A 144179-nucleotide genomic window follows, 5' to 3' on the forward strand; every position below is an offset into this window, starting at 1 on the left:
GTGGGGGGGAAAGGCTGCTGTCTTATTTGGCAGATCTCACTGGCCAGCCGGAAAGCAGGTTCCCCAGAGAACGCCCCCAGTTAAACATCCTCTATGCCTCACCCCTCATTTCATTCCCTAAATGCAGTTACAACTCATACTTTCCTTGCTTTAAAAGGTTTTCTCTGGTTGGTGGACGGCTCGGCCGCCATCGAGCTATGGAGCCCGTGGGCTCCGGGCCCGGGGGGCTCCCCGACTCTTTGGAGCAGCCCGCGGCCCCGGACAACCGGCTGTTTCTTGTGAAAGGTGGAATTTTTCTTGGTACAGTTGCTGCTGCAGGAATGTTTGCTGGTTTTGTTACAACTTTGTCACTGGCCAAAAAGAAAAGCCCTCAATGGTTCAATAAGGGAATTACTGCCACAGCTGCTTTACCAGAGAGTGGTTCTTCTCTCGCCTTGCGAGCATTGGGTTGGGGTTCACTTTATGCATGGTGTGGAGTTGGTGTAATCAGTTTTGCAGTCTGGAAAGCTTTAGGAGTTCACAGTTTTGCCACACACGGTTCTACATAATTTTGAGTTCCAGATTTTCTCCCCTCCCTCCCCAAGACGGCATGGAGTCTCATGTAGCTACCACGTATGACTTCGCATTGAATTGATTTGTGCACTGGTCAAGTTGTGGAGAAGAATTATGACCAATGGAATGAATCATGGGAGAGGGGAAAGAGAGCCAAAAAAAAAAAAAAACCAAAACCCAAAAACAAAAACAAAAGAGAAGAAAAAAAGTGGAAAAAAAGGGGGAGAAAAGGCGAGCATGGAGTGTGCCTCAGTCTGCATTCAAACTTCATAGTTCTTTCTCCAGATGTAGATAGCATTCTCCGTCGTGAGTCCTTTGGAGTTGTCTTTGGACCTTGTGTTGCTGAGAGGAGCGAGGTCTGTCGGGGTTGGTCCTCACGGAGTCCATATATCTGTGGTTGTGTATAATGTTACTGATACAGTGTAATAATACAAATCTGTAATACAGTGCCTGGTGCAACTGGGACAAGCTTTTTTGGAGGGTAATTTGGCAGTATCCCACAGGAATCACAGAATATACTCCCTTTGATTCTGGGTTTATTCTAAACATATCATGAAAAAGACCAAAAGGCCTATGTGTATCAAAATATTTGTAGCTTCTTTATTTGCAATGGTAAAAACAAACTAGAAGTCCCTTATATGTCCAATGGTTGGAAAATGGCTGAATAAACTGTGTTCTATTCATGTGACAGAAGAGCATGGTGTCATGAAAATGACAAATATGAAACATCCATGAAAATATAGGAACATGTGAAAGGAAGCAAAGTGAGCTCAGAAGATGTTCCAGTTTCACGTGATCTTTTTTCTCTCTCTGATTAAGATATACATGTTTCTGGCTAATGTGGAAATATGTTTTGCATGACTTCACATGTATAATGGGTATCATATTGCTTCTCTTCTCAATGGGTGACAGAGGGGTTAGAAGGAGAGAGAGAATTTGGAACTCAAAATTTAAAAAAAGAATGCTAAAAATAAATGAATAAATAATGCAGTTCCTTAGGCACTGGGGCACTGGGGACTCAAATGAGAAAAAAAATGTACATTTCAAAGTTTGGAGTTTTGATGTTTGATTTTTATGTTGATTAATGGGTTCTTATTGTAAGCGTTGTATTGAGAATAGTAATAAAAACTTCTAAAATATAAAAAACAAAAGGTTTTCTCTACAGATACAGGTTTTAATCTTTTTTTTAATCCCTTCTGCCCCTAGCCTTCTTTTCTGTCACTTCAGTCAGGCACTGGGATCCTTTCATACATAAGCACTGCATTTGTTTGTCACTCCTTGAAACGAACTGATCTGGCCAGTCCTTAATTGTAGAACTTTGAAAGTGAAAGTTTTCGATTTTGTAATGGGATTCTGGAGTGAAAACACAAAGAATGTCTTACACACCTGTTCCATTTCCCTTCACTCTCCCTGCTGCCTACTCCCACTTCTCTGTTCTGCCCACTCCCAATATGTCCCCCATTCAGGCCCATCCCCAAGAATATTGCTGAGAATCTAGTTTGAAGTCAAGAATGAGAGGTAGCTGCCTTCTCTTTGGGACTAAGTGGCAGCTCTCAAGTGGTCTCATGATCTTCACTTGGGAAAGAATAGCAGACCTGTTAGAATGATGCTGCTCTTGGGCCCCTAGATTAGAGCTTCTCCATCCATGGATATAATCATGTCTGTTGTCAAGGTTCCCCTATTTGCAGTTATTCCATTTGGGGCACTCTGGCTAAAGGTTTAAGTTTCATTCTTTAGAGTGTTTGTGTCTTGTTTAAAATCCTGTCACCACCACCTCCCTCCTGGCCATTCTGAATGTCATGTCCTCCTCAGAATCCTAGACAAGAATAGAATGGTGGTATTTGAGGCTGAATTCATTGAGTCTCCACTATCTCATTGACTTGTAACATTGAAGGGATGTCCCATTACTACCAGGTTTTAGGTCCTTAACAAGCAGGTGGAAATTTCTTATTGTATGTCCTGGTATAGGGACTGTTTTAATAGGCCATTTTCTGCCTTGTGCACTTTCCATTTAGATAAATGCTTATTGGAAAAACCCACTTTTCCCTTTTTTTTTTAAACTTTTTCTTCCACATAGTACCAGATAGATGCTGGTTGATTTTCCATGCCAGCTTATCCACCAATAAGAGAAAAACTCAGCAGTCAGCTGAGCCTAGATTTGTGTCCACTAAACTCAATAAGGCTTGGCTTCAGCAAATGGCATCTTGTGCTGCAGCAGCGACTGGCAGAGGGGACAAACAAACAACTCATGTATAGAAGTACTCCTGCCCCTTTAGCCAGTAAAAGAATCCTTCTCTCTCCCTTGTAGAGAGTGTACTTGAAGCAGTTCGTACTTTTATAAAGGGCCTGGGATTGTCTTCCAAGGAAGTTCCTGGCCTCCCCCTTTTTTTTCTCTTAATTGCATCAGGGAGGAATCTTCAACTTGGTTTCCATGTGAGGGTTTTGGGGGGAGGGGGACAGGGAGAAGAAATTTATCATGTAGTTAAGTAGGTGAGAAACATTATTAATCCAGTTTTGTTCAAGAGTTGCTTGTCCATATGATTTTTAAAAGTCAGGTTTAGTTTCACAGGAACTTTTTTTTGAAATGACTTTTGGGGTAATATTTAAAACGAAAGAAGTTTTGTAACCCTGTAAAATAATTACATAGGGAATATAACATTGCAGTGTACACAAAGAATACAAATTCTTTAATCAAATAAAGAGTATTATAAAATCAAAAAAAATAAATGTGCTGAAAATCATAATAGACAAGAGAGAAAATGAATCTCAAGGCTTTGTGATGGCGTCTGTAGGTTTTTCTCCTTATTTCTTTTTATACTGTTGCATTTCTGAGCCCTGTAGGGTTCTTTGTGGGGGATCAGGGCTCTTCTGCATCTTAATGATGCCACCATCTTTCTGTACAACTATTCTTTATAGGGCACAGTATTTTTTCCCCTTTAGATAACTCATCTTTTCAGGCCTTTGTAATTGAATAGGGGCTTTGTTTCAGAACCAAGCTCTGCTTCTTGCTTAAATTTTTTGGACATGTGATCAGTTCTGCTTGACCTTGACTGGCTATCTGTATTCAGATACTAACCTACCCCTTCTAAGGTAAGGTTGTCCAGGGTGTTTTAGAGTGTTAGGATGCCCCCTATGGAATCTCCTGATGTATTGGTAGGGGCTAAAGAGGTCAAGGACTGGGGTGTTTCAGTCCGTGCTGTGGAAAGAGCAGGTGCACTTCAATGGCTGCTGCTGATACAGGTTTTTTCGAAGGTCGATATAGTGCATGCCTTGGGACTTTCCTGATGAAGCCTTTTGATCTCACCTTCTCCAAATCCAAGTTCCCTTAAGAACTAGCCACTCGTTAACCATGCCTTAACTACTCCCTAATCCCACCTCAAAACAACTAATCACTTAACACATGTTTCCCCCCCAAATGCCATATATAAGATATAATTGTGTCTCCTTTAGATTGCAGGTTTCCTAAGAACTCTTGCCCACTGTAAAGCATAACAATAAACTTTTGCCAACTTAACTTGAAGATTGCTTGGGTCTGTGAATTCATTCCAGATGACCTTGCCTTGGGAACTTAAGTTTGAGATCTCTGAATTCCTGGCTTCTTTTCACACTTAACACCTCTGCATAGAAAAGATGTTTTCCTCTACACTGTTCAAGGCTGCCTAAAGTCCTTTGCAACCCTTTAGCATGCTGTAAATGGCCCAAGGGCTGTAAGCCACCTGGGTGATCCAGGTTATGCTGGCCTGTTCTAAGTAGTTTCCTTGTGCTCAGTGTTGTTGAGTTACCTCTCTAAGTCATTCTCCACGTGGCCTATCTAAATGAGGAGGTTTATGTCTGCTCTCATACTCCTTTTTCTCACTGTGTCTCTTGCACAGTAATACATGGCTGTGTCCTCAGCTTTAAGGGAAGTCATTTGCAGGTGAAGCATGTCATTGCTGTTGTCCCTGGAGATTGTGAATTGGCCTTTCACAGAGTCTGCTTAGTTTATGCTTCTTCCATTATAATTAATATATGAGAGCCACTCCAACCCCTTCCCTGGACCCTGGAGGACCCAGTTCATGCTATAGTCGCTGAAGGTGAATCCAGAAGTTTTGCAAGAAAGGTGAAGAGATCCTCCAGGTTGTCTCACATCACCCCCAGACTCTACCAGCTGAACATCACAATGGACACCTGCAAACAAAGAGTCATTAAAGACAATAGTTACACAAATATATCAGTTGAAAGAGTACTTCCTTAATCAAAAAACAAATAAAACACAAAAATACCCTGTAAAATATTCAGAACAAAAATTCCATTCAGGCCAAAGCCATTGTTCACGTTCTACAATGTTAGTCCTTAGGAAAGAAAGGCCACACAGAAGAAAACTCCTCTCTCAGAACTGCAGACAGGTTTTTGCTGGTTTTCTTCCCTAGTGAGAGGACCCAAATTTGCATATCTTTCTCTGTAAAATGTGAGGAAGAGCAACTGTCTCCCATTATGATGAGTCCCATCCCTGTTCTGCAGAGAGAAGTTTTCCCCCAAATTAGTTCCAATACGGGAAAATTAGTGACACTGAGAATCTGAATATCATTGCTGAAAACTCAATGTTTCTCCGTCACTCCAATCTACACTGAATACTATGGGAATGCTCGTTAAACTTTTCTGTGTTCCTGATATTTTCCTGACTTATCCCAGTGCCATTTCTAATTAGGGAAGGCATCCTAAACTTTTGTCATTTTTGATCTTCAGCAGAGATTCAATCTACCTCAGGAATGTTTTCTTTTGGGAGGGGGGATTTCTACGCCTATTCTTGTAGACCAGTTAAACTAGCCTCCCCTCTGTTCCTTCTGAATGACACTCTTTTTCTGCTTTCCATGCCCTAACAATAGCTGTCTCCTATGTCAGAATACAATTCTTTCTAATTGACACTTTTTTTAATTGCCTTCCAGAATGTTATGTTGCATGACCTCTGATCCTTTAAGGTTGCAGCTGCCAAGTCCTGTGTAATCCTGATTGCAGCTCCATGATATTTGAATTTTTTTTTCCAGACACTTGCAGTATTTTTTTCCTTAACCTGATAGTTCTGTAATTTGGCTATAATTTTTCTTGGCATTTTTATGTTGGGATCTCTTTCCTCAAGTGATTGGTGTATTCTTTCAATGGCTATTATTCCCTCTGATTCCAGGATATCAGAGCAGTTTTCCTTGTAATTTCTTGAAAGAGGCTGTCCAGGTCCTCCTTTTGATTATGGCTTACAGGTAGTCCATTGACTGGATCCATTTTCCAGGTCAGTTGTTTTTACAATAAGATATTTTACATTGTATTCTGTTTTTTCATTCATTTTAATTTGTTTGATTCTTGTTTTACTGTATTTACCTTTAATTGGTATCCATTTTTTTAAAAAAAAAACATAATTAGGCCTCATAGCTTTGCTGTGGACCTTTGGGAGTGATCCCAGGGAAGTCAAAGGCTGACAGCCAGGCTTTAGTTACCTGGGTAGAGATCACACCATTAGCAGAATTCCCAGTCTTCATTTTTTTCCCACTCTACCACATGGACAAGGGAAAGCCACTTAACCCTAGGTTTTGTTTTTTTCATCTGTAAAATTGTGTTGGACATTCTTGTATGAAGGTCAAGTCTAGCTCTGGCTCACTGGGCTGATTGATTGCCCAAAGGTTATGAGTTCAAAGAAAATAAAACACAAAAAGGTTTGGAAAATTATTTTTTGAAGCCTTAAGATGATGCCCATAGTGGAATTAAAGTATAGCCAAGGTTTAGCTATAATTCATTAGTTCAATTTAAAAATAAAAAATACAAAAATTATTTTGAGTGAGGTAATTAAATGCTAAAACATTTGATTTTATAGTTTGCTAAATAATTTTCTAATAAACCCCCCATCCAAAGGAATTCCTATTTATAGATGTAAATAATAGTAAGTGAATAATTCCATTATGCGTGTGTGGGGGGGGGGGGGGAGAGAGAGACAGACAGACAGACAGACAGACAGGGACAGAGAGACAGGGACAGAGAGAGACAGAAAGAACCCAAGATTATGTGAGACTTGTTCTGTACCTTGGCAGTGGCACTAGAGTGTGTGATACACACACACACACACACACACACACACACATCCCTTTGAGCCCAGTGTTTATAGATGTTTTCAAAGCTTGAATGGATTCTTAAAACTGAAGTCAAGCTCTAGTGACTGCCACCAAGAGAATAAAGGAGATTTGTCCTGCTTTAATTGTTCACCTACATCAGTAAGTCCAGTATCTCTGAGACAGGAACCACAGCAAAGAAAAAGGGGGCTCCCCACAAAGCCCCAAGAGAAAGTGGAGATGGCAGGGCTGGCAGCACCAAGGCCTTCGCTCCTCTGAAGGTCCATGTTTGCTGGCTCTGAGTCATTTCAGTAATTGTTCATCATAGACCCAACACTCTCCATCTTCATGGAATAACTTGGTCCCCCACTACATGTCTTTCTCCTTCCTTTCTTGAGCTTCTGCTCTGTCTTCCATTCCGTGCTTTGCTTCAGTGGCTGCATTGATGTCTCTGCTTTTTAATCTGTAAGTAACATCTTTCCAGAGACAGCATGACTCATACTCATTCTGGTCTTCCAGCTTCCTCACTTTTTTCTTGATTATAGAAACTTTCTTGGTACTAATGAAGACTGTATTTTCCCCTGTTGAATATCTCACATAGATGACACCATTCCAACCCCCTTCAGTCGAACAAAAAAATTTCTTGTCATTTGGAGGGAAACTTTCAGCTGTGATTCAGTGCTTCTTGCCCCCACAGAAGTACTTTCAGTGAAAGATGAAGTGACTTGGATCACTTAATGCTACATCCTCCTCCTGGCTCTACCCAGGGCACTGTGAGAACAGACCTTCCACAGCCATTGAGAAAGGTGAGAATATAATGCTAGTCATAATCAAGACAAGAGACACAACCTTGTCCTATCTTGTGTATGCCAATGAACATCCCGAGGAATTTGGACTTTATCCATATGTGTGCGTCAAACTGGATTGGCTTGCTAAAACATTCAGCATAAAAAGGTGAAATGGGTGGGTGATGGGAGACCTGTTCTGCCACAAATGCCACGCAATTTTTGGATCCCCAAGGGCACAGGGCCTTCAGACATCAGCTCTGCATTCTCTTCATTTTCCATGGGCAGCATCCAGTGGCACTGAAAGATCTCACCCAGAATGGGATTGTAAGACTTTTTAGCCACAGACCCTTTCCTTTCTGCATGGAAAGCAGAAAGGTACCATCTTATCACCCGCACAAATTAGTCCTTAGGGCCCTTCTGATCACCAATGCTTACAAACAAATCTGGATTGCAAAAATGTCAGCATACATTTCCAAAAGCGATGTTCTTTTGAGAATAAATGTTGGTGAATGTGGCAGAGTCACAGTGATTTACTGCTTACTCTGCCATCTTGGCACTGGGAAGTTTTTTTTCAACTAATTTTTCCTAATTCTAATTTTTAAAGAATTATTATCTTTTGTACCTCTTTTTCTTTTTGGCTAATTCTTTTTGTTTAAGAAGCTATTTTCTTTGGCAAATTTCTAAAAATAATTTTCCATTTTTTGTTGATTCTTTTGATTTTATTGATTCTCATTCTGTTGACTCCTTTTCAGGGTTCTCTTACATTACTCTTATTTCTTTTTCCACCTTTTTCTTCTACTTCTCTTATTTGATTTTAAAAGTCCTTTTTAAGGTCTTCCAGGAGTTCTTTATGGCCCTTATATGAATTTGTATTTTTCTTTGAGGCTTTGCGAGTAGCCATTTTCATACTGTTGTCATCCTCTAAGTTTGTGCCTTAATCTTTCTGGTCACCATAGAAACCTTCTATAATCAACTTCTTTTTTTATTTTTGCTCATTTTTTGGCCTATTTTGCATCTGTGCTTTTATGAAAGAGTTATGATTTTTGCATCCCAAGCTGCTTGTGCCAAGGCTTGGGGACTTGATGATGGCTTACAGTGAAGGGGAACCTCCTTGCTGGCTTGCTATGGAGGCAGGGCTTCTGTAACAGCACGCTCCCTAGCATACCCAGGTTGACCTGCTAGCACAAATTCTTTGATCTTGTTTTCTACTAAAGACTGCTCAAAAAAGGGTTAACAATCCTACTTTTAATTACATTCACAAGTTCATAGGAAAGATCAGCAACCTGAATGTCAGAGAAAATACAAGCAGAGAAATTAGCACAAAAACCAACAGAAAGGCTCTCACTGCCTGGATCAAAGCCATATTGCTATACACTTTACATGCATCACAGTATCAAGACAGCCTTTATATCTGAGTAGTTGGGAAGCTCTGAACAAACAACTACTTGGAGTCTTCACCAGGAAATCCAAAGATCTCACAAACCTCGTGACTCACTGCCCAATTAGCTTAGTACCAACAGGTGTGAAAGCCTTCCTACAGGCAAGTGTCTCCTCAGGCAAGTTCCTCCCCCAATGGGCTCCAGGTTAGGCCTATTAATGAGGAGGGAAGATCTCATATCCCATTAACATTGTAGCCTCCTTGTTGGCTTGCATGGGAGAGGGGCCTAGCTCCTGGCTTGTACTGAGGGTAAGGCCCACCTCGTGGCCCAGCTTTCAACAAGGCTTTTCTTCTGGCTGACTCCGGGGCAGTCTTACTACTGACTGGCCCTAAGGGTTGGGTCTCACTGCTCGTCAGCAGTAGGTATGATGCCACACTTGCTGCTGGTCTGGCACTGCTTGCTTGCCTTGGGATTCTGGCTTGCACAGGTCTGGGGCCTCCACTGGTAGAATGCTGTGGGGCTCACAGCATGTGGTGTGACTCCCCCACCCCTGGGAGAAAGACCTGCTCTGTTGGTAAGTTGCCTCCTCAAACATAAATCGGTTCTGAGAGGTTTTTCAAGGTTGTTTACAGGGGAATTTTGGAGGGCTGATAGAAATTTCTTCCTTACTTTGCCATCTTGGCACAAGAAGCAACTTGCATTTCTTCCATCAATAGTGATTTAGAGCATTTTTTTCCTCAGACTTCCTTCTTCCTCTGAAAACTACCTGTTCATATCCTTTGACCATTTTTCAATTGGGGAATGCCTTGCGTTCTTATACATTTAACTCACATTTGGAACTATGCCCAAAGGGCTATAAAAATGTTCATACCCTTTGACCCAGCAACACCACTTCTAGGGTAGTATCCCAAAGAAATCACACAAGCGGGAAAAGGACCCATATGTACAAAATTATTTATAGAGGCTCTTTTTGTGGTAGCCAAGAATTGGAAATCAAAGGGATGCCCATCAATTGGGGAATGGCTGAACAAGCTGTGGTATATGAAGATAATGGATATTATTGTGCCATAAGAAATGGGGATGATACGGACTTTGTAACAACCTGGAAAAACCTACACGACATAATACTGAGTGAGTGAAGCAGAGCCAGGAGAATATTGTACACAACCACAGATATATGGATTCCGTGAGGACCAACCCTGACATACTTCCCTCTTCTCAGCAACGTAAGGTGCAAGGACAACTCCAGGGGACTCACGATGGAGAATTCTATCTTCATCCAGAGAAAGAATTGTAAAGTTTGAATACAGATTGAGGCGCACTACATGCTTGCCTTTTTTCTTCTCTTTTGTTTTTGTTTTGGGCTTGGTTTTTTTTTTTGGTTCTGTCTCTTCTTTCTCATGATTCATTCCATTGGTCATAATTCTTCTCCACAACTTGACTAGTGTATAAATTAATTCAATGCAAAGTTATACATGGTAGTTATATGAGATTCCATGCCAACTTGGGAAGGGAGGGGGGAGGGAGGGGAGAAAATCTGGAACTCAAAATTATGTAGAACCATGTGTGGTAAACTAAAAATTAATTAATTAATTAATTAGAAAAATAAATAAATAAATTTAACTCACTCCTCTATATATTTGAGAAATGAGGTCTTTGTCAGAGACTGTCATAAAAAATTGTTTCCCAGTTTTCTGCTTTATTTCTAATCTTGTTTGCATTGGTTTTCTTTGTGTAAAATCTTTTTAATCTTACATAATCAAAATTATCCTTTTTATGTCTCATAATGTTCTCTATCTCTTGTTTAATCATAAATCCTACCCTTATCCATAGATCTCACTGATAAGCTAATTCAGGTTCAGCTCTTTACTTATGGAATCACTATTTATGTCCAAATCATGTGCCCATTTTGACTCTATCATGGTATGCAATCTAAGATATTGGTCCACACCTGGTTTCTGCCATACTGTTTCCCAGCAATTTTTTTAAAAAGTGAGATTTTACCCACTGCCTTTCCCCTTCCAAAAAAAAAAAAAACAACTTGAATCTTCAATTTATCAAATGCTAGTTCACTGTGGTCATTCACTGTTAATTATTGTATACTTCACCTATGCCTGATAACTGATCCAACATTTTATTTCTTAGCCAGTACGAAATTGTTGTCTTGATTACTTCTTTGTAATATAGTTTGAAATATAGTACTTCTTTGCCTCCTTCCTTCACATTCTTTTTATTGACCTTTTGTTCTTCTAGATGAATTTTATTTTTTTTTCTAGGTCTATAAAATAGGGTTTTTTCTTTTTTTATTTTTAGTTTACAACACACGGTTCTACATAATTTGAGTTCCAGATTTTTTCCCCTCATTCCCCTCTCCCTCCCCAAGACAGCAGGGAATCTAATATAACTACCACGTGTAACTTTATATTGAATTAAATTATACACTAGTCAAGTTGTGGAGAAGAATTATGACCAATGGAATGAATCATGAGAAAGAAGAAACAGAACAAAAAAAAACCCAAAAAACAAAAACAAAAGAGAAGACAAAAAGGGGAGCATGAAGTGTGCCTCAATCTGCATTCAAACTTCATATTTGTTTCTCTGGATGGAGATAGTATTCTCCATCGTGAGTCCTTTGGAGTTGTCCTTGCACCTTGTGTTGCTGAGAAGAGTGAAGTCTGTCAGAGTTGGTCCTCACGGAATCCATATATCTGTGGTTATGTACAATGTTCTCCTGGCTCTGCTTCACTCACTCAGCATTATGTCGTGTAGGTTTTTCCAGGTTGTCTGGAAGTATAAATCATGAACTCATTTTGACTTTATTTTGGTATATGGTGTAAGATATTGGTCTATGACCAGTTTCTACCCTACCATTTTCCAATTCTCCCAACAGTTTTTGTGAAATACTGAATTATTAACCCAGAAGCTGGCCTCTTTGGGTTTATCAAAGAGTAGATTGCTAAACTTGTTGATTTGTCCTACTTGTGTACCTATCCTATTCCACTCGTCCACACCTCTGTTTCTTAAAAAGTACCAGGCAGTTTTGATGACTGCTGCTCTGTATTACAGTTTAATATCTGGTATGGCTAGGCCACCTTCTCTAGCATTTCTTTTCATTAATACCCTGGATATTCTAGACCTCTTGTTTTTCCAGATGAATTTTGTTATTATTTTGTCCAGCTCAGTAAAATAATTTTTTGGTAGTTCGATTGGTATGGCACTGAATAGATAGATTAATTTAGGTAAAATTGTCATTTTTATTATATTAGCTTGGCCTAACCATGAGCAACTAATATTTTTCCATTTATTTAGATCTGATTATATTCACATGAAAAGTGTGTCATCGTTATGTTCATATAGGCCCTGGGTTTGTCTTGGCAAATAGACTCCCAAATATTTTATAGTGTCTACCGTAACTTTGAATGGAATTTCTCTTTCTATCTCTTGCTGTTGGGCTTTGTCAGTAATGTATGGGAATGCTGAGGATTTATGTGGGTTTATTTTATATTCTGCAACTTTGCTAAAGTTGTTTATTATTTCAAGTAGTTTTTTACTTGATTCTCTAGGATTCTCTAAGTAAATCATCTTATCATCTGCAAAAAGTGATAACTGAGTTTCTTCTTTTCCTATTCTAATTCCTTCAATTTCTTTTTCTTCTCTTATTTCTACAGCTAACGTTTCTAGTACCAAATTGAATAATAGGGTGACAATGGACATCCTTGTTTCACCCCTGATCTTATTGGGAATGCATCTAGCTTATCCCCATTATGAATAATGCTTGTCGGTGGTTTTAGGTAGATGCTATTTATAATTTTGAGGAAGGTTCCACTTATTCCTATGCTTTCTAGTGTTTTTAATAGGAATGGGTGTTCTACTTTGTCAAAGGCTTTTTCTGCGTCTATTGAGATGATCATATGGTTTCTGCTAGTTTTGTTGTTGATACGGTCAATTACGCTAATCATTTTCCTAATATTGAACCAGCCTTGCATTACTGGAATAAATCCTACCTGGTCATACTGTATTATTCTCGTGATGAGTTGAAGCAATCTTTTTGCTAATATTTTATTTAAAATTTTTGCATCAATATTCATCAGGGAAATTGGTCTATAATTTTATTTCTCTGTTTTGACCCTACCTGGTTTGGGTATTAGTACCATATTTGTGTCATAAAAAGAATTTGGTAGGACTCCTTCTTCACCTATTTTCCCAAAGAGTCTACAAAGTATTGGAATTAGTTGTTCTTTAAATGTTTGATAGAATTCATATGTAAAACCATCTGGCCCCGGAGATTTTTTCCTAGGGAGTTCATTGATGGCATGCTCAATTTCTTTTTCTGAGATGTAGTTATTAAGAAATTTCACTTCCTTTTCTGTTAGCCTGAGAAGTTTATGTTCCTGTAGATATTTATCCATATCTCTAAGATTGTCAAATTTATGGGCACACATTTGGGCAAAATTATTCTGAATTATTATTTTGATTTCCTTTTCATTACAGGTGACCTCACCCTTCTCGTTTTTGATACTGGTAATTTGATTTTCTTCTTTTTTTTAATCAAATTGGCCAAAGGTTTATCAATTTTATTGGTTTTTTTCATAAAATCAGCTCTTTGTTTTATTTATTAATTCAATAGTTTTCTTGGTTTCAATATTATTAATCTCTCCTTTGATTTTCAGTATTTCTAATTTGGTATTTAATTGGGGGTTTTCAATTTACTCTTTTTCTAGCTTTTTCAGCTGTATGCCCAGATCATTGATCTCCTTTTTCCCTATTTTATTCATGTAGGCATTTAGGGATATGAAACTCCCCCTAAGAACTGCTTTTGCTGCATCCCATAAGTTTTGGTATGTTGTTTCATTATTGTCATTCTCTTGAATGAAGTTATTCATTGTTTCTCTGATTTGTTCTTTGGCCCACTCATTCTTTAGAATTAAACTATTTAGTTTCCAATTAGTTTTTAGCTTATTTTTCCATGGTTCTTTATTAAAAATGATTCTTATTGGATCATGATCTGAAAAGGATGCTTCGACTACTTCTACTTTTCTGCACTGGATTGTGAGGTTTTTATGCCCTAGTACATGGTCAATTTTTGAGTATGTGCCATGTGCCGCTGAGAAGAATGTATATTCCTTGTTATCCCCATTCAGTTTTCTCCAGAGGTCTATCATATCTGCCTTTCTAAAATTCTGTTTACCTCCTTAACTTTTTTCTTATTTATTTTGAGGTTAGATTTATCAAGTTCAGTAAGGGGGAGGTTGAGGTCTCCCAATATTAAAGTTTTGCTGTATATTTCTTCCTGTAACTCCCTTAACCTCTCCTCTAAGAATTTGTATGCCTTACCACTTGGTGCATACATGTTAAGCAATGATATTGCTTCACTGCTTATGGTGCCTTTTAGCAGGATATAATGTCCTTCCTTATCTCTTTTAATTAAATCTATCTTTACTTTTGCTTTGTCTGAGATTAGGATTGCTACACCTGCTTTTTTTACTTTAGCTGAGGCACAATATATTTTACTCCAGCCTTTTACCTTTGCCCTATGTGTATCCTCCTGTTTCAAATGTGTTTCTTGTAAACAGCATATTGTAGGATTATGGTATTTAATCCATTCTGCTATCTGCTTCTGTTTTATGAGAATGTTCATCCCCTGCACGTTCAGGGTTATGATTTCAATGTGTGTCTTTTTCTCCACCCTAATTCCCCCTGTTTATGCTTTTATTTCTCCCTTTCCCCTTCGCCTCCTCAACAAAGTTTTGCTTTTGACTGCCACCTTCCTCAGTTTACCCTCCCTCTTTATTCTCCTCCCTTATCTTACCATTTCCCACTTGCTACTTCTCCTCTCCCTTCTGACCACCCCCCTCCCTTTTTCCCCCCTTCCCCTCCTACTTCCCGTAGGACAAGATAGATTACCAAACTTATCAGCATATGTTAGTCCCTTCTTGAGGCAGATCAGAAGACAGTAAAGTTCAAATACTGCTCTTTTCCCTCCCTTCTTTCCCTCTACTATAATATGTTTTTGTGCCACTTAATTTGGTGTAATTTACTCTTTTCTACTACCTCCTCACCGCTTCTCTCATAGCCCTCTCTTTATATCTCTTACTTATATTTTATATCTTTACATCAGTTAATTTATACAGGCATTCACAACCTATGTGTATCCCTTTCAATTTTCATAATAGCTGTACCATTCTCAAGACTGACATATATATGTGTATATATAAAACATACATAAGATGATATAATCCCACATAAAGGTGTAAACAACCTGCCCTTATTGGTTAATAAGGTTTGTGGGGGATTTTCCGCCAGGTTACCTTTTTATGTCTCACTTGAGTTTTGTATTTGGAGATCATATTTTCCATTGAGTTCTGGCCTTTCCATCAGGAAGGTCTGGAATTCCCTTGTTTCATTGAATGTCCATCGCCTTGCCTGAAAAATTATGCTTAGTTTTGCTGGGTAGTTGATCCTTGGTTGTAGTCCCAGCTCCTTTGCCCTTTGGAATATCATATTCCAATTTCTCCTGTCTTTTAGTGTGGAAGCTGAGAGATCCTGCGTGATCCTGACTGTAGTTCCATGACATTTGAATTGCTTCTTTTTGGCTGCTTGCAGTATTTTCTCCTTGAGTTTATAGTCCTGAAATTTAGCTATAATATTTCTTGATGTTTTCTGTTTGGGATCTCTTTCAGGGGGTGATTGGTGAATTCTGTCAATGACTATTTTGCCCTCTGGTTCTAGGACCTCTGGGCAGTTGTCTTTGATAATTTATTCGAAGATACTGTCAAGGCTCCTTTTTTCATCGTGGATTTCTGGTAGACCAATAATTCTTAAATGGTCTCTCCTGGATCTATTTTCCAGGTCAGTTGTTTTCCCAATCAAGGATTTCACATTTTTTTCTATTTTTTCATTCTTTTTTTTTTTTTATAAATTTCTTTATTTATTTTTGGTTTACCACACACGGTTCTACATAGTTTTGAGTTCCAGATTTTCTCCCCTCCCTCCCCAAGATGGCATGGAGTCTCATATAACTGTCATGAATGACTTTGCATTGAATTAATTTATGCACTAGTCAAGTCCTGGAGAAGAATTTTGACCAATGGAATGAATCATGAGAAAGAAGAAACAGAACCAAAAAAAAAAAAAACCCCAAAAACAAAAACAAAAGAGAAGCAGAAAAGGTGAGCATGTAGTGTGCCTCAGTCTGTATTCAAACTTCGCAGTTGTTTGTCTGGATGAAGATAGCATTCTCCATCGTGAGTCCCCTGGAGTTGTCCTTGCCCCTTAGGTTGCTGAGAAAAGCGCAGTATGTCAGGGTTGGTCCTCACGGAATCCACATATCTGTGGCTGTGCACAACGTTCTCCTGGCTCTGCTCCACTCACTCAGCATTATGTCGTGTAGGTTTTTCCAGGTTGTTATGAAGTCTGCATCATCCCCATTTCTTATGGCACAATAGTATTCCATCACCTTCATATACCACAGCTTGTTCAGCCATTCCCCAATTGATGGGCATCCCTTTGCTTTCCAATTCTTGGCTACCACAAAGAGAGCTGCTATAAATATTCTTGTACATATGGGTCCTTTTCCCGCTTGCGTGATTTCTTTGGGATACAACCCTAGAAGTGGTATTACTGGGTCAAAGGGTATGAACATTTCTATAGCCCTTTGGGCATAGTTCCACACCGCCCTCTAAAATGGCTGGATCAGCTTACAACTCCACCAGCAATGCAACAATGTTCCAATTTCCCCACATCCTTTCCAGCATTTATCATTCTCCTGATTTGTTATTTTAGCCAATCTGACAGGAGAGATGTGGTATCTAAGAGTTGTTTTGATTTGCATTTCTCTAATCAGCAGCGATCCAGAGCATTTTTCCATATGCCTGTAGATAGTTTTAATTTCTTCCTCTGAAAACTGCCTGTTCATATCCTTTGACCATTTCTCAATTGGGGAATGGCTTGTATTCCTATATATTTGGCTCAGCTCCCTGTATATTTTAGAGGTGAGGCCTTTATCAGAGATACTAGTTGCAATGATTTTCTCCCAATTTTCTGCTTCCCTCCTAATTCTTGTTGCATTGGCTTTTTTTTGTACAAAAACATTTCAATTTGACATAATCAAAATTATCCATTTTGCATTTTGTAATGCTCTCTATCTCTTGTTGGGTCATGAATTCTTTATTTTTCCACAAATCTGATAAGTAAACTATTCCTTGCTTTCCCAAATTACTTAGAGTATCAGCTTTTACTCCTAAATCATGAACCCATTTTGACTTTATTTTGGTATATGGTGTAAGATATTGGTCTATGCCCAGTTTTTGCCCTACCATTTTCCAATTTTCCCAACAGTTTTTGTGAAATAGTGAATTATTAGCCCAGAAACTGGCCTCTTTGGGTTTATCAAAGAGTAGATTGCTAAACTTGTTGATTTCACCTACTTGTGTACCTATCACCTAGTGATAATTTAGTTTCTTCCTTTCCTATTCTAATTCCTTCAATTTCTTTTTCTTCTCTTATTGCTACAGCTAATGTTTCTAGTACCAAGTTGAATGATAGGGGTGATAATGGACACCCTTGTTTCACCCCTGGTCTTTTTGGGAATGCATCTAGTTTATCCCCATTACAAATAATGCTTGTCGAAGGTTTTAGGTAGATGCTATTTATAATTTTGAGGAAGGTTCCACTTATTCCTATGCTTTCTAGTGTTTTTAATAGGAATGGGTGTTCTACTTTGTCAAAGGCTTTTTCTGCGTCTATTGAGATGATCATATGGTTTCTGCTAGTTTTGTTGTTGATAAGGTCAATTATGCTAATTTTTTTCTATTTTTTCATTCTTAACGTTTTGCTTTACTACTTCTTGGTGCCTCATAGATTCATTAGCTTCCACTTGCTCAACTCTAATTTTTAATGAGTTTGTGTTTTTATTTTGCTTTTGAGTCTCCTTTTCCAATTTGTTGATTTTACCTCTCAGGGTGTCATTTTCTCTCTAGATTCTGAATCTCCGTAGCCATTTCGCCAATCTTTTTTTCCCATATTTTCTTTTAGCTCCCTAATTTGGTTTTTAAAATCCTCCTTTAGCTCTTCCAGCAGTGCTTTTTGGACTGGAGACCAGTTCATACCACCTTTTGAGATATCCGATGTATCTGCAGTGTCATTGCTGTAGTCTTCCATATTGGTATTTTGATCCTGCCTGTCTCCATAAAAAGAATCTATTGTCCTCGGTTTTTTTGTATTCTTCTTCATGTTTGTTGTTTTGCCTTTTCCTGGCATTACAACAAATTTCTGCCTTTGGGCCTCAGGGCTCTCTGTCCCAGCTTTCTTATTCTGGGGGTTGTGAGTCTGGAATTGTAGCCTTCAGTTTCCTGAGGTGTGGTGGAGGGTTCTGGCTCCCTGATGTGTCACTCCCTACGGGTGCTCTCCAGCACTTGCTTTTCAGCGATGGTCTCAGCTGTTTGTTGTTTGAGCTTATGTCTGGCACTTCCCCTGGGGGAGCAAGATTATGTCTGGCCCCCTGGCGTTGACCTCTGCCAACTCTGCCCCTCTGGGACTGATGAACTTCTACTATTTGACCACTGGAGCCCCACTACTTTCTGCTCAGTACCAGCATTCTTTTTTTTTCCCCCGAGGAATTCTCTGGGTGGGGAGGGGAGGGATTAGAGCCGTTTACCTGGACATTATGCCTCCCGGAAGTTCAAGAAGCCGAGTTTCTGGGCTGTAAGCGTCAGGAGTTGGTGTTTCCCAGCCGGTGGCGTTGCGCTGCCTCTCGTCACTTCCACAGGCTGCCGTCCTTTGTTGGGAGTCCTGGGGATCTCCCCCGATTTCAGGCGCCCAGCTTTCTCCCAGCCTGTCTCCCACGTGGATTTCCCGGCCGCCACTTCCGCTTTGGTCTGGAGCAACTCCGCACCGAGCACTCTCCGAGCCTACAGGTTCGTGCCTTCGGCCTTTCAGACTCTCCAGGCTCAGAGATTTGCCCCACGCAGACTGCTCGCAGTTTCTAACTCTCTCGAATCTGCTCAAATTCATTTTTTTATGGGAATCTGACAGACCTTGTGAGAGAGCTCCGGTAAGATGCTGCCTTCATGCGGGCATCTTGGCCCCGCCCCATGAACCCATTTTGACTTTATTTTGGTATATGGTGTAAGATATTGGTCTATGACCAGTTTCTGCCCATTTTCCAATTTTCCCAGCAGTTTTTGTGAAATAGTGAATTATTAGCCCAGAAGCTGGCCTCTTTGGGTTTATCAAAGAGTAGATTGCTAGAGTTGTTGACTTCTCCATGTTGTATTCCTATCCTATTCCACTGATCCACACCTCTGTTTCTTAACCAATACCAGGTAGTTTTGATGACTGCTGCTCTGTATTACAGTTTAATATCTGGTATGGCTAGGCCACCTTCTCTAGCATTTCTTTTCATTAATACCCTGGATATTCTAGACCTCTTGTTTTTCCAGATGAATTTTGTTATTATTTTGTCCAGCTCAGTAAAATAATTTTTGGTAGTTCAATTGGTATGGCACTGAATAGATAGATTAATTTAGATGAAAGTGTCATTTTTATTATATTAGCTCGGCCTAACCATGAGCAACTGATATTTTTCCATTTATTTACATCTGACTTTATTTGTGTGAAAAGTGTTTCACAGTTATGCTCATATAGGCCCTGGGTTTGTCTTGGCAAATAGACTCCCAAATATTTTATAGTGTCTACCGTAACTTTGAATGGAATTTCTCTTTCTATCTCTTGCTGTTGGGCTTTGTCAGTATGGGAATGCTGAGGATTTATGTTGGTTTATTTTATGTCCTGCAAATTCGCTAAAGTTGTTTATTATTTCAAGTAGTTTTTTTACTTGATTCTCTAGGATTCTCTAAGTAAATCATCTTATCATCTGCAAAAAGTGATAATTTAGTTTCTTCTTTTCCTATTCTAATTCCTTCAATTTCTTTTTCTTTTCTTATTGCTACAGTTAATGTTTCTAGGACCAAATTGAATAGAAGAGTGATAATGGATAATAGCTTTTAGTGGTTTGGTTGGCATGGCACTAAATAAATTAATTAATTAGGTAGAAATGTCATTTTTATTACATTGTCTTAGCCTACCCATGAGCAACTGATATTTTTTCAGTTACTCATATCTGATTTATTTTTGTGAAAAGAATTCTGTAATTTTTATATAGTTCCTGGGTTTGTCTTGGCAAGTAGATGCCTAAGTATTTTATATTGTCTGCAGTCATCTTAAATGGAATTTTTCTTTCCATCTTTCACTGCTGGCCTTTGTTGGCAATACATAGAAATGCTGATTATTTCTGTGCGTTTATTTCATATCCTTCAACTTCGCTAAAAATTGTCAATTATTTAAACTAATTTTTAAATCAGTAATCTAGAATTCTCTAAGTATACCATCATATCATCTGTAAAGAGCTTTGTTTCTTCATTTCCTATTCTAATTTCTTCGATTTCTTTTTCTTTTCTCAATGTTATAGTTAGCTTTTTTAATACAGTATTAAATAATAGTGGTAATGATGGGCAGGCTTGCTTCACCCCAATTTTATTGGGAAGGCTTCCAACTTGTCCCCATTACAGATGCTTGCTGATGGTTTAGGTAGATACTACTTATCATTTTAAGGAAAGCTCCATTTATTCTTATGTTCACTATTGTTTTCATTAAGAATGAGATTGTATTTTATCAAATGCTTTTCTGTATCTATTGAGATAATCATATAAGCAAACCTGCCCACTATCTGGATGCAAATAGTGTCTTCTTTCATATGTCCTTTATAGTTAATTTGGTATTTACAAATAGTCAAAATAACTTATTCACTTGACGTTGCTCTTAAAACAATATTACTACCAAAGTATTTTTTTTTACATTTTTTTGCAAGGGGGAAGGCAGGGCAATTGGGGTTAAGTGACTTGCCCTAGGTCACACAGCTAGTAAATGTGTCAAGTGTCTGAGGCCAGATTTGAACTCAGGTACTCCTGACTACAGGGCCAGTGTTCTACTCACTGCACCACCTAGCTGCCCCATTACCAAAGTATTTATAGCAGCACTTTTGTCGATATCAAAGAATTGGATAAAAAGTGGATTGAGGAATGGCTAAACAAATTGTGGTGCATGAATGGAATAGAATATTACTATGCTTTTAGAAATGATGTATATGATGAATAAAAAGAAACATAGCAATAGCTACAAGAACTGATAGAGAGTAAAGAAAACATTATAAACAATAACTACAACAATGTAAATGAGGAAAAACACAGACACAGTAGGAAATCAAAAGTGGATATAGCAACATTATAAATATCAAACATGATTGGAATGAAGAGATAAGAGAAAACAATCCCAAGTCACCCCATCATGGAGGTTGGAGATCCATAGGTGTTATAAATAACACATATTTTCACACTTTTTCAATATATCTGTCAGTTGTACTGATTTTTTTCTCTAAATAATATTTGTTATATAAGAATAGCTCTCTGAGAGGGGAGGAGAGTAGATACTGGAGATAACTATGATGATGTAAGAAACAGAAGACATTAATAAAAGCATAGATAGATAGATAGATAGATAGGTAGATAGACAGAGGACTGAAGTACCTTCCTCTCATGATTACTGTGAGAATCAAATGAGATAATTTAAGTATTCACTTTGTAAATGTTAAAGTATTTTATAAATATCTATAATGATCAGTTGTTCTCATTTTTTAAAATGTAGAAATAGTTGAGAGCAAGTTATTATACTACTTCTTTTCTGAGGACTGTTGAAAAATGGGTTAATATGATTGCCTTTTGTGATTGATAATCATTGGAATGTAAGTTCATCTTCTTTAGTCTCACTGAAAGTATCTTTGGGACAGCTCACATAACAGACAATGTTTGTCATATCTGCTAAATAAGTATCTTTCCTAAAAAAAACCAAACCCAATATTACTGTTACTGTATACAACATTCTCTTGGTTCTTCTCATTTAACTCTTCATTATTTTGTGTGTCTACTCATGTTTTTCTAAGCTCGCTGAGCTCATCATTTCTTATGGGGCAGAAGTATTGCACCACAATTATACACCATAATTTGGTCAGCCATTCCCCAACTTATAGGCATTTCTGCAATTTCCACTTCTTTGCTGCCACAAAGAGAGCTGCTATAAACATTTTGAACATATAGTTTTTTTTTTCCTTATTACCTAATCATCCTTGGAAATAAACCTAATAGGGGTATTGCTGGGTCAAAGGGTACAAACAGTTCAATAATTCTTTGGGCATAATTCTAGATTGCTCTCCAGAATGGTTGAATCGGTTCACAATTCCACCAAGAAAGAATTAGTGTTCCATTTTTTTTTACATCCACTACAATATTTGTCACTTTCCCCTTCAATCATTTTAGCCAATCTAGTAGGTGTAAAATGATATCTCAAGGTTGTTTTAATTTGCATTTCTCTAATCAATAATGATTTAAAGCTCTTCTTCATATGAGTATAAAGTTGTTTTGATTTCTTCATTGGAAAACTGCCTCTTCACATTCTTTGGCCATTTATCAATGGGAAATTGTAATAGTAATTAAGGTGGGACTTTTTGCTGTTGACCTTTAATGATTTTGGCCTTTGTCTGAAAGGGGCAGATAAAGTGGGATGTTTTTGTATTTCTCTGCACTGAGACAATTTGGAGCCATTGATTTGTATCTGATGTGATATTGGGGGTGGGGAACTTCTTCATGCCCAGCCTGGGTGAGGTCGTGGCCCTGAACTGGATATATAAGCACAGAGGTTAGCGTTCTCTCTCTGAGCTCTGAGCCACAGCAGGAGTGGTGTGTGACTCTGGGCCAGCCATTCTAAGGAGCTCCCTGGCTGTACACCCAGATGTGGATAACTACAGATTGTAATTGGTCTGTAATTCAGGGTGCTGGCTTTTTCCGCTGAACTAGGTGGATGTTATTTGTATGCTGAATTAAAGTAAGATTGCTAACCCCTTAACGTCACTTTCCTTAGTAAAGCAGATGAAAAGGACCTGGGCTTGCAGTGTTCTGTGAGCTGGTTGTTGTTGCCTTTACACCCTCACAGCAGCTGCTAGCCAGATTGTTGATACAGAAATGTATTCTTATAGATTTTGCAAAGTCATATATATGTATATATATATATATGCATATATACATGCACACATATGTGTATGTGTACATATATATGACACCTTTATCTGAAAAAATATCTACAAATTGTTCCCCAGTTTTCTGCTTTTCTTCTGATCTTGGCTACATTTGTTTTGTTTAAACAAAACCTTTTTAATTTACTATATTCAAAATTATCCATTTCATACCTCACTCTGCTCTCTATATCTTGTTTTTTCATAAATTGTTTGCATCTGCATAAGTCAAATAAGTAATATATTCTAGATTCTTCAAATGTTCTTGTAATATCTCTCTTTATATCTAGGTCATGTATCTATTTTGACTTTAACTTGGTGAATGGTGTAAAATATTAGTCTATGGACAATTTCTGCCATACCATTTTCCAGTTTTTCTAAAATTTTTTGCCAAATAATGAATTATTATCCCAAAATCTTAAGCCTTTACACTTGTCAAATACAAGGTTATTGTATTTGTCATTGTAAACTGTCTACTCTGTTCTCTTGATCTACTTTTCTATTTCATAGCCAGTAACAGATAGTTTTGATAATTACTGTGCTATAATACACTTTAAGATCTGGTAATGCTAAACTTCCTTCCTTTATATTTTCTTTTCCTTTCTACTTTTGACTTTTTCTTCTCTTTTCATCTTCCAGATGAATTTTGTTATTATTTTTTCTAATTGAGTAAATCAGTTTTTGGTCATTTAAACAGGATATCATGGAATACATATATTAGGTTAGGTAAAATTCTCATTTTTTTGCTCTGCCTACCCACGAACAATTAATATTTCCCCATTTATCTACATTTGACGTCATTTGTATAAAAAGGTTTTTTTTATAGTTTGGGGGTTTTCTAGATCCTAATTTGCTTTGCCAGACATACTGACAGGCATTTTATGCTGTCCAAATTATTTTGAATGTGGTATCTATTACTATCTCTGCTTGTAGGGTTTTGTTTGTGATACATAGGAATGCTGATGATTTATGTGAATTTACTTTATATCTTGCCACCTTGCTAAAATTATTAATTTTTTCAACTAACTTTTTAATCTTTAAGATTTTTCAATTATATTATCCACATCCAGAGAAAGAAATATGGAGTCTGAATTCAGATTGAAGCGTTTGCTCTCTCCTTTTGGTTTGTATTGTTTTTTCTTTCTCATGTTTCCTCCCATTTGTTCTAATTCTTCCATACAACATGACTAATGTGAAAATATATTTAATAAGAATGTATATGTAAAGCCTATATCAGATTGCAATTGTCTTAAGGAGGGAAGAGGGGAGGGAAGTGGAGAAAATTTAAAACTTATGGAAATGAATGTTGAAAACTAACAATAAATTAATTTATTAAAAAAATTTTCCAAGTATATCACCTCCAAATGAGATAGTTTTTTACCCCATTTACTATTCTGATTCCTTCTATTTCTCTTATTTCTATTGCTAGGACTTCTAATACAATGTTGATTAATATTGGTGATGGTGGGCATCTTTGTTTCATACTTGATCTTACTGGGAAAGCTTAGCTTAGCCACTTTACAAATAGTGTTTGTTGATGTTTTTTAGATAAATGCTTTTTATCAATTTAAGGAAAATTCCACTTATCCCTATACTTTCAAGTGCTTTTAATGGAAATTAGTGTTGTACTTTACCAAAAACTTTTCCTGCATCTACTGATAATCATATAATTTTAAAAACTCTTATTATTGGTATAATTAGTTATTAGTTAGTTTTCCTTATGTTAAAACATCACTGCATTACTGATATAAATCCTGCTTGCTCATAAAGTTTAATCTTTGTAATACATTGTGATTTTGTAGCTGGTTTTTTATTTAGGATTTTTGCAGCTATATTCATTAATGAAATTGGCTTATAATTTTCTTTCTCTGGTTTTACTCTTCCTGTTTTAGGTATCAGTATCATGTTTGTTTCATAAAAGTAGTTAGGTAAGATTTCTCTTTGCCTATTATTTCAAATGATGTATTTAATATCTATCTGATCTTTAAATGTTTGATAGACATCACTTGTAGGTGAAGTCTTTGTCTTGGTGTTTTTCTTCAAATTAATGAAAAAAAAACATTTACTATAGGCAAAGCACTATGTTAAGTGAAAATAGAATATCAAGACAATCCTTGCTCATAACATATAACACAACATCCAAACTATACCAAAAACATCAAACATATAATTCAAGACACTTAACTCATAGCAACACATGTTAAGTTTTCATACCAAGTATATTTTTATAAACACACCATCAATGGGAATCACTCAGTTACATGTATGTCCTCCATGGCCCTTATACCAAGTACATTATGTGTCCATTTAGCCACTGGTCTATTGGGTAGTAGTGGCCCTTTGGAATGATCCATTGCCACCACCTCCATCTCCATGCTCCATGTGGATGGGTTGATATCCTCAGGCCCACTGGATTGAAGTTCCAGTTCTGGGCTCCTATATAGACTAGGAATAATGTTGCTAGCTCTAGCTACTAAAGAGTCAGACATGAAAGAGATGGCCTCTGGATCCAGCACTATCACTACCATCAATACCACCACCATCATCTATGCAGGCAGAAGTGCTCCTGAGTCTGGATCTGTCTTGGCAAGCTTTCTAAGCCCTAAAGTGGTCATCAACATGTAATTTCCTCCTCATATGGATCTTGATTGGGATCCTTTCCATATGGAACATTATCCAACTATCTACCTACAACTGGTAGAGGTACATCTCTTCAGTATCACTTCCTTGATTGTCCATTGATCTGATCTGATCTCCAAGGAATCCAACTAACTCCCTAATGAAAGCAGGTAGCTTTGATGTGCCATTTTGTCAATCCCCTATCTCCTTTGCTGGGCTATTTTGTAAACTAGGATTTCTTTCAACTATTTAATATTAGGTGCCTCACCACCAGTCTGACCTATTGTGTTTTATCTGGACACAGAGGTTTTGTAACAGGATTTTGTCACCTAGCCAGAGTTTCTGGCAGCTAATTCAAATGTCCCAGAACTTCTGAATTACATGCATAGCTAAGCAAAAGGCCTCCTTCAACTGATGTCTCATTTGAATGATGTACTTGCTTATGAATCTCCACATCTTATCCACCTGCCAAAACTACAAAGCACAGAGAAGTAGGCAGATGAGGCAATTGCCCAAACACTAGCAACTACTATGGCATCATTCTTGACAGCATATATGTTCACTAGCAAGGCCACATGGTGACTCCACTGAGACATCTGCTCAGTCTTCAGGGTCCTCAACAAATTCAGCATGTGTGCAGTAAAAATGCTGTGGCTTCAACTCTTCATGAGGATTAAAAGATATAGTCCTAAGCTTCTGAATTCCTACAAAATTGAAAGCAACCACTAAAGAGTTTGCTTTCAAAATCACAACCTTGATCAAGATTCATCCTGGGGGAGAAACCATGGGAAATACTAGTAGGTAGTCTATCTAGAAACCTGGTTGAGAGCTAGGTCTGTAGGTACTAGGTGAAATGTTCTCCGTCTGTTATAATGTTGTTATTCCTTATTTCTTCAAAAACAAAAGGGCTATACACAATAGCTCTAAAGTCTTGTTAATCCTCTCCAGTTAATGAATACCAGTCAAATGCACTTTCATTTGAACACAATGAACTCAGGACTCATTCTTCTTACTTACCATAGTGCATAGAGGGCAGGACTTAGTGTAAAAAAGACCTGGATTTGAACTCTCCCTTTAGCACCTAATAGCTGTATGAACATGGACACGTCACAACCTCTTTGAGCCTCTATAACCTCATCTGTGAAATGGGAACAAAAATACCTATAGTATTTACATTAAAGTGTTGTTTTGAGGCTCAATGGAGGTGAAGAATGTCATTTTACAGCTGATCTAGTTTTTAAAGCAGAGGTTCTTAACCTAGGGTCCATTAATCTGGTTTTTAAATGAAAATTGTGATAACTATATTTCAATTATTTCAATATTTCAAATGCTTCAATCAATAAACTATATTTATTTTTAGTCTTGGGTTATTTTATGTCATGTCAGATCCCTTTGCTGACTTCCTCCTAAATCTCCATCTTGAGGAATGATCCAAGTCAGATATCCTTCATTTCTCTCCTGGCTCTGCCTAGACTCTCCAGATTTCACCACCATATGCCCCTGCAGATATTCTCCTTCTTTCCCACCCCTATCCCTGGCTTTTCAGCTTGTTTTTATGTGTTATCTTTTCCCAAGAGAATTTCCCCTCCAAAAGGGCAAGGACTTTTTTTGCTTGTATTTGTATCCCCAATGCTTAGCATAGTGCCTGGAACATAGTAAGTACTTGATACATGTTTGTTGTTGGAAAAATATTATTCTAAGGAGCCCATAGGCTTCACCAGACTGCCAAAGGAGGACCATGACACAAAAAAAGGTTGACAACCCCTGGCCCACATTCAGCACAGAAGCTCTGTACACCTGACCCTTGCCAAAAAGACAGCTTTAAACTAGTGACTTCTAACCAATCTAATATCTTCAGCAGTTTGTCTTCCATTGTCTTTACAAATACAATAAAATCATCCAGTTATACCAATATTTCTAAGAAGTTCCTGTCATCACTTTCTCTTTACTACTGAAAATTGTTACTGAAAACCGGCAAGGCCCCCAGAAATTCCTTAAGATGTGTTCGTGAACTAGTAAATCCCACTAGACATTCCAGGACATCTTAAAATCTTGGCACAGTGTAATAATCCCTCTTTCTTCTCTTATTCAAAGTCTGATGGTTCACACCCCCAAATCCTAGATTTATACACCCACATCTTCCATACCAGTACTATGGGTGAAGAATAAGGACAACCTTTCTATATGATTTCTACCTGGGAGGCATGGATCATTAGTGTAGTTCATTTCTGAGTTCAGTGTCTGCAATATTCTTTTAGGCTGAGTTAGTCCCAACCAATGCTAAAACTCAAGAAATATTTGCCTCATTTATACATATGAAGACCATGACATTTACTTTCCTACTGATACTCAAAATTTCCATAGGGAATTCCAGACTAATTATGACATAACCTGTATATGGGTAGTCTTTATTTAATTGTTTGTTTATCTGTTGATTTATTTTTAGTTTTTAACATTCACTTTTTTTTAACAAAACAAAAGTAAATTTATTGCAGATTTTTGTGACATATGGCAATATACAAAAGAAATACCCACATCTGGGCAGTGGTTTTTTCATTATGTTCTATTTACAAAATTTCACCACATAATAGTAACCAGTTTAAAAAAAAGACATTGGCCCTATGAAGGCTATTAGAATACATTCCATTCCAAGGTTACTATGTTATTGATGAACCTAGACATGTTAATATTTGACTACTAAAATCCTACTCCCAAAGCCTGCATTTCATAAGAATTTTACATGGTAGCTTTGAAGCACAATGATGTAATTACATTGCCACTGAAAAGTGGAAGAACAAGCAGTCAAACCACCCTCTATAAGAGGAGCATTTTTTAAGTCAACTGGTTAAACCCTTTGAGTTGTGCCATTGTTCTCTAAGTAATGAGATGGACCACCACACAGTAAAATTACTGTCACACCACAGTTCTGATCAATGAAAGGCTTTGTCCAGAAGCTCCAACCATCAGCAGTTACTACAGAGTGGTTGTCAATGTGGGGATAACTCTATTTACTTAGGTTTTCTTTGAATTTTTCCTCTTTGCTTTTTTGTTCTCTGTATCTTTTTCTGGTTTTGAAGGCTTTGAAGATTTTGTCCTTTTATTGATCATAGAATCAGTTTCAACACCATCTTGGTCCTTCTCATCAGACTGGAATTCATCTGCATTTAGTTCATAACTATAGTCTGAACTCAGTGATGGTCTTCCACTATGTTTAGATGTCTTTATTACTTGGAGTGAATATGGTGTGAGATGCACCTCTTTATTGTAGCCTCATGTAAAGGCTGCCTTAACCTTGGGGTCCAATTTAGAAAAGGAACTCTGTTTGCCTCCCCAAACACTTATTTCCATGATATTTTCAAAGTCTTCTCTCATGAGATGATATGTATCCATAAGTTCAACAACATTGTGTACACCTTCTGTCCCATGTAATGTCAAAGGAAGAACAAGTGCATCCCACAAGTGTGAAAGGTAATCCAGGTTGACGGTCCTTTTGCTGGAGTGAGTTTCAAGACTCACATGTAATGTTAATTCTTGAACAATGCGATCATGTTTGCTTGTAGATGAGAATTTACCCAGCCAACTTGGGAAGAAAGGAAACTGAGTCATGTAACCTCTCATCAACTCTCCAGGAAGAACGCTAAGGTAAATGGCCTGTGTTGGCAGAAGGCTCCAGTTTTGCTTACTTCGAATTTGTCTATCAGCTAAGTCACCATCACATATACTATCTGCTACTCTGCTCAAAAGCATCAAGTGTTTTTGCATATCCCCTCCTGCAGCAGCAGGTTTTACATGTAAGTAGTTTTCCTGGACAAAAAGAGGTGCTATGGAGTAATCGTGGAAGAAGAGATCAGACTTGTTCACAAGTGACATATGAGTGGTCTCTTCCCCAGCGGCAAACACTTTCTGGGCAACATCAAATGGACCCAGTTTGATATCTTTTCTGGCTCTGCTGAAATCAGCTTTAGCTTGGTCATAGGTTAGAGCTTTACTTTCTGCACACCACATGCTAAGATTATGCAAAACCTGCCCAATATCATGATTTGCTCCCAGAATAATTTCATTCATAGCTGAAGGAGGAATCTTTAAACCCTCTTTAAAAGCAATAGACATCATAGCACCCTTAATCTGTTCAATCCGAGGTCTTTGAAACCAAAGATCAAAGCAATAATGTACTAAGGAATGAATTTTTGGATGGTTTCAATCATTACACATACAAATAATGGGAATCTTTGTGTGTTTGATCAGGCCAATTAATTCCTGAATCCCTCCCCTATCTTCAGTGCCTGCCATTCCATCTACTTCATCCATGATCAGAGCATGTTTTGTGCCCCCTGAAGGAACTGGACCTGAATAGAAGTCTTTGATGCTGGTGTTACTCAGTGACTCAGCAACAATTTCTTTCAAACTGTTTTTATTCCGAGTGTCACTTGCATTCAGTTCTACATAACTATATCCCAATTCCTCACACACTAGAGAAGCTGTAGTTGTTTTGACAATCCCAGGTGGACTAGAGAGCAGTGCCACTTTAAAACTGGAACCATCATCTTTGCCACCAAATTTGATAACTTTAACATGTTTCTTATCTTCAGATATGTTATTGTGCCAGTTGCAGAACCATCGTAAGAGTTTATTAGCACAACTCTGGTCACCTTGCTGTCCAATTACGGTCTTAAGAGAAGTGGGCTTATATTTATCCACGCAAAGCAAACCCTCAGCTTTGTCTCTGCTTTGGTCAGCAACATATTTCTCTGGGCTTAAGACATTTTTCTTCTCCTCATCCACCTGCTTGAAGTCCAGGCCTTTTTGAAATTCACTGGTTTCTGTTTTGACTGATTTCCTGAAACTGTCTTTTTTGGGACTTGATTTGTTCTTTTTAGATTTGGAGTCTTTCTTATTTGGGCTAGTTTTTCTTTTTCCTTGATCAGCTTTTTGTGGTGTCTTCTCCAGTTTTGATTTTTCCTTCCTTCTTTCCCTCAGCTTCAAATGCTATTTCATATTTGGACTTCTTGCCAGGCAGGGTCCTAATGAGATCCAATAGGCCATCTTCATCAATAATTTTTGTTCCCAAAGCCAAATCCTTGTTGCTTTTGGATTGCCCACTATCACGTCCCATAACAAGGTAACTTGTTCTTTTGCTGACATTTCCAGTTACTTTTCTCCCATACCGCTCAATTAGAGATTTAGCTTCATCTCATTCGATAGATTCCAGGACTCCTGTGATTACAAATGTTAAGCCTTCCAGGCAGTTTTCAGCTCCTTTTGGAATCTCCTTAGAGCCCAGAGTTTGGGACCCTCTCGATTCAGGTAGCTTCAATAAGCCTGGTAATTAGTGCATCTCTTTTCAGTATCTTCAAGACTTACAGATTCTGTTTTGGATGGAGAAATTTTATTTTTATTTTTCTTAAGAGATTTTCTCTCTTCTTTTACAACTTCATTTTCTTTTTTTGCTGACTCTGCAGATTCCCTTTTTTGGTAACTACTCTCATCCCTTTTTTTCAAGAGTGCCAGCTTAGAGCTGACTTTCAAAGCAGAAGGTTCTTCCTCGATTTTGTCAGGTACTTTATGAGGGGATGACTTTGAATATGATTGAGAATCTCTTGAATCTTCAATTTTAGTTTGCTTGTTCAAATTGTAATTCTTGCTTTCATGTGAAAAATTTGATGTTTTTACTTTATGCATTTCTGATTTGCTTGAATTAATTTGGTCACATGAAAATGTCTCTCTTCTGAATTCTTTCGGGCCTTTTTGTTCTTGAGTTCTTTGTCCAACATTGCTAATGTTCTGGCAAATTCTTCATCCTCATGCAGCTGCCTCTCAAGCTCTGAATTCTCTTTGATTTGTAGTTGCTCAGCAACAGCTTCATCAGCTAATCTGGAATCATTTGTATTTTGTGAAGGCTCTCTTCTTTTGCTTGCAACTAGCTTCTTTTCTGATCTTTAAACACTTCCAGTTCCAAAGTAATCAAGCACTAATGTAGGTGTAAGTTTTATTGGTGACAAAGGCTTATTCTTAATCTGAGTTTTTTTTTTCCAATTTCTTTCTTCCCATTTGATGCTCCAATATGACTACGTGAAGATATTCCATTTTCTTTTGGTTTAAGGGATATCTTCTTATATGTAAATTCATCTTCTTCATCATTTTGGAAATCTAGTTTCCTTTGAGTGAGCCCGGTAGCAACAGTGAGGAACAAACCAATGGCCAGCCTGAGTGCTCCACTGCTATCCATACAGTGCCAAAAGATCTGGAGGAAGGCCCCCAGAATGTGTTATAAACACCTCCTGTTTCTGAAACGTAGTAACAGGATCCTGCCTTGGAATTTTCTGAGGTATAAAAGACATCGGCAATTTCTCTGGTTTTGAGCATTTTTTACCTGTACTGTCTCTTCTGGCTCTGAGTCTGAATCATAGATAATTCTCTTTTTCTTGTTTGCATGCTTTCTTTTTACATCATCTTCTTTGGAAGAAGCTTTCACCTTGATTTCCTTTGTTCCTTTTTTTGCTTTTGACGTTCCTTCAACAGTCTTTGTATTCTCATTCTTTTTTACTGTCTCATTAACAAGTTTCTTTCCACTTGTAACAACCCCAAAGAATTTCCGGATATCTCACCATAGCTGTCCGGGGAGAGGGCGGCGAGGGACACGGGGGCAGATGGGCCAACGGCGGGTGAGGACCCTTAACAGGGTTCCGACTGCATTCGCGCCAACAAGTTCTCCCGCGAAATAGGGGCAGAGGCGGTGGCGCCCTGTCTAACATTCACTTTTATGAGATTTTGAGTTCCAATTTTTTCCCGCTCCTTACTCCCTCCCCAAGATGACATGCAATCTGAAATAGGCTATACATGTACATTCATTTTAAAGCTATTTTCACATTAGTCATGGTGTGAAAGAAGAATCAAAGCAAAAGAGGAAAAAACCACAAGAGTGGAAAAAAAAGAAAAAATTGCATGCTTCAATCTGCCTTCAGACTCCATAGTTCTTTCTCTGGATGTGTACAGCGTTTTCCATCATGAGTCTTTTAGAATTGTCTTAGGTCATTGCATTGCTGACAAGAGCTAAGTCCATTAAAGTTTGGTCATCACACAATGTTGCTATTACTATTACATGTTCTCCTGGTTCTGCTCACTTCGTTCAGCATCAGTTCACTTAAGTCTCCCCAGGTTTTTCTGAAATGAGTCTGCTCACTGTTTTTTATGGAACAATAGTATTCCATTACATTCATTTACCACAACTTCTTCAACCATTCCCCGATTGATGGGCATCTCCACAATTTCCAATTCTTTGCCAACGAATACTCCTTTTCACTCAATTCCCCAAGGCCTAGACTCTGCATAGAATATGTTGAAAGTATTCTGCCTAAAATGACTGAAATATATTTGTCACCAGCACAGCAGGATACACTATATAGTTAATCTTCACTTTTCCTACTGCTTGTGTTATTATGAGTCCAGGTAGGTAAAAAAAAAAAAAGGAAAATTTGGTGAGGCAGATTAAATTCTTCAGGGGGCTTGTTTGTCCTCTCTCCAACCCCATCTCTTTCCTGATGCAAGGCTTGTAGGATTTTAACTTCTGGAAAACAAATTCTGAATTCCTCTCTCAAGTGTACTGAGTATGTATGCACCCATCTAGTTCACAATTTAAACAAAATGCATCTGCCTCCTGGCTATACTCTGTTGGTAGTATCTCCAGAGTGTGCCTCTGTAGCCTTGGATCCCAAGTTTCTTTGCTCTTGGTCCATCTTCTAGAATTCTTGACCCTTCCTTATTCAGTGATCTAAGTTGGTCTCTCTTTTCAGCTCTTTGACTCATATTTAAGGAGGTATAATGGACCCATGCATGATTTATTCTATTCACCTTTACCTCCTCTCTTTGTCCATCACATCATTTCTGGTTCCCTGACCAATCACATGTATCAACAATTCAGCTAGCAGCTACTGTGGCTGTGTAAAACCAACAACGACCAGTACACAGAAGGCTGCTAACACAGGTTCTTTGATCTGCTTTTCTAAGGAAAGCAACATTAAGGGGTTAACAATCTTACTTTCATACATCATAAAAATATCATTCACTTAGTTCAGGAGGAAAAGCCAACACCCTGAACTTCAGAGCAAATACAAACCAATTATAAACATACAAAACATAAACAGATCAAATCACAATTCATAGTTAGCAGGAAAGCATCAACATCTGGGTTTACAAGCACAAACCAATTATAAACATACAGAACATAAACAGATCAAATCACAATTCATAGTTACCAGGAAAGCATCAACATCTGGGTTTACAAGCCGGGGGCTCTTAAAATGGCTGCCCCGCCCCAGTCCCACAACACTCTTCCAGTGACTGAAACCCCAAGGGAGAATGCCAATCTCTGGGTTTACATATCTTGTTCAGGGTCAAAGGGGTCACATTGTGCAACCTAAACCCACATGACCTAAAAGTGTCATAAACATGGGACTCAAACCCATGCCTAAAAACCCAAACCTAAAAGCCTCTGGCCTCACAAACATGTCACTCAAACCCATTTAAACCAGGCTTTCCCTTGAGGCAAGGATGACATCAAAGACTCCTAATTTAATCAAAGGAACAAAGGCCAGACTCATCAAATGCACTTGATTAAATAAGTGGGAAAAGAGAAAACAGTAAAAAAGTCCCACCTTAATTAATATTACATCATATTAAGGATGAGGGATTGTCCTTGGTACATATACATTGGCAATGCACCCGTACCATTATGTTGTGAACTGGTCTCTCAATCACTTGCGTTGTTCCAGTGTGGTGTACATGCTCCACAGACAGTGAGTTTACTTTCGATAACTGCTCTCCAAAGGAGGTCCTACATCCTTAATACAAAGTTAGAGGCAACATAAAGTTGCTTCTTGATGATAATTATCAAGGAACTTGGGTACTCTCAATGCAACCTAATTGGCTATCCAACATCTATAAATATTTGAGTGCCATAATACCATCAACAGCCTAGTGTAGAGCCCCTGAAGTTCTTGAATCTTGAATTCTCTCTGCATCAGGGAGTGCCTATATCACATTCATAGTGTGTCCTAGCCAGGATCCAAAGGTCCTGCTCACCTGATGGCTGAGTACTGTACCTTTCCAGTCTTCTTACACCTTATTCCTTGACATGTACTCTTTGATCCAGTGACACTGGCCTCCTGGCTGTTGGACAAACAAGATATTCCATCACCTCAGTTCCAGGCCTTTTTCCTTGTGCTTTTTTCTTAGGAAGCCCATTCAAGGCCTGTTCAATTTCTTTTTCAAAAATAAGTATATTTGGATATTCTATATCCTCTTCTGCTAATCTAGGCAATTTAATTTTTGTAAATATTCTTCCATTTCACTTAAATTGTTAAATTTATTGGCATGTAATTGAACAAAATAAGTCTTTCTAGTTGTTTTAATTTCATCTTTGTTACTGGTAAATTCATCCTTTTCATTTTTAATACCAGTGATTTAGTTTACTTCTCTCTCTTAAAAATTAAATTATGCAATGGTTTATCTATTTTATTGCTTTTTTTCATAAAACCAAGTCTTAGTTTAATTATTAATTCAATGTTTTTACACTAAATTTTTTAATCTCACTTAAATTTTTAGAGTTGCAAATTTACTGTTTTTAATGGGATTTATTTAGCTTGTTCTATTTTTTAATTACATGCCTGTCATTATAGTCTTCTCTGTCTATTATTAATGTAAGCATTTGGAGACTTTTTTTACCCTTACTATCTTCCTTTGAATATGAACCCAGATCTTCTTTAGCCTTAATAGATACCTATGCTTAGGGGTTTTTTTTTCTTTGCTTACTGATTTTCTTTTTTTTTAGCAGTTTATAATTATAATCAGGTTTCAATCCCAAATTGTGGGTAATGTTTCCCTGAGCCTCAAGTCCTCTCTACTATTATTTTCTGAATTCTGTCAAGGCACTCAACCTCAGTGACCTCTCCTCCCCTAAGCCACAGTCATGCCCCCAGCCATGCTGACCTAAAAATATTCTTGCTCCCTGTAGTGGCCATGCACTGGGTGTGTCCTCACCCCTCTCCACTCACAGTCACAGTTATGATCAAGTCTAGTAAGCACTGCATGCTTGGCATCCGCAAATAGTGGGTAGGGGGTGGTTGTGGTAAGAGGGGATATGACCTTCAGTCTTCCTCCACTAGGCATCTTCCTGTTCATTAAATGAAAGTTTGAGAGGTAAAAGTTAGTGAGGTGAAAGGTCCTGAGTCTGTGAGTTTAGAGTTCATGTGATCAAATTTCTTGAGGCTTAGTGGGCTTCCTGAGGTAGCTGTCTTGTTGTGGCTCCTCTTTGTTGATTCAGTGGAGTTGGCCTGGAGGTATTTACACTCCACTCAGGCCAAACCTCAGCCCCTGAAGGTCTTATCTTTTCTAAGGTCATCTCAAGTTGTCTTAGGACAACTGCTTTACCCCTTTATTCTTACTGCTCTATATTCATTCCATTGTGATGTTCTGTCTCTTTTTGGAGGAAATCTGGAGAGCCTGGAAATTTCTAACCTGCTTTGCCATCTTCCCAGATTGCATCTCCAATAACATTGAATGGATTTTTTTTGAGAGTTCCATTGACTTATTTTGGCTAGCCTTGTCCCTAACTAATCCATTAGTTTTACTGAGCAAATGGCTAAAATCTTTTGGTCTAGTAGATATATACTCATAACTGGTACATCTACAATGTTATTCCTTCAGAAGGTGTGTTTCTTCTCTTTCAGCTTAATTGGGATGACATCTAACTTTAGGAAGGCTACTGATACACTATATGAGGGAGCATCTTTCTTGGATTTTATTGATCCTTCAGTCTTTATATGTATAGAATTCAGGATGATCAGTTTTCTGAAGATCTCCCAAAATGTGTGCATTTAGATCACTGAGTACTTTCAACAGATGTATTAGAGTTGACCACTTCTGTTGGAAGTCCTAGTTGTATATCTAGAAAATCTAGGCATAATTCCACATGGGACTAGCACCATAATTATAGCTGCTTGATATGGAAATTTACACATACCTTCCACAGCCTAATTTATTAAAGGTCTATTCCATTAACAGGGCTCACAGGAGAGTGGAGTCTTTGTTTTTGGTTCCAGAGCAGAGGATGAGCTGAAGCTTGAAGCTGTGGAAGGGACAGCAAGGAACAAAAGCATTGGCAGCAATAACATTGCTTGGAGCACGGGGATGGAAAGGAATACCTGAAATCAGGCCCTTAGAAAGGGCTCAGAAAAAAAACAGCACAAAAACTCTGAAGCCTGAGACATGCCCCGCGCATCAGGACTAGAGCCTGATCTTAACACAAAGTTAATAATAAGTCACTAAAAAATAAAATGAATAAGCAAAAGAGAAAGAAGAATATTATAGTACAATGATTCTAGAGAATCTCAGAAAAACATAATGAAGATAAAATAACTACTTCTAGCTCAAAGAAAAACAAAACAAAATAATCACCAAACCAAAATGATTTTTGAAAGACCTCCAGAAAGACTTTAAAAAAATCAAATGAAAGAAACTGAAGAAAAATTAGGGAGAAAACATGAGTAATGAAGAAAGTCAAGAAAATCATGAAAATAAAGTCAACCAATTGGAAAATGAGATTCAAAAACTTGCAGAAGAAAATACCTATGGGGAGGTGGAGCCAAGATGGCATTTGGAATGCAGGGACTTGCCTGGGGCTCTCCCCCAGGACCTTCCAAACACCAATAAAAATGGCTCTGAACAAATTCTAGAACTGCAGAACCCACAAAATAGAGAAGGAAGCAGGGCTCCAGCCCAGGACAGTCTGGATGGTGGCTGGGTTAGGCCTATCCCACATGGAGCTCAGAGTGGAGTGGAGCAGAGCCCAGTGTGGGCTGCACCCCGACCAACCACAACAGAAGCCGGGCTAAACAGGCCCTAGCTCTCTGAATCAGTGAGATGTGGCAGTTACCAGAATTCTCAACCCACAAACACCAAAGACAACAGAGAATGTTACTGGGAAAAGCAGTGGGGACAGAGTGAAAGGAGTTCGAGGTTCCACTCCAGAAAGCAGCACAGGTGGTGCAGCGACAGAACTACAACTGCAGTTGCTTCCAGCCCCAGGCCCGCCTGGTGGGAGGAACTAAGTGGTGAATCAGGTCGGAGGGCAGAGCCTGCTTAAGATGTGAGTCCTGTCCAGGTTGGCAGTGCTTGGGGGAGGAGTAGCACTGGTGTGGCAGAGCTTGCTGTGTAGAAATAGCTCTGAAAACAACAGCACATCCCCTCAAGCTTGGAACAAAGTACTCTCTACACTATGAGCAGTCATACCACAACGAAAAACACAAGGGTCGAGTTAGTTGGCTGGGAACATGGCCGGGCACCTAAAACGGACTCAGATTCAGACTCAGACTTTGGAATCTTTCTTTGGTGACAAAGAAGACCAAAACACACAGCCAGAAGAAGTCAACAAAGTCAAAGAGACTATATCAAAAGCCTTCAAGAAAAACATGAACTGGTCTCAGGCCATGGAAGAGCTCAAAAAGGATTTGGAAAAGCAAGTTAGAGAAGTAGAGGAAAAATTGGGAAGAGAAATGAGAATGATGCAAGAAAACCATGAAAAACAAGTCAATGACTTGCTAAAGGAGACCCCCCCCAAAAAACTGAAGAAAATAACACCTTAAAAAATAGACTAACTCAAATGGAAGAAGAGCTCCAAAAGCCAATGAGGAGAAGAATGCCTTGAAAGGCAGAATTAGCCAAAATGAAAAGGAGGTCTAAAAGACCACTGAAGATAATACTGCCTTAAAAATTAGATTGGATCAAGTGGAAGCTAGTGACTTCATGAGATATCAAAATATTATAAAACAGAACAAAAGGAATGAAAAAATGGAAGACAATGTGAAATATCTCATTGGAAAAACCACTGACCTGGAAAATAGGTCCAGGAGAGGTAATTTAAAAATTATTGGACTACCTGAAAGCCATCATCAAAAAAGGAACCTAGATATCCTCTTTCAAGAAATTATCAAGGAGAACTGACATGATGTTCTAGAACCAGAGGGTAAAATAGAAATTAAAAGAATCTACCGATCACTTTCTGAAAAAGAACCCAAAAAGAAAACTCATAGGAATATTGTGGCCAAATTCCAGAGCTCCCAGATCAAGGAGAAAATACTGAAAGCAGCCAGAAAGAAACAATTTGAGTATTGTGGAAACACAATCAGAATAACACCAGATCTAGCAGCTCCTACATTAAGGGATTGAAGGGCTTGGAATATGATATTCCTGAGAGCAATGGGGCTAGGATTAAAACCAAGAATCACCTACCCAGCAAAACTGAGTATCATCCTCCAGGCCAAAATATGGATTTTCAATAAAATAGAGGACTTTCAATAAAATAGAAGACTTTCAATCTTTCTCAATGAAAAGACCAGAGCCGAATAGGAAATTTAACTTTCAAATGCAGCAATCAAGAGAAGAATGAAAAGGTAAACAAGAAAGAAAAAAAAACAAGCTACTTACTAAAGTTGAACTGTTTTGTTTATATTCCTACATAGAAAGATGATGTGTATAATTCATGAGACCTCAGTATTAGAGTAGCTGAAGGGAATATACATACATACATACATACATACATATATATATATATATACATATATATATATATGTGTGTGTGTGTGTGTGTGTGTGTGTGTGTGTGTGTGTAGACAGAGGGCCCCCAGGGTGAGTTGAAATATGAAGGGATGATATCTAAAAAATATAATCAAATTATGGGATGAGAGAGGAATATATTGAGAGAGGGTGAGAGGGAGAGACACAATGGGATAAATTATCTCCCATGAAAGTGGCATTAAAAAGCTGTTCTGTAGGAAGGGAAGAGGGGACAGGTGAAGGGGAATGAGTGAATCTTGCTCTCATAGGATTTGACCTGAGGAGGGAATAACATACACACACAATTGGGTATCTTACCCCACGGGAAAGAAGGAGGAAGTAGATACAAAGGGGGAAGGATAGAAGGGAGGGAAGATGAGGGAAGAGGTAATCAAAAGCAAATACTTTTGAAAAGGGACAGGGTCAAGGGAGAAAATTCAATAAATGGGGACAGGATGGGATGGAGGGAAATATAGTTAGTCTTTCACAACATGAGTATTGTGGAAAGGTTTTGCATAATGATACACATGTGGCCTATGTTGAATTGCTTGCCTTCTTAATGAGGGTAGGTGAGAAGGGAAGAGGAAAGAGAATTTGGAACTCGAAGTTTTAAAATCAGATGTTCAAAAAAAAGCTTTTGCATTCAACTAGGAAATAATATATACAGGCAACATGGCAGAAACATCTATCTTGCCCTACAAGAAAGTAAGGAAAAAGGGGATCACGAGGGAGTGGGGTGACAGAATGGAGGGCTGACTGGATAACAGGGCAATCAGAATATATGCCATCTTTTAGGGAGGAGGGTAGAAATGGGGAGAAAATTTGTGATTCAAACTCTTGTGACAATGCTGAAAACTAAAAATATTAACTAAATAAATAATGAAACTCTTAAAAAATAACTATGTAAAAATTTGAATTGGGAAGGGGAAGTTAATGACTTCATAAGATACCAAGTAAACAAAACAAAATCAAAAGAAAGAAAAATAGAAGAGAATGTGAAATATATCATTAGAAGAACAACTGCTGATCCTGTGCAGGACCTACAGTGGCAGCCACAGCTACTCCTGGGTCTATTAGCTCACAGATTGGATGTTTGAAAGTGACCTATCTCAAGTTCTGGGAGCTAGGATGGCAGAGTAACCAACAAGTTGCTCTCACACTCCCTTGTTGACCTTGAAAAACCCAGGGAATATTGCCACAGGAAAAACCCTAGAATAATGGAGTCAGCAGAAAGATAGATGTCTTTTGGCTCAGGAGGCTAGGGGGATTAATGGGATAGGTCCCTCTTGCTGTGGATGAAAGGGATCAGTAGAGCACAGGAGGCATCCCAGAAAGCCAGCAGCAAACCCCACCTCAGCAGACCACTAAGAGATCGTGAGCCCATTGGTCATAGAGCAAGCAAGTGCCAACACCAAGACCCGATGTGCCTTTGCATAGCCGGGGGTATCACCAGACACCAGAGCAGATGGAAGTCCACCAATGGTTGAGCTTACAACCACTGAGCTTACAGCACAGCCCTAGGAGAAGAGGAAACCTCCAGCCACCAAAACACCCCTCTCCAACACCTCATCCCAAGAGCTTCAGTGTAACCCTGGTGGTACACACCAGCCAGCTCCAGTTCAGCAACAGGTAAGCTACAACATTATATAACTTATAGCTTCCAGAACCAGAAGCCACAGCACACAAAGCCAGTAACCACGCCCCTAGCCCCCAGCACAAGAAGCATGGGACAGAGGCCCCTGTGCCCCAGAAGCGGAGATTCCCTTCAAAAGCCAGGGAAAAGGCAATAACAATGAGCAAAAATAAATTAGAAAAGCAAAGACTATAGATTCTTATTATGGGGACAGGGAAGATCAAAATACGAATTCAGAAGAGGACAGCATTGACATTAATACTCACATCTGAAACTTCAAAAAGGAATATGAATTGGACTCAAGCCCAAAAAGAATTCTTGGAAAAGCTCAAAAAGGATTTTAAAATCAAATTTGAGAGACAGAAGAAAAATGGTTCAATTCTTTTAAAAATACAATTGACAAAATGGAAAAAAATTCACTGAAGAAAGGAACTGAATAAAAAGTGAAATTGGTCAAATGGAAGAGGAGGTATAAAAGCTAACTGAAGAAAACAACTTGTTAAAAATTAGAATTGGGCAGGTAGAAGCTAATTATTCTATGAGGTATCAAGAATCAGTCAAACAAAATCTAAAGAATGAAAAACAATAGAAGAAAATGTAAAATATCTCATTGGAAAAGAACTGACATGGAAAATATATCCAGGAGAGATAATCTAAGAATTAGTGGTCTACCTGAAAGCCATGAGGAAAAAAAGAGCCTGGACAGTATCTTCCAAGAAATCCTTAAGGAAAACTGCCTCAAGGTCCTAGAACCAGAGGGTAAAATACTCATCAAAAGAATCAACCAATCACCTCCTGAAAAAGATCCCAAATTATAAGCACCAGGGAATATTGTAACCAAATTCCAAAATTATGAGGTCAAGGACAAAATACTGCAAGCAACTAGAAAGGAACACTTCAAATATCATGGAATTACATTCAGGATCACATAGAACCTTGCAGCTTCTACACTGAAATATCTGAGGGATTGGAATATGATATTCCATAAGGCAAAGGAGCTTGGACTACAAACAAAAATCAACTACCCAGCAAAATTGAATATAATCTTTCAGTCAAGGAGATAGACATTCAATGAAATAAGGGACTTCCAGACCTTCCCAATGAAAATACCATAGCTCAATGGAGAATTTATTCTTCAAATACAAGACTCAAGAGAGATATGAAAAGGTAAACAAGAAAAAAAAAGAAAGAAAAAAATCTTGTTATTCAATAAAGGCAACCTGTTTACACCCCTACATGGGAGGGGGATACTTGTAAATCTTGAGAATTATATCATTATTACCACATTTAAAATGGATATACACAGACAGAAGTTGTGGGTATAAATTAACTGAAGTGATGATAAAAAAACCTTGAGGTTCAAAGAGATTGTAATGGGAGAAAAGGAAAGGAGGAGGCAGAAATAAGTAAATTACATCATATAAAGAGGCACAAAAACATAGTAGAGGGAAATAAGGGAGGAAGATGAGCTGTGTTTGAACTTTACTTTCATCAGATTTGGTTCAATGAGGGAATAACATACTCGGATAAGCATAGAAATCTAACTTGCCCTACAGGCAGTAGGAGGGAAAAGGGGAAAGAAAAGGGAGGGGTACATAGAAGGGAGGGAAGAAGTAGTAAAGGAAAAAAGAAAGAAAAGTGAGGGGGGCTGATAGAAGGGAGGGGAGATTGAGGGAGGTGGTGGTCAAAAGCAAAATTCTTTTTAAGAAGGGAAGGGAGAAGGGGGAAATAAAAGCATAAATGGGGGGAAATAGAATGGGGAGGAAGACACAGATAGTAATCATAATTGTAAATGTGAATGGGATGAACTGCCCCATAAAATAAAAACTAATAGCGAATGAATTAAAAGCCATAATCCTACAATATAGTGTTTACAAGAAACAAATTTAAGCAGGAGATGCGCACGGGGTAAAGGTAAAAGGTTGGAGTACAATATATTGTGCTTCAGCTGAAGTAAAAAAAAAAAGCAGGAGTAGCAATCCTGATCTTAGACAAAGCAAAAGCAAAAATAGATCTAATCAAAAGAGATAAAGAAGGAAGCTATACCCTGCTAAAAGGTACCATGGACAATGATGTAATATCATTATCAAACCTATAAGAACCAAGTGGTATAGCTTCCAAATTCTTAGAGGAGAACTCAAGGTAGTTATATGAAGAAATAGATAGTAAAACTATACTAGGGGAGGACCTCAACCTCCCCCTTTCTAAACTTGAAGAATCTAACCTCAAAGTAAACAAGAAAGAAGTTAAGGAGGTGAATAGAATTTGAGAAAAGTTAGATATGGTAGACCTCTGAGGAAAACTGAATGGGAGAGAAAGGAATCTATCTTTTTCTCAGCAGTACATGGCACATACACAGAAATTGACCATGTACTAGGATATAAAGAACTCATAATCCAGTGCAGAAAGTGAGAAATATTAAATGCATCCTTATCAGGTCATGATGCAATAAAAATTATATGTGATAAAGATCCATGGAAAGATAGACTAAAAATTAATTGGAAACTAAATAACTGAATCCTAAAGAATTAGTGGGTCAAAAAACAAATCATAGAAATACTCAATAACTTCATCCAAGAGAATAACAATAGTGAGAAAACATACCACCACTTATGGAATGAAGCAAAAAAACAGTTATTAGGGGAAATTTTATATCTCTAAATGCTTACATGCATAAAATAGAGAAAGAAGAGATCAATGAATTGGGCTTGCAATTGAAGATGCTAAAAGAAAAAATTAAAATCACCAATTAAATACAAAATTAGAAATTCTGTAAACCAAAAGAGAAATTAAGAAAATGGAAATTAAGAAAACTATTGAAATGATGAATAAAACTAAGAGCTGGTTTTATGAAAAAAAACAATAAAACATATAAACCTTTGGTTAATTTGATTTAAAAAAAGAAAAGCAAATTATTAGTATCAAAAATGAAAAGGGTAAATTCATAACTAATTAAGAGGAAATTAAAACAATAATTAAGAACAATTTTGCCCAACTGTATGCGAAAAAATATTTACAATCTTAGTGAAATGGATGAATATTTACAAAAGTATAAATTGCCCAGATTAACAGAAGAAGTAAAATACCTAAAAAATACTTAACCATATCTCAGAAAAAGAAATTGAGCCATATATATATATATATATATGGTTCAATTGCTTTGAAAATATATATACATACATATATAGATATAGATATAGAGAGAGAGAGAGAGATTATTTGGGGAAATAGGTGAAGAAGGAGTCCTACCAAATTCTTTTTATGACAGAAATATGGCACTGATAACTAAACCAGGAAGAGTCAAAACAGAGAAGGAAAATTATAGACCAATTTCCCTAATGACTATAGATGCAAAAATTTTGAACAAAATATTAGCAAAAAGATTATAGCATCTTATCAAGAGAACAATACTCTATAACCAGGTAGGATTTATTGCTGGTTCAATATTAGGAATATCAACAACAAAATTAACATAAACCCTATGATTATCTCAATAGATTCACAAAAAAGCTTTTGACAAAATACAACACCATTCCTATTAAAAACACTAGAAAGCTTTGGAATAAAAGGAGTCTTCCTTAAAATAATAAGTAGCATCTACCTAAAACTATCAGTAAGTATTATAAGTAATGGGAATAAGCTAGAAGCATTTCCAATAAGATTGGAGGTGATACAAAAATGTCCATTATCACCTCTGTTATTCAATTTAGTACTACAAATGTTAGCTTTAGCAATAAGAGAAGAAAAAGAAATTGAAGGAATTAGAACAGGCAAAGGAGAAAACTACCTGCCAAAACAAACCCAGGAATTATATGAACACAATTACAAAACACTTTTCACACAAATAAAGTCAGATCTAAATAACAGGAAAAACATCAGTTTCTCATGGGTAGGGCGAACTAATATAATAAAAATTACAATTTTACAGAAATTAATTTACTTATTCACTGCTATACCAATCAAGCTACCAAAAATTTTTATAGAGCTACATAAAATAACAACAAAATTCATCTTGAAGAACAAAAGGTCCAGAATATCAAGGAAATTAATGAAAAAAATGCTAGAGAAGGTGGCCTAGCCATACCAGATCTTAAACCATTATGAAGCAGCAATCATCAAAACTACTTGGCACTGTCTAAGAAACAGATTGGTGGATCATTAGAATAGGTTAGGTACACAAGACACAGTTGTCAATGACTACAGTAATCTGTTATTTGATAAACCCAAAGACTCCAGCTTCTAACATTATAACTTTCTATTTGTCAAAAACTTCTGGGAAAACTGAAAAACAGGATGGAAGAAACTGGGCATAGACCACTATCTTACACTGTATACCAAAATAGTCAAAATGGTTCACAATTTAGATACAAAGGCTGATAATATAAGCAATCTGGGAGAGCAAGGAATAGTTTACCTGTAAGATTTATGGAGAATGGAAGAGTTTATGATCAAACAAGAGATAGAGAACACTTTAAAATGCATAAAAGAAAATTTTGATTATGTTAAATTTAAAAGTTTCTACACACACAAAGCCAATGAGACCAAAATTAGAAGGGAAGCAGAAAACTGGGGAAGAACTTTGACAACTGGTGTCTCTGATAAAGGCCTCATTTCTCAGATACATAGAGAACTGAGTCAAATTTATAAGAATACAAGTCATTCTCCAATTGACAAATAGTCAAAGGATATGAACAGGAAGTTTTCAGCAGAAATTAAAGATATCTACAATCATATGAAAAAATACTCTAAATCACTATTGATGAGAGTAATGCCAATCAAAACAACTCTTAGGTACCACATCTCTCTGGTCAGATTGGCTAACATAACAAAAACAGGAAAATTATAAATGCTGGAGAAGATATAAGGAAATTGGAATACCAATACATGGTCGGTGGAGTTGTGAACTGATTCAACCATTCTGTTGAACAATTTGGAACTATGCCCAAAGGGCTATAAAAATGTCTATACACTTTGACTCAGAAATACCACTTCTAGGGCTGTGTCCCAAAGAAATCATACAAATGGGAACAGGACACATATGTACAAAAATACTTGTAGCAGCTCTTTTTATGGTGGAAAAGAATTAGAAATTGAGGGAATGCTCATCAATTGGGGAATGGCTGAACAAGTTGTGGTATATGAATGTAATGGAATACCATGGTGCTATAAGAAATGAGGAGCAGACAGACCTCAGAAAAACCTGGAAAGACTTATATAAACTGATGCTGAGTGAGGGGAACAGAATCAGGACATTGTATGCAAATAGAGACACATTGTGCCATGACTAACTTTGATAGACTTGGCTCTTCTCAGCAATGCAAGGTTCTAAGACAACTCCAAAAGGCTCCTGATGAAAAATGCTATCCACATCAAGAGAAAGGATTACGGAGTCTAAATGCAGATTGAAGCAAAATGTTTGCTCTGTCTTTTTTTGTTTCGTTTCTTCTTTGTCATGGTTTATTCCATTGGCTATAATCCTTCTTTGCAACATGACTAATGTGAAAATATGTTTAACATGAATGTATATGAAGAGCCTATATGGGATTGCATGCCATGTTGGGGAGGGGGGAAGGTGGGAGGAGAGGGAGGGGGAGAAAATTTGGAACTCAAAAGCTTGTGGAACTGAATGTTGTAAACAGTAAATAAATAAATTTAAAGGAAAAAAATAAACAACAGTAAGGGCAGAAAAGTGGTCCTCCTGGGACAACCAGAAAAGATTAAAAAAATCCCAGGACTAAGTTTGTTCCCTGTGAAGTGTAAACACCTCCAGGCTAGTTCCACTGAAATAGCAAGTGGTAAGCCCTGGAACTAGCTGGCTTGGGAGGTAACCTCAGCCTGAGGCACAGGAATTTTCACCTCCTGGACAATATGGGGAGTTGATTGGTTGGTTGTTGTCCTTCATTCTCCAAGACCAAAATGACATCACTCTGCTAGAGTCAAATTTCATTGTGGCTGACTGTGGCTGATCAGACCAAAGTGAGTTCAGAATGCTCTACTACAGGTCGGGCACAAATAGTCCACATGAATCCATTTGGGGTGGTGTTTCAACAATCCGGCTAACAGCTGCTTTGGGGGGGTGAAAGACCAACATAACCCCAACAACAAGAATGCCACCAGCACACTGCAAAAGCAGTTTCTTTTGATCTGCTTAACTAAGGAAAGCAACATTAAGGGGTTGACAAGCTTACTTTACAAATATCATTTAGTTCAGGGGAAAAGACTAGCACCCTGAACTTCAGAGCAAAATACAAACAAAGTACAAACATTGACAGACAGACTTTGTCTGATTCAAATCCCAATACATAGTTACCAGAGTTTAACAAAGTCTCAGCATCCAGGTTACAAGCTGGAGGGCTCTTAGCTACAGCTGCCTGGAGTCTTTGCATCAGCACACCAGCACTTGTGAGAGCCCCAAACAAATTACAAACATCGACAGACAGACCAAATACAGATTTATAGTTACCAACATCTAGGTTCAGCCCAGGAGCTCATAATGTGGGCTGACCCAGAGTCCCTTGTGCTACCACTGCTGTGGGTAAGAGATCCAAGGAATAGAAAGCCAACCCCTGGTTTTATATCTTTTTCAGGGTCGCGTGTGTGACTCACCCATGTGACCTACAATCGTCACAAAGAGGTGACTTAAACCCAAGTGGTCTAAGAGCCTCTGATGTCCCAAACCTATCATTCAAACTCATGTGTAAACTAGGCTCTCCCTTAGTTAGCCCCACCTGGGGCCCCACCTTGGTTACCAAGTCATACCCACATAAGTTTAGCACCTAATTGGGGTTTAGACCTGGGGCTTAGCACCTAGTAAGACTCAAAGACACCTGATTAATCATTTTAAAACAGTAAGAAAGTCCCAACTCAATTGATATTACAGGTGGATTCTCTAAATTTGGGTATCCTGCATTTTTTTGAGCAGTTTCAATTCTGCTTTGCTCACAGAACACAGCACCTCCTCTGATGTGGGCATTCCATGCAGAGCAGTCCTGTGCTAGTATCTCTTACGTGACACAATCAATTCCAAAGTTCTTAAGAGAGACCTTGAGAGTATCTTTGTGTCCTTCTTCTGACCATCATGTGAGCTCTTGCCCTGTGCGAGTTCTCCATAAAATAATATTTTTGGCAAGAGTACATTTTGCATTCAAACAATGTGTCCAGTCAATTGGAGTGCTCTCTGAAGCAGAATTTGAATGTTTGGCAGTTTAGTTCAAGTAAGGACCTCACTGTTTGACACATTATCCTGTCAAGTGATCTTCAGAATCTTTCTCAGACAATTCAAACGGAAGTGATTCAGTTTCCTGGCATGGCAATGTCCATGTTTCACAGGCATACAACAATGAGGTCAGCACAATGGCTGTGTAGACCTTCAGTTTGGTAGTCAGTCTAATACCTCTTCTCTCCCATACTTTCCTTTGGAGCCTCCCAAACACTGAGCTAGCCCTGGCAATGTTTGCATCAACCTCACTATCAATGTGTACATCTCTCAAAAGTGCACTACCAAGGTAACTGCAGCTTCTGAGGGTGAGATGCAGCAAAGCATGGATCAGTTCTCTTCTGCTTGTGCTAATGGGGAGTAAGGTGTCTGAGCAGGGAAGATAAAGGAAATAAATACTTATAAAAATGAAAATTACCCATGTTAAAAAAAAACACTAGATAAAATACTTAGATAGCCCTAGCTAAGAAAAATAAATTTTAAAATTCACAGATAAAAACCTAGAGGACTAGGAGGATTTACTAGAAAATCCTATAAAATATTTAAAGAATAATTAATTCCAGGGGGTGGAGCCAAGATGGCAGCTGGAAAACAGGAACTCGCTTAAGCTCTCCCCCAAATCCCTCCAAACACCTGTAAAAATGGCTCTGAACAAGTTCTAGAGCTACAGAACCAATGAAATAACAGTGGGAAACAAGTTTCTAGCTGAAGACAACCTGGATGGTCACTAGGAAGGGTCTATCACACAGTCCTGGGAGTGGAGCACAGCCCAGTGTGGGCCACACCAAGACCAACCAGTCAGGAGGAGCAGGCCTTAGGGCCCTGAATCACTGAGCTGTGGCAGTTACCAGACTTCTCAACCCAAAAACGCCAAAGACAATGGAGCAGGTTAGTGGGAAAACTGCTATATCTGGGTGAGAAAAGTGTGTGGTCTGGCCCCAGCCCCAGGGGTGGCAGAGGTGGCAGCAGCAGCAGCAGGAAACTCTGGAGCCTGCTTGAAGAGCTCCAGGATCAGATGCTTCCAGAGTCCCTGGCCCACCCAGTGGGAGGAATCAAGGGGTGGATCTGAGCGATAATGCAGGGATTGCTTTGCTGGTGCAAAGGCAGTGTTCTCTTTCTTTGTCCTGCTTGAATCTGGGTCATGGTCCTAGTTGGCAATTCTTGGGGGAGGAGGAGAGCTGGTGTGGTAGAGCTTGCTTGTGGTAACTGTGGAGTAAAAACAGCTTTGAAAACAGCAGGGCAAGGCCCCTAAAGTTTGGGACAAAGTACTGTCTACTCTAAAAGCAGTCATATGCTGAAAAAAAGCTCAAGGGTCAAGTACTTGGCTGGGAACATGACAAGGCAGTGAAAAAGGACTCAGACTCAAACTACAGAATCTTTTTTTGGTAGCAAAGAAGATCAAAACATACAGCCAGAAGAAGTCAACAAACCCAAAGAGACAACATCAAAAACCTCCAAGAAAAATATGAATTGGTCTCAGGCCAAGGGAAGAGCTCAAAAAGGATTTGGAAAATCAGGTAAGAGAAGTAGAGGAAAAAATGGGAAGGGAAATGAAAGTGATGCAAGAAAATCATGAAAAACAAGTTAATGACTTGCTAAAGGAAACCCAAAAAATACAGAAGAAAATAACAACTTAAAAAATAGATTAACAAAATGGCAAAAGAGCTCCAAAAAGCCAATGAGGAGAAGGATGCCTTAAAAGGTAGAATTAGCCAAATGGAAAAGGAGCTCCAAAAGACCACTGAAGAAAATACTACCTTAAAAATTAGATTGGAGCAAGTGGAAGGTACTGACTTTATGAGAAATCAAGAAATTATAAAACAGAATGAAAAGAATGAAAAAATGGAAGACAATGAGAAATATCTCATTGGAAAAGCCACTGACCTGGAGAATAGATCCAGGAGATATAATTTAAAAGTTATTGGACTACCTGAAATCCATGATCAAAAAAAGAGCTTAGGCATCATCTTTCAAGAAATTATCAAGGAAAAGTGCCCTGATATTCTAGAACCAGAGGGTAAAATAGAAATTAAAAGAATCCTCAATCACCTCTTGAAAAAGATCCCAAAAAGAAAACTCCTAGGATCATTGTAACCAAATTCCAGAGTTCCCAGGTCAAGGAGAAAATATTGTAAGCAGCTAGAAAGAAACAATTTGAGTATTGTGGAAACACAATCAGGATAATGCTAGATCTAGCAGCTTCTACACTAAGGGATTGAAGGGCTTGGAATATGATATTTCAGAGGTCAAAGGAGCTGGGATTAAAAGCAAGAGTCACCTACTGAGCAAAACTAAGTATAATTCTCCAGGGCAAAATATGGATTTTCAATAAAAAAGAGGACTTTCAAGATTTCTAGATGAAAAGACAAGAGCTGAATAGAAAATGTGACTTTCCAAAACAAGAATCAAGGGAAGCATGAAAAGGTAAACAGGAAAGAGAAATCATAAGGGACTTACTAAAGTTGAACTGTTTTGTTTACCTTACTACATGAAAAGATGATATTTGTAACTCATGAAGTTTTTTTCAATATTAGGGTACTTTAAGGGAATATGCATATACATATACACATATATATGGGGGTGTGTGCATATATATATGTGTGTGTATATATATATATATATATATATATATATATATATATATATATACAGAGAGAGAGAGAGAGAGCACAGGGTGGGTGGAATATGAAAAGATGATATCTACAAAATAAAATAAAATTAAGTTGTGAGAGAGGAATATATTGGGAGAAGGAGAAAGGGATAGATAGAATGGGATAAATTATCTCCCATAAAAATGGCAAGAAAAAGCAGTTCTATTGGAAAAGAAGAGGCAGCAGGTGAAAGGGAATGAGTGAATCTTGTTCTCATCAGATTTGACTTAAAGAGGGAATAACATACACTCTCAACTGTTTATCTTATCATACAGGAAAATAGGAGGGAAGAGGATAGGAGAGGGGGGATGACAGAAGGGAGGGCAGATTGGGGGAGGAGGAAATCAAAAGCAAACACCTGCAAACAGACAGGGTCAAGGAAAATAATTGAATAAAGGGGGACAGGATAGGATGGAGAGAAATGTAGTTAGTCTTTTACAACATGAATATCATGGAAGTGTTTTGTATAATGATACATGTATAACCTATATTGAATTGTTTGCTTTCTCAAGGAGGGTGGGTGAGGAGGGAAGAAGGGAGAGAATTTGGAACTCAGAGTTCTAAAAACAAATGCTCAACAAAAAAAGTTGTTTTATGTGCAACTGGGAAATAAGATATACAGGCAATGGGGTATAGAAATCTATCTTGCCCTACAAGAAAGTATGGGGAAATGGGTTTGGGGGAGAGTGGGGTGACAGAAGGGTGGGCACACTGGGAAAAGAGGTAATCAGAATATATGCCATCTTGGAGTGGGGGGAGGGCAGAAATGGGGACAAAATTTTTAACTCAAAATCTTGTGGAAATCAATGTTGAAAACTAAAAATATTAAATAAAAATTTAAAAATTAAAAAAGAATAATTAATTCCAATGCTACATTAAATGTTTAAAAAATAGAAAAAGAAGCTACTTCTATGATGCAAATATGGTCTTGATACCTAAACCAAGGAGAGACAAATGGAGAGAGAAAAAATACAGAACAATTTGTGAAATTCATATTAATGCTAAACTTTTAAATAAATTATTAGCAAGGAAATAATAGTGACATCAAAAAGAGTACACACTATAATGAGGCTAGATTTATATCAGTATTGCAGGACTGATTCAAAATTAAGAAAACAGTTAAACACAATGTCCATATTTACAAGGAATAACAAAAAGCACAAATATAACAATAGTCACACAAAAACCTTTTTGACAAGATACAATAACCATTCCTGTTTAAAAAAAACACCAGCAAGTATAGGAATAAATGAAGTTTGCCTTAATGTAAGTGATATTTATCTAAAACCAAAAACAAAATTTATTTGTACTGGTGATAAACAAGAAGAATTTCCAATAAGATTAGGATTAAAGTATGTAATAGAGTGATAGCAATAAGACAAAAAAGAAGCTAAAAGAATGATAATTAGTTAAATGAGTAAGTAATCATTCTTAAGTGAAAAAATATATCACTTTTTGCAGATATTGTGATGGTCTTCTTAGAGAACCTTAGAGAGTCAACTAAACCCTTAATTTAAACAATTAACAACTTGAGCAAACTTGAAGGATATAAAATACACCCAAACAAATCATCGATATTTCTGAATATTGCAAAAAATTCAGCAGAGATAGAAGATAAAAAGAAAAAAAGTTCATTTAAAATAACTGCACACAGTATGAAAAATTGGAGATCTATCTACCAATACACAAATATGAACTATTTCGACACAACTACAAAACATTCACTACATATTCACAAAGAAAAAGATCTAAATGATTAGAGGGATATTAATTGTTAGTGGGAAAACTGAGCCAATATAATAAAAATGACACTGTTATTTAATTTAATTGTTCTGTGCCATACCAATCAAGTTATCAAATAATTTCTTTATAGAACTGGAAAAAATTACCAAATTCATCTGGAGCAATAAAACAATCTCAAGGAAATTAATGAAAAAAGAGGGAAAGAAGAAGCTTAAAAGTACCAGATTTCAAACTATACTACAAAGCCATAATCATCGACACAGTTGGGTATTGGATTAGAAATAAATAGGTTGATCAGTGAGACAAATTAAGCACAAAATATATGGAAGCATATGAGCACAGTAGCTTAGTTTGATTAAATCCAAATTTATCCAAATAAATCCCCACTATTTGACAGAAACTATTGAGAAAATTGGAAAGAAATCTGGCAGAAATTAGCTTTTGACAAATAAGCCTTTGACAAAAAAAACTTTTTCTGCACAGCCCAGGCTCAGCACTAAGACCAACTTCTCACACCAAAACAAGCTACAAAAAGACATATGAATTACACTTAAAGGGTTACACAATAAATAAATTATAAAGACAACAATTAAAGGAAGAAAAGAATTAAAGGAAACAAATTGAAGAAATTTACCTGTCAGGTCTATGGATAGGGGAATAATGCATGAACAAACAGGAAATGGGCTCCTAGGTGTAAACAATTTTGATTGCATGAAATTAAAAATTTATGCACAACAAAAGCAATTCAGTTAAAATTAAAATATAAGTGGGAAATCAGGAAAACTATTCTCAGTAAGTTTCTCTGATAAAGGTTTCATTTCTAAAATATATAAGAAATGGTTTCAAATTTATAGGAATAAAAGTCAATCCCCAATTCAGATGAATACACATTTTTCTGAGGAAGAAATCCAAACTTTCAATAGCTACAATAGAAATGCTTTCAATTACTAATAATTAGATAAATGCAAATTAAAAGACCTCTGAAGTACCACCTTACACTCATCAGATCAGCAAAATTGCCAAAAAAATAAAAATAACAAATGATGGAATGGATGTGGGAAATATGCCTATGGAACTGTGAACTGGTAACTGGAATTGTAAAGAAATTTGGGAAATATTCCCTCAAAACTACTGCTACTAAATACATGCCAAAGAGATCAAAGAGGAAAAGAACACATATGTAAAATTTTTGTAGTTTTTTTTTTTTATTATGGCAAAGATTTGGAAACTGGAAGTGAAGTGCCAACTAATTGGACAATAGCTGAACAAACTATACCATGTGTATTAAATGAAAAAATCTTAGACAAAAATTTTCCTATAGCACAGCCTAGGCTTAGCACTAAGCCCTTAGGTCTTTAGTCCAAGAAAATGCTTATATTGTGATCACTCCAGTTAATATACATCCCCAGATGCCTGAGCTTCACTATCAACAGAATAAACTCTGGCTGTCAAGCCTTTCCCTTTTTACCCCCACCTTCCCCATAAATGGTGTTTTAAAAGAAAAAAAAGCCAACTATAAACATAGTTGAATAACTATGAAGAACATAGAAAACCATTAGTGATAACTTCAGGTATTTATATGGAACTTTCAATTTTGCAAATCAAATTATTTAATTTGATCCTAACAATAACCTTAGTATTATCTCCATTTTAATTTTTATTTTATTTTTAGTTCTGCATTCTTTCCCTTACTCCATTACTTCTACAACCTGTTAAAAAAGAAATACGTTATCAAAAATACATATGCAGTCAGGCACAACCTATTTCTGCATAAGCCATGTTCTAAAAAAGAAAAGAAAAAAGAAAAATTACTTCAATCTGAACTCTGAGTCCATTAGTTCTCTACCTGGAAGTGGATAGTATTTTATATCATGAGTCCTTTGGAGCTGTGGTGAATCGTTGTGGTGATCAGATTTCCTAAGTCTTTCACAGCTTACTTTCCTTACAATATAGCTGTTATTATGTAGATGGCAATCCGTTCTATTCATTTCACTTTGCATCAGTTCATTTGAGCCTTCCCAGGTTTTTCTCAAATCATCCCTTTCATCTTTGCTTTTAACAAATTAATGCACATATTCTTATGCCATAATTTGTTCAACCATTCCCTAGTTGATTGACATCCCCTCAGTTTCCAATTCTTTGCTACCACAAAAAAACCTTGCTACAAATATTTTTGTATATATGGGTCATTTTCCTTTTTCTTTGATATTTTTAAGGTAAAACACTAATATTGCTATTGCTGGGTCAAAAGGCATGCAGAGTTTTGTAGCCCTTTGGGCAGAGTTCCATATTTTTCTCCCGAATGGTTGGACTAGTTCACAGCTCCACTAGTCCACAGCTCCATTGCTTTAATATATTCCTTTTCTCACATCCTCTCCAGCATTTGTCATTTTCCTTTTCTGCTGTGTTAGGTGTCTCTCATAGATGTGAAGCAGTAACCTTAATTTGCATTTCTCTAATTATTAGTGATTTAGAGTATCTTTATGTGACCTCTGATAGTTCAGATTTCTTCCTCTACTAGTTCATATCCTTTGACCATTTATCAATGGAAAGTTGCTTCCAATTATTACAAATTTGGCTAAGTTCTCCATATATTTCAAAAATGAAGTTATCAGATAAACTTGCTGTAAATTTTTCCCCAGCTTCTTTCTCTTCTTCTAATTTTTGGCATGGTGTTTTCTTGGCAAAGATACTGGAGTAACTACTCCTTGTCATTTCCTTCTCCAGGTGTAACCTCATTTTACAGATGAGGAACTGAGGCAAATTGGGGTTAAATGACTTGCTCAAGGTCACATAGCTAGTAAGTATCTGAGGCCTCATTTGATCTTCCTGACTCTAGGCCCAGTGCTCTATTCACTATACCACCTAGTGATCCCTAAAAGACTTACAGATATCTTGAGCCTAAATTAAATAGGAAAAGAATATCCCTATTTCTCAGTACCAACACTGAGATTCAAGCTCAAATTCTCTTATTCTAAATCTAATGTTTTAGTCCCCTTCAAAGTTCAAGTCAGGTTCTACTTCCTGCTTGACCCCTTAGTATTCACTTCTTTCTCAACTCTGCCTCTCAGAATTTGAGTGCCTTCAAGGTTCAATTCATGTGAAATATCTTTCATGTAGTTTTCCTCCCTCATACCTAACCATAATTGTATGTTAGCACTCCCTTTTAAAATTACATGGTATTTACTTCTCTATGTACATGTTGTTATCACTACAGGGTAATGTAAGCTCCTTGAGGTCAGGAAATATTCCATATTTATCTTTGTTTTCTAAGAATTTATCATATAGCCTTTTCATATGGCAAGTGTTTAGTTGTTTATCCTTCATTTTTGAGGAGGACCAATGACATCACTGGGTGAGTCTTGACTTGTTCATGAATTGGATTTAAGTGAGACAGAGTTGGAAAAAGTTGTCAACCTCACTCTCTCTTCTGGAGTCATCCAAGCACAGTGGCAAGACAAAAGTCAAGATGACTAATGACGACTAGTCAAGATGAATCCGCTCTCCTATCATAGTCTTCTCAGATACCATCTATCCTTATCACATCACCATCAACTGCCCCAGTAATTATAAGGGACCCTGCAATATAGTTCAGTTATCAGGAATAAGGCTGAACAGCAAAGCCACATGACTCATCCTGACAGGTTTGGGGTCCAAAGCAGACATAGACAACTATGATTCAGCAAAAGGTAAATACCACAAAATATCATAACAAGAATAACCATCTATAGTTGTCTTTACCCTCCCTGTTAGAGTCAACACCAGTCAAGGATATTAAGGGAGCTGCAGTGATCATTACTCCTCTACATCCCTTCCTTTTAAAAACTCATGGAATTATATTTCCACCTCTTACTTCTGCTATTCTCTCTTACTCTCTTTAGTCTGGTTAATAAATAGCACGTGTGGTTAATAAGCCTCCTGAAGGCTTTGCAGGAATACTCCAGAAGAGGGAGATTATGTGCTGGTCTACATCACAGTGTTATTACTGTACTGCTAGTGGTTGTTACTACCACAGTGACGGATCTCCTATCAAAAATCCACCTAGACCAAACTCTGAGCTCTAATGCACCCTGTGTCAGTGATCTTCTTTCTCCCAGGAGATTGACAGCTTTGTGCAGATGGTAGCATGGGTGTGACAAAATCTGAAATCTGCCTAGGGGGAAGTCTTCTACCCACCCTTCTCAAGGAAGTTTTCCTTATGGGAGATTATGAAGAATTTATTTACAGAAAGAACTTTTCCTAGAGTTTCACACACACCAAAGAAACCTGTTCTGGTCTCAAGCCTATTGGTGAATTAGGGGGCTATTTATGCAAAGCATGTAAGGATTTCCCCCAGTAGAATTGATGAGAACAGTTTGTTCCAAAGGCCATGAAGGCAGCTGAAGCAGGTGCTATGAAGTGCTTAGAGCTTGGTCAGATATCCAAAACAACAAGGTTATCCACTACATCTCAGGTCATCACAGTCCTAACCTTTACCTTGCCACAGGAGCTCTATGACTCTGGAAAAGAGAGTAAGACTGAGACTTTTCCTAACTCTGTCTTACCTAAATCCAATTCACAAATGAGTCAAGACATCACTGTAACCAGAATGGCCTTTGTTTTCTTTGAATGACTCAGCTTACCTCATTGAGCCTCTGGACACTGTGGCTTGCTCTTCCGGGGCAGGAAGCCCAAAGAGCATTCCAGGAAGCAGACAACTTCCTGTGTGATGAGTCATGGGCCTGGCTGAGGGGAGGTGTTAATGTCTACACTAGGGGGAGGGGCTAAGTCAAGAACCAATCGGCCCTGGTCATTCAGGTGGCACTTGATGATGTCAAAAACCCTATAAGAGGGGAGAGGACAGCTTGAAGCTCTCTCTTTTTCCTCTTCCGGTTGGTGTGGGAGCAGTGGCAAGCAAGCCTGACTCTGGACCAGCCCTTGCTCTCGGGCTGAGCCCAGATGTTGGTAACTATGAATTGTATTGGGTCTGTCTGTTGATATTTGTAATTTGTTTGTTTTTTGGTTTTGAGGTTCGGGGTGCTGGTTTGTTTTTCCCCAGAACTAAATGAATGTTTTGAACCTCAGGGTGCTGGTTTTTTCCCCTGAAGTAAGTCAATGAATCTGTATTTGGTCTGTCTCTTGATGCTTGTCTATATGCTCCCCTGAACTAACTGAATGCTAACTGAATGCTGGCATTTTCCCCTGAACTAAATGAATGTTGTCTGTATGCTGACTGAATGCTGGATTAAAGTAATCTGGTCCACCCCTTCACCGTGCTTTCCTTGTTTAAGCAGATAAAAAGAACCTGTGCTTTCCCGGTGTCCCGGCAGCCTCCTGGGTCCCGGCAGCCCCCTGGGTCCTGGCAGCGGGGGAGGGATCTTATGCCCCCATCGAAGCTGCTAGCTGGGTTGTTAAAACAATCACCCTGGGTGTCATTAGTCTTCTTCAAAAGTGAAGGATGAACAGTAATTTTAGTCTAGACAATAGAATCGCACAGTCTAGAAAACTCAGACTATAGTGTGTGTAGCCAGGCTAACCAGACTCACGAGATCGAAGTTAATGATGTTTAAAAGAAGAATTCTGCTCACCTGTTCACATTTCCAAGAGGGAATTATTACCATTTTTAAAAAAAAATGACAAAAAGGCATTAGACTTCTTAAAGGGACCACGCACATTAGATATATCACCACTACAATGTTCAATTCCAGGTAACAGACATCCAACAATCTCAGTGGGTCAAAGATAGTGACCACTTGGAAAGCAAATGCAGTAAAATGATTGATTGACTCTTATTTCCCTAAAACTCTTTTCTGCTCAGAGATCAAGATTGGAATCATGTATTGGGACTGATGCATCCAGAATAGCTTTTAACAAGAAAAAATACATCAAATGCTCCCTTATACATGCCCAGAAGGGTCATATCTTCTTTGTCAATCCCAAACACATGAAGTCAAATCATATCACTATTGAAGAGATGTCAAAGAAAGAACCACATTCCATGTCCTCTCTTTTGTTTCTCTAGTGAGATTTACCACAGTGGGTTCTAGTATTTCTATTCTGCAAATTATTTATCATATGCAGGCTATTAGTTCTGTTTTCACAATTCTTATTTCTCTCTGGAACCATTCAAGAGCATCTGTGATCCCAGAATCCAGAGGGTCTCAGGATGGAGCCAAGATGGCAGAGGACTTGATTGAGCTCTCTCCCCAAACCCTACCATATACGTGTAAAAATAACTCTAAACAAATTGTAGAACAGCAAAACCTACAAATGACAGAGTGAAACAAATTTCCAGCCCAAGACAACCTGGAAGTTAGACAGGTATGCTGCACCATTCTGAGAGAATAGTACACTCCAGTACGGGCCGTGCCAGCCCAGACAGTCCAGAGCAAACCTGGAGCAGGCCACAGGACACTGAATCACAATTATATGTGGTGGTTTCCAGACTTCTCAACCCACAAAGACCAAAGACAACTTAGAAGGTCAATAGGAAAGGTCTGTTGGACCCGGGTAAGAGAGAAGTACAATCCAGCCCCAGGCCCAGGGCAGGGGCAACAGATAGCCATAGCAGCAGTGGCTGCTTCCAGAGTTCTTGGGCCACAGATGGTGGTGGGGATCAAGTGGCTGATCAGAGGGGGATTATAAATATCTCTTTTCTGGTGCTGAGGCAGTATGTTCTTCCTTCACCCTGCTTGGATCTGAGTCATAGTCCTGGGTGGTGCTCCTGGGACAAGGAGGAGCTCTAGTATGGTGGAGCTTGTGGTGGTAGTGCAGAGGGAATCCTTCTCATAGTTTCAAGGCAGAAAAGAGTGGTTATGACCATGCATAGAGCAGAGTGCAGGCTAGAAAAGGATTAAATACTTCTCCTTTGATCATACCACCTTGGAAGAAATAAAAATTTACAGGTTCCTAAAAATAATTCTGAAAACAGATGCAAAAAACGCCTGCAGCTTGGGACAATACACCCTCCACAATGGAAGTAGAGCCCTACCTTAAGAAAGAGTTAAAAAATCAAGTAATTTGCTGGGGAAAGGAGCCAACTGGAAAAATACTCAAACTATAAAATTTTACTTTGATGACAAGGAAGATCAAAACATACAAGCCAAAGAAGCCAACAAAGTGAAACCTCCTACATCCAAAACCTCCAAGAAAAATATGAATTGGTCTCAGGCCATGGAAGAGCTCAAAAAGGATTTGGAAAAGCAAGAGAAATAAAGGAAAAACTGGGAAAAATGAGAGTAATGCAAGAAAATCATGAAAAACAAGTCAACAGCTTGAATAAGGAGATACCAAAAATGCTAAAGGAAATAGCACCTTAAAAATTGACTAACTCAAATGGCAAAAGAGCTCCAAAAAGCCAATGAGGAGAAGAATGCCTTGAAAGGCAGAATTAGCCAAATGGAAAAGGAGGTCCAAAACACCACCGAAGAAAATACTACCTTAAAAATTAGATTGGAGCAAGTGGAAGCTAGTGACTTGATGAGAAATCAAGATATTATAAAACAGAACCAAAGGAATGAAAAAATGGAAAACAATGTGAAATGTCTCATTGGGAAAAACCACTGACCTGGAAAATAGATCCAGGAGACATAAATTAAAAATTATTGGACTACCTGAAAGCCATGATCAAAAAAGAGCCTAGATATCCTCTTTCAAGAAATTATCAAGGAGAACTTCCCTGATATTCTAGAGTCACAGGGCAAAATAGAAATTGAAAGAATCCACTGATCACCTCCTCAAATAGATCCCCAAAAGAAATCTCCTAGGAATATTGTCATCAAATTCCAGAGCTCCCAGATCAAGGAGAAAATACTGCAAGCATCCAGAAAGAAACAATTTGAGTATTGTGGAAACACAATCAGAATAACCTCAGATCTAGCAGCTTCTACATTAAGAGATTGAAGGGCTTGGAATGCAGTATTCCGGAGGTCATTGGAGCTAGGATTAAAACCAAGAATCACCTACCCAGCAAAACTGAGTATAATGCTCCAAGGCAAAGTATGGATTTTCAATAAAACAGAGGACTTTCAAGCTTTCTCAGTGAAAAGACCAGAGCTGAATAGAAAATTTGACTTTCAAACACAAGAATCAAGAGAAGCATGAAAAAGTAATCAAGAAAAAGAAATTGCAAGGGACTTACTAAAGATGAACTGTTTTGTTTACATTCCTACATGAGACCTCAGTATTAGGGTAGCTGAAGGGAATATTCATATATATATATGTGTGTGTGTGTGTGTGTGTATGTATGTATGTATGTTTATGTATGTATAAGTATATGTGAGTGTGTATGTATGTATATATGTATGTGTGGATACATATATATATACATATATATACATATATATATATATATATATATGGAGAGAGAGAGAGAGAGAGAGGGAGGGCACAGGGTGAGGTAAAGATGAAGGGAAGATATCTAAAAGAAATAAAATAAAATTAAGGGAGGAGAGAGGAATATATTGAGAGAGGGAGATAGGGAGAGATAGAATGGGGTAAATTATCTCGCATAAAAGTGGCAAGAAAAAGCAGTTCTGTAGGAAGGGAAGAGAAGTCAGGTGAGGGGGAATGAGTGAATCTTGCTCTCATCAGATTTGACCTGAGGAAGGAATACCATACATACTCAATCGGGTAACTTACCCCATAGGAAAAAAAGGAGGAAGAAGAAGATAAAAAAGGAGGGGGGGATGATAGAAGGGAGGGAAGATGGGGGTGGAGGTAATCAACAACAAACACTTTCAAAAGGGGACAGGGTCAAGGGAGAAAATTCAATAAAGGGGGATAGGTTAGGATGGAGCAAAATATAGTGAGTCTTTCACAACATGAGTATTGTGGAAGGGTTATACATAATGATACACATGTGGCCTATGTTGAATTCCTTGCCTTCTTAGGGAGGGTGGGTGTGAAGGGAAGAGGGGAGAGAATTTGGAACTCAAAGTTTTAAAAACAGATGTACAAAAAAAAATGTTTGCATGCAACTAGAAAATAAGATACATAGGCAATGGGGCATAGGAATTTATCTTGCCGTACAAGAAAGAAAGGTAAAAGGGGGTAGGAGGGGAGTGGGGTGACAGAAGGGAAGGCTGACCGGGGAACAGTGCAACCAGAATATATGCCATCTGGGAGTGTGGGGGGAGGGTAGAAATGGGGAGAAAATTTGTAATTCAAACTCTTGTGAAAATCAATGCTGAAAACTAAATATATCAAATAAAATTTAAAAAAAAACGAATTGAATAAAATTTATTTCCGTTCCCACCCTGAAAAAAAAAAAACAAGAATCAATTACCCAGCAAAACTGAGTATAATCCTTTAGGGGAAAAACTGGATATTCAATGAAATAGAGGACTGTCAAGCTTTCTTGATGTAAAAACCAGAGTTGTATAGAAAATTTGACTTTCAAATACAAGAATCAAGAGATGCATGAAAAGGTAGACAAGGAAGAGAAATCATAAGGGACTTATGAACTGTTTATATTCCTACATGGAAAGATGGTATTTGGAACTCATGAGACCTTTTTCAGTATTAAGGTAGTCAGAGGAAATACACTCACACCCATACCCACACCCACACCCACATAGAAACATACATGATATATATATATATATATATATATATGTATGTATGTATGTATGTATATATTATATATAGTATGGATGGATGGATGGATATACACACATATAGATATAGATTATACATACAGATATAGATATAGATAAAGGGCACAGAGTAAGTTGAATATGCAGGGGTTTTATGTAAAAATAAAATTAAACGGCAAGAGAGGAATGTGCTGAGAGGAGGAGAAACAGAGATGTAGAATGGGGTAAACTATCTCACCTAAAAGAGGCAAGAAAAACTTTAACAATGCAGATTAAGAGATGAGAGGGAATGAGTGAACCTCACTCTCATTGGATTTGGCTTAAGGAGAGAATAACACACACAATTGGGTATGAAAATCTATCTTACACTACAAGAAAGTAGGGGGAAGGGGATAAGATGAGGGGGATGATATAAAGGAGGGCAAATGGGAGGATGAGGCAATTAGAAGCAAACACTTTTGGGGAGGGACAGGGTCAAAGGAGAGAATAGAATAAATGGAAGGCAGGATAGGATGGAGGGAAATATAATTACTTTTTCTCAATATGACTGTTACGGAAGTGTTTTGCACGACTACTTATGCATAACCTATATCGAATTGCTTGCCTTCTCAAAGAAGGTGGGTGGGGAGCAAAGACGCTGGCGTACAAACAGAGAGTCATTTGAGCTCCCCCCCCTCCAAATCCCTCCAAACAACTGTAAAAAAATGACTCTAAACAAATTCTAGAGCTATAGGACCCATGAAATTACAGAATGAAACAAGTCTCCAGACCAAGAAGGCCTGGATAGTTGCTGAGAAGGGTCTATCACACCATGCATGGAGTGGATTGCCCAGCTTGGGCCATCCTAGAAGAGACCAGGCCAGGGTAGACTGGGCAGAGCAGGCCTCAGGGCCATGAATCACTGAACTGTGGCAGTTTCCGTATTTCTTAACCCACAAACCCCAAAGACAACTTAAGCAGGTCAGTGGGAAAACTTTTGGACCTGGCTTTGAGAAATGCATGGTCCAGCTCCAGCCTCGAAGCAGCAGAGGTGGCTACAACTGCAGGGGCTGCTTCCAGAGCTCCAGGCCCACAAATTGTGGGGGGAATCAAGGGGCTGAACAAAGCAGGAGTGTAAGGATCTTTTTGCTGGTGCTGAGGCAGGGTTCTCTTGCTTTGCCCCGCTTGGATCTGGGTCACAGCCCTGGTTGGCAGTCCTGGGGGAGGAGGAGTGCTGTTGTGGAAGAGCTCATGGTAGCTGTGGAGAGGGAGTCCTCCTGGAAGTTACATGGCAGAAAGGAGTGCTTACACTCACAGACCAGAACACAGGCCAGCAGAGGAGTATCATACCACGTCAGAACAGAAATACCTCTGAAAACAGCAGCACAAAACCCCTGAAGCTTGGGACCGAGCACTCTCTATTCTGGAAGCAGTCATTCACTGACAAAGACTTAAAAGTCAAGTAATTGACCGGGAAAATGAGCATGCAGCGTAAAAGTATTCAGGCTACAGAATCTTTCTTTGGTGACAAAGAAGATTGAAACATAGAGCCATAAGAAGTCAACAAAGTCAAAAGATCCTACATCAAAAGCCACCAAGAAAAATATGAATTGGTCTCAGGCCATGGAAGAGCTCAAAAAGGATTTGGAAAAGCAAGTAAGAAAAGTAGAGGAAAAATTTGGAAGAGAAATGAGAGTGATACAAGGAAATCATGAAAAACAAGTCAAAAACTTGCGAACGGAAACACAAAAAAATACAGAAGAAAATAACACCTTAAAAATAGGCTAACCCAAATGGCAAAAGAGCTCCAAAAAGCCAATGAGGAGAAGAATGCCTTAAAAGGCAGCATTAGCCAAATGGAAAAGGATGTCCAATAGACCACTGAATAAAATGCTGCCTTAAAAATTAGAATGGAACAAGTGGAAGCTAGTGGCTTTATCAGAAATCAAGAAATCATAAAACAGAACCAAAAGAATGAAAAAATGGAAGACAATGTGAAAAATTGTATTGGCAATAAAGATGGGCTCTTAGCACTTATTCAACCAAGTGCTCTTGAAGAGTTTGGCCTTTGTTTCCTTGACTAAATCAGGAGTCTTTGATGACCTCCTTGCCTCAAGGGAAAGCCTAGTTTACATGAGTTTGAGTGACATGTTTGTGACATCAGAGTCTTTTAGACCACGTGGGTTTGTCACGTTTTTTGTGACACTTTTAGGTCATGTGGGTGAGTCGCATGTGTGACTCACCTTTGACCCTGAACAAGATATATAAACCAGAGGTTGGCTTTCTCTTTTGGAGCTCTGAGCCACAGCAGGAGTAGCTCGTGACTCATTGTCGAGCTCAGATGTTGATGGTTCCTTGGTAACTATGAATTGTATTTGGTCTGTTTATAAATGTACGTTTGTACGATGTTGATGGTTCCTTGGTAACTTGGTAACTTGGTAACTATGAATTGTATTTGGTCTGTTTATAAATGTACGTTTGTAATTTGTTTGTATTTGCTCTGAAGCTCAGGATGCTGGCTTTTCCCCCTAACCACTTAATGTTGATTTCTTTAGTAAAGCAGATCAAAAGAACCTGTGTCGGCAGCTTTCTGTGTGCTGGGTGTTGGTGGGTTTTTCACCCCCACAGCAGCTGCTAGCCGGATTGTTGCAACAAATGGTGTAGTCAGCAGGATCTGCATTTTAAAAAGGAAAGTATGGTGTTTTGGGGCACTGAGGTGGTTGATTGTTTCCCAGTTTTTGGATTGCTCTTTGTACTTGGGGTGGCTATGGTTCTATGGAGCCCCAGGAGCAACAAAGTCCTGAAGGAAAACAAGAGGGTGGAAGTTGGAGATAATCTGGGAATTAATCCTCCCATCCAACTCCCCACCAGACTAGCACTGTGGAAGAGACAGACCAGAGCAAAGGCTGTGGGGGAAAAAAAGCCCACCCATGGGAGAGGGTTGGATGCCCAGAGCGAGGTCTTGAGCTGATAAACCCGGCTCCAGAGGACTGTGCTGAAAGGGTGAGTGTTTTGAGATTATATTGTATGAGGAGTTTTGAAACAGGAGCAGAGAACTGCCTTCCTATAGACTTCAGAGGAAAAGCAGAGAATGGCCTTCATACAGATTTGGTGGGAGTAGCTGGTGAGAAGAGAGAAAAAACTGATGGTGGCTGCCCAAACCTAGTGGAGGACTGCTTGCTTACATAGGTACTTTGGAAAGATGAAAGCACTGAGCTGCCTTGGAGCTGACTTTGGTAAGGTGAGTGAAAAGGTGGAGAATCACCTACATCACAATCACACGACCCTGACCACACCAGAATGTGAGTACAATGCACACATGGATGGGCTAGTGTTGTAAATGCCAATTAGAAAAAGAATGAACTGTTCCTAGGATAGTAAATGGAGAAATAGCAAGAGGAAAAGTTCCAGTCCAGATTGGGCAGATAGATTATATTGGACCACTACCCCAAGATAAAGGATGTAAATATATATGTACATGTGTTGACACCTATTCAGGTGTATTAGTGGCTTGTTCTTATAAGGATGCAACTCAGAAAAACACCTGTAAAACCCTAGATATTATAAGTTTATACTATGGAACCCCGATGCAGACTCAAAGTGACAATAGGTCACATTTCAAGGGTAATGAAATGAAAAGATATTGTGTGTTGAATAATATAGAGTGGATATATCATATTCCATATTACCCACAAGCATCTGGGCTAATTGAAAGAATGAATGGATTGTTGAAAGAACAACTAAGAAAATTAAGCTCTAATAATTCGTATTAACATTGGAAGGACAATTTGTCTATTGCCTTACATAATTTGAAAAATAGAACCTCAGTAGGAAGTACACCTCTAGCCAGAATGATGACCCCAAATCTTCAGATTAAAAACAGCAAACATGTGAGATCCAAAATATTGAATTTAAGACTGTGAGGTAAGATGTCCCACCACCATGTCTAGGAACACCTGGTTCTGCAGGATATGATTTACATTGAATAGAGAATTTTAGGTTGAATAGGAAAGAGATAAGAAAAACCTCTACTAGAATATGTACAAGAATCTCCAAGAATCATTTTGGACAGATGTTACCTAAACCAGGATTAGCAACTCAAGGAGTACATGTATTGGCTGGAGTGATAGATTCTAATTATCAAAGAGAAATTGTTGTGACACTCCAGAATTTGGGTGAAAAACCTCTACAATTTTGTGGAAATGATAATATACTTCAAGTGATTATTATCCCCTGTGAAAAAATACCCTTTGTGAGAACTGACCCTCCTCCCAAAATAACTACTAGAGGAACAAAAGGGTCTGGCTCTATTGATAGAATGAAATTGGGAGCTAAGATATGGGTAAAACGGAAGTCTGGATGATGTTCCAAAGGCTTCAGAAGTCATAGCGCATGGGAAGGACAATACTGTGATAGTTGTTTATTCAGGGTAAGATAATTACCAAATCATACCCCTGAACCATATATTTTACTGGGAATAGGGCTATAACAATAGATTCCTGGACACCAGAAGTATGGCTGATTCTGATGAACGCCACAAGCCACTCAGAGGGAATGTGATCTTGTGTGATTACCAGATGAAAGTTTGTATCTGGGGAAAAAACCTTGAGGGCAATCCTAGCCTCCATCTAGGGTGGGACCCTCCTGGTTTAGTTTCCCATTGTGTTCCCTGGTACATCTGGAGAAAAGCTGGGAGGACAATCTTAGTCTCTATCTGAGATAGGATCCTCCTGACTTAGTTTCCTTATTGTGTTCCCTTTGAAAAGAAACATTTCCTGCCTGAGTCAGGCTATGAGATCAAATCTTTGCGTAATTGGAGTCTCATTCAAAATGGAGAAGATTTCATCTGAAGGATAATAGTCCATATTTACCTACCCTTTTCATTCTTTGTTTTGGTTAACTTGCTTGCTAGTTGCGGCTCCTTTAGGCTTAAGTACCCTAAGTATCCTTCAGTTTCAGATGTCTGCCTAAGCACCTAGCATTCCTGCAATTCCTGCCAGCTTGCCAAAGAACTGACCCCTTAAATGGGATTCTTGATCTCTTGGGGCAGGGAAAGCTCTACCTCCAGTTTCAGCAAGAAGAAGTTATGGGGAATGAGACCTTCACCCCTTACCCCAAGATTTTGAACCCCATTTGTTCGAGGGGGGGGAATGTTGATATTGCTCTGTGTAGTTATTTTGTTAATACAAAGGATAATTCCTTGTTGTATTGTTTTATTGTTATGGTATTATTGACACCAGTTTCCCATTGACCTATGTAATGGATACAAAGATCTAGGGGCTGACAAGTGAGCCATGTGTCCACTTTGATGATGAGATGTTATGTTAAGTATTTTGCAAATGTGATGGTTCATTTCAGGGGGATTCTATTGTACAAAGAAAGGAGACAAGAGTTTGTACCTATTTAGACGCAAGTGGCCTGTTTAATGGATGTGAAAGATCTTGGGGCCCAATGTTAAGGCAACCAGTAAATGAGAAGATCTTCCCTGCCCATTTAAATAGGCTTCATGTGAGGCTCCAGACGGGGCCAGTGAAAGGAGGTCTGATTATATCTTCACTCCCAAGTAGGCCCAAACCCCTAGCTACTAGGTGCTAAGACGTTTTGGATGTGAAGTCCCCAGGGTCCTAAGGGGAGTTGCTAAGACCAGAGCCAATAGTAGGCACCTAAGTTCTGGTCACTCAGATGACGTTCTAGTTGATTGGATGACATCTAACTGACTGTTTAAAAAGAGAGAAGACAGCTTGGAGAGAGAGACATAGTGGAAGCAGGTGAAGGAGGAGGGGCAAAAGCAGAGCCAGCACAAGCCAAAGCAGAAGAAGCTGAAGCAGCAGGCGCTACTAAAAACAGGACTGAACCTCATGCAGACCAGAGAGTGCTGAGAAGGACTTGATGCCAGTGGGTAATCTTCTTACTGGAGGTCCCTAAACATTGGGGGAAGTACGGGTATGATTTGGCTTACTGCCATAATGTTTCTCTATAACCTCCTGGTTACTATTATGAGGCAGACTTCTTGGGCCTGGAAGGTTTCGGCCAGCATATAGAATTGGGGACATTGGTCCGTGGGTCTGCTACTTTGGAGCTTGAATAAATGCTTTAATTCCTCTGCCTTCTACATAGAGAATTCCTTATATCCTGCCATCCTGAACCATTCAGGCAAATTCATGTTTTTCTTTGAAATCAGGAATTCTGCCTTTATGTTATAAATACTCATTAGAAAAACCACTAATCTGGAGAATAGATCCAGGAGAGATAATTTAAAAATTATTTGACTACCTGAAAATCGTGATCAAAAACAGAGCTTAGACATTATCTTTCAAGAAATTATCAAGGAAAACAGCTCTGACATTCTAGAACCAGAGGGTAAAATAGAAATTGAAAGAATCTACCAATTGCCTCCTGAAAAAGATCCCAAAAAGAAAACTCCTAGGAATATAGTAGCCAAATTTCAGAGTTCCCAGGTCAAGGAGAAAACAGTGCAAGCAGCCAGAAAGAAACAATTTGAGTACTGTGGAAATATAGTCAGGATAACACAAGATCTAGTAGCTTCTACATTATGGGATCAAATGGCTTGGAATATGATATTTCAGAGGTCAAAGGAGCTAGCATTAAAGCCAAGAAAACCTACCCAGAAAAACTGAGTATAACACTTCAGGGCAAAATATGAATTTTCAATGAAATAGAGGCAAACATTCGTGATGAAAAAACCAGAGCTGAATAGAAAATTTGACTTTCAAATACAATAATCAAGAGAAGCATGAAAAGATAGATAGGGAAGAGAAATCATAAGAGACTTAATGAAGTTGAACCATTTTGTTTACATTCCTACATGGAAAGATGACATTTGTACCTCATGAGACCTTTCTCAGTATTAGGGTAGTTGAAGGGAATATTCATATATATAGACAGAGGGCACAGGGTTAGTTGGATATGAAGGATATGGATATATAAAAAAATAAAATTAAGGGGTTTTGGAAGTAATATATTGGGAGAAGGGGAGACATAGAATGGGGTAAATTATCTAACATAAAAGTGGTAAGAAAAAGCTGTTGTAATGGAAAGGAAGAGGGGGCAGGTAAAAGGAAATTAGTGAATCTTGGTCTCATTGGATTTGGCTTAAGGAGGGAATAACATACACATTCAATTGGGTATCTTAACCTACAGGAAAGTAGGGTAATAGGAGGGATGATAGAAGGCAGGGCAGATTGGAGGAGGAGGTTGTCAAAAGCAAACATTTTTGAAAAGGGACAAGGTCAAAGGAGAAAATTGAATAAAGGGGGACAGGATAGGATTGAGGGAAATATCATTAATCTTTCACAACATGACTATTATGGAAGTGTTTTGCATAACGATACATGTATAACCTATATTTAAGTTTTTGCCTTCTCAAGGAGGGTGGGTGAGGAGGGAAGAAGGGAGAAAATTTGGAACTCAATGTCCTAAAAATAAATGTTAAAAAATTGTTTTACATGCAACTGGGAAATAAGATGTACAGGCAATAGAGTATAGTAATGTATTTCGCCCCATAAGAAAGTAAGCGGAAAGGGGATGGGGAAGGAGGGGGTGAGAGAAGGGAGGGCAAACTGAGAAAATGGCCAGTCAGAATACATGCCATCTTAGGGTGGAGGAGAGGGTAAAGATGGGAAGCAAATTTGTAACTCAAAATCTTGTGGAAATGAATGCTGAAAACTAAAAACTTTAAATAAAAATAAAAAGTAATAAACATTAAAAATTGTTTTTATATGCAATTGGGAAATAAGATACAGGTAATGGAGTATAGGGATCTTTCTTGCCCTATAGGACAATAGAAGGGAAGGGGATAAGAGAAAGGGGGTGATAGAAAGGAAGGCAGTTTAGGGGAAGGGGTAATTAGAATGCACACCACCTTGAGATGAGGGGTGGAGAGAGACGGGGAGAAAATTTGGAACTCAAAATCTTGTTGAAGCAAATGTTGAAAAGTAAAAATAAATTAATAAAGTGCTATATAAATACTAAAAAAAATGAATCCACAGGGTCCTCTGTCTCATCAGATGTTGCTTCATTTTCCTTAGGCTTACAATATTTATTTATAGATGTTTGTCTCATTTAGAGACAATGGAGACCAGTTCTGTTATTAATATCTCCCCCTGTTGATTTATCTGCTAGTATTCAAGGTTTTAAACTGAATTTTCTTCTTCCTGGGATCTTTAGTAATTTCATCTCTTCTCCCACCCCTGCCATATTACCTTTCTCTTTGATGGAAGATCCCCCAACAGTTGGACACCAAAGCTGTCTCAGCCTCCTCCTATACTCTTCACTAGCCCTAATCTCAGCCCAAAGTGTCTTTTGGTAGAATAGAACTAGACCAAGCTGCACAACAGTGGCCTTTCCTTCAGGGCTGGTGGAACCCTGCCACACACATAGTGGTGTCTTCCCCATTTCCTTCTGCTTCTTTATTCTTTGTCTGAGAACTCTTGCACTATAGCAGGGATACTACCACCCTGGTCAAAACAGGCTTCCCATTTTCCTGTATCTTCACCTTCTCCACACAAGGTGTGGGCAGGGGCAGAATTGAATTCTGTGTTTTGTTGCCTTAGAATGGTGGAATGGGGATAAGGGAAGAAGAAAAATTTAGCTGGCAGATTTAGCAGCAGCAAAGGAATTGTCAAGAAAATCACTGAGCAAAATCCCTACTAGATTTTGTGTTGGGGTTTAGGGATTTAGACATCAGGTTAGAGATTAGCTTTCTCTGCAATTAATTCATTGAGTTTTATCTCAACAAAATTATTAGTGCATTATAGCCTGGCAAAAGCTGAAATTACCTCTTGCAAATACTTATTATTTTGGAGAGATTTTAGAGGTCATGAGGATCAGAGACAATGTCTATTCTTCCATTTGTGGGTTGACCAAGAAGTCTACCAGTCAGTATTATGTACATAGACCAGAAGAATACTGGGATGAGGTTATATCATTTTTAACACAGTGTTTCTCCATCTCTCTTCTGATTGAGGAAGAAAATCCTTTGCCTCAGTGATGATAAGTCTTAATTTATGTGAAAGTTGAATTGAGAGACTTAGAGAAGACAGTAGAAAACAAGGGAGTTAACAGAAGTTTAGAGACATTATTAAACAAAGTATTCAAAGCAGAGTTTAAGAAGCAGACTTGAACAGAATGGCTAAACAAGTTATGGTCTAAGAATATGATGGAATGCTATTTTGCTTTAAGAAATCATGAAGTAGATGGTTTGAGGAAAATCCTGGGAAGACTTACCTGACCTGGTGAAATCAAAGTGAAGAGAACCAAAAGAACAATCTACACAGTGAAAAAATACTGCAATGATAATAAACTGTGAAAGACTTCGTATTGATCAGTAAATGATCTACCACAACACCAAAGACCCATGATGTAAAAATGCTATCCATCTCCAGATAGAAAATTTATGAACTCAGAAGAAATGTTAAAGGATATTTTTCCCTTTATTTTTCTTTTTTTTCAGAGCATGAATAAAGCAGAAATATGTTTTGTATGACTTCGTTGTATGTAATAGGCATCATATTTCTTGTCTTCTCAATGGGAAAGGTCAGAGTGGGAGTGGAGGGAAAGAACTTGGAACAGAAAATTTAAAAATAATTTGTAAATAACACCCCAGATGAAGAACTGAGGCAAAGAAGGAGGCTGAAAAAGAGAACTGAAAAATATACATTTCTCTGAAGAGGAAGGGTTTTTTAAACATATATCTCTCTCTCTCTCTCTCTCTCTCTCTCTCTCTCTCTCTCTCTCTCTCACACACACACACACACACACACACACACACACACACACACACATTGAATGGCTAAAAGAAATAGTGAAAGAGCTATGATCACAATGTGCATAGTAGATGTTGCTTCAAAATATGAAGTGATCTAAAATAACTGAAATGGATAACAAGCTGGAGTGGACAGAAGCCTGATGGCATTTGACAGAAAGTATCACAGACTTCGCAGCTACACAACCACATTGGGAGAATACTTTGGCAGTTTCATACTGTTGAAGACACGAGTTGTTCCTTTATGTGTATGCCTTGGGCACACATCTTCTCCCCTTGTGTGTGGATATTTCATACATAAATTCTCTAAAGCTGCACTTTCCCATTGACTGTGTAAAAATTTGCAGGAGAGAAAGTGTAAGGTTGAGGTTGGGGGAGAGGAGGATATTCTGTTTTTACTTTATTTACATAGGTATTTATTAAATACCTACTGTGTGCTAGGCACTGGGGACACAAGCACAAAGGGCAAAAGATTCTGATATTCAAAATATATATGAACTTGAGCAGCTATCTGATAGCCCAGAATCACAACATTATGTGGGAACCTCCCTACCACCCAATTTCCTGGGGAAATGTTCTGTTATGCTTCTGAGAGTTTCAACTGTTATAAGTCTTCAAATCATACTGGATAGAAATATGGAAGAAATTAGATTTAGACCAACACCTTACCACTCAAAATTGAAAAGTTAGTACATAATAAATTAGAGAAAAATGGAAAAAATAACTATCAGATTTATAGATCGGACAAAATTTCATAACCGAATGCGAAATAGTTGAATTAAAGAAGATAAAATGGACAGTATAGTTTGAAAAATATTTTTAAAGTTTTGCAAAAACAAATTGAAAAAGCTAAGATTAAAAGGGAAACAATTAACTGAGGAAAATCTTTACAATTTTCACTGCAAAAGGTCTCATTTCCTAGATATCTAAGGATCTGAATCAGAGGTACAAAAAATAGAACCATTCCTCAATTAATAAATGGCCTAAGGATAGTTCTCAAGGGACAAAACCTAGGATAGTTATAGCCAGATTTTTTCCCTAGTATTTTTGTTAGTTTTTTGTTTATCTTTAGTTTACACTAAACACTCAGTTTCACAAGTTTTTGAGGTCCAAATTTTCTTTTCCCTCTTCTCCCCCCACCCTCCCCCAAGGTGGCATGCAATCTGATACATGTTCTACGTATACCTTGGCATTAAGGTTATTTACACAATAGTCAAATTATAAAGAAGAATTATGACCAATGTGATGGATCATGAGAAAGAAGAAACAAAACCAAAAATGAGGAGGAAAAAAGAGAGCAAATAATTTGCCTCAATCTGCATTCAGACTCCATAGTTCTTTCTCTGGATGTAGATAGCTCTTTCCATCATGAGATCTTTGGAGCTGTCTTTGAACCTTGCATTGCTGAGAAGAGCCAAGTATATCAAAGTTAGTGATCACAGAAGCAATATGTGTACAGTGTTCTCCTGGTTCTGATCCCCTGACTCAGCATCATATCATGTAGGTCTTTCCAGGTTATTATGAAGTCTATATCTTCCCCATTTCTTACACCACAATAGTATTCCATTACATTCCTATACCACAACTTGTTTAGCCATTCCCAATTCATGGGCATGCCCTTGATTTCCAATTCTTTGCCACCACAGAAAGAGCTGCTATGAATATTTTTGTACATATGGGTCCTTTTCCCACTTGTGTGATCTCTTTGGGATACAGCCCTAGAAGTAGTATTGCTGGATCAAAGGGTATGCTATAATTTGCTCTCCAGAACTGGTTCCAAATTGCTATCCAGAATGGCTGGATCCATTCACAACACCACCAACCACATAACAGTGTTCCAATTTTCCCACATCCTCTCCAGCATTTATCATTTTCCTGTATTGTCATGTTAGCCAATCTGACAGGACAGATGTGATACCTAAAAGTTGTTTTGATTTGCATTTTTCTAATCAATAGTGAGTAAGAGCACTTTTTCATATGCCTATAGATAGCCTTAATTTCTTCCTCTGAAAAATGTCTGTTCGTATCCTTTGGCCATTTCTCAATTGGGGAATCATTTGTATTCTATAAACTTGGCTCAGTTCCCTGTATAATTTAGATATGAGGCCTTTATTAGACACTAGTTGTAAAGATTTTCTCCCAATTTTCTGCTTCCCTCCTACTCTTTGTTGCATTGGATTTGTTTATACAAAAACTTTTCAATTTAACATAATCAAAATTATTCATTTTGCATTTTGTAATGCTCTCTATCTTTTGCTGGGTCATGAATTCATCCCTTTCCCATAAATCTTACAGGTAAACTATTCTTTGCTCTCCCAAATTGCTTATAGTATCAGCCTTTATTCCTAAATTATGAATACATTTTGACTTTATTTTGGTATACGGTGTAAGATACTAGTCTATGCCCAGTTTCCACCCTACCATTTTCCAATTTTCCAAGCAGTTTTTGTGAAATAGTGAATTCTTACCCAGAAGCTGGATTCTTTGGGTTTATCAAAGAGTGGATTGCTATAGTCGTTGTCTTCTCCATCTTGTGTACCTATCCTATTCCACTGATCCATGACTCTGTTTCTTAGCCAGTACCAGGTAGTTTTGATGACTGCTGATTTATGGTACAATTTAATATCTTGTATGGCTAGGCCACCTTTTCTAGCATTTGTTTTCATTAATACCCTAGATATTCTAGACCTCTTGTTCTTCCAGATGAATTTTGTTATTTTATCCAGCTCTGTAAAATAATTTTTGGTAGTTTGATTGCTACGGCACTGAATAAGTAAATTAATTTAGGTAAAAGTGTCATTTTTATTATATTAGCTTAGCCTAACCACGAGCAACTGATGTTTTCCATGTATTTAGATCTGACTTTATTTGTGTGAGAAGTGTTTCATAATTATGTTCATATAAGCCCTGAGTTTATCTCAGCAGGTAGGCTCCCAAATATTTTATAGTGTCTACAATAACTTTGAATGGAATTTTTCTTTCTATCTCTTTCTGTTGGTCTTTGTTAGTAATGTATAGGAAAGCCGAGGATTTATGTGGGTTTATTTCATATCCTGCAATGTTGCTAAAGTTTTTTTTTTTACTATTTCAAGTACTTTTTTACTTGATTCTCTAGGATTTCTAGTAAATTACTAGTAAATCATTATATCATCTGCAAAGAGTGATAACTTAGTTTCTTCTTCGCCTGTTCTAATTTGTTCAATTTCTTTTTCTTTTCTTATTGGTAAAACTAACATTTCTAGTACCAAATTGAATAATAAGGGTGAAAATGGATGTCCTTGTTTCACCCTTGATTTTATTGGGAATGGATCTAGCTTATCTCCATTATACATTGTGTTTGCTGATGGTTTTAGGTAGGTGCTACTTATAATTTTAAGGAAAACTCCATTCATTCCTACACCTAATAGTGTTTTTAATAGGAATGCATGTTGTATTTTGTCAAAAGCTTTTTCTGCATCTATTAAGATAATCATATGGTTTCTGCTAGTTTTATTGGTAATATGATCAATTATGCTGATAGTTTTCCTAATATGGAAGCAGCCTTGCATTCCTGAAATATATTTTACCTGGTTATAGTATATTATTCTTGTGATAAGTTACTGCAATCTTTTCGCTAACGTTTTATTTAAAATTTTTGCATCAATACTCATTAGGGAAATTGGTCTATAATTCTCTTTCTCTGTTTTGACTCTTCCTGGTTGAGGTATTAGTACTATATTTGTGTCATAATAAGAATTTGGTAAGACTCTTAAGACTCTTTTTTTTGGCTATTTTCCCAAATGGTTTATAAAATATAGGAATGAATTGCTCTTTAAATGTTTGATAGAATTCACATGTAAAATCATCTGGCCCTGGAGGTTTTTTTCCTAGGGAGCTCGTTGATGACTTGTTCAATTTCTTTTTCTGAGATGGGGATATGTAGGTATTTTACAGCCTCTTCTATTTTTATAATTTATTTATTTAATTTCTTTAATATATTTAGTTTTCAGCATTGATTTTCACAAGGGTTTGAATTTAGAATTTTCTCCCCGTTTCTACCCACCCCCCACTAAAGATGGCATATATTCTGGTTGCCCTGTTCCCCAGTCAGCCCTCCCTTCTGTCACTCTACTCCCCTCGCATCCCTTTTTCCCTTATTTTCTTGTAGGGAAACATAGATTTCTATGCCCCATTGCCTGTGTATCTTATTTCCTAGTTGCATGCAAAAACTTTTTTTTTGTTTTTGAACATCTGTTTTTAAACTTTGAATTCCAAATTCTCTCCCCTCTTCCCTTCACACCCACCCTCCCTAAGAAGGCAAGCAATTCAACATAGGTCATATGCATATCATTATGTAAAACCCTTCCACAATACTCACGTTGTGAAAGACTAACGATATTTTGCTCCTTCCTAACCTATCCCACTTTACCGAATTTTCTCCCTTTTTGAAAGTGCTTGTTTTTTTTTTTATCACCTCCATCCCCCCATTATTATATTCTTTCTCCGTCTTTCCTGTGGGGCAAGATACCCAGCTGAGTCTGTATGGTATTCTCTCCTCAGATCAAATCTGATGAGAGCAAGATTCACTCATTCCCCCTCACCTGCCTCCTCTTCCCTTCCTACAGAACCACTTTTTCATGCCACTTTTATGTGAGATAATTTACCCCATTCTATCTCTCCCTTTCTCTCTCTCTCAATATATTCGTCTCTCCTCCCTTAATTTGATTTTATTTTTTTAGATATCATCCCTTCATATTCAACTCACCCTGTGCCCCCCCCCCTCTCTCTCTCTCTCTATATATATATATATATATATATATATATACACACATACAAATACACATATACGTATACACATACAAATATACCATACACACACACATACACATATATATATACATACACACACATACACATATATATATATATATATATGCATATTCCCTATATTCCCTTCAGCTACCCTAATACTGATGTCTCATGAATCATACCCATCATCTTTCCATGTAGGAATGTAAACAAAACAGTTCAACTTTAGTAAGTCCCTTGTGATTTCTTTTTCTTGTTTACCTTTTCATGCTTCTCTTGATTCTTGTGTTTGAAAGTCAAATTTTCTATTCAGGTCTGATCTTTACACTGAGAAAATTTAAAAGTCCTCTATTTTATTAAAAATCCATATTTTGCCTTGGGGCATGATACTCAGTTTTGCTGTGTAGGTAATTCTTGGTTTTTATCCTAGCTCCATTGACCTCCGGAATACCATATTGCAAGACCTTCGATCCCTTAATGTAGAAGCTGTCAGATGTTGTATTATTCTGATTATGTTTCCACAACACTCAAATTGTTTCTTCCTGGCTGTTTGCAGTAATTTCTCCTTGATCTGGGAGTTCTGGAATTTGCCAGCAATATTCCTAGAAGTTTTCTTTTTGGGATCTATTTGAGGAGGCAATCTGTGGATTCTTTCGATTTCTATTTTTTTTTATCCTTATAAGTTACATGTTTAATTTTCCTTTATGCATGTTCAATATTAAATTCGTTACATAAGAAAAAAGATAATTTATATGCCAACAAAGTAGTCACAACTATTGATACCAGATTATACTCTAGTATTGCTAAATAGAAACTGGTATATTATATACGAAAAGAAAGTAATACAAGAGATTTCTAAAATTTCTTGTCCCAGGTCTCTATCTCCAAGTGGTATTCGAGCTTTCGAGTTTTGTTGTTCATTTATTGTCTATATTTCTTCAGCTTACCCCCCAGATTACATAGACACACATAGAAAACGTTGTTGTTCAGTCATGTCCAGCTCTTCATGACCCCATGGACCATACTGTCCATGGGATTCTCTTGGCAAAGATATGAAGTGATTGGCCATTTCTTTCTCCAGTGGATTTTTTTTAATTTAAATTTTCTCCCCATTTCTACCCTCCCCCCCACTCCAAGATGGCATATATTCTGGTTGCCCTGTTCCCCAGTCAGCCCTCCCCTCTATCACCACCCTCCCCTCTTATCCCCTTTTCCCTTCCTTTCTTGTAGGGCAACATAAATTTCTATGTCCCATTGCCTGTGTATCTTATTTTTTAGTTGCATGCAAAAACTTTTTTTTTGTTGTTTTTGAACATCTGTTTTTAAAACTTTGAGTTCCAGATTCTCTCCCCTCTTCCCTTCCCACCCACCCTCCCTAAGAAGTCGAGCAATTCAACCTAGGCCACACGTGTATCATTATGTATAACCCTTCCACAATACTCATGTTGTGAAAGGCTAACTATATTTTGCTCCTTCCCAACCCATCCCGCTTTATTGAATTTTCTCCCTTGACCCTGTCCCCTTTCCAAAGTGTTTGTTTTGATTACCTCCACCCCCATCTGCCCTCCCCTCCATCATCCCTCCCCTTTTATTTTTTTTTAATCTTCCTCCCTCTTCTTTCCTGTGGGGTAAGATACCCAACTGAGTATGTATGGTATTCCCTCCTCAGGCCAAATCTGATGAGAGCAAGGTTCATTCATTCCCCCCCTCACCGGCCCTCTCCCCTCCTCCCACAGAACTGCTTCCTCTTGCCACCTTTATGCAAGATAATCCACCCCATTCTATCTCTCCCTATCTCCCTCTCTCAGTATGTTGCTCTCTCATCCCTTAATTTCATTTTATTTCTTTTAGATATCTTCCCTTCATCTTCAACTCACCCTGTGTCTGCTCTCTCTCTCTTTTACATATATATATATATATATATATATATATATATATATATACATATATATATATGTATATATATACACATATACATATATAAATGCACATATATATATATTTACATACATACACATACAAATAGATATATACATACATACACATTCACCTATATATATATATATATATACATAAACATATATATACATATATATGCATATTCCCTTCAACTACCCTAATACTGAGGTCTCATGAGTCATACACATCATCTTTCCATGTAGGAATGTAAACAAAACAGTTCAACTTTAGTAACTCCCTTGCAATTTCTGTTTCTTGATTACCTTTTCATGCTTCTCTTGATTCTTGTGTTTCAAAGTCAAATCTTCTATTCAGTTTTGGTCTTTTCACTGAGAAAGCTGGAAAGTCCTCTATTTTATTGAAAATCCATATTTTGCCTTGGAACATGATACTCAGTTTTGCTGGGTAGGTGATTCTAGGTTTTAATCCCAGCTCCACTGACCTCCGGAATATCACATTCCAAGCCCTTCGATCTCTTAATGTAGAGGCTGCCAGATCTTGGGTTATTCTGATTGGATTTCCACAATACTCAAATTGTTTCTTTCTGGCTGCTTGTAGTATTTTCTCCTTGATCTTGGAGCTCTGGAATTTGATGACAATATTCCTAGGAGATTTCTTTTGGGGATCTATTTGAGGAGGTGATCGATGGATTCTTTTGATTTCTATTTTGCCCTGTGGCTCTAGAATATCAGGGAAGTTCTCCTTGACAATTTCTTGAAACATGATATCTAAGCTCTTTTTTTGATCATTACTTTCAGGTAGTCCAATAATTTTTAAATTATCTCTCCTGGATCTATTTTCCAGCCCAGTGGTTTTCCCAAGGAGATATTTGACATTGTCTTCCATTTTTTCATTCCTTTGGTTCTGTTTTATAATATCCTGATTTCTCATAAAGTCACTAGCTTCCACTTGCTCCAATCTAATTTTTAAAGTAGTATTTTCTTCAGTGGTCTTTTGGACCTCCTTTTCCATTTGGCTAATTCTGCCTTTCAAGGCATTCTTCTCCTCATTGGCTTTTTGGAGCTCTTTTGCCATTTGAGTTAGTCTGTTTTTTAAGGTGTTCTTTTCTTCAGTGTATTTTTCAGTATTTTTTGGGTCTCCTTTAGCAAGTCATTGACTTGTTTTTCATGGTTTTCTCGCATCCTTCTCATTTCTCTTCCCAATTTTTCCTCTACTTCTCTATCTTGGTTTTCCAGCTCCTTTTTGAGCTCTTCCATGGCCTGGGACCAGTTTATGTTTTTCTTGGAGGTTTCTGTTGTAGGCTCTTTGCCTTTATTAATTTCTTCTGTCTGCATGTTTTGGTCTTCTTTGTCAGCAAAGAAAGAATGCAGAGTCTGAGACTGAATCTCGGTGCGTTTTCGCTTCCTGGCCATATTCCCAGCCAGCTAACTTGACCTTTGAGTTTTTTAGTGGGGTATGACTGCTTGTAGACTACAGAGTTCTATGTTCCACGTTTGGTGGGGAGGTGCCAGCTCTGCCACACCAACACTGCTCCTTCCCCAAGAACCCCCAACCTGAACTGGGCTTAGATCTTCAGCAGGCTGTGCACCCCTGCTCTGATCCGCCACTTAATTCCTCCCACCAGGTGGGCCTGGAGCAGGAAGCAGCAACAGCCGTAGCTGCCCCACCTCCGCTGCCCCCAGGGCTGGAAACCGAACCGCGAACTACTTCCACTCCCGCAGCTTTTCCCACTAACCTTCTCAGCAATCTTTGGTGTTTGTGGGTTGAGAAGTCTCGTAACTGCCACAGCTCACTGGTTCAGGGCGCTAGGGCATGCTCTGCCCGGTTGCTGGTCTTGTTGGGCCATGCCGCTCAGGCTGGGCTCTGCTCCACTGCGTTCCCAGCTCCCAGCTCCCAGCTCTGTGTGGGATAGACTTCACCCAGAGACCATCCAGGCTGTCCTGAGCTGGTGCCCTGCTTCCCTCTGCTGTTTTGTGTGTTCTGCCGTTCTAGAATTGGTTCAGAGCCATTTTTTATAAGTTTTTGGAGGGACTCGGTATGGAGCTCAAGCTATTCCCTGCTTACCAGCCGCCATCTTGGCTCTGCCCCCCATTTTTCCCAATTTTATACCCATAAATGTGACAACCTTAGGAAAATTGATGAATATTTACAAAAATTTAAATTGACCAGTTTAACAGAAGAGGAACTAAAATACCTAAATAACACCATCTCAGAAAAAGAAATTGAGCAAATCATCAATGAACTACCTAGGAAAAAATCTCCAGGGCCAGAGGGTTTTACGTGTAAATTCTATCAAACCTTTAAACAACAATTAATTCCCATACTTTGTAGACTATTTGGGAAAATAGCCAACAAAGGGATCCTGTCAAATTCTTTTGTATGATACAAATATGGTGCTAATACTTAAACCAGAAAGAGTCAAAATGGAGAAAGAAAATCCTAGACCTATTTCCCTGATGAATATTGATGAAAAAATTTTAAATAAAACATCAGCAGAAAGACTGCAGCAACTTATCACAAGCATAATACACTATGACCAGGTACAATTTATTCCAGGAATTCCAGGGTGGTTCAATACTAGGAAAACTATCAACATAATTGATTATATCAACAATAAAACTAACAGAAACCATGTGATTATCTCAATAGATGCAGAAAAAGCTTTTGACAAAACACAGCACCCATTCCAATTAACAACATTAGAAAGCTAGGAATAAATTGAATCTTCCTTCAAATTATACATGGCACCTACTTGAAACAATTGGCAATCATTATTTGTAATGGGGATAAGGTAGATGCATTTCCAAAAAGATCAGGATGAAACAAGGATGTACATCATCACACCTATTATTCAATTTGGTACCAGAAATGTTAGCTTTAGTAATAAGAGAAGAAAAAGAAATTGAAGGAATTAGAACAGGCAAAGAAAGAACTAAGTTATCACTCTTTGCAGATATGATTTACTTACAGAATCCTAGAGAATCAATTAAAAAACTACTTGAAGTAATAGACAACTTCAGCAAAGGTGTAGGATACAAAATAAACCCACAAAAAACATCAGCATTCCTATACATTACTAACAAAGCCCAACAGCAAGAAATAGAGAAATTCCATTTAAAGTTACTGTAGACACTATAAAATATTTGGAAGTCTATCTACCAAGGCAAACCCAGGGCCTACATGAACACAATTATGAAACACTTTTCACACAAATAAATCTAGATCTAAATAAATGGAAAAACATCAGTTGCTCATGGTTAGGCTGAGCTAATATGATAAAAATGACAATTTTATGAAATTAATTTAATTATTTGGTGCCTGACTAATCAAACTAACAGAAATTATTTTACAGAGCTGGATAAAATAATAACTAAATTTATCTGGAAGAACGAAAGCCCCAGAATGTCAATGGGATTAAGTGAAAAGAAATGCTAGGGAAGGTGGTCCAGCCATACTGGATAATAACTGTATTATAAAACAGCAGTCAACAAAACTACTTCGTAGTGGCTAAGAAACAAAGTGGTGGATCAGTGGAATAGCTTAGGTACACAAGACACAATAGTCAATGACTATTGCAATTTACTCTTTGATAAATCCAAAGAATCCAGCTTCTGGGCTAAGGATTCACTATTTCACAAAAACTGCTGGTAAAATTGGAAAATGGTATGGCAGAAACTGGGCATAGACCAATATCTTATACTGTATACCAAAATAAAGTCAAAATGGATTCATGAGTGAGGAATAAAGGCTGATATTATCAGCAATTTGGGAGAGCGAAGAACAGTTTACCTGTCAGATTTATGGGAAAAGAAGAATTAATGATCCAACAAGAGATAGAGAGTGTTACAAAATGCAAAATGGACAATTATGACTATGTTAAATTGAAAAGTTTTTGTACAAATAAACCAATGCAGCAAAGATTAGGAGGAAATCAGAAAATTGGGAAAAAATCTTTAGAACCAGTACCTCTGACAAAGGCCTCATATCTAAAATATATAGGGAACTGAACCAAATTTATAGGAATATAAATTATTGAGGGGCGGAGCCAAGATGGCCACATGAAAACAACGTCTTACCGGAGCTCTCTCACAAGGTCAGTCAGATTCCTATAAAAAAGTGAATTTGAGCAGATTTGAGAGAGTTAGAAACTGCGAGCAGTCTGAGTGGGGCAGATTTCCAAGCCGGGAGAATCTGAAAGGTTGAAGGTACGAATCTGTAGGCTTGGAGAGTGCTCGGCGTGCAGAGCTGCTCCAGACCAAAGCAGAGGCAATTGGCCAGGAAACCCATGTGGGAGACAGGCTGGGAGAAAACTGGGCACCCGAAAGTGGCGGAGATCCCCAGGTCTCCCAACATAGGACGGCAGTCTGTGGAAGTGACGAGAGGCAGCGTGACACCACCGGCCATGAAACACCAAATCCTGAGGCTTGCAGCCCAAAGTCATGAAACGTGGTGCCCTGAGCTTCCGGGAGACATAATGGCCAGGTAAACGGCTCTAATCCCTTCCCTCTTGACCCAGAGAATTCCTCGGAAAAAGAAAAGAACGCTGGAACAGAGGAGAAAGAAGTGGTCAAATAGTAGAAGTTCATTAGTCCCAGAGGGGCAGAGCTGGCAGAGGTCAACAGCAGGAGCCCAGATGGAATCTTGCTCCCCCAGGGCAAGTGCCAGACATCAGCTCAAACAACAAACAGCTGAGACCATTGCTGAGGAGCAACAGTGCTGGAGAGCAACCCTAGGGAAAAAGACATCAGGGAGCCAGACCCCTCCCCCACACCTCAGGAAACCGAAGGCTATAATTTTAGACTCACAATCCCGAGAATAAGAAAGCTGGGACAGAGAGCCCTGAGCCCCAAAGGCGGAAATTTGTTGTAAAGCCAGGAAAAGGCAAACCAACGCGAAGAAGAACACAAACAGCAAAAAAAAAAAAAAAAACCGAGGACAATTGATCCTTTTTATGGAGACAGGCAGGATCAAAATACCAATATGGAAAAGGACAGCAATGACACTATAGATACATCTGATACCTCAAAAGGTAATGTGAATTTGTCTCCAGCCCAAAAAGCATTGCTGGAAGAGCTAAAGGAGGATTTTAAAAACCAAATTAGGGAGCTAAAAGAAAATATGGGAAAAAGATTGGTGAAATGACTACGGAGATTCAGAATCTAAAGAGAGAAAATGACACCCTGAGAGGCAAAATCAACCAACTGGAAAAGGAGCCTCAAAAGCAAAATGAAAAAACTAACTCATTAAAAATTAGGGTTGAGCAAGTGGAAGCGAATGAATCTATGAGGCACCAAGAAGTAGTAAAACAAAATGAAAAGAATGAAAAAATAGAAAAAAATGTGAAATATCTATTTGGGAAAACAACTTACCTGGAAAATGGATCCAAGAGAGACAATTTAAGAGTTATTGGTCTGTCGGAAATCCGCGATGCAAAAAAGAGCCTTGACAGTTTCTTCGAAGAAATTATCAAAGACAACTGCCCAGAGGTCCTAGAACCAGAGTGCAAAATAGTCATTGAAAGAATTCACCGATCACCCCCTGAAAGAGATCCCAAACTGAAAACACCAAGAAATATTATAGCTAAATTTCAGGACTATAAACTCAAGGAGAAAATACTGCAAGCAGCCAAAAAGAAGCAATTCAAATATCATGGAACTACAGTCAGGATCATGCAGGATCTCCCAGCTTCCACATTAAAAGACAGGAGAAATTGGAATATGATATTCCAAAGGGCAAAGGAGCTGGGACTGCAACTAAGGATCAACTACCCAGAAAAACTAAGCATAATTTTTCAGGTAAGGAGATGGACATGCAACGAAATAAGGGAATTCCAGACCTTCCTGATGAAAAGGCCAGAAATCAATGGAAAATTTGATCTCCAAATACAAAACTCAAGAGAGACATAAAAAGATAAGAAGGGGGAAAACCCCCACAAACCTTACTAATCAATAAGGGCAAATTATTTGCATCTTTGTATAGGATTATATCATCTTATGTATGTTTTATATATAGACATATATATGTCAGTCTTGAGAATGGTACAGGTACTATGACGATTGAAAGGGATACACATAGATTGTGAATGCCTGTATAAAATAATTGATAGAAGGATAAAAAACATAAGTAAGAGATGTAAAGGGAGGGCTATGAGAGAAGAGGTAAGGAGGCAGTAGAAAAGGGTAAATTACACCAAATGAAGAAGCACAAAAACATATTATAGTAGAGGGAAAGAAGGGAGGGAGGAGAGCAGTACTTGAGCTTCACTGTCATCTGATCTGGTTCAAGAAGGGAATAACATACCCTGATAAGTATAAAAAGCTAATTTTTCCTACAGGAAGTAGGAGGGGAAGGGGGGAAAAAGGGAAGGTGGTAGACAGAAGGGAGGGGAGCAGTAGCAAGTGCAAAACAATAAGATAAGGGAGGGGAATAAAGAGGGACGGTAAACTGAGGAAGGTGGCGGTCAAAAGCAAAACTTTGTTGAGGAGGAGAAGGGGAAAGGGAGAAATAAAAGCATTAACAGGGGGAAATAGGATGGAGAAAAAGACACAGATAGAAATCATAACTGTGAACATGAATGGAATGAAATCTCCCATAAAACGGAAGGAAATAGCAGAATGGATTAAAAACCATAATCCTGCAATATGCTGTTTACAAGAAACACATTTCAAACAGGGGGATATACACAGGGTAAATGTAAAAGGCTGGAGTAAAATATATTGCTCCTCAGCTAAAGTAAAAAAGCAGGTGTAGCAATCCTAATCTCAGACAAAGCAAAAGTAAAGATAGATTTAATTAAAAGAGATAAGGAAGGACAGTATATCCTGCTGAAAGGCACCATAAACAATGAAGCAATATCATTGTTTAACATATATGCACCAAGTGGTATGGCATACAAATTCTTAGAGGAGAGGTTAAGGGAGTTACAGGAAGAAATACACAGCAAAACTATAATATTGGGAGACCTCAACCTCCCCCTTTCTGAACGTGATAAATCTAACTTCAAAATAAATAAGAAAGAAGTTAAGGAGGTAAATAGAATTTTAGAAAAGGCAGATAGGATAGACCTCTGGAGAAAACTGAATGGGGATAAAAAGGAATATACTTTCTTCTTAGTAGTACATGGCACATTCTCAAAAATTGAACATGTACTAACGGATAAAAACCTCACAAGCCAGTGCAGAAAGGCAGAAGTAGTAAAAGCATCCTTTTCAGATCATGATGCAATAAGAATTATTTGTAACAAAGAACCATGGAAAGATAAGCTAAAAATTAATTGGAAACTAAGTAATTTAATTCTAAAGAATGAGTGGGCCAAAGAACGAATCAGAGAAGCAATTAATAACTTCATTCAAGACAATGACAATAATGAGACAACATACCAAAACTTATGGGATGCAGCAAAAGCAGTTCTTAGGGGAAGTTTTATATCCCTAAATGCTTACATGAATAAAATAGGGAAAAAGGAGACCAATGATCTGGGCATACAGCTGAAAAAGCTAGAAAAAGAGCAAATTGAAAATCCCCAATTAAATACCAAATTAGAAATACTGAAAATCAAAGGAGAGATTAATAAAATTGAAATCAAGAAAACTATTGAATTAATTAATAAAACAAAGAGCTGGTTTTATGAAAAAACCAATAAAATTGATAAACCTTTAGTCAATTTGATTAAAAAAAGAAAGGAGAAAATCAAATTACCAGTATCAAAAATGAAAAGGATGAGTTCACCTCTAATGAGGAGAAAATCAAAACAATAATTAGGAATTATATTGCCCAATTGTATGCCCATAAATTTGACAACCTTAGAGATATGGATGAATATCTACAAAAACATAAATTGCCCAGGTTAACAGAAAAGGAAGTAAAATTTCTTAACCCCATCTCAGAAAAAGAAATGGAGCATGCCATCAATGAACTCCCTAGGAAATAATCTCCAGGGCCAGATCGTTTTACATGTGAATTCTATCAAATATTTAAAGAACAACTAATTCCTATACTTTGTAGACTATTTGGGAAAACAGGTGAAGAAGGAGTCCTACCAAATTCTTTTTATGACACAAATATGGTACTAATACCCAAACCAGGCAGAGTCAAAACAGAGAAAGAAAATTATAGCCCAATCTCTCTAATGAATATTGACGGAAAAATTTTAAATAAAATATTAGCAAAAAGATTGCAGCAACTTATCACGAGAATAATACACTATGACCAGGTAGGATTTATTCCAGGAATGCAAGGCTAGTTCAATATTAGGAAAACTATTAGCATAAATGACCATATCAACAACAAAACTAGCAGAAACCATATCATCATCTCAATAGATGCAAAAAAAGCCTTTGACAAAATACAACACCCATTCCTATTAAAAACTCTAGAAAGCATAGGAATAAAAGGAACCTTCCTTAAAATTATAAATAGCATCTACCTAAAACCATCAACAAGCATTATTTTTAATGGGGATAAGCTAGATACATTCCCAATAAGATCATGGGTGAAACAAGGATGTCCATTATCATCCCTACTATTCAATTTGGTACTAGAAACGTTAGCTGTAACAATAAGAGAAGAAAAAGAAATTGAAGGAATTAGAATAAGAAAAGAAGAAACTGAATTATCACTTTTTGCAGATGATATGATGATTTATTTGGAGAATCCTAGAGAATCAAATAAAAAACTACTTGAAATAACAAACAATTTTAGCAAAGTTGCAGGATATAAAATAAACCCACATAAATCCTCAGCATTCCTATACATTACTAACAAAGCCCAAAAGGAAGAGATAGAAAGAGAAATTCCATTCAAAGTTACTGTAGACACTATAAAATATTTGGGAGTCTAGCTGCCAAGATGAACCCAGGGCCTATATGAACATAACGATGACACACTTTTCATGTGAATAAAATCAGATCTAAATAAATGGAAAAATATCAGTTGCTCATGGTTAGGTTGAGCTAATATAATAAAAATGACAATTTTACCTAAATTAATCTATCTATTCAGTGCCATACCAATTGAACTACCAAAAAATTATTTTACTGAGCTGGACAAAATAATAACAAAATTCATCTGGAAGAACAAGATGTTTAGAATATCTAGGGCATTAATGAAAAGAAATGCTAGAGAAGGTGGCCTAGCCATACAAGATATTAAATTGTACCATAAATCAGCAGTCATCAAAACTACCTGGTACTGGCTAAGAAACAGAGGTGTGGATCAGTGGAATAGGATAGGCACACAAGAGGGAGAAATCAACAACTATAGCAATCTACTCTTTGATAAACCCAAAGAGGCCAGCTTCTGGGCTAAGAATTCACCATTTCACAAAGACTGTTGGGAAAATTGGAAAACAGTAGGGCAAAATCTGGGCATAGAACAATATCTTACACCATATACCAAAATGAAGTCAAAATGGGTTCATGATTTAGGAGTAAAGGCTGATACTATAAGTAATTTGGGAGAGCAAGGAATAGTTTACTTATCAGATTTATGGAAAAGAAAAGAATTCATGACCCAACAGGAGATAGAGAGCATTACAAAATGCAAAATGGATAATTTTGATTATGTTAAATTGAAATGTTTTTGTACAAAAAAAAGCCAATGCAACAAAAATTAGGAGGGAAGCAGAAAATTGGGAGAAAATCTTTACAACTAATATCTCTGATAAAGGCCTCATTTCTAAAATATACAGGGAACTGAGCCAAATATATAGGAATACAAGCCATTCCCCAATTGAGAAATGGTCAAAGGATATGAACAGGCAGTTTTCAGAGGAAGAAATTAAAGATATCTGTAGGCATATGAAAAAATGCTCTAAATCACTACTGATTAGAGAAATGCAAATCAAAACAGCTCTTAGATTCCACATTTCTTTTGTCAGATTGGCTAAAATAACAAAACAGGAAAATGATAAATGCTGGAGAGGATATGGGAAAAGTGGAACATTGTTACATTGCTAGATGCATATTACATTGGAGTTGTGAGATGATCCAGCCATTTTGGAGAGTAATTTGGAACTACCCCCAAAGGGTCACAGGAGTGTTCATACCCTTTGACCCAGCAATACCACTTCTAATGCTATATCCATAAGAGATCATACAAGTGTGAAAGGGACCCATATGTACAAAAATATTTATAGCTGCTCTTTTTGTGGTGGCAAAGAATTGGAAATCAAGGGGATGCCCATCAATTGGGGAATGGCTAAATAAGTTGTGGTATATGATTGTAATGGAATACTATTGTACTATAAGAAATGAGGAGCAGACAGACTTCATTATAAACTGGAATGACTTATATGATGCTGAGTGAGGGGAGCAGAACCAGGAGATCTTTATACATGATTACAGACACATGGTATCTGCAAGGACTAACTTTGATAGACTTGACTCCTCTCATCAATACAAGGTGCAAAGATAGCCCCAAAAGACTCATGATGGAAAAAGCTATCCACATCCACAGAAAGAATTATGAAATCTGAATGCAGATGGAAGCAAACTATTTCCTCCCTTTTTTTCTTTTTCCTTCTTTTTTGGTTTTGTTTCTTCTTTCTCATGATTCATTGCATTGGTTATAATTCTTCTTTACAACTGGACTATTATGTAAATAAGTTCAATGTGAAGGTAAATATACAGCCTGCATTGGATTACATGCTGTCTTGATTGGACAGGGTGGGAGGAGAGGGAGGGAGAAAGATTTGGAACCCATAAACCTATGGAATTGAATGTTGTAAATGAAAAATAAAAATAATTTTAAAAAAGAGAATGAAAAAATAGAAGAAAATGTAAAATAATTCATTGGAAAAACAACTGACCTGGATAATAGATTCAAAAGAGATATTTTAAGAAAGCCATACCTGAAAAATATTTGCCTGGAAAGCATATTTCAAGAACTTATCAAGGAAAACTGCCCTGATATCTGAGAACCAGAGGGCAAAAAGCCTTTGAAAGTCCACCAATTACCTTTTGAAAGAGACCCCAAAATGAAAATTCCAAGCATCATTGAAGCCAAATTCCAGAACTATCAGGTCAAAGAAAAAATATTGCAAGTGGCTAGAAAGAACGAATTCAAAAATCAAGGAGCCACAGTTGTGATTACACATGACTTAGCAGCTTCTATCAAAAGTATCAGAAGGCTTGGACTATGATATCCCAGAAGGCAAATGTGTTGGTAAGAAAAATGGGCTACTTAGCACTTAGTTCAACAAGTGCCCTTGAAGAGTTTGGCTTTTGTTTGCTTTGATTAATTCAGTGTATTTCATTGAGTCTTGCTAAGTGCTAAGCCCCAGGGCCCAAACCCCTATTAGGTGTAAAACCTTAGTGGGTGTGGATTGGCAACTAAGGTGGGGCCCAAGGTGGTGCTAACTCCAGGGAGAGCCTGTTTCAACAATCCAGCTAGCAGCTTCTGTGGGGGTGTGAGATCCACCCACAGCCAGCACCCAGAAAGCTGCCGGCATGCCAGGAATCCACAGGTTCTTTTGATCTGCTTTAATAAGGAAAGCAAGGTTAAATGGGTTGACAAGTTTACTTTAATCCAGCATACAGATAGCATTCACTTAGTTCAGGGGAAAAAGCCAGCACCCTGAACTTCAGAACAAAATATGAACAAATTACAAATATCAACAGACAGACCCAATACAGATTCATAATTAGCAACATCTAGGTTCAGCCCGGGAGCTCAGGACAAGGGCTGGCCCAGGGTCACACGCCACCACTGCTGTAAGGAGGGGCTCCAAAAAACAAACAGCCAACCCCTGGTTTTTATATCTTTTTCAGCGTCAGGAGTGACTCACACATGTGGCTCACCCATGTGACCTAGAATCGTCACAGAGAGGTGGACTTAAACCCACGCGGTCTAAAAGCCTCTGCTCTCCCAAACATGTAAACTAGGCCCTGTGTTGGTAATCAAAACGGGCTCCTTAGCACTTAGTTCAACAAGTGCCCTTGAAGAGTTTGGCCTTTGTTTCCTTTGATTAATTCAGTGTCTTTGATTGAGTCTTACTAGGTGCTAAGCCCCAGGGCCCAAACTCCTATTAGGTGTAAAACCTTAGTGGGTGTGGATTGGCAACTAAGGTGGGGCCCAAGGTGGTGCTTACTCCAGGGAGAGCCTGTTTCAACAATGAATGATATTTGCATGCTGAATTAAAGTAAGCTTGTCAACCCCTTCACCTTTCTTTCCTTAGTTAAGCAGATCAAAAGAACCTGTGCTGTTGGCAGCTTTCTGGGTGCTGGCTGTGGGTGGATCTTACTCCCCCACAGAAGCTGCTAGCTGGATTGTTGAAACAGCAAAGGACCTTGAATCACAATCACGAATCAACTACCCAGCAAAATTGAGCATAATCTTTGAGTTGAAAAATGATACTTAATAAAAGTGAGGATTTTTTTTAACTTTCCTGATGGAAACACCAGAGTTGAATAAAAAAATTAATATTCAAATACAGGATTCAAATGAAGCATAAAAAGGCAAACAGGAAAGAAGGAAAAAGTTATTCAATAAAGTTAAACTGTTGTATTTAATAACTTTATTTACTTTTAGTTTTCAATATTCACTTCCATAATTTTTAAAACTTTCTCCAACTCCCTCCTCTCCCGACGCCACAAGATGGCGTGCAATCTGATATATGCTCTACATATATCATATACATACATATATACATTCTTATTAAACATATTTTCACATTAGTCATGTTGTATAGAAGAATTAGAGGGAGGAACCATGAGAAAGGAAAGACAAAACAAAACATAAAAGCAAACAGTATGCTTTGATCTGCATTCAGATTCCATAGTTCTTTCTCTGGATGTGGGTGGCATTATCCATCATGAGAATTTTGGAGTTGTTTTAGGTCCTTGCATTGGTGATAAGAGCTAAGTCTATTAAAGTCAGTCATTGAACGATGTGGCTGTTACTGTGTGCAATGTTCTCTTGGTTCTGCTCACTTCACTCATTATCAGTTTAGATAAGTCTTTCCAGGTTTTTCTGAAGTTCACCTGTTCATCATTTCTTGTAGCACAATGGTATTCCATTGCATTCACATACCATAACTTGTTCAGCCATTCCCCAATTGATGGGCATCCCCTCAATTTCCAGTTTTTGGTCATCACAAAGAGAGCTGCTATAAATATTTTTGTACCTTTGAGTCCTTTTCCCATTCTTATGATCTCTTTGGGATATAGCCCTACAAATGATATTGCTGGGTCAAACAGTATGCACATTTTTTAGCATAGTTCCAAATTGCTCTCCAGAATGGTTGGATTAGTTCACAACTCCACCAACAATGCATTAGTGTTCTAATTTTTCCACATCTTCTCCAACATTTATCATTTTCCTGTTTTATCACATCTGCCTATCTGATAGGTGTGATATGGTACCTCAGAGTTCTTTTTATTTGCATTTCTCTACTCAATAGTAATTTAGAGCATTTCTTCATATGAATATAGATATATTTAATTTCTTCCTCTGAAAACAGCCTGTTCATATCCTTTGACAATTTCTCAATTAGGGAATGACTTGTATTCCTATAAATTTGACTCAGTTCTCTATATATTTGAGAAATGAGGCCATTATCAGAGACATTGGTTGTAAAAATTCTTTCCCTGTTTTCTGCTTCCCTCCTAATCTTGGTTGCATTGGCTTTGTTTGTGCAAAAACTTTTCAATTTAATGTAATCAAAATAATCCATTTTGCATTTAGTAATGTGCTCTGTCTCTTGTTTATCTGACAAATAAACTATTTCTTGCCCTCCTAATTTGCTTACCATATCAGCCTTTACACCTAAATCATGTGCCCATTTGGATTTTATTTTGATATACTGTGTAAGATATTGGTCAGCGCCCAATTTCTGCCATACTATTTTCCAGTTTTCCCAGCATTTTTTGTTAAATATTGATTTCTTATTCCAGAAACTGGAGTCTTTGGGTTTATGAAAGAGTAGCTTACTGGAGTCATTGACTATTGTGTCTTGTGTACCTAACCTATTCCATTGATTCACCACTCTGTTTCTCAGCCAGTACCAAGTAGTTTTGGTGACTGCTATTTTATAATACAATTTAAGATCTGACACAGCTCAGGCACCTTCCCTTGCATTTCTTTTCATTAATTCACTTGACATTCTGGACCTTTTATTCTTTCCGACAAATTCTGTTATTATTTTTTTCTAGCTCGATAAAATAATTTTTCGTTAGTTTGATTGGTATGGCGCTGAATAAGTAAATTAAGTTAAGTAGAATTGTCATTTTTATTATATTATCTCAGCTTACCCATGAGCAACTGATGTTTTCCCAGTTATTTAGATCTGACTTTATTTGTATGAAAAGTGTTTTATAATTATGTTCATGTAGTTTCTGGGTTCGTTTTGGCCGGTAGACATCTAAATATTTTATGTCTGCAGTGACTTTAAATGGAATTTCTTTTTCTATCTCTTGCTGTTGGGCTTTCTCAGTAATATACAGTAATGACAATGAGTTATGTGGGTTTATTTTATGTCCTGCAACTTTGCTAAAACTGTTTATTATTTCAAGTAGGTTTTTACTTGATTCTCTAGCATTCTCTAAGTATATCATCATATCATCTGCAAAAAGTGATAACTTAGTTTCTTCTTTGCCTATTCTAATTTCTTCAATTTCCTTTTCTTCTCTTATTGCTAAAGCTAACATTTCTAGTACCAAATTGAGTAACAGGGATGATAATGGGCATCCTTGTTTCACACTCCAATCTTGTTGGAAATGCATCTAGCTTATCCCCATTACATATAATACTTTTGATGGTTTTAGAGAGATGCTACTTATCATTTAAAGGAAGGCTCCATTTATTCCTGAGCTTTCTAGTGTTTTTAATTGAAATGGGTGTTGTATTTTGTCAAAAGCTTTTTATGCATCTATTGAGATAATCATACGGCTTCTGTTAGTTTTGTTATGGATATGATCAATTATGCTGCTAATTTTCCAAATATTGAACCAACGCTGCATTGCTGGTATAAATTCTTACTGACCAAAGTGTGTTATTCTCTTGATAATTTGCTGTATTTTTTCCTAATATTTTATTTAAATTTTTTGTATCTATATTCATTAGGGAAATTGGCCTATAACTTTCTTTTTGTCTTTTAACTTTTCCCAGGTTATGTATCAGCACCATATTTGTATCATAAAAAGAATTTGATTGGACTCCTCTTTCACCTATTTTCCCAAATAGTCTGTATAGTATTGGAATTGATTGTTCTTTAAAGGTTTGATAGAATTCATTTGTAAATCCATCTGGCCCTGGAGATTTTTTCCTAGAGAGTTCATTGATGGCTTACTCAATTTCTTTTTCTGAGATGGAGTTATTTAAGTATTTTACTTCTTCTGTTAATCTGGGAAAATTGCATTTTTATAAATATCCATTTCACTAAGATGTCAAATTTGTTGGCATACAGTTGGGCAAAATAGTTTTATCTTTTCATGGTCCTTTATCTGATCTGAAAAGGAGGCATTGACTATTTCTGCCTTTCTGGCCTTTCTGCACTGGATTGTGAGGTTTTTATGGCCTAGAACATGGTGAATTTTGAGTATTTACAATGTACCACTGAGAAAAAAGTATATTCCTTTTTATCCCCATTCAGTTTTCTCCAGAGGTCTATCATATCTTTCTTTTCTAAAATTGTATTCATCTCTTTAACTTTTTTCTTGTCTATTTTGAGGTTAGATTTATCAAGTTCAGAGAGAGGGAGTTTGAGATCCCCCGTTAGTATGGTTTTGGTATCTATTTCTTCCTGCAACTCCCTTAACTTCTCCTCTAAGAATGTGCATGCTATACTACTTGGTACATATATGTTAAATAATTATATTGCTTCATTGTCTATGGTGCCTTTTAGCAGGATATAGTTTCCTTCCTTATCTCTTTTAATTAGATCTGTCTTTGATTTTGTTTTGTCTGAGATTAAGATTGCTACTCCTGCTTTTTTTTTTACTTTAGCTGACGCACAATATATTCCACTCCAGTCTTTTACCTTTACCCTGTGTGTATCCCTCTGTTTCACATGTGTTCCTTGCAAACAACATATTGTAGGATTATGGCTTTTAATCCATTCTGCTATCTGCCTCAGTTTTATGGGAAACTTTATCCCATTCACATTCACAGTTATGATTTCTATCTGTGTCTTTTTCTCCATCCTATTTCCCACCAGTTTACGCTTTTATTTCTCTCTCCTCCCTTTCCCTCCCCAAAAGGGTTTTGCTTTTGACTGCCACCTTCCTCAGTTTACCCTCCCTATTGATTCCCCTCCCTTATCTTACCTTTTTCCCCTTGCAACTTCTTCCCTCCCTTCTGACCATGCCCCTCTTTTCTTTCCCCTTTCCTCTCCTACTGCCTGTAGGACAAGTTTGATTTCTGTATTTATCAGAGTATGTTATTCCCTTCTTGAACCAAATCTGATAAGGGTAAAGCTCAAATACTGTTCTTCTCCCTCCCTTCTTTTCCTCTACTATAAAAAGTTTTTATGCCTCTTCATATCATGTAAGTTACCCTTTTCTACTATCTCCTTACCTCTTCTCCCAGAAGCATCTTTTTATATCCCTTAATTATGTTATCATTATATCAGTTATTTTATACTGACACCCTATGTATATCCCTTTCGATTGTCATAATAACTGTCCTATTCTCAAGACTGAAATATGTGTAACATATATAAAAGTATAATCTTATATCAGGATGTAAACAATTTGCCCTTATGGATTAACTAGGGTTTTTCCCCCTGTTTACCTTTTTATGTCTCTCTTGAGTTTTGTATTTGAAGATCAAGTTTTCCATTGAGTTCTGGCCTTTTCATCAGGAAGATCTGAAATTCCCTTATTTCATTGAATGTCCATCTCCTTGCCTGAAAAATTATGCTCAGAATTGCTGGGCAGTTGCTCCTTGGTTGTAGTCCAAGCTCCTTTGCCTTTCAGAATATCATATTCCAGTTTCTCCTGTCTTTTAATGTAGAAGCTGAAAGAGCCTATGCGATCCTGACTGTAGTTCCACCATATTTAAACTGTTTCTTTCTGGCTGCTTGCAGTACTTTCTCCTTGACCTAATAATTCTGGAATTTGGCCACAATATTCATTGTTGTTTACAATTTGGGAATTCTTTCAGTGGGTGATTGGTGAATTCTTTCAATGACTATATTATGCTCTTGTTCTAGGAGCATTGGGAAGTTTTCCTTGATGATTTCTTGGAAGATACTGTCCATGCTCTTTTCTTCATCATGTGTTTCTGGTAGACCAATAATTCTTAGATTGTCTCTCTTGGAACTATTTTCCAGTTCAGTTGTTTTTTCCAATCAGATATTTCATGTTTTCTTCTATTTTTTCATTCTTTAGATTTTGTTTGACTGATTCCTGATGCTTCATAGAGTAATTAACTTCTACTTGCTCAATTCTAATTTTTAATGAATTACTATCTTCATTTTGCTTCTGAGCCTTCTTTTCCATTTGGTTAATTTTACTTTTCTGGGCATCATTCTCTCTAATCAGAATCTCCTTAGACCTTTTCCCAATTTTACTTTTTAAAGATTTGTTCTCATGGGTGAATTTTTTTTCCATTTTTTCTTTTACCTCTCTGATTTGGTTTTTAAAGTCCTCCTTGAGTTCTTCCAGGAATGATTTTTGGCCTTGAAGCCAATTCACATTCTCTTTTGAGGTTTCAGATGTGGGTACAGTGTCAATGCTGTCCTCTTCTGAATTGATATTTTGATCTTTCCTGTCTCCATAAAAAAAGAATCAATAGTCCTTGGCTTTCTAGAATGCTTCTTCACTTTGATTAACTTTTTCCTGGCTCTAAAGTGGATTTCTGCTTCTGCGGCTCAAGGGGTTTCTGTTCCAGGGTCCTTGTGCTGGAAATTCTGGGCCTAGTTACTGGCTTTGTGTGCTGTGGTCTGTGGTTTCATGAGGTGTGGGGGAGGGGTGTTCTGGCTGCTGGAAGTCTCCTCTTCCCCTAGGGCAGTGCTAGGGCACTTGTCTGTGCTGGAATCTGCCACTTCCCCTGGCTGTGTGAAGTCACCTCTGGGTTCCTGGAGTTGATCCTTACTGGCTCCACTCCCCTGGGGCTCAACAACTCCCAGAATTTGACTACTGAAGCCCCATTTCTGGTTTGTGTATTTCAGGGTTTCTCCAGAGGGAGTATTATCTGGGTGGGGAAGGGAGGGATGAGAGCCTTTTACCTGGACATCATGATTCCTGAAAGTTCAAGAAGGCGAGTTTCAAACCTTTAGACTGTGGGCTGCAAGCCACAGGATTAGCTGTTCTTGTGACTGCAGGTGCTGCGCTGCTGCCTCCAGTAGCTCAACAGACTCTTGTCCTGGGCTAGGAGGCCTGGGGATCAACACCAGTTTCTTACACCCAGCGTTCTCCCAGCCTAGATTGCTGCTTGTATGTGAGTCGTGGTCCAGGTTGCTGGTTCTTGGGGGAGTAGACATGCTCGTGTGGCAGAGCTAGCTGTGTAGAAGTAGCTCTGAAAACAGCAGCACAAGGCCCCTAAAGCTTGGGATAAAGTACTCTTTACTCTGCAAGCAGTCATACCTTTACAAAAAGCTCAAGGGTCAAGTAGTTGGCTGGGACCACGAACAGGCAGTGAAAATGGTCTCAGATTCAGACTCAGACTTTGGAAACATTTTGGTGACAAAGAAGACCAAAACATACAGCCAGAAGAAGTCAACAAAGTCAAAGAGCCTACATCAAAAGCCTCCAAGAAAAATATGAATTGGTCTCAGGCCATGGAAGAGCTCAAAAAGGATTTTGAAAATCAAGTAAGAGAAGTATAGGAAAAATTGGGAAGAGAAATGAGAGTGATGCAAGAAAATCATGAAAAACAAGTCAATGACTTGCTAAAGGAGATCAAAAAAATACTGAAGAAAATAACACCTTAAAAATAGACTAACTCAAATGGCAAAAGAGCTCCAAAAAGCCAATGAGGAGAAGAATGCCTTGAAAGGCAGAATTAGCCAAATGGAAAAGGAGATCCCAAATACCAGTAAGGAAAATACTGCCTTAAAAATTAGAATGCAACAAGTGGAAGCTAGTGACTTTACGACAAATCAAGATATTATAAAACAGAGCCAAAGGAATGAAAAAATGGAAGACAATGTTAAATATCTCATTGGAAAAACCAGTAACCCGGGAAAATAGATCCAGGAGAGATAATTTAAAAATTATTGGACTACCTGAAAGCCATGATCAAAAAAGGGCCTAAATATCATCTTTCCAGAAATTGTCAATGAGAACTGCCCTGATATTCTAGAACCAGAGGGTAAAATAGAAATTGAAAGAATCCACAGATCACCTCCTCAAATAGATCCCAAAAAGAAAACTCCTAGGAATATTGTCACCAAATTCCAGAGCTCCCAGATCAAGGAGAAAATACTACAAGCAGTCAGAAAGAAACAATTTGAGTATTGTTGAAACACAACCAGAATAATACAAGATCTAGCAGCTTCTACATTAAGGGATTGAAGGGCTTGGAATATGATATTCTGGAGGGCAATGGAGCTAGGACTAAAACCAAGAATCACCTACCCAGCAAAACTGAGCATCATGCTCCAAGGCAAAATATGGATTTTAAATAAAATAGAGGACTTTTAAATTTTCTTAGTGAAAAGACCAGACCTGAATAGAAAATTTGACTTTCAAACAGAAGAATCAAGAGAAGCATGAAAAAAATAAACAAGTAAGGGACTTACTAAAGTTGAACTGTTTTGTTTACATTCCTACATGGAAAGATGATGTGTGTAATTCATGAGGCCTCAGTATTAGAGTAGCTGAAGGGAATGTGTGTGTGTGTATATATATATATATATATATATATATATATATATATGTATGTATGTATGTATGTATGTATGTATAGACAGAGGGCACAAGGTGATTTGAATATGAAGGGATGATATCCAAAAAAATCAAATCAAATTAAGGGATGAGAGAGGAATATATTGAGAGAGGGAGAAAGAGAAAGATAGGATGGGGTAAATTATCTCACATAAAAGTGGCAAGAAAAAGCAGTTCTGTTGGAAGGGAAGAGGGGACAGGTGAGGGGGAATGAGTGAATCTTGTTCTAATCGGATTTGACCTGAGGAGGGAGTAACATACACACTCATCTGGGTATCTTACCCCACAGGAAAGAAGTAGGAGGAAGGGGATCAAAGGGGGGGGACAATAGTAAGGAGGGCAGACAGGGGGAAGAAGTAATCAAAAGCAAACACTTTTGAAAAGGTACAGGGTCAACGGAGAAAATTGAATAAAGGGGGACAGGATAGGAGGGAGGGAAATATGGTTTGCCTTTCACAACATGATTATTTATGGAATTGTTTTGTGTAATGATATGTGTATGCCCTGTGTTGAATTCCCTGCCTTCTTAGGGAGAGTAGGTGGGGAGGCAGGAGGGGGGAGAATTTATAACTCAAAGTTTTAAGAGCAGATGCTCGAAAAAGGTTGTTTTCACATGCAGCAGAGAAATAAGATATACAGGCAATGGGGCATAGAAATCCATCTTGCCCTACAAGAAAGTAAGGGGAAAAGGGATGGGGGGGAGGGAAAGGGGGTGATAGAAGGTAAGGCTGACTGAGGAAAGGGGAAATCAAAATATATGCCATCTTGGAGTCGGGGGGAGGGTAGAAATGGGGAGAAAATTTATAACTCAAAATGTTATGGAAATCAATGCTAAAAACTAAAAAAAATAAAAAATCTAAAAATTACAAAAAAAAACTTTAGAATATATAGGCTCTTTTCTTTTTTTCTGGTCATCTTGGGGGAAAGACCTAGTAGTGGTATTGCTAGGTCAAACGATACCAACAGTTTAATATATTTTGGACATAATTCCAGATTGCTCTCCAAAGTGGTTGAATCAGTTCACAATTCCACAAACAGTGAATTGGTATCCCAATTTATTCCACATCCTCTCCCACATTTATCATTTTCCTCTTCAATAATTGTAGCCTATCTGATAGGAGCAAATCATTGTTTTGATTTACATTTTCCCAATAAATAATGATTTAAAGCATTTTTATATGACTATAAGCTGTTTGGATTTCTTCATCCAAAAATTGTCTGTTCATATCCTTTGACTATCAGTTGAGGAACGACTTGTATTATTATATATTTGACAAAGTTCATGGATAGTATTCTGGGAAGATGGCTGACTACATCAGAAAATTCCAAGCTCTCAAGATTTTCCCCCACAAAAGAGATAAAATAGCACCTTGGGGTGAACAAACTGAGGGGAAAAATCAGAATAGGGGGCACAACTGGGGTCTTCCTTGGGAAGATCAGAAGAAAAATCCCAGGACAAGGTTTGGTCCCTGTGAAGAGTGAACACCTCCAGACTAGGGTCACTTTAGTAAGAGCACCAAGCCAAGTGGCAAGCCCTGGAGTTAGTTAGTTTGAGAAGCTGCCTTGGCCCCAGCCACAAGAACTTTTGCCATAGGATAGTGACGGGAGCTGGGAATCTGAGCCAGAGAAGCTCAAGGGAACCTCTGCTGACAAGGAATGCCAGACCCAGCTGTGCTGTAAGGAGCAGCTGGGGTGAGAGGGAAAGAGCACATGCCTGGTGAGTGCAGAAGCAGTGCATTAGAAAGTCCCACCTGTGGGCACTTACAGGAGGTTAGAGGTTTGACTTTGGTTCCAGGCTAGAGGGGAGAACTGAAGATCTGGAGCAAGGGGCACCATTCCCCACACCCCAGGGCTAGAGGTGATTACAAAACTTAAGCTATTAACACAAAATAAAATGTACAGGCAAAGTATAAGGAATCCAGGTATAGAAAGCTATTATGGGAATAGAGAAGAGTGGAGTTCATCTTCAGAGGGAGATATTAAAGTAAAGAAACCCCCTTCTACCTCAAAAAGGAATGTCAAATGGTCACCTGCCCAAAAAGAATTCATAGAAGATCTTAAAAAAGACTTTAAAAATCAAATGATAGAGATGGAGGAAAAACAAAAAAAAAATAAGAATAATCCAAGAAAAACAAGAAGATTACGGAAGGAAAGTCGACCAATTAGAAAAAGGAGATCCAGAATCTTAAGGGAGAAAATGACACTTTGAAAATTAAAATTGGGCATGGTGAAGCCAGGAAAATTATAGGAGATCAAGAAATAATTAAACAAAATTTGAATAATGAAAAACAGAAGAGAGAGTGAAACCTCTTATAAGAAAAAAAAACTGATCTGGAGAATAGATCAAGAGGAGAAAACATAAAAATAGTCAGATTAACTGAAATGTGTGATCAAAAAAGAGTCTTGATACAATAATACAAGAAATAATCAATGAAAATTGTCCTGAAGCATTAGAACAAGGGAAAATAGAAATAAGAAAAAATCCATCTATCACTAATTAAAAGAATTCTTATGAGGAAAACTCATATGAATATTATAGTCAAAATCTGAAACCTCCAGCTCAAGGATAAAATATTAAAAGCAACAAGAATAAAACAATGCAAATATGATGGCGCCACAATAAGAATCACACAAGACATAGCAGCGGAGACATTAAAGAATCACTCATCTTGGATCACTATATATTGAAGAGCAAAAGACCTGAGACTCCAGTCAAAAATATCATACCCAGCAAAGTTAAGCATAATCCTGAACGAAAAAAAATAGACATTTGATAAACTGTCAGACTTTCAAGATTTTGTTTAAAAAAACCTGAACTTAATAGAAGATTCAACATACAAGAGCCAAGAGAAACATAAGACACACAGCAAAGGCAAAATATTCAATAAGAACGGACTATTTACTTTTTATATATGGAAAATACAAAATGCATATCTAAGATTCTAATTAATAATTGCATAGCTCATAAGAAAGATTGGGATAAACCTGAGTATGATATGAACTTAAAAAGTAAAATCTTTAGGAATAGCTAAAAGGAGTGATTATTTTATATAAATGAGGTGCAAGAAGGAATTAGATGGGGGAGAAGGGCTGGTAACCTACTTTCATGGGGAATGGGTTTAAGAGGGACCATTTCATATATATATATATATATATATATATATATATATATATATATATATATATATATATATATATATGTATGTATGTATGTATGTATGTATGTATGTATGTATGTATACACATTTAGAAAAGTATGAAAGTCCTCTAAACTCAGAAGAAATAAAATGGCAAGGGGATAAGGAGAAGGGAGAGGACAAGGGAGTGATCTTTAGAGAAGAGGGTAAGGGAATAGGCAAAAGTGGGGTATAAAATGGATCAATGGGAATGGGAGGATAAGGGAGGGATCTCTAGAGGGGAGGATGATGAAATAGGTTATAGGGGGCTATAGAAGGGTGTTTAGATTTGCTGGAGTGGGAGGATGGGTGGAATCCTTGGAAGAGGGTAAGTAAGTAATAGGAGGGCAAGGTGGTGGGTAAAAGTAGAGGAGGCAGGAGGGATAAGAAACAAACACAAAAACAAAGATCAACAGTAGAATTTGTTTGGGAAAGTATTTGGCTATACATGTATGTATATATGTATATGTGTATGTATATATCTATAACTACAGAGAAATATACCTGTACTTAATTGTCGCCTTCTGGGGGAAAGAATAAAGTTAAAAAGTGCACAGTAGAGAACAAAAGAAAACTTACAAAGAAGCAAAGAAAAGATGTACAGTTCTCAACACAACATGTAGTATTTATCACATAGGCTTTCTCGAAATGAAAATTTATTGTTACATATTTTCGATCCACTCTTACATTCTGCTATGCACATGACATGCTTTTCTTTTCTTTCTTTGTATTTAAGTTCATATTTAAGTTTATTGTTCTCTATTTAAGTCTTTGTTCTCTATTCTATATTTGTGTTCTGGTGTTTGAATCTAAAATATTTTTTTAAAAAAAGAAGAAAAAAGTTCTTTATATATTTGAGGTACGAGAGAAACCTTTATCTGAGAATCTACCTATAAAATTTTTTTCCCCAATTTTCTGCTTTCGTTCTGATTTTGGATACATTTGCTATTTTTGTACAAACCTTTTTTACTTTAATGTAATAAAAAGTATCCACACTGCTCTCTGTCTCTTATTTATTCATAAAATGTTTGCCTATTCATATGTCTGATCGATAATATATTCCATGTCTTCAGATTTTCTCGTAATCTCTCTCTCTCTCTCTCTCTCTATATATATATATATATAGATAGATAGATAGATAGATAGATAGATAGAGGATTCATTGATCAAAATGGATATATATATATATATATATATATATATATATATATATATATATATATCCATTTTGATCAATGAATCCATTTTGATCTTATCTTGGTAAATGGTACAAGATACTGGTCTATGCCCAGTTTCTGCCAGACTGCTTTACAGTTTTCTCAACAATTTTTACCAAATATAGACTTCTTATCCTAAAGACTTAAGTCTTTAGACTTGGCAAATGCAAGGTTGCTGTATTTATTTGCTGCTGTAAATTGGATATTTATTCTGCTTCATTGATCTACCTTTCTCTTAGCCAGTACTATATCATTTTGATAATTAAAGCCCTATAATATAGTTTAAGATCTGATACTGCTAAACCTCCTTCCTTCACATTTTTAATTAGTTCCTTTTGATTTTTTGTTTTTCAGTTTTGTTATTGTTTTTTCTAATTGAGTAAAATAATTTTTAGATAATTTAATTGGAATGGCATTGCATATATAGATTAGTTTAGGTAAAAACTATCATTTATAAATTTATAAGTAATTTATAAATAATTTTATAATAATTTATAAATAAATTTATAAAAATCATCATTGACTCTGCCTAGCCATGAAGATAATAAAAATGTAAGAAAACTACTCTTAGACCCTTTATGTTACAAAAATAAAAATCCTGAAAATTTTTAAAAAAGAGATTAACAAAACTAAAACCAAAATTAAAACATTGATTTAATAGACAAAATCAGGATCTAAGGTGGGTGTTTTTTTGTGGGGGAGGGAGAGAAATAGTAAAATAGATATGCTGTTCCCTAACTTGAATTTAAAAAGAAAGGAAAAAACTGAATTAACAGTATCAGCAATGAAAAGATGATGTTATAACCAGTGAAGAAAAACGAAAAGAAATTATTAGGAGCTATTTTTACCCAACTATATGTCTATAAAATTGGCAATCTAAAAGAAACAAATGAATATTTATACAAATAAAAATTACACAAATATACAGAATGGAATGTTTAAATAATACTATCTTAGAAAAAATTTTAAAATGTATAAATTAACTCACAAAGGAAAAAGCACTGGAACCAGTTGGATTGAGAAGCAAATTCTATCGAAGATTTAAAGAACAATAAATTTTAATACTACAAGAAATTTGAAAATAGTTGTGGTGATTGGAAGGGTTTGAGAGACATGGTTTCTAAGTAGTTATTCATTTTATTAGTAAGGCCAACACTTTATTAATAAAAGGATGGTCATTTGGCCGTCTCTCTTAAACCAAACAATCATGGTGTGTTCGATTAAGCGAGGTTAGGTTTGGATTCAGATTCACACTGGCAATAAGACACACTCCCAACAGAATAAAGTTTTTATTGAAAGACACGGGAAATACTCTATTAAACCCCCCAAACACATTATTTAACAATTCCTTCTACACAGTTAATGCAGTGACAAAGACGGAGACACAGAACCACAGAGGCATCACCTGTTCAGAGGAACACCACCACCCAAGGTTTCTTCAAGCTGGGAAATCCCTCTCTTTTCTACAAACGCAGAGACAATGACAAAAGACACACACACAACATACAACATACACTTCAAGTTCAGCACCTGCACCCAAGGCTTCTCCAAAGCTGGGGAACTCATTTTAAAGTCTCCTTGGTGGTTTTTCTGAACGTAATCCCAGGCAAAGTGTCCTCTCTGTGGGTGAGGTTCCAATGTGATTCACCCACGTGGTGATTTTTATAGGACACTGAACAAAAAAAGTTTTTCTCGCAAGAGAGGGGAGCCACTCCCACCCCCCTCATTCCTAAGAACTGGCTAGGCAATCTCAGGAATATTTCTCCAAGCAGAAGAGGAGTTATTTCCTATCCTTTGTCTTAGGAGTTTCCTGTTCTTTGTTCAGGGTCTATCAGTCTCCAAGCAGGAGAGTCCAAAGGTTTGTTAAAGGGTACAGAGAGCTTGACACATACGTGCTGGGCTTACACTGTAATATGGAGGAACTTCTCTAATGATTTATCATTCATGGTGGTGGGCTCAGAGTTTATATATTCTTTTGGAAGAGAAGTGGCAATCAACTCTGATTGATTAACACAATGGGAGGTGGGCTATATTAAAATGAGGGGCTATAATGGTAATGTAAATTTGATAGGCCCATGTGACCTGCTTATGTCACAGGAAGCCTAAGTCAAATGTGGTGGAAGAAGCTTGCTGAAGGAAAGAATCAGGAAGGATGGAGCAGGAAATGCTCAGGGCGGTTAGAGCTGAGGGAGAGAGCAGATACTGTTACCTTAATAGAAAAGATCCAGAAATATGATGGGACTCGGTACACAATTATTGATTTAGCCAATGCTTTCTTTATGATCCCAATAGCTTCTAAACAACGGGACCAGTTGGTTTTACTTGGCAAGGCTGTCAATATATGTTTACACACTTGCCACAAGGGTATTTGCATAACCCCACTATTTGTAGGATTGTGGCTGAACATTTAGATGAATTAAAGCTACCTGGTATACAGCTTACCCCCTACATAGATGATATCATGATACAGAGAGAAAATGTAAAAGGAGTGGAGAAGAGTTTGATACTATTAATTGAGCATATGAAAAGCAAAGGATGGAAAATTAACCTTGAAAAAATTCAAGGGCCAGCTCAAACTGTAAAATTTTAGGGTATACAGTAGAATAAGGGACTGTGAGAAATTCTCCCATGAGCCCAAAAAAAGATTTTCCTGTCCTTACCAATAAGAAAGAGGCCCAAAAGTTTATAGGACAATTTGGATATTGGAGACACCACATTCCATATTTGGGACAGATTTTGAAATCCTTACATAAAGTTACTAGGAAAAAATATGAATTTGATTGGGGACTGTAAGGGGGCAACTTAGAGCCAACCCCTACCCTCGCTGGACCTCTGCACCCAGGGCCTGCTGAGGTAAACTCAGGCTTCTGAGGTAAGGGTGGGACAAGATGGCACTAGGAGGAAGGGTCTCACCTTTGTTGACAATGTGGCAGTTCCGGGTCTTTGTCCGGACTTGCCTGATCACAAGGGAATCATGGGAGAGTGCGGGAAGGAAAAGGGAGGAGAGTAGGAGGAACCAGGGCAGCCCTAGTGCCTACGTAACCAAAGCTATAAAAGTTTTGCTACTAAGCTGAATAAACGGAGTTGTTCATCATCTTGCCTACCGCCTCATTCATTGCCCGTGAGATCAGGCCTTTGCTGGACAAAGGCCTGGGACTTGGGGGGGAGGCAAGGACCCCAACAAGTGATGCCCAAAAGTGGGGCCCCGCATGGAGCAACACACACCCCCACGTTCCCCAGGGAGCCTCCTTCCTGTGAGAGGACGGAGAAGACGGCGCGCACAACCCTGGGACGAATTTGCAGCATGGGAGGACCAGTCCACGTCTCCGTGGGCAACCCAGATTCTACGCTGGTGAGGTAAGGAATCTCCCTTATCATGGGGCAGGCAGAGTCCTTAGGAGCCGCCATGGATCAGGTCACATTTGTAAAAATCATATATAAGACGGCCAAGGATCAGGGGTCTCCAGAAAGTACAACCGGCTGCAATGGCTGCCCAACCTCTTACATGGGAATTTGAAGGAAGACAAGGTCAGATCAGTCCTTATGTGGTCTCTGGCCTCCCAGTAATTCTATGGGGGCAAGACTTCTTGGCCCAACTGGGTATTACCATCACCACCCAGAGTTTTTCGTAAGGTCCCCTGGCAAGGCTGCACCACCCATTCAGGTCCCGGCCCTCACTTGGACAAGTGACGAGCCGATATGGGTGGACCAGTGGGCCCTGTCTAGAGAAAAAATAGCAGCCCTCAAGGTGATAGTTCAGGAACAATTGGAGGCTGGTCACATAGAACCTTCCACGAGCCCATGGAATTCTCCTGTGTTCTGCATCAAGAAAAAATCAGGTAAATGGAGGATGCTTACTGACCTTCGTCAGGTCAATGCCTCTATGGAAACGATGGGGGACCTTCAACCAGGGCTCCCTTCACCAAACACGGTCCCAAGAGGATCTAAAATTTGGGTTATTGATATAAAGGATTGCTTTTAGCATTCCACTGCATCCTAATGATACCCGGCAATTCACCTTTTCCATTCCTTCAGTGAGTTTACAAGAGCCTTATGTCAGATATCAATGGAAAGTGCTCCCTCAAGGCATGAAAAATAGTTCCACCTTGTGCCAATGGTATGTTCAACAAGTTCTCCACTCTGTCCGCGAGCACTACCCAACTGTTCTCTTAATACATTATATGGATTACCTCTTGGCAGCTCATCCCGATTGTGACCTCCTGGAAGAGGTCCTGCAGACCATTGTTACACAGTTAGAAATTTATGGGTTTACTGTAGCTCCAGAAAAGATCCAGAAGGCATTGCCCACAGATTATTTGGGAGTAAAGTTACATGAACAAGAGATGCAGATGAGACAACCCTGTTTAGAACCTTGTAAGGTCCGTACCTTGAATGATTTTCAAAAGCTTATTGGAGATATTCAATGGCTCCACCCCCGGTTGGGGCTAACCACTCAACAGCTTGCCCCTTTATATGAAATGCTACAGGGACCTTCTGACCTTAACTCCCCTCGGCATTGGACCCCTGAGGCCCTTCAGTGCCTTCAGGAAGTACAAGCTGCCATCCATGCCGGATCCACTGTGAGATTCCTTGCAACCAAACCTTTAGAGCTTACTGTTCTTTACACTCCATAAGTCCTCACAGGGGTTCTTCATCAGGCAGCTGGGATTATTGAATGGGTACACTTAGCTCAGATCAAGAATAGGAAATGTTCTCCCTATACCAATCTTGTTGCCCAAGTTGCCTGGAAGGGCATAGTTAGAGCATGAGCCCTCAGTGGCAGAGACCCTCAGGTCATTTACACTATGTATACTAATCAACAGCTACAAAAATGTTTCCAAGAGGACCCTGATTGGCAGCTTATAATTGGGCACACCTTTCACCATGGTACACCTCTTCCTCTGGCCCATCAATTCACCAGTTGGCTTTGGGCATGGGGGAACAAATTTTCTTCTACACCTGTTAATGGGATCAACGTATTTACTGATGCCACGAAACTGTATCGGACCTCCATATACATACCTTCTGGGAACAGTATTCAAGTCCTTAAGACTACATTCACTTCCACTCATCAAAATAAATTGTTTGCAGTCCTCCAGGGCATGCTTTTAGACACTCCCATTAACATCATTACTGATAGTCATTATGTTGCAGGTCTTATGCGGCATTTGGAAACAGTTTATGTCCCTCCCCCTGATGTTTCTATTACCCAGCTCACGTTGGAGATGCAGCGCGTGGTGTGTGAGCGCTCTTCTCCCTTTCATATCATGTATATCCGTTCCCATTCTGGATTGCTTGGCCCCCTTGTGCGGGGCAATGCTACAGCTGATACTGCACTCCAGGGGGTGGCCCTGACATCACCTGCCCAATTGGCTCATTCCAAATTTCACCTTTCTGCACACTCTCTCCAGCACCTGTATGGTCTCAGCAAAACTGAGGCACGGAGAATTGTAAAATCTTGCACCAGCTGTGCCCCTTTTCTTCCTCCTTCTGCTGTCACTGTCTGGAACCCTATAGGAGATGGGCCCAATGGCATTTGGCAGATGGGTGTCACCTATTATTCTCCATTTGGATGCTCTCAATATGTTCATGTATGTGTGGACACATTTTCCAGCTTCACCATGGCCACTGCCAGAACAGGTGAGGCGGTGAAGGACGTGACTGCACGCCTCCTTTCTTGCTTTGCCAATCATGGCATTCCAAAAATCCTCAAAACTGATAATGGTCCCGCTTATACTGCACAAGTCTTTCGGGTCTTTTGCCTGGAATGGTCTATTACTCACATCACCGGGATCCCTCACAATCCCACCGGACAAGCTATTGTGGAACGGGCTAACTGCTCCATGAAAACTTTCCTACAAAAACAAAAAGGGGGAGCCAGGTCCGGTCCACAGACTTGTTTGAATCTGGCCCTATACACATTGAATTACTTAAAATTCGATGATCATAACATGTCCCCAGCAATGAAATACATCCTCAGCCCACCACAGAAGTCACAGTCCATGCCATAGCCCGGGGCCCAATCTACACTTGGAGGTGTTGGAGCATCTGCCATGTGGAAGGACAGGGATGGACAGTGGATGGGACCGGGAAACATAACTGTCTGGGGCCGAGGCTATGTTTGTGTTTCCACAGGTGAAGGTGACGAGGTGTGGGTTCCCATCCGTAGGATCCATGTGCTCGAGACAACAGCAGGCCACGACAGGGTGAAAGTTGCAGGGATGACGGAAGAGACAAGCACGGAAGCGGCAGAGGTTACTTCAGGGGCTGATTAGTCTTCACCTGCGGTATCATGCTCCTGCACCTGCTCCTTCTGGTCTCCCTGATGGGTCTCAGCGAGGGGACCTTACAAAGGTCCCCATCACGGTGCCATGGTATGGCAACATCACTCAAACCAAGGAGACATTGCAATATGTGAATGATGTGCAGTTTTTCCACCTGTGGAGCTGGGCGTTGCAAGGGGAAGACATGTCTCCCCTAGAAAGCATTCATCAGCCATGCCCTTTTTGCACACCTACAAACAATCCCAATATCATGCTCTGGCATAATTATACAGGTTTTCTGCCATTTATAGACTGTCACTTGCATCAGTGCCAAAAGACTGTGGTGAGTTTGAATGGGACCCATCAGACTCTTACTTCTTGCCATAAACTCTCCCAATTTACTAACGACCGCTTTATTGCAGGATACCCGATCCCTCTATATACCACCAAAGAAGGCTGGTTTACCACAGGACTGGCACAGATAATCCTTGCTATTGGGGGTCCGAGTGTCCAGGCGTTTCACATCCCAGAGTCTTTATCAGGGATGTTCACAAGCAACGTAATTACTGGACGTGTGTGTCTAGGGACCTCCCATGCCTTCTTGTGGGACCGCACCGGCAACTCCACCCTCATTCCCCACCACAATATATCAAGGGTATTTAATTTGTCCTGTCCTAAATGCTCAGTACATGTATGCATGGGGCCAAAATTTACCAAGGGACGGGTCTTCATCATTACCAGGCCTCGGTATGCCCTCACTGTAATAAGGACCGAGGGATGGTATCGTACCCCGGCTGGCCATGCACTCTCCATCCTAGACAACCGGATAACAGCCTTGACTTGCACCAGATGGTGTATCTCTTGAGTTGTGCTTGGTATCACCTTGCTGGTGGAACTCATCATTGGTTTCACGGCCTTAGCAACGGCAGTATCAAACACATAGAATGAGGTCGGGAAGCCACCGGGCTACATGACCTCATGCGTATGTTTCCCTTGGGTTCAGGCATCAGGCTCAGATAGATGAGGACTTTACCAAGCTATTAGAACTTTACAAAATGCAGTGTGGGTATTAGGCGCAGAGGTGGAGTATCTGGATTTACAGGCCAAACTACAATGTGACTATCGTTTTAACACTTCTTCTGCCTTACCTCAAAACATATAACGCCACTGAACATAACTGGGATGCAAACTGCACAGTTGCAGGGTGCTGTTTGGACAATATCACACTTGAACTCCAACAACTATAAGCTTGGCAGAGGACATTAACATTGAATCACATGGTGATTTGCTCCCTGATAAAACTGTGCAGCACATTCTGGACTTTTTCAACAAGCTGACCCATGGCATTGCCTGAAGCAATGGCTCATCCCATTTGGCCTAGGGTTTCTGCTCCTGGTTTGGGGTCTTTGTCTCCTCCCCTATCTCTTTCGTTGCCTCCTTTCCCTTATGCACCACTCCCTGTTTGTCATGAAGCGTGACATTATGGTCCTCTGTGACCTGTCCAGGTCATGGCAAAACAAAAAAGGGGGAGTTGTAACGGGGCGAGTTAGAGCCGACCCCTACCCTTGCTGGACCTCCGTGCCCAGGGCCTGCTGAGGTAAACTCAGGCCTCTGAGGTAAGGGTGGGACAAGATGGCACTAGGAGGAAGGGTCTCACCTTTGTTGACAATGTGGCAGTTCCGGGTCTTTGTCTGGACTTGTCTGATCACAAGGGAATCATGGGAGAGCGTGGGAAGGAAAGGAGAGGAGAGTAGGAGGAACCAGGGCGGCCTTAGCGCCTACATAACCAAAACCATAAAAGTTTTGCTACTAACCTGAATAAACGGAGTTGTTCACCATCTTGCCTCCCGCCTCATTCATTGTCGTGAGATCAGGCCTTTGCTGGACAAAGGCCTGGGATTTGGAGGGGGGGGGGGCAAGGACCCCAACAGGGGAAGTGAATAGATTAAACCTTTTGAAGAAGCCAAAGCTGCTATACAATTGGCTCTAGATTTATGGTCTATGCAAAGTGGCTCAGTGGAATTACAAGTGACTGTACAGGGTGACTATGTGAAGTGGAGTTTAGGGCAAAAACAACAAAGCCAAAATATACCTTTAGGATTTTGGTCTAGGAAACTTCCTTCATCTGGAGTTCAATGCACACCTTTGGAAAAGCAGTTGCTAGCAGCATATGGGGCTTTGGTAGAGACTGAACAACTGACTCTGGGCCATGAAGTAATAATACTAAGGCCTGGAATCCCGGTTGTGACCTGGATGATGAGTACCCCAGCATCTCACAGAATCGGGTATGCACAAGAGGCTCGCATAATTAAATGGTAATGGTATATTCAAAATAGACCTAAAACATGCAAAAGTGGTGTTTCTGCTCTACATGAATCTATAGTAAATGTAGGCCTGAGAGAAATGATAAACCTCCTGAACCAAGGCAACAGTTAGTACAGTCCGTGTAAAATAGAATTAAGGATATGATGCATTAACTGAAGAACAGAAGAAACATGCATGGTTTACTGATGAGACCACAAAATATTTGGCCATAAAAGACATTGGAAAGGAGTAGCCTATAACCTATGAACTAGCAACTTTAGAAAGTACTGAGATAGGTGGAATTAGTCATATGCTGAACTTATGGCAGTAGATCAAGCTATCAAAACAAACAAAGAGGACAGTGTCATATATTCACTGATTCATGGGCGGTAACTAATGGACTAGCTACATGGATGCCAATATGGAAAAATCAAAATTGGGAAATGCATGGTAAACCAGTTTGGGGCAAGGGAAGTATGGGAAGATATCTGGGACATGTCTTTGGTTACTAATTTGTCAGTTTTTCATGTAGGTGCTCATGTGGCCCTCACTATGCCAGAATGTGAATACAATGCACATGCTGATTGGCTACCAAAGATTACTACTGACATATGGTCCCTACTCTGACACCAACAGATGATCTGGCACTAGCTAAATGGGTCCATGTAATGGCAAGCAAAGTGGGACTTTTGTTTGCTCTTTTTCTTTTGGAGTTCTAGTTCTTCTCAGTAATAAGTAATCAAGTGCTTTTGATTGAGACTTGCCTTTGTTTGAAGCAAGAGTCTTTGATTAATCAAGCCTTTGATGACCTGCTTAAACCACAAGAAAACCTAAGTCATGTGAGTTTGAGTCACATGGTTGTGACACGCTATGTGGGATGACCCTGAAGAAGTGTATATATACTCTAAGGTTAGCATTTTGCTTTGGGAGTTCACTCATTGGAAGATTGTTATTGTAACTAGGACATAAGACTCAGGTAAGAGTAGCCATTAAGGAGCCCCCTCCCCCCAGCTTTGAAAACCCAGATGTTGGTGCTTCTCTATCTGATAACTATGTATATATTGCCATGGACAGACAGAAGCCCTGTCTGTTGATTTGTGTTATTTGCTCTGTTTATATAATTTCTGCTTGTAATTTCTGCTTGTGTTTTCTCTGAAGTTCAAGGTGCTGACATTTTCCCCTGAACTAAGAAAATATGTATGTTTAATTAAAGTAAGATTGTAAACCCCTTAAAGTTGCTTTCCTTAGAAAAACAGATCAAAGAACCTGTGCTACCAGCCCTCCTGTGTGCTGCTGTTATTGGCCTTACACAGCCATAGTAGCTACAAGTAGCATTGTTGTTACAGTTCACCAAACTGCCAGGCATTATGGCCCAGGCCATATACCGGGTGAGCACAAGATCAAGGTATTAGTATCTCTCATTCATTGTTAAAATAATTAGCAGAAGAATGTTTTATATGTCTCAATTGGAAAAGGAACTAACTGTTCCTTGGGTAGTAACTGGGAAAAAAGCTAAAGGAAAAGTTCCAGCCCAGGTTTGGCAAATAAATTATACTGGACCACTACCCTAAGATAAAGGATGCAAATTTATATGTATTTGTGTTGACACCTATTCAGGTTGCTAGTGGCTTGTCCTTATAAAAATGCAACTCAAAACACCTGTAAAGCTCTAGATATCATAAGTCTATATGATGGAACCCCAGTGCAGATTCAAAGTAACAAAGTAACAACATTTCAAAGGTAATGAAATGAAGAGATATTGTGTATTGAACAATAAAAAGTGGATATATCATAATCCATATTAACCACAAGCCTCTGGGAATATTGAAAGAATGAATGGGTTATTGAAAGAACAGTTAAGAAAATTAAGTTCTAATAATTCGTATCAACATTGGAAGGATAATTTGTTCACTGCTTTACATAATTTGAATAATAGACCATTAGGAGGAAGTACACCTTGTTTCAATAATTGGGCTAGCAGCTGTTGTGGGGGTGAAAAACCAACACAAGCCCAACACAAGAACGCTGCAGACCCTGGTTCTTTTGATCTGATTTACTAAGGAAAACAACCTTAAGGGGTTAACAATATTATTTAATCTAACATACAAATATCATTCACTCAGCTCAAGGGGAAAAGCCAGTACCCTGAACTTCGAGCAATACAAACAAATTACAAACATACATTTATTAACAGACCAAATACAATTCATACTTACCAAGGAACCATCAACATCTGAGTTCAAACTGGGAGCTGACAATGGTTGGCCCAGAGTCACGCACCACTCCTGCTGTGGCTCAGAACTCCAAAAGAGAAAGTCAACCTCTGGGTTTATATATCTTGTTCAGGGTCAAAGGTGAGTCACACATGGGACCCACCCACATGACCTGAAGTGTCACAAAAATGCGACTTAAACCAAGTGGTCTAAAAGCCTCCATGTCACAAACATGTCACTCAAACTCATGTAAACTAGGCTTTACCTTGAGGCAAGGAGGTCATCAAAGACTCCTAATTTAATCAAGGAAATAAAGGCTAAACTCTTCAGGGCACTAGGTTGAGTAAGTTCTAAAAGCCCATCTTGATTGCCAATACACACCTCTAGCCAGAATGATGACCCTGAATCTTCAAATTGGAAAAGAGCGAACACATAAGATGCAAAATATTGAGTATTGGACTGTGAGGGAAGAAGTCCCACCACCGAATCCAGGAACACTTGGTTCAACAGGATATGATTTACATTGCTTAGAAGACTTTTGGTTGGATAGAAAAAAGATAAGAAAAGTCTCTACTGGAATATGTAGAGAATCCCTAAGATCATTTTGGATGGATATTACCTAATGCCAAGATTAGCATCTCAGGGAATACATGTATTGGCTGGAGTGACAGATTGTAATTATCAAGGAGAAATTGTTGTAACATTCCAAAATTTAGGTGAAGAACCTATCCAGTTTTGTAAAAATGATAGAATAGTTCAAGTGATTATTATTCCTTGTGAAACAATACCCCTTGTTAAAACTTACCCTCTTTCCAAAATAACTATCAGAGTAAATGAAGGGTTTGGTTCTACTGATGGAATAAAATTGGGAGCTAAATTATGGATAAATCAGAAGCCAGATGATGTCCTAAAGGCTGCAGAAATTATAGCACATAGGAAAGATAATACCATAAATATTTTTATTGGGAGAAGATAATTACCAAATTGTACCCTTGACTCATGTATTCTACCATGATTGAGGCTATGATAGTCTCCTTGTTTCTTTTTGGATTTTTGTCTGTTAAATTTGTTTTCTAAATAAAATTAAATTAAATTAAAAAACCCTGGGGCAGCTAGGTGGTGTAGTGAGTAGAGCACCAGCCCTGGAGTCAGGAGTACCTGAGCTCAAATCCAGCCTCAGACACTTGACACATTACTAGCTGTGCGACCTTGGGCAAGTCACTTAACCCCAATTGCCCTGCCTTCCTCCCTGCAAAAAAATAAAATAAAATAAATTTGTTTGCTAGATTTGTTTCCTATAGGCTTAGTACCCTCCACCTGCAGATGCTGGATTGCTTAAGCTGGATGTCATCCCCTGATGTCACCCCTGGACCTGACAACTGTGATGTGTCATCCCTGACCTGACAACCATGATGAGTCACACATAGGCCTAGCATCAACCAAGTTCCAGATGCCAGCTTAAGAACTGACTTCTTAAATGTACTTTTGGTCTCTTGGGGAGGGACAACTCTATGTCCCAATTTCAACAGTAAGAAGCCATGGGAGGATGAGATCTTCACCCCTTGCCCCAAAATTCTGATCCTCATTTTTTGAGGGGGGAATGATGATATTGTTTTATATACTTATCTTCTGTTATCCCTATTATATTGTTGTAAGTTCTGTTGACACCAGTTATCCCCAAAATTCTATTGACCTCTGTAATGGATAAGAAAGATCTTGGGGCTGAATATAATGGTAATTGTAAATTTGAAGATCTTTCCCACCCATTAATAGGCCCATGTGACCTGTTTATGTCACATGAAGCCTAAGTCACATGTGATAGGAGGACTTGCTGAACAAAAGGAACAGGAAAGGGTGGAGCTGGAAGTGCTCAGAGGAGTTAGAGCTGAGGGAGAGAGCAGATGCAGGTGAGCTAGCTGTGCTGTGAGTGTTTGTGGGAAGACACCAGCAGCAGGGTGAAAGGTTATGGGATGGTGAGGCTCCATGCTGTAATATTGTGTTTTAAGTTCTTTGCTGTATGGTAAAGTTGCTTACTGGTTTGGGGGAGTTGGTTGCTGCTTAGATGGATTGAACTTATTGGCTTTGGGATTGGTTATCTGCTGTCTGAATAAATGTTTTACTTCTTCTACCTACTATATAGAGAGTCTCTCATATTTTGGGATACTGAACTACATAGGCATATTCGCAATTATCATCAATGTTGTGTTTATTGCCTTGCTGACACAAGGGCAGAAAGTGATATCATGTCACCCTTGGACAAAGAGTCCTATCTCTATACCCAGAGGACCCCCAGCTTTGGGTAATCTAATCAAAGAATTTATCCCCACCCAAACCTGAGTTTGCCCACCTAAGATTAAATTCCTTGTACGGTTGGGTGGGGTCTGACCAAGACCAAGGAGAGGTAATTCAATCTCATTATCAGTAATGTCCTTCAAGAGACTGAACTTTCCACTTTTTAAAATCAGGGCTTTATAATGGGAGAACTCTGGATTTCCCCAAATTATTGGTAATTAATAATCATTTTTCTTATAGGAAAAGAAAAAGTCTTACAAAACTCCTTCTATGATTCAAATATGAGCTTGGTACCTAAACCAGAGAGAGACAAAACAAAGAAAGAAAATTGTAGTTAATCTATAATGTATTGATGCAAAAATTTCAATAAAAGATTGGCAAACATTGACAAAGATAGATAGCAACATTAGAAAGAGTATGCTTTATGAGCAGGCTAGGTTTATATTAAGAATTCAGGGCTGATTCTATATTAGGAAAACTACATATATAATTTTCCAAATTAACAACAAAGAACAACCAAAGAAGCATGATTTCAAAAGGAGTTGAAAGGCAAAAAACCTTTTTGACAAGATACAATACCCATTTTTGTTTTTAAAAAGACACTGAAAAGCATAGCAATAAATGGAGATGTCCTTAATAGGATAAGTAGCTTTCGTCTAAAATCAAGACAGAATTGTTTTTAATGGCAGTAAGCTAGAAGCCTTTCCAATAAGACTGAAGTTAAAACAAGAATGCACATTATCACCATTACTATTCAATATTGTGCGAGAAATGCTAACTCTAGGTAGTAGAGCCAAGATTGCCAAGAAAAGGCAGGCACTCACCCGAGCTCTCCTCCAAACCTCTCCAAACAACTTTAAATAAAGCCTCAAAACAAATTCTGCAGTTTCAAAACCAACAAAAGAATGGAATGAAATAATTTTCGATCTCAAGAAAATCTAGAATGTTGGGAGTAAACATCTGTTGCACTGGGGTGAAAGTGGAGCACAGTCCAGTGCAAACCATACCTCAGCAAACCAGCATCAGGCTTTGGGGGTAACTGATTCAGTGGTGGCAATGGCAATTTCCAGACATCTTAACCCACAAACAGTAAGGGGTCAGACAACATGTCAAAAGGAAACTGAAGTAGTCCCTTTGCTAATACCAGGGATAGGACTCTGTTGCATTGCCCATACTTGAATCTCTATGACAGTCCTGGGTCACAGTCCCAAGGTGAAAAGGAGAACTAACAGACCAGAGCTTGTGGCTCCAGGAGACTTAGGAAACTAGTCACAGTTGCAAGGGGGAAAATAGTACTTGTGTTCAGTCACAGACAAAAGCACAGGCCAGGAGAGTAGTAAGTACACTTCTGCTGCATCATACAGCCCTGGAGACATGAAAAACTTACAGCTCTCCAGAATTATATCTGAAATAAAACGCACAAAAAAACCTGAAGTGTGGGACAGTGACCTCTCAACTCCAGAAGCAGAGTGCCACTTTAGCATAGAGTTAAAAGTCAAGAAATAGGGTGAAAAAATGAGCAAACAGCAAAAAAAAAATTCTTATTATAGGAGATTGTTATGGTGACAAGAAAAATCAAAACACACACTCAGAAGAAGACAAAAAGTAAAAATTCCGACATCCAAATCCTCAAAGAAAAATGCAAATTTGTCTCAGGCCATGGAAGAGGTCAAAAATTTTTTAAAATAAAATAAAAAAGGAAAAAATTGGAAGAGAAATTACAATGAAAATAAAATCATGAAAAAATAGCAGCTTGTTAAAAGAAGCACAAAAATGCTGAGAAAACACTTTGAAAAGCAGAATTGGGCAAATGGTAAAAGAAGTTTTAAAAAATCCAATGAAGAAAAACTCCTTAAAAAGCATAATTGGCCAAATGGAAAAGTTGTTACAAAAGCTCACAGAAGAAAATAGTTCCTTAAGAATTAGAATTGGTCAAGAAAAAGTTAATGACTTCAGGAGACATCAAGAAACAACAAAACAAAGTCAAAAGGATGAAAAAATAGAAAAAAAAAACTATCTAATTGGAAAAACAACTGACCTGGAAAATAGATCCAGGAGAGGTAATTTAAAAATCATTGGACTACCTGAAAGCCATGATCAAAAAGAGCCTAGACATCATCTTTCAAGAAATTATCAAGGAAAACTGCCCTGAGATTCTAGAATGAGAGGGTAAAGTAGAAATTGAAGGAATCCACCAATCCTGAAAGAGACACCAAAATGAAAACTCCTAGGAATATTATAACCAGATTCTAGAGTTCTCAGGTCAAGGAGAAAATATTGCAAGGAGTCAGAAAGAACAATTCAAGAATTGTGGAGCCACTGTCAAGATAACACAAGATTTAGCAGCTTCTACCTAAAAGAATCAGAGGGCCTGAAATATGATATTCTGGAGGTCAAAGGAGCTAGGATTACAACCAAGAATCCCATACCCAGAAAAACAATATAATCCCTTTGGTGGGGGAGGGTGGAATTGGGGAGAAGGAATTGACATTCAATGAGATGGCTTTCAAGCATTTATGATGAGAAAACCAGATCTGAACAGAAAATTTGGATTTCAAATACAAGGCTCAAGAGATGCATAAAAAGGGAAATAGGAAAGAGAAATTATAAGGGATTTAATAAGATTAAGTTGCTTACATTCCTACATGGGAAAATGTATTTGTAACTCCTAAAATCTTTCTCATTGTGAGGGCAGTTAGAAGAAATATACACAGAGGGACATGGGTGTGAGTTGAATATAATGGGATGATTATCTAAAAAATAAAATATAATTAAAGGAAGAGAAAGAGGAATTCACTGTGAAAAGGTGGAAAGGAGAGCTAGAATGGAGTAAATTATCTGACATAAAAGAGGCATGAAAGAGTTTTTACAGTGGACAGGAAGTTTGGAAATGGTGCAGCAGGAGCCCATGAAACTTACTGTCATTGGAATTGCTTAAAGAGAGCACTTGAGTAGAGAAATCTATCTTACCATACAGGAAAAGTATGGAGTGGAAGGCAATAAGAGAGAGGGACAGGACTGAGAGAAGGGAGGGTAGATTAGGGGAGGTAAAAGTCAGAAGCAAAACATTTTTTAAAATGGACATGGTAAAAAGAGGAAGAGTAGGATAAATGGGAGAAAATAAGATGGAGATATGTAATAATCATAACTATAAAAAAACTTACAGCAAGTTTCTTTTATAAAGACCTCAATTCTTAATATATAGAAACTGAGTTAAAATTATAGAAATAAGAGCCATTCCATAGTAGGAGCTTAATAAATGTTAATTATGTGTATGAGAAAAGATACTCCTAAAAGGGCACAACAGAAAAGTCCTACTGTAGAAAGTAGGATTTGTGCTGAGTCTTGAAAAAGCCAGGGAAACTAAGAGTCATAGGTGAGGGAGCAAAGTACTTCAGACTTGGGGGAATCTATGCAAAGGCACGTGGGCCAGTATAACTGAAATGTAGAGTATGAAAAGGGGAATAAAGTGATGTAATGGGTGGAGCCATTCCTCAATTGGTATATGGTCAAGAGATATGAATAGGCAGTTTTCAGACAAAGTGATCAAAGCTATCTATAGTCATATAAAAATGCTCAAAATCACTATTGATTAGAAAAATACAAATTAAAACAATTCTTTGCTACCTCCCCACACCAGTCAGATTTTTTAATTTAACAGAAGGGAAAATTACAAATGTTGTTAGGGATATGGGAAAATTGAGCCACTGATGCACTATTGGCATGGTATACTCGTTCAACCATTCTGTAGAGCACTAGGAACCATGCCCAATGGGCTATAAAACCATGTATAACCTTTGACCAAGTCCTGCATCTATATCCCAAAGAGTGTAGAAAAAAATGGAAAGGATCTATATGTACAAAATTATTTACAGCAGCTCTTTTAGTAGTTGCAAAGAATTAACATTGAGAAGACACCCAACAATTTGGGAATGACTGAACAAGTCGTTGTATATGATTATGATGGAATGCTATTGTGTTCCAGGGAATAAGCAGGATGCTCTCAAAAAGACTTACATGAGCTAATGCAAATGAAATGAGCAGAACCGGGAGAACACTGTGTACAGTAACAGCGATATTGTATGATGATCAACTGTAAATGACTCAGCTATTCTCCACAATACAATGATCCAAGATAATTCTGAAGGATTTATGATGAAAAATGCTATTCATCTCCAGAGAAAAGACTGATGGAGTCTGAATGCAGACTGAGGTCACTTTTTCTTCATTTTCTTGGGGGGATGGGGTTGTCTGTGTTCACAACATAACTTACATGGAAATATGTTTGCATGACTGAGCATGTATAAATTATATCAAATTGCTTGCCTTCTCAATGAGGTGAGGAGAGAATTCAGAACTCAAAAAAAATTTAAATGACTGTTAAAAATTGTTTTTCCATGTAATTGGGGGAAAAATAAAATAGAAATGCTTGCTCTAGCAAAAGAATAAAAGGAAAAAATTATCACTTTTACACATAATATGATGCTCTACTTAGAGAACCTTTAGACATTTAAACCTTTAGACATTTAAAGTACTAAATTGAAATTATTAGCTTCAGCAAACTTGGAGGAAGCAAAATAAACCTGCATAAATCAGCATTTCTTTATATTACAAACATAATCCAGCAACAATAAATAAATAGAAATTCCATTTAAAATAACTCCAGACAATATAAAATAATTGGAGATCTACCTACTAAAACACACAGGAACTACATGAACATAATTATAAAACATTTTACAAACACACACATCTAAATTATTAGAGAAGTTACCTAGGGATGTATTAAATCAATATAATAAAACAGATATTACCTAAATTAATTTAGTTATTCAATGCCATACCAACCAAACTACTAAAGAATTACATTATAGAATTAGAAAAAATAACGAAATTCATCTGGAGGATAAAAAGGTGAATAATCTCAAGGGAAGTATTTTTAAAGTGATAAAGAGGGGGCCTGCCACTACTGGATCTCAAACTATTCTACAAAGCCATAATCATTAAAATAATGTGGTATTGGGTTACAAATAGAGAGGTTGACCATTTGAACAGCTTAGGTACACAATATAGGGAAGCAAATGAGCACAGTAAACTAGTATTTGACAAACCCCAAAACTCTTGGGAAAGCTGAACAACAGTCTGGCAGACACTGGGTATAGACCAACTTCTCACAATATGTACCAAGACAAGCTCCAAATGAGTATGTGATTCAGGCATAAAAGATGACATAAATAAATTAGAGGGACATGGAAAAAATTACCTGTCAGATCAACGGGTAGGGGAAGAGTTCATGACCAAAAACGAAAAAAATAGGCTCATAGAAGTTAAAAGCAATTTAGATTAAATAAAATTTAACAGGTTTGGTAACACAAAAACATTTCAGCTAAAATTAGAAAAGAAGCAAAAAGATTCAGGAAAAAATTTAGCAGCAAATTTTTCTGATAAATGTCTCATTTCTAAAACATAGAGGAAACTGATTCAAATTTGTGAGCCATTCCCCAATTGATATGAATAAGCATTTTTCTGGGGAAGAAATTCAAACTATCAATAGCCACATAAAAATCTTCTTGGTAAACTAGAGAAATGAAAATCAAAAGAACTCTGAGGTGCCATCTCACACCTGTCAGATTGTCAAAAATGACAAAAATGGAAAAATGACAAATTCTGGAGGGGGGTGGTCTAAGGAAAGTAGCTAAATTAATACAATGTTTGTGGAACTGTGAACTGGTTCTGCTATTCTGGACAGCAAATTGGAAGCATTCCCAAAAAGGTGTTGTTATTGTTCATCCTTCATTCTTGAAGAGGACCAATGACATCATGAAGCTGATGTCCATGAATTTGATTTAAGTGAGATAGAGCTGTGCAAAGTTGTCAGCTTCACCTATCTTCCAGAGTCATCGAAGTTCTGTGGCAAGACGAATAAAGGCGATTGAAGATGGTCCTTCATGCAGTGGGTGATCTTGGCCTTTCTAAATCAAGGTCTTCCCAGGCCTCCCTCAGTTTGTCTGGGTCACTGTCCTTTTAATGACAAAAGAGTAGGTAAAAATTGAGACAAAAGATGGCCTAATTTACCATCATAAAAATACCAACCTAGGAGGAGAAGACTCTCAAAGTTTCTGACCAGAACTGAAAACAATTGCTATTTACACTCATTCTAAGGCCTCAGAACCTAAATAAATTTTTTCGTGACCTTTGCTACAAAAAAGTAAGGATGGTAGGGAAGGGAGGAGAAATATACATTTAATAGTAAGGTCAAGATAAAATTAAAAGAAATATTTTTTTAAAAAAAGAAAGGGACCCTGAACACGTGATTCTCCCAGGCCAGTTTCTCCCTACTTCCTAACTCAAACTTTTCTCCCTTGAAAAGCTATCTCTCTACTTGAGGAAAAATTTGTTCTATGCATTTCCTATTGGCTATATGTCCTCATGATGGAATCCTAATAAAGCTGCCCCCATCCCTAATGTTCTAACTTCCTTATGGGCCTCACTGAAGAGCAGGCATGTCCTGATTTGACCACACAATCTGGCTTTATCCATGCCGCAGCAGGCCGCTCCAGACTTAATATCCCAAATATGTCTCACTAGAACAACAGGCATATCCATATGATGGAATCCTAATCACTGCCTCTAGCTGGCCATTGCCCCCAGACCCAATTCTCATATTTCTCACAGAAACAGCAGGTATTTCCATGCACTCAGCCACAACCACATATATCTAATCTCAGACAGGACCACAATAGTCAGCCAATCAGAAAGCAGCACCACCAGGATGCCCAAGCAGGATATGGACCCCAAAACAATAGAGGGGACTTTCTTGAAGGAGGCACCTGTTCAGTAACAGCAAAAGCTGTTTTTAGGTAAACATTTGATGTAGAGAGGCATATTATAATATCATTATCATACATACATGGCCCCCTGAAGGGCACAGGGAGGTAATTTACCCCATTCTATCTTTCTCTTTCTCCCTCTCTCAATATATTCCTCTCTAACTCCTTAATTTTATTTTATTTTTAGATATCATCCCTTCATATTCAACTCACACTCAGACCTACCAGTAGGATATTGCCACAAATCCAAACATACAGTGATGAGGGCTTGCTCCAGAGTGATAGCACTGTTAGCAGAGAGAAGAGGTCGTATTGGAGAGACCTTGTAAAGGTGAAATCGACAGGCCTTGGCAACAGCATAGATATGGGAGTGAGAGATGGTGAGATTGTGGGCCTAAGGAACTCAAGGTGTTATTTAAGGTTTCAACTTCCTTCATACACACCTGGTGCCCTAGAGAGCTCTAGACTCTGTTACAAGGAGAGAAATAAATGAGGCAACTGCCTTCAAGGATCTTCTCCAATAGACCCTGCTGTGAAATGGATGGAGGTAATAGAGATTATGGTGGCATAGTGAGCTTTCCTGGAAGAAACTCATACAATTCTGATGCAGTAGTGAGTCCCATCCCTAGGTTTTCTTCCCTCTGAGTCAGGCTGGACTAAGGTCAGTCTACGGATAATTCTAACATCTGTTTCACTCTGGATATAGCAGAATATCTACATAGTGACAAACACTGGATATGAACTTTCCCCCAAATTCATCCATGGAGCCAGGGCTACTGATCCCTGTAGAAGACTCAGAGCCCAGGTGTCTAGAAAGCTGAACTGTGGCCCAATGTGCCTCTCTCCCCCAAATGTAGAAACTTCTTGGAAATATCTTCAAAACCTCCATTCAAACCCATTTGTCTGAAGAATGGTGACAAGGAAGAGGAAGCAATTCAATATGATCTGGATCTCGCAGTTGGCTGTTCTATAAATATGTCCCTATGGCAGGGTTTCTTAATCTTCTTTGTTGTCATGGAGCTTTTTGGTAATCTGGAAAAACCTATGAACCTCTTATCAATAGTATAACTAAATTCATAAATTAAAATATCTAGGCAAAGGGAAATAATTATATTGAAATACAGTTATCAAGATATTTTTTTAAAAGTTCACAGAATCCTTGAATTTTAGGGGTTTGATGTGAGGCTGAAGTTCCTTGGAAGTTGAGAAATAGGCTTATCTTCTGATTTCTAGGGGTTTCCTCCTAACAGACTCCATTTCCAGCTTTGATCTCATGGGATTCAGTGAAAGTTTTTTTCTTCTGAATGAAGAGTATAGAAAAAATGAAAAAGTATATTTCTGTTTCAAGAGTGAATCTGACCTATGGACCCTGTCTCTTTTCACACCAGGGGTCAGGCTAGGTTAACAAAGACTAATGGATGTTTATGAACTATTTTGTGTCACTGTGATTACTATAGCAGCTATGACTACGATACCCACAGTGACAAATTCTAAATCTAAAATTTTCTCTAAAATATAGACAGAGCTGAACTGAGAGCCTAATGCCATTCTGTTCTCCACTTGAGGATGATTGAATATAATTTTTCAGGTCACTTCAGCAGCTAATGTTTGTTCTGCCATTTCTGTGAATACCAGTGAGAGAAGAGGAATATAATATGATGGGGGTAGGAACAAAAAGCTTTATAAATTAATCTCTAAGTCTCAGAAGAAAGAAAAAAACTTAGCTTAACCAGAGACTTACTTCATGACGGACCCTGGCTTATATGCAATTCTGAAAGTTAATGGAGCCAATTAGAGAAAGTGTCCCTGGGCTGAAACCTCCAAGAAAAAGAAAAGATCCAACTCTAACCCTCCATGATTTGTGAACTTGTGATTTTCTGTATGTAAATTCTCATTCATGCAGGCACAGGGTCTGATCGGGCAAACGTGTAAGAAGAAACACTTCACATTTATCACACACACACACACACACATATACACTCAGGGATAGGTACATATGAGTATGCGTACCAAACATAAGCAAAGGCACACAAGCTTATGGGCTACTAACTGGTTCAGTCCCTGAACTTCCATTGGCCCCAGTATTCTCACCTATAAAATCAGGAAGCTGAACTAAATGGCCTCTTAAGTCTCTTTCAGCTCCAAGTCTATGATTCTGTGATCTTTGGTTCCCATTAGCCTGGTGTCAAGATCTATGAGATGATTCTTTACTTAATCTGTGTCACTGTGGATATGGTAACTACCACAGTGACAAACACTAATTCTAAAAGTTTCTCTTGTGGCAACAATTTGGAAAATCATGATCGCCTCCCCTAGAAAAACAGGAGTGTAGAGGGCTGGTCTGAGGAACTAATGTAACTTCAACCTGAAGACCAGCAGAAGATTATCCTCTACTACACTTATTATTCACCAAGTCATTTATCTGAATAGATGTATAGGAAATGAAAAGTATATGAAGTGGTAAGACTAAATGAGATCTCAGGGCTGGGCTCTGTAGCCAGGAGAAAAACCAACTAAGCTACTGCATTATAGAAGTTTCCCCCTGGCATAGCATATCCTCTTCATAGTTCTGGGAGCTAATGGAACCAATGACTATTCTGCCACCAGACAGGAGTATCAATCAAGGAGCCTGAGTCCAGGGCCCTGGTTCCCTTCACCTTGGAAGACCAATTTGTTTCACTGTGTATAGAGAGGGGATTACCACAGTGAAAAAAATACCAGACATAATCACAGATACACAAGCCTATGGGTTGCTAGGTGGTAGGTACAGTGCCTAAAGCTTTCCTTGTGGCAGGCAAGTCTGCAAATAGAGTCATAGCATCATGCTCTAGCTAAAGAAGACCTAGGAACCCATATGTACAAAAATATTTATAGTAGCTCTTTTTTGTGGTGGCAAAGAATTGGAAATCAAGGGGATGCCCAAAAATTGGGGAATGGCTAAATAAGTTGCAGTATATTAACGTAATGGAATACTATTGTGCTATAAAAAATGGGGGAACAGACAGACTTCATAATAACCAGGAAAGACTTATGTGATCTGATGTTGAGTGAGGGGAGCAGAACCTGGAGAGCATTACACATGATTACAGACACACAGTAACTGACTTTGATAGACTTGGCTCTTCTCAGCAATACAAGTTTCAAAGACAGTTCCAAAAGACACACAATAGAAAAAGCTATCCATATCCAGAGAAAGAATTATGGAATCTGAATGCAGATTGAGCTCCCTCTCCCTATTTGCTCCCTCTCACCTTTTAATTCTTTTTTGGTTTTGTTTCTTCTTTCTTATGATTCATTCCATTGGTTATAATTCTTCTTTATAACTTAACTATTGTGTAAATAAGTTTAATAGGAAGGTATGTGTAGAACTTATATCAGATTACATGCTGTTTTACGGGGAGGGGGAGAAAATTTGGAACTCAAAAACTTGTGGAACTGAGTGTTGTAAACCAAAAATAAAAATTTAATTAAAAAATAAAGAAGGCCCACAGTTTTAAAAGACTAAGCTGAACCACCATATGCCTAAACCTCCTCAAGCTGAGACCTTACAGAGGACTATTGCAGATGACTCTTGAGGCTTCAACTTCACAAACCTTTTCTCCCTTTCTTTTTTTTTTTTTAATTAAATAAATTTCTTTATTTATTTTTAGTTTACCACACACGGTTCTACATAGTTTTGAGTTCCAGTTTTTCTCCCCTCCCTCCCCCCTCCCTCCCCAAGACGGCATGAAGTCCCATATACCTGTCATGTATAACTTCGCATTGAATTATTTTATGCTCTAGTCAGGTCGTGGAGAAGAATTTTGACCAATGGAATGAATCATGAGAAAGAAGAAACAGAACCAAAAAAAAAACAAACCCAAAAACAAAAACAAAAGAGAAGCAGAAAAGGCGAGCATGTAGTGTGCCTCAGTCTGTATTCAAACTTCGCAGTTCTTTCTCTGAATGAAGATAGCATTCTCCATCGTGAGTCCCCTGGAGTTGTCCTTGCCCTTTAGGTTGCTGAGAAAAGCGCAGTATGTCAGGGTTGGTCCTCACGGAATCCACATATCTGTGGCTGTGCACAACGTTCTCCTGGCTCTGCTCCGCTCACTCAGCATTATGTCGTGTAGGTTTTTCCAGGTTGTTATGTAGTCTGCATCATCCCCATTTCTTATGGCACAATAGTATTCCATCACCTTCATATACCACAGCTTGTTCAGCCATTCCCCAATTGATGGGCATCCCTTTGCTTTCCAATTCTTGGCTACCACAAAGAGAGCTGCTATAAATATTCTTGTACATATGGGTCCTTTTCCCGCTTGCGTGATTTCTTTGGGATACAACCCTAGAAGTGGTATTACTGGGTCAAAGGGTATGAACATTTCTATAGCCCTTTGGGCATAGTTCCACACCGCCCTCCAAAATGGCTGGATCAGCTCACAACTCCACCAGCAATGCAACAATGTTCCAATTTCCCCACATCCTTTCCAGCATTTATCATTCTCCTGATTTGTTATTTTAGCCAATCTGACAGGAGAGATGTGGTATCTAAGAGTTGTTTTGATTTGCATTTCTCTAATCAGCAGCGATCCAGAGCATTTTTCCATATGCCTGTAGATAGCTTTAATTTCTTCCTCTGAAAACTGCCTGTTCATATCCTTTGACCATTTCTCAATTGGGGAATGGCTTGTATTCCTATATATTTGGCTTAGCTCCCTGTATATTTTAGAGATGAGGCCTTTATCAGAGATACTAGTTGCAAAGATTTTCTCCCAATTTTCTGCTTCCCTCCTAATTCTTGTTGCATTGGCTTTTTTTGTACAAAAACATTTCAATTTGACATAATCAAAATTATCCGTTTTGCATTTTGTAATGCTCTCTATCTCTTGTTGGGTCATGAATTCTTTACTTTTCCACAAATCTGATAAGTAAACTATTCCTTGCTTTCCCAAATTACTTAGAGTATCAACTTTTACTCCTAAATCATGAACCCATTTTGACTTTATTTTGGTATATGGTGTAAGATATTGGTCTATGCCCAGTTTTTGCCCTACCATTTTCCAATTTTCCCAACAGTTTTTGTGAAATAGTGAATTATTAGCCCAGAAACTGGCCTCTTTGGGTTTATCAAAGAGTAGATTGCTAAACTTGTTGATTTCACCTACTTGTGTACCTATCCTATTCCACTGATCCACACCCCTGTTTCTTAACCAGTACCAGGCAGTTTTGATGACTGCTGCTGTGTAGTACAGTTTAATATCTGGTGTGGCTAAGCCACCTTCTCTAGCATGTCTTTTCATTAATATCCTAGATACTCTAGACCTCTTGTTTTTCCAAATGAATTTTGTTATTATTTTGTCCAGCTCAGTAAAATAATTTTTGGTAGTTCGATTGGTATGGCACTGAATAGATAGATTAATTTAGGTAGAATTGTCATTTTTATTATATTAGCTCGGCCTAACCATGAGCAACTGATATTTCTCCATTTATTTAGATCTGATTTTATTCGCGTGAAAAGTGTTTCATAGTTATGTTTATATAGGCCCTGGGTTTGTCTTGGCAAATAGACTCCCAAATATTTTATAGTGCCTTCAGTAACTTTGAATGGAATTTCTCTTTCTATCTCTTGCTGTTGGGCTTTGTCAGTAATGTATAGGAATGCTGAGGATTTATGTGGGTTTATTTATATCCTGCAACTTTGCTAAAGTTGTTTATTATTTCAAGTAGTTTTTACTTGATTCTCTAGGATTCTCTAGATAAATCATCATATCATCTGCAAAAAGTGATAATTTAGTTTCTTCTTTTCCTATTCTAATTCCTTCAATTTCTTTTTCTTCTCTTATTGCTACAGCTAATGTTTCTAGAACCAAATTGAATAATAGGGGTGATAATGGACATCCTTGTTTCACCCCTGATCTTATTGGGAATGCCTCTAGTTTATCCCCATTATAAATAATGCTTGTTGATGGTTTTAGGTAGATGCTATTTATAATTCTGAGGAAGGTTCCCCTTATTCCTATGCTTTCTAGTGTTTTTAGTAGGAATGGGTGTTGTACTTTGTCAAAGGCTTTTTCTGCATCTATTGAGATGATCATATGGTTTCTGCTAGTTTTGTTGTTGATATGGTCAATTATGCTAATAGTTTTCCTAATATTGAACCAGCCTTGCATTCCTGGAATAAATCCTACCTGGTCATAGTGTATTATTCTCGTAATGAGTTGCTGCAATCTTTTTGCTAATATTTTATTTAAAATTTTTGCATCAATATTCATTAGAGAAATTGGTCTATATTTTCTTTCTCTGTTTTAACTCTACCTGGTTTGGGTATTAGTACCATATTTGTGTCATAAAAAGAATTTGGTAGGACTCCTTCTTCACCTATTTTCCCAAATAGTCTACAAAGTATTGGAATTAGTTGTTCTTTAAATGTTTGATAGAATTCACATGTAAAACCATCTGGCCCTGGAGATTTTTTCCTAGGGAGTTCGTTGATGGCCTGCTCAATTTCTTTTTCTGATATGGGGTCATTAAGAAATTTCACTTCCTTCTCTGTTAGTCTGGGCAGTTTATGTTTTTGTAGATATTCATCCATATCTCTAAGGTTGTCAAATTTATGGGCATACAGTTGGGCAAAATAATTCCTAATTATTGTTTTGATTTCCTCTTCATTAGAGGTGACTTCACCCTTTTCATTTTTATACTGGTGATTTGATTTTCTTCTTTCTTTTTTTTTAATCAAATTGGCCAAAGGTTTGTCAATTTTATTGGTTTTTTCATAAAACCAGCTCTTTGTTTTATTTATTAATTCAATAGTTTTCTTGGTTTCAATTTTATTAATCTCTCCTTTGATTTTCAGTATTTCTAATTTGTTATTTAATTGGGGGTTTTCAATTTGCTCTTTTTCTAGCTTTTCCAGCTGTCTGCCCAGATCATTGATCTCCTCTTTCCCTATTTTATTCATGTAGGCATTTAGAGATATAAAACTTCCCCTAAGAACTGCTTTTGCTGCATCCCATAAGTTTTGGTATGTTGTTTCATTATTGTCATTCTCTTGAATGAAATTATTAATTGTTTCTCTGATTTGATCTTTGGCCCACTCACTCTTTAGAATTAAATTATTTAGTTTCCAATTAGTTTTTAGCTTATTTTTCCATGGTACTTTATTAAAAATGATTCTTATTGCATCATGATCTGAAAAGGATGCATTGACTACTTCTGCTTTTCTGCACTGGCTTGTGAGGTTTTTATGCCCTAGTACATGGTCAATTTTTGAGTATGTGCCATGTACTTTTGAGAAGAAAGTATATTCCTTTTTATCCCCGTTCAGTTTTCTCTAGAGGTCTATCATATGTGCCTTTTCTAAAATTCTGTTTACCTCCTTAACTTTTTTCTTATTTATTTTGAGGTTAGATTTATCAAGTTCAGAAAGGGGGAGGTTGAGGTCTCCCAATATTATAGTTTTGCTGTCTGTTTCTTCCTGTAACTCCCTTAACCTCTCCTCTAAGAATCTGTATGCCTTACCACTTGGTGCCTATATGTTAAGCAATGATATTGCTTCATTGTTTATGGTGCCTTTTAGCAGGATATAATGTCCTTCCTTATCTCTTTTAACTAGATCTATCTTTACTTTTCCTTTGTCTGAGATTAGGATTGCTACACCTGCTTTTTTTACTTTAGCTGAGGCACAATATATTTTACTCCAGCCTTTTACCTTAACCCTATGTGTATCCCCCTGTTTCAGATGCGTTTCTTGTAAACAGCATATTGTAGGATTATGGTTTTTAATCCATTCTGCTATCTGTTTCTGTTTTGTGAGAATGTTCATCCCCTGCACGTTCAAGGTTATGATTTCTATCTGTGTCTTTTTCTCCATCCTGATTCCCCCTGTTTATGCTTTTATTTCTCCCTTTCCCCTTTTCCTCCCCAACAAAGTTTTGCTTTTGACCGCCGCTTTCCTCAGTTAACCCTCCCTCTTTATTCCCCTCCCTTATCTTACCGTTACCCACTTGCTACTTCTCCTCTTCCTTCTGCCCTCCCCCCTCCCGTTTTCCCCCCTTTCCCTCCCACTTCCCGTAGGACAAGTTAGATTTCTAAACTTATCAGAGTATGTTATTCCCTTCTTGAACTAGATCAGATGACAGTAGAGCTCAAATACTGCTCTTCTCCCTCCCTTCTTTCCCTCTACTATAATATGTTTTTTTGCCACTTCCTTTGGTGTAATTTACCCTTTTCTACAACCTCCTTACCACTTCCCTCATAGCCCTCCCTTTATATCTCTTATTTATATTTTATATCTTTACATCAGTTAATTTATACAGGCATTCACAACCTATGTATATCCCTTTCATTTGTCACAATAGTTGTACCATTCCCAAGAATGACTTATATATGTATATGTGTATATATATATATATATATGTATATACATATATATATATATATACATACAGACATAAAAAACTACATAAGATGATATAATCCCACATAGAGATGTAAACAACCTAAGCTTATTGGTTAATGAGGTTTGTGGGGTTTTTCCCCCTGGTTACCTTTTCATGTCTCTCTTGAGTTTTGTATTTGGAGATCAAATTTTCCATTGAGTTCTGGCCTTTTCATCAGGAAGGTCTGGAATTCCCTTATTTCGTTGAATGTCCATCGCCTTGCCTGGAAAATTATGCTTAGTTTTGCTGGGTAGTTGATCCTTGGTTGTAGTCCCAGCTCCTTTGCCCTTCGGAGTATCATATTCCAATTTCTCCTGTCTTTTAATGTGGAAGCTGAGAGATCCTGCGTGATCCTGACTGTAGTTCCACGATATTTGAATTGCTTCTTTTTGGCTGCTTGCAGTATTTTCTCTTTAAGTTTATAGCTCTGAAATTTGGCTATAATATTTCTTGGTGTTTTCAGTTTGGGATCTCTTTCAGGGGGTGATCGGTGAATTCTTTCAATAACTATTTTGCCCTCTGGTTCTAGGACCTCTGGGCAGTTGTCTTTGATAATTTCTTCGAAGATACTGTCAAGGCTCCTTTTTTCATCGTGGATTTCCGGTAGACCGATAACTCTCAGATTGTCTCTCCTGGATCTATTTTCCAGGTCAGTTGTTTTGCCAATCAGATATTTCACATTTTTTTCTATTTTTTCATTCTTTACGTTTTGTTTTATTACTTCTTGATGCCTCATAGATTCATTAGCTTCCACTTGCTCAAGTCTAATTTTAAATGAGTTAGTGTTTACATTTGCTTTTGATCCTCCATTTTCAATTGTTGATTTCACCTCTCAGGGTATCCTTTTCTCTCTCTAGATTCTGAATCTCCGTAGCCATTTCGCCAATCTTATTCTTTAGGGACTTGATTTCATCAGTGAATTTTTTTTCCATATTTTCTTTTAGCTCCCTAATTTGGTTTTTAAAGTCCTCTTTTAGCTCTTCCAGCATTGCTTTTTGGGCTGGAGACCAGATCATATTAGCTTTTGAGGTATCTGATGTATCTACCGTGTCATTGCTATCTTCTTCTATGTCGATATTTTGATCCTGCCTGTCTCCATAAAAAGAATCTATTGTCCTCGGTTTTTTTGTGTTCTTCTTCATGTTGGATTGCCTTTTGCTGGTGTTAGAACGAATTTCTATCTGTGAGTCTCAGGGCTTTCTGTCCCAGCTTTCTTATTCTGGGGGTTGTGAGTCTAGAATTATAACCTTCAGTTTCCTGAGGTGTGGGGGAGGGGTCTGGCTCCCTGGCGTCTCACTCCCTATGGGTGTTCTCCAGCACTTGCTTTTCAGCAATGGTCTCAGCTGTTTGTTGTTTGAGCTGATGACTGGCGCTTCCCCTGGGGGAGCAAGATTAAGTCTGGGCTCCTGGCGTTGACCCCTGCCCACTCTTCCCCTCTGGGATTAATAAGCTGCTGGTATTTGTCCAGTGAGGCCCTGCTACTCTCTCCTCTGTTTCAGTTCTCTTTTTTTTTTTTTTCCCAAGGAATTCTCTGGGTGAGGGGGGGAGGGGTTAGAGCCGTTTACCTGGCCATTGAGTCTTGCGGAAGTTCAAGAAGCCGAGTTCCTGGGTTTTGCAAGCGTGAGGAGTGGGTGTTTTCACGGGCCGGTGGCGCTGCGCTGCCTCTCGTCGCTTCCCCAGACTGCCGTCCTGTGTTGGGAGTCCTGGGGATCTCCGCCGGTTTCGGGCGCCCAGCTTTCTCCCAGCCCGTCTCCCACGTGGATTTCCCGGCCAGCCGCTTCCGCCTTGGTCTGGAGCCGCTCCCCACCGAGCACTCTCCGAGCCTGCAGGTTCGTTCCTCCGGCCTTTCAAACTCTCCCGGCTCGGAAATTTGCCCCACGCAGACTGCTCGTGGTTTCTGACTCTCTCAAATCTGCTCAAATTCACTTTTTTATGGGAATCTGACAGACCTTGTGAGAGAGCTCCGGTAAGACTCTGCCTTCATGCGGCCATCTTGGCTCCGCCCCCCCCTTTTCTCCCTTTCTAATCACCTAGCTATGTCTCTGAAGGAGGTGAGAACCAAGAGAGAAATGAAGCTATACAACAAGGACATTTTCCCTGTTCTCAGGGAGTTTACAATATATCCTTACAAAGCATTGCTGAGTACAGACTACATATACATATATAGTTTATATGTATATATATTCATATATACACATATATGCATATATAGTCTGTGCTCAGTAATGCTGAACACAAATATAGGTAGGTTATATTTGTGTGTAGGTGTGTATAAATAATATATAGACATTTACATATGATAATATAAACATGTATATAATATATATACACATGTATATATAATATAAATGCTGAGGGAGGGGCTGCCAGGAAGCATGTTATTGATGTCCACTTCAGAGTATCTCTCCAATGCTGAGTTACACCTACCTATAGGCCTCTCTCCACCAAAAAAAAATAGAAGAAACATAGGATGGATTCAACGCAGTAACTGGAATACTTGGGAAAGAGTGAGCCAAGGCCCTTGTCTTCCAAACTTCCTGGATGACTTTTCATTGCTGGTAGCCCATAGTCTCATTTACATTGGTCACTGTGCTGGCACTGAGTCTGGAACTGACTGGGACAGAAATAAACTTCTAATCATTGACAAACCCAATGAGTTGTCTACTGAAGGAAGAACAAAAGAGAAGGGACTAAAACTATAGTAGAAGTATTTAGGTAAGCTAAAAGTATGAACTTCTCCTGTTCCCTTTCTTCTCTTTTCACGACTCTTCTTTGTTCTTAATCAATTTTTCAATTCTTCTCTCCTGTCTTCTCTTTTTTTCCTCTTCTCTTCCTGTATCATCCTCTCTCTCCCCATTCTAAGTCTCTAAGTTAAGATGTTTTTCTTGTTCAGGCAGGCACAGGGTCTGATCAGGGAAACAGAGCATGCAAGGAGAAACACTTCACATTTGTCTCACACATACTCATGTATACATATACTCAGGGATTAGTACACATGAGTAAAATACGAGACATAATGATAGGCACACAAGTCTATGGGCTGCTAGTTGGTAGGTACAGTGCCTGAAATCAAGGAGACCATCTTCCTGAGTTCAAAATCCGGCCTCAGACATTTACTAGCTGTGTGAGCCTAGGCAAGTCAGTTAACACTATTTGCCTCAGATTCTTATTCTGTAAAATGAACTGGAGAAGAAAGGTAAACCACTCCCATATCTTTGCCAAGAAAATTCAAGTAGAGTCCAAGGAAGCAGACACAACTGAAATAATGACTGCACAAAAAAACAAACCATAAAGATCACGGATATTTTAAGGCTAGAATGTTACTTAGAATGACTGTCCTTCATCAATGAGAATATAAAATATAAAGAAACACTGTGAACTTCCCAGAGCTGAGCTCTGGGTACTTTGGTCAGATCTATAAATGAGCTATGTAGTCTCAGCAGTAGCAGACTAGTTTCTGTCTCCACCCTTTCTGCAGGAGTAACTACCCACCTGTTACTCAGCACTATTTCAATGAACCATGATAGAATGCTCAGCTGAGGCCTGTAATGTAAAGAGCCCAAATACTGACTAGTTCACCATGATTTTCATTTTCTCATGAAAATAAGGTTCTCTATCCAGTACCTCCTTACGGTCAGGCACTACTTCTTCCTTTTTTGTATTAATGCCTACAGGCTGTACCCCCACTTAGAGCAAGCAGTCAGATGAAAAATTTATTTTCTCTTCACTTTGGCCTTCAGCATTCCTGTTCCTCCATGGATCTCCAGTAGCTCTGCACTCCCCTGGAAGACATATTCTCAACCTCTACCAGAGAATTATCTTTAAGAAACCCTAAGATTATAATAACTTCGGCAAGAAATGTTTTTACACATTGGGCCCTTTCTTTTCCTTGCTCAGAGGAAACAGTTAAGCAGAAGGGCTTCAAATTAGATGAAGTGTTCCAAAAAACCAGTTTTCTTTTTTTTCATTTTATTTATTTATATATAGTTTTCAGCATTGATTTTCACAAGAGTTTGATTTACAAATTTTCTCCGCATTTCTACCCTCCCCGCCCCCACCCCAAGATGGCGCATATTCTGGATGCGCTATTCCCCAGTCAGCCCTCCCTTCTGTCACCCCACTCCCCTCCCATCCCCTTTTCTCTTCTTTCTTGTAGGGCAAGATAAATTTCTACCCCCCATTGCCTGTGAATCGTATTTTCTAATTGCATGCAAGAACTTTTTTTCTTGTTTTGAACATCTGTTTTTAAAACTTTGAATTCCAAATTCTCTCCCCTCTTCTCTTCCCACCCACCCTCCCTAAGAAGTCAAGCAATTCAACATAAGCCACATGTGTATCATTATGTATAACCTTTCCACAATACTCATGTTGTGAAAGACTAACTATATTTTGCTCCTTCCTAACCTATCCTCCTTTATTGAATTTTCTCCCTTGACTCCCCTTCCCTTTCGAAAGTGCTTGTTTTTGATTACCTCCACCCCCATCTGCCCTCCCTTCTATCATCTCCCCTTTTTTATCTTCCTTCTTCTTTCCTGTGGGGTAAGATACCCAATTGTATGTATGGTATTCCCTCCTCACGTCAAATCTGATGAGAGCAAGTTTCACTCATTCCCCCTCACCTGCCTTCTCTTCTCTTCCTACAGAACTGCTTTTTCTTGCCACTTTTACGTGAGATAATTTACCCCATTCTATCTCCCCCTATTTCCCTCTCTCAATATATTCCTCTCTCATCCCTGAATTTTATTTCTTTTAGATATCTTCCCTTCATCTTCAACTCACCCTGTGCCCCCCTCTCTCTCTCTCTCTGCCTCTCTCTCTGTATGTATACATATACATATAATATATATATATATACACACATACATATATACATACTACACATTCACTTATACATATATACATATATACATATATATATATATATGCATGTTCCCCTCAGCTACCCTAATACTGAGATCAGAGTTGAACTGAAAATTTGACTTTAGAATACAAGATTCAAGAAAAACATAAAAAGGTAAATGGGAAACAGAAATAATAAGGGACTTGATAAGTTTAAACTGTTTACATTCTTACGTGGGAAGATGATGTTTGTAACTTATAAGAGCTTTCTTATTATTAGGGTAGTTAGAAGGAGTATATATAGACAGAGGCACACCTGTGAGTTGAATATGAAAAGATGATATCTAAAAAATAAAATTAAGAGATGAGAGGAATGTACTGGGAGAAAGATGAAATGGGGAGGTAGAATGGGGGAAATTATCTAATGCAGAGAGGCAAGAAAAAGCTTTTACACTGGAGGGGAAGAGGTGGGAGGTGAGAGGGAGGGAGTGAACCTTACTCTCATCAGAATTGTCTCAAAGAGGGAATAACATACACACTCAGTTGGGTATTGAAATCTATCTTACCCTACAGGAAAGTAGGGGAAGGGGATAAGAGAAAAAGGGGTGATACAAGGGAGGTCAAATTGGGGGAAGGGATAGTTAGAAGGAAAACACTTTTGAGGAAGGGCAGAGCCAAAGGAGAGAGAGAATGAATAAACAGGGTTGGGGAATAGGATCAAGGGAAATATAGTTAGTAAGAGTAACTCTGAAAAATATTTTGTATCAGATTTCTCTAATAAAGGCCTCATTTCTCAAACATATAGAGAACTTAGTCAATTTATAAAAATGAGAGCCATTCCCCAATTGATAAATGATCAAAAGATATGAACAGTTCTCAGATAAAGTAATCAAAGCTATCTATAACCATGTGAAAAAAAATACTCTCACTAATTCTTTGGAGAAATGCAAATTAAAATAATTCTGAAGTGCAACCCCATACCAATTAGAGTGGCTAATAAAACAGAAAAATAAATAAGAAATATTGAATGTGGGGAAAATGAGACATTAGTGCACTGTTGGTGGAGTTGTGAACTGATTCAACCATTCCGTAAAGCGATTTGGAACTATTCCCAAAGGGCTATAAAACATGCATACTCTTTGACTTAGTAATACCACTTCTAGGTCTGTATCCCAAAGAGATGAAAAAGGAAAAGGAAAAGCACCTCTATGCACAAATATTTATAGCAGCTCTCTTCTGGATATCAAGAATTAGAAGTTGAGAGGATGCTCATCAACTGGGGAATGGCAGAATAAGTTGTAGTATCTGATTATGATGGAATACTATGGTACTATGAAATGAACACCTCTGAAAGATTGATGAAAAATCCTATCCATCCCCAGAGAAAGAATTGTTGATGTCTGAAAACAGATCAAAGTACAGTTTTTTCACTTTATTTTTCTTGAGGTTTTTGTGTTTCTTTTTCCCACAACAAGACTATTATGGATATGTTTTGCATGACTTCACATATAACTTATATGAAATTGCTTGCCTTCTCCATGATGAGGATTGGGGAGCGAAGAATGTGGGAGAATTTGGAAATCAAAGTTTTAACAACAAATGTTTAAAAAATGTTTTTACATGTAACTGGGGGAAAATAAAAAAAAAGCTAAAAATAAATTTTAAGATAGATTTATAAACAATGAAATATCATCCTAGGATTATAGCTATCAATGAACTAGGTTCCAAAGTCATACCCAAAAGTTGCCCTTTTCTCCTTATGGCTGTGTTGGCTTCAAATATGAACCCTAGAGTTAGCCAAGGATACTTCTGGACCTACTGAATTCATTAAATTGTAATCCAAACTCCCTTTACCTAGAACAAGAATAAAAGAAACAAAGCCAAAACCCAGACCATTTTAGGGGCATTGGGTCTTTGGGAGTGCAGTGGTAGGAAATCCCTTATAGCCTTTCTCTTTAAACCGTGTTCTCTCATGAGTGAAAGAGTCACCTCCAGACTCAAATGCAGCAAAAAAAAATAGCTGAAACTGACTCAGGCACTTGCAAAAATACCAAAAATTCTGTCTATACATTCAATGAAAAAAAGCTCCACCTAGTCATATGAAAGGCCAAAAAGAACCTGTTATTGAATATTCATACATACTCCAGTCCTCACCATCCTCCGGAAAGAGTTTTTTTTGCACACAGAGATGCCATCTTTAGCAAGTTGATGGGAGTCTTTATATGCACTTGAACTCCATTACATTATGAAGTTTAGAGTAAAGAAAAAGTTGAAGGGAGCTTGTCAATCAGTCAAAAAGCATGTAAGTGCTTGCTGTGTGTTGGACGCTCTAAATACTTAGAGGGGGAGGGGAACACATAAATAAAAAGCAAAAACATGATCTCTGCCCTCAAGAAGCTCATATTCTACTGGAAGAGACAATATGCAAACAATTATGTATGTGCAAGATGGAGATAAAGTAGATAGGGTGATAAATCAGGGGAATCATGCCCCCACAAGGTGGGAGGGAGGAGATTGATGGGAAGCATATCAGGAAAGTTCTCTTGCCAAAAGTGAAATTTGAACTAAATCTTGAAACAAACCTGGACAGTGTGCTGTTAATGAAATTAAAGATCTTCCCCACCCGTTCAATAGGGCCTTTACTTACTAGGTAAGAAGCCCCAGGCCCCACCCTTTCACTAACTAAGCATGAACCCTCAGGGCCCTAAGAATTGGGGCTAAGACCGGAGCCAATTGTGTGTGCATTGAGTTCTAGCCAAGCAGATGTGCATGAATTCAGCCAATCAGAGACCTGAGTTCTAGCCAATCAGATGCCAGCTAGGATTGTATGTAAAGAGAGACCAGAGTATTAGGGAAGCAGAACTGAGAAGCAGACATCAAGAGGGCATTGAAGAGAAGATGCTGAGAGAGCCAGCATCAAGAGAGACTGCAGAACAGAAAGTGCAGACCAGAGAGCTGCAGAGATGAAGGAATCTACAGCATCAAGAGATTGGAGAACTGAGAATTCAGGGAATTCAGGAGACTGCAAGAACTCTCAGAACTCTCAGAACTGCAGGAGGAGAGGTTTTGTTTGGGGGCTCACTCACCGGAAGGGTATCATGCGAATTGACCAGAAGACTCTGGGTAGTCATTGGGGCCCCCTGGCTTTGAAAAACCCAGATGTTGGTGCTTCTATCTCTGGTAACCATGTATGTAATGTCTTGGACACACAGCTAAAAGCCTGTCTGCTGATTTGTGCTATTTTTCTCTACTTGTAATTTCTATTTGTGTTTTCTCTGAAGTTCAGGGTGCTGACTTTTTCCCCTGAACTAAGTGAATGATATTTGTATGTTTAATTAAAGTGAAATTGTAAACCTCTTAAAGTTGTTTTCCTTAGAAAAGCAGATCAAAGAACCTGTGCTAGGGACCCTCTGTGTGCTGGTGTTACTGGCTTTACACAGCCACAGTGGCATTGTTGTTACAGCCAGGAATCTGAGTTGAGGAAGAAGAGCATTCCAGGCATGGGAACATCAAGCAAAAATGAAACATAGAGATCAAATGTCCAGTTTGAGGTAGGCCAATGTTGCTAGATTATAGACTATGTAAAGGAGAGTAAACTATAAGCTGGAAAAGTAGGAAGGGACAAGGTATTGAAGGACAGTAGTAGTATGGTCAGACATGTGTTTTAGAAAGTTCACTTTGCACTCTCCTGGGGGGGCAGAGCCAAGATGGTGGCTCAAAAGCAGGGACTTGCGTGAGCTCCCCACCTCGTTCCTCCAAAAACCTATAAAAAATGGCTCTGAACAAATTCTAGAACTGCAGAACCCACAAAATAGAAAAGGGAAGCAGGGATCCAGCCCAGGACAGCCTGAATGGTGGCTGGATGAGGTCTATCGTGCGAGGAGGAGGGAGCGGAGCTGAGCATGGGCGGTGGCAGGACCAACCAGACAGGTAGCCTGGCGGAACAGGTCCTAGCACCCTGAATCAGTGAGCTGGGGCAGTTACCAGACTTAACCCACAAACCCAAAGACAACAGAGAAGGTTATTGAGAAAAGCTGTAGGAGACAGAGTTCGAGGTTCATCCACTGGCCCAGGGGCAGCGGGGGAGGTGCAGCTACAGAACTACAGCTGCCGTTACTTCTGGCCGCAGGCACAAGTGGTGGGGAGAAGTAAGGGGCTAATCAGAGCAGGAGTGCAGAACCCGCATAAGATTTTCCTCAGGTCCGGGTTGGTGGTTCTTGAGGAAGGAGGAGTGCTGGTGTGGCAGAGCTGGTTGTATAGAAATTGCTCTGAAATCAACAGCACATCCCCTCAAGCTTGGAACAAAGTACTCTTTGCTCTACAAGCAATCATACCCCAATGAAAAACTCAAGGGTCAAGTAAGTTGGCTGGGACCATGGCCGGGCAGCGAAAACGCACTCAGATTCAGGCTCAGACTTTGGAATCTTTCTTTGGTGACAAAGAAGACCAAAACATACAGCCAGAAGAGTCAACAAAGTCAAAGAGCCTACACCAAAAGCCTCCAAGAAAAACAGGAACTCATCTCAGGCCACTGAAGAGCTCAAAAAGGAGTTGGAAAAGCAAGTTAGAGAAGTAGAGAAAAAAATTGGGACAAAAATGAGAATGATGCAAGAAAACCATGAAAAACAAGTCAATGACTTGCGAAAGAAGACCCAAAAAAATATTGAAAAAAATATAGGAGAAAGCAACACTTTAAAAAATAGACTAACTCAAATGGCAAAAGAGCTCCAAAAAGCCAATGAGGAGAAGAATACCTTGAAAGGCAGAATGACCCAAATGGAAAAGGAGGTCCAAAACACCATTGACGAAAATACTACCTTAAAAATTAGATTGGAGCAAGTGGAAGCTAGTGACTTTGTGAGAAATCACGATATTATGAAACAGAACCAAGAGAATCAAAACTGGAAGACAATGTGAAATATCTCATTGGAAAACCACGGACCTGGAAAAGAGATCCAGTAGAGAAATTTAAAAATTATTGGACTACCTGAAAGCCATGATCAAAATAGAGCTTAGATATCATCTTTCAAGAAATTATCAAGGAGAACTGCCCTGATATCTACAGCCAGAGGGTAAAATAGAAATTAACGAATCCACAGATTGCCTCCTCAAATAGATCACAAAAAGAAATATACTAGGAACATTGTCGCCAAACTCCAGAGCTCCCAGGTAATGGAGAAAATAGTGCAAGCAGCCAGAAAGAACAATTTGAGTACTGTGGAAAAATAATGAGGATAACACAGGATCTGGCAGCTTCCACATTAAGGGATCGAAACGCTTGGAATAGGATGTTCTGGAGGTCAATGGAGCTAGGATTAAAACCAAGAATCACCTACCCAGCAAACTGAGTATCATCCTCCAGGCCAAAATATGGATTTTCAATAAATAGAGGACTTTCAAGCTTTCTCAATAAAAAGACCAGAGCTGAATAGAAAATTTGACTTTCAAACACAAGAATCAAGAGAAGCATGTAAAGGTAAACAAGAAGAGAAATCATAAGGACTTACTAAAGCTGAACTGTTTTGTTTACATTCCTACATGGAAAGATGATGTTATGATTCACGAGACCTTAATATCATAGTAGCTGAAAGAATTTGCATATATACATATATATATGTATATACGCATATCCATATACATATGTGTGTGTCTATGTTTGTGTATATGTAGGTGTATACACACACACACACAGAGGGCACAGGGTGAGTTGAATATAAACGGATGATATGTAAAAAAAGCCAAATTAAGGGATAGAGAGGAATATATTGAGAGAGGAGAAAGGGAGAGATAGAGTGGGGTAAATTATCTCACATAAAAGTGGCAAGAAAAAGCAGTTCTCTAGGAAGGGAAGAGGGGACAGGTGAGGAGGAATGATTAAATCTTGTTCTCATCAGATTTGACCTGAGGAGGGAATACCATACACACTCAATTGGGTATCTTACCCCACGGGAAAGAAGGAGGAAGAAGATAAAAAAGGGGGACAATAGAAGGGAGGGCAGATGGGGGAAGGAAGTAATCAAAGCAAACACTTTCAAAAAGGGACAGGGTCAAGGGAGAAAATGCAATAAAGGGGAATACGTTAGGAAGGAGTAAAACATAGTTAATCTTTCACAACATGAGGATTGTGGAAGGGTTCTACATAATGACGCATGTGGCCTATGGTGAATTGCTTGCCTTCCTAGGGAGGGTGGGTGGGAGAGAAAGGGGAGAGAATTTGGTACACAAAGTTTTAAAAACAGACATTCAAAAACAACACAACAAAAAAGTTTTTGCATGTAACTAGGAAATTAGATACACAGGCAATGGGGCATAGAAACTTAACTTGCCCTATAAGAGAAGAAGGGAAAGGGGAATGGGAGAGGAGTGGGGTGACAGATGGGAGGTCTGACAGGTGAACGGGGCAGCCAGAACATACGCCATCTTGGAGTGGGTGGGATGGTAGAAATGGGGAGAAAATTTGTAATTCAAACTCCTGTGAAAATCAATGCTGAAAACTAAATATATTAAATAAATTAAATTTCAAAAAAAAAGATCACTTTAGCATCTGTAGAGGACAGATCAGAGTGGTGAAACTTGAGGGAAAAGGCCAATCAGAAGACTATTGCAATAATATAGATTGGAGGTGATTAGGGCCTGTACTAGGGTGGTAGATGACTAAATGGAGAGAAAGGGATATCTATATAGGGATGTTGTAAAAGACAGAAATTATCAGACATGGTAGTAGATTCCATCATTGGTGTGAATGTGAAAGAGAAATTTAGAACTTGTGGGACTCGGAAAGACATTGATGCTTTGACAAAAATAGAGAAGTTAAGGAGAAAGTAGAGTTTAGGGGGGAAGGGAGGATGAAAGGAATAAGTATTTATATAGCACCGACTATGTAACATGCATTGTGCTAAATGCTTATAAATATTAGCTTTCTTTGATTGTCACAACAACCCTATGGTACTATTTTCTCCCATTAAGGGAGTTAAGGAAACTGAGGCAGACAGGTTAAGTGACTTGCCTAGGGTCACACAACCAACACACTATCTGAGGCTGGATTTGAACTTAGGTCTTCCTCAGGTCCAGCATTCCACCTAGCTGCCTTATGAGGAGTCAGGCACTCAAAGTAGGTCAGGTCTGGGAAAGGTCTCTGGAGCACTGCAGAATCCCCTGTAGCAACTAGACCAGAGATAGATAGCCTGGATCAAGAGCCTTCTCCCTGGAAAGTCTCTAAAGGATTAGAGCAGAATTTGTGTTTCCTTCCAGGGAGCAGGATGAGAAGGTATAGGGGAGATTCCTGAGCCTTTTGGCAAATTTAAAACATCTGCAATCTTTTTGTAAAATTTTATTTATTTTGAACTTAAAACAACAAGAAGTATTTCCACATATGCATAGAAACCAAAAAAAAGAGATTTTATGAAACTGTGGATCTCCATTTTATAAACTTGCTTTATAAATCTCACATGTCACTTTCAAAACTTTTCCATACTCCTGTACTTGCTTCTGAACTTCCTTCCTCCCTTCTGTGCATTTTTAAATGTTTTAATGTCTCTCTTTTTTTCTTCTTGCATCAATATTTGTAAATACCACTGCCCCCCAACTAAAAATGGATAAAAGAAAAAAAATTTCTAACAAGTAAGCACAATCAAGTAAAACAAACCTATACAGTGGTCATGTCCAAAAACATATATCTCTTTCAGAACCTTGAAACCATCACCACTTTGTCAATAGGGTAATAATTTCACTTATCATAGGTCTTGCAGGATCTAGTTAGTCATTGCCTTGATCGAGGATTTCAAGTCTTCTATGGTTGTCTTTTTTTATAATATTGTTCTCAGATATCCATTGACATTTGGTTCACTTCACTCTACGTTTGTTCATTATAGCCGGGAATCTCTGCAACTGTCTCCTTATAGGTAAATAATTTTCCATTACATTTGTAGAACATAATGTGTTCAGCCTTTCCCCACTGATGAGCACACCATCCCTTTGGATTTTGCTTCTTTGGTTTTTTTCTCATTAATCCCATCCTTCTAACTGCCTTCCAGGAGCAGGAAATTTGTCTTACTTATGACTATTCCTTTTTTGGTATTATCGTTCCTCTTTTCATGCTTCCCCATATACTTGCTGGCTTCCCTGTACAATTGGTGTATTTCTACACCAGACTCTACATATGTGTTCAACTCTCCTTTGTCTGTAAGGTTCAGATGATTCAATTTCCCCTGCCCCATCCTTTCTCCATGTTTGTATGTACTCTTCTTGTTATGTACTTCAGTTATAAGAAATCACAAATTCCACTCCCCCTTCCTTTTTGTCTGCTGCTATATTCCTTTTACTCTCCTTTCTTTTTTCCCTACTGAAAACACTCAAACCATAACAAAAC

The 144179-nt window shown here is 38.2% G+C and overlaps 1 protein-coding gene and 2 pseudogenes across 1 annotated transcript; 1 reads left to right on the plus strand and 2 right to left on the minus strand.

The window, feature by feature from the left end:
• The first annotated feature begins 182 nt into the window (after positions 1-182).
• LOC118841145 (transmembrane protein 242-like) lies at positions 183-548 on the plus strand. Its single transcript, XM_036748544.1, has one exon. The coding sequence runs from the start codon at positions 198-200 to the stop codon at positions 546-548; it is 351 nt and encodes a 116-aa protein (XP_036604439.1). The 5' UTR covers positions 183-197.
• A 6237-nt stretch (positions 549-6785) lies between these two features.
• LOC118841148 lies at positions 6786-7926 on the minus strand (annotated as a pseudogene).
• A 20617-nt stretch (positions 7927-28543) lies between these two features.
• Positions 28544-96849, minus strand: LOC118841149 (annotated as a pseudogene).
• Positions 96850-144179: the final 47330 nt, after the last annotated feature.

The sequence above is a fragment of the Trichosurus vulpecula genome, chromosome 3, assembly GCF_011100635.1.
Source record: "Trichosurus vulpecula isolate mTriVul1 chromosome 3, mTriVul1.pri, whole genome shotgun sequence".
Lineage (NCBI taxonomy): Eukaryota > Metazoa > Chordata > Mammalia > Diprotodontia > Phalangeridae > Trichosurus > Trichosurus vulpecula.

Excerpts from the sequence above, each read along its gene's own strand:
- LOC118841145 (XM_036748544.1), top strand. The coding sequence starts at position 198 with ATGGAGCCCGTGGGCTCCGGGCCCGGGGGGCTCCCCGACTCTTTGGAG.